The 117,174-nt window shown below is 44.3% G+C and overlaps 3 protein-coding genes across 4 annotated transcripts in view; 2 read left to right on the top strand and 1 right to left on the bottom strand.

Annotated features, from left to right (window-relative positions):
- Positions 1-29,386: 29,386 nt before the first annotated feature.
- Positions 29,387-85,419, bottom strand: Irak3 (interleukin 1 receptor associated kinase 3). Of its 2 annotated transcripts, none has more exons than XM_038314761.1 (12): positions 85,176-85,419; positions 69,960-70,142; positions 64,072-64,301; positions 63,550-63,604; positions 61,566-61,717; positions 57,506-57,570; positions 53,281-53,395; positions 52,276-52,394; positions 34,082-34,280; positions 33,328-33,390; positions 33,078-33,242; positions 29,387-31,275 (listed from the first exon to the last, which is right to left on the bottom strand). In XM_038314761.1, the coding sequence occupies exons 1-12, from the start codon at positions 85,306-85,308 to the stop codon at positions 30,799-30,801; spliced, it is 1,956 nt and encodes a 651-aa protein (XP_038170689.1). In that variant the 5' UTR covers positions 85,309-85,419; the 3' UTR covers positions 29,387-30,798. The 2 variants fall into 2 exon arrangements, with proteins under 2 accessions (XP_038170689.1, XP_038170690.1); XM_038314762.1 differs by having other exon boundaries at positions 64,183-64,301.
- A 6,778-nt stretch (positions 85,420-92,197) lies between these two features.
- On the top strand, positions 92,198-112,546 carry Tmbim4 (transmembrane BAX inhibitor motif containing 4). Its single transcript, XM_038315042.2, has 7 exons — positions 92,198-92,354; positions 98,778-98,886; positions 100,135-100,240; positions 107,292-107,325; positions 109,142-109,259; positions 111,250-111,295; positions 112,264-112,546. Exons 1-7 carry the CDS (start codon positions 92,258-92,260, stop codon positions 112,468-112,470), a joined length of 717 nt encoding a protein of 238 aa, XP_038170970.1. The 5' UTR covers positions 92,198-92,257; the 3' UTR covers positions 112,471-112,546.
- Positions 112,547-116,808: 4,262 nt separating this feature from the next.
- Llph (LLP homolog, long-term synaptic facilitation factor) overlaps positions 116,809-117,174 on the top strand; it is a 5,396-nt gene continuing 5,030 nt past the window's right edge. Inside the window, exon 1 of the mRNA XM_038314840.2 lies at positions 116,809-116,908. The gene's annotated coding sequence lies outside the window, so the exon portion shown is untranslated. The remainder of the gene's footprint in view (positions 116,909-117,174) is intronic.

Raw genomic sequence — 117,174 nt, 5'->3', positions numbered from 1 at the left:
CTTTCCCATAAAAGGGCTGCAGAGGAGTCGAATTTACATCACTTAGGGCATTTATCCAAGTAGGTATTTAGGTCCGGTTCCACAGCTTCTGCTTTGAGAGTTAAGGGGGGTGGGGTGAGACAGGTTCTTTTTTTTCCTTCCTCCTCCTCCTCCTCCTCCTCCTCCTCCTCCTCCTCCTCCTCCTCCTCCTCCTCCTCCTCCTCCTCCTCCTCCTCCTCCTCCTCCTCCTCCTCCTCCTCCTCCTCTTCCTCCTCCCTCTTCCTCTTTCTTGGTTTTCCAAAACAGAATTAGCTCTTGCAGACCAAGCTGGCCTTGAACTCACAGAAATCGACAGGTTCTTATTTTAATGCATGGTCTGGGCCGTCCATTTTTATGCTTTGCGGGATTTGGAAACCATTGGCTTTGATGGCTTTCGAAGCACTTCCAAGCTGTCCGGTATAAATGTTGCTTTCCCTGATGTTTTAAAGTTGAACTAGTTCCTGCTTTCTTTTTTTTTTTTTTTTTTTTCTTGGTTTTTGGAGACAGAGTTTCTCTGTAGCTTTAGAGCCTGTTCTGGAACTTGCTGTGTAAACCAGGCTGGCCTCGAACTCACAGAGATCTATCTGTCAGGGGTGGAACAAGGGTGATTTAAAATCATACACTGAAGTCATAGTTCTCCTACGATGCAGGAATAGTATTTAAAAGTCATGGTGCTCTTTAAGGAGTGCTATCAAATACTGTTTTATTGTAGGGGTATTGTTTGCTATGTAATAACCCTTTGTTAATCCTAAAACCTACAATATTTACTAAATCCAAGAACTGTTATGTTGGTTTCTAATAAAGATGTTTGTCATACTCAAACGCCACGTGCATAGGGTCAACCATATGCAGGTCAAACACGCTTTTAAATCGAAATTCTATTTATAATGAATGCATATGTACAGGCATCCTAATTTCTTTTAGATTTCATTTATTATTTTCTTTGAATGTGTGTGACCATTGTCTGTGCGCTATGTGCGTGCCCAATGCAGCAGTTTCTCGTAACTGGAGTTACAGACCATAGTTAGCTACCATGTGGGTACTCGGAATCGAACTGTGGGTACTGGATCTTCTGGGAGAGCATCCAATGTTCTTAAATGCTGAGCCATCTCTCCATCCTTCAGACATTTTCCTTGCCATTCTCTCAGCAATGCAGAAAACTATATAGCATTTACCTAGTATTAAGCATAATCATCTCGAGATATTTTAATTGAAGGATCGCAGTAAACTGTCAATGGAGAGTGCTGTTTTAGAGAGAGACAGTGCATGTCCTCGTATCTGAGGGGGTCAAACACTAATCCCCCATAAATGCAGAGCCACTCTGGTATAGGGAACCCAGAGTCATTGAAGAAAAACTAAATTTGATCTTCCTCTTGGGTAGAAATTGGTAAATGTTCCCAGAAGGGAAACTTCATTGCCAGGGACAGAAGCCCAGTGTTTCAAGGTTCTGCTACACACTTTGAATTCCTTCCTGTTAGGTCTCAAACCTGGTACAAATGGCTTAGGATCCCAGTTAGCATATCAAAGCGGACCTCACTGCCTGGTTCTCCCAGCATCCCTCAATCCCTACTTGTTAAAGGTATGGCTGGTATACCCTGCTCCCTACACTAAACTTCTCCAGCCCAGATGCTATGTTTCCCTTCCCTATATAATCCAGTCATTTTGGTTACCTGCTCTTTCCATTTACCCTTTACTCTCTTTGCCATTTGGCCTTATTTGGCAGCTCCTCTCTCGCTCACCCTTTCTCTCCTCTCATGTCTGGTTTAGTCGTCTGATATCCGTGGTCAGCCTGGGCTCTTCCCTTTGCCTGCTTTCACCTTACTATCTACAATAAATATCTTCTCCACACTTCAGGAGTACTCATATTCTCTTTTTACTTCATTTTTTTCCTCATTCATTTCCTTCACACGTGGTTACTGTTTCCACCCTTATGTAGACTCGGGCTTCCAAAGGATGCATTTTTGCCTGTGTTTTACCTGAACCCTCGGTAGTATTTGGCACTGGTAACTGCCCTATCTTGTATTACTTGGTTGTCTGAGTTCTGCCGCTTGTCTTCTCCAGTTTCCCTCCTGCCTGTCTGGCCATTTATGCTTTTCATCCGTCCTAGCCTTCTATGCCAGTCTCCTTCACTGATGTCCCCCCATATTTCATTCTGAGACTCACCCTCGGGTATCCATCTCCTCTGTGTAGGACTTCTAACCTGTTAGCACCTCAGCAAGAGATGGGGGCACCTCCCCATCTGTGCCTAGATTTGGCTGGATTCATCTGGTGTGGGTAAACACAGATGCCGTGAGTTCATGAGTCCCCTGACCTTGTCAATATTTGGCAGCAGTTTCCTCCAAGACTATAATATTTCACCTTGCAGGGAAGCCCCTTAAGACATAAGGTAGACAGTTCAAAATAGCTTCAGGAAGTTCCTGAAACTGAGCACATTCATTAGACCCTTTCTTCATAAGAGTAAATACTCCAGGTAGCCTAGAGTCACTCTCTGGCAAACCACACTGCAAAGACTCTGAGACCAGACCAGCTGCTGGGAAGAGCCAAGCTTCCCAGAAGAGCTTGAGATCAGCTGAGTGACTTGGAAGGGGCACTCTCCAATCTGTGGAGCTGCCTATGGGCTATGCAATGTGCTCCAGGTTCCCAGATTTTGTGAGCTGTCACCCATGTTGGGGATGCAGCTGGCTTTGAGTCATTTCTACCCCTGTAAGTAATCCCTCACTCATACTTCTGTAAATAACACCCCCCCAATCTCATTGGTTCACCAAGGTGTACTTGGGTGTATCTCTACTCTGGTCTGTCAAGGGCTCCCTGTCTGGAGTGAGGAGACTTGTGCATTGTGTCTCCCTGAGAAAGGTCTTGTCACACCGCGGTCAATCCCAGAAGTCAGCGCCTCACAGCACGCCTCTGGCCCTTACATTCTTCCCCTGCTCTTCAGACATGTTTCCCGAGGTAGGAGGAAATGCCCTAATGTAGGAAAAAAGCCTTGGCATACTGCCCTTCAAAGAAGAAGCATGCCATGCCATGCTCCGGAACGCAGAACACTGGATTCTGAAGTAGCCCGAGGAGCCAGTAGCTGGCCTGTGGATACATCGACACTCTGTCTCCTTTACTGCGCTCCTCCACATAGAGACAGTGGTGGTGTGAGTGCTCACTGTCCAATCCAAGGGAATGCGCTGGCCAATCACAGTTCATTGGCTTCCACTGTGTAAGTGGTGTTTATGAGCAATAAAGCTTAGCCATTCTCTTCCGAAAACATGGCAACTCATCTCCTATAAACCATTCCCTGATGGCATTGTCCCCTTAAAGACTACCCCGTAGAGGCAGGAGGATCTCTGTGAGTTGAAGGACAGCTTGGTCTACAGAGCTTATTCCAGGACAGTCAGGGCTGTTACGGAGAGAAACCCCGTCTCAACAAAACCAAACCCTCCCCCGCAACACACACCAAATATCTATAACAGGAAGTGCCCATTAAACAAACCGATTCTGAATCAGGAACCATAATCTCTAATTGTTTAATACACTCCAATTTTTATTTAGATTTTTGTGTTAGATAATGTCTTTTGTGGTGACGTTTTAAATATGCTTCCTGCAGTATATCGAAATGGCATAAACTTAGATAACACTGTCAAAGTATCATTAGTAAAACTTAAACATTTTATCGGTGCGTGGGGAGGGAATAAGTTTAGTGACCCCCATTTAATGAACGTGATACGGTAAGGGTGCAATTAAGATGAAGCGTGATAATGGCAGCTTCATGGCTGTCCTGAAAGCAATTCAAATTAATTTGTTTTGACAAATGTTTAAAATAGTGTTCTGTCTGTTCTGTTTGTGAAACTGGGGTCCAAAGGGGAACGATAGAGTTATGGCAGGAAATGAGTCAATAATAGCATTACCATACAGACTTGACAGTTATGCCCAGGGTAGAATCCAAAATAGAAACATGATAGATTTCAGCCAGTCAACAAATACATACTCATGTCTTGTAGCTTTACTGCCCACTGATAATTGGACTCCCCACTATTTCTAGGCACATGGGGGACCTGTACTTCATCTGCACCCTTATGTCCAGTGGACTTCCTTTGGCCAATGGAAGGAGTCCTTTCAGAATAGAAGCATCACTGCAGAAGCTCCACTCTCCACTCCTGCCTGTCTTCTGCCCGGTGATTTCAGCACTGTGAGGTGAGATACAGTGGCATGGTATAGTAGACAGTGCAAAAGTCACCGTGAAATATTAATCCACTCAGACAGCAGAGCTGTTCCTCGTTTCATCTGAACCTAGCCTGTCTTTCCTGGTACAATAGCGGATCTTATAGTAAAGATTTATTTTGGGGTAAATACAGCGAGAGATAAAAACAGAAAGGTGGGGGGAGCGCTTGCCAAAAATTTCCTGTAACTTAATTAAGATGTGCATACTGGCAGTTAATAGGACAAAGGTGTGGGAAATTGTGCCAGTGACCTAAGGAGCTGAGAGTGCCAGCCAGACTCCCGAGACATTACCAGAGGAACACAGGAGCTGCGCCCACCCCTCAAAGAGCTGATGACTATGGCACCAATTCACTCCTTAGGATCAAGACTTGCCTGTAACTAGAGATATACCAGAAAGCGAAAAAGACACAAAATAAAAGGCAACTAATTCACTGATACTAACGTTAAGCCTTTCCCCTAAACGTTACAACCACAGCAATGGCCTCGTTCCCCTCAGTCACAATCCCATTAGCTTACTTTAATTATATAAGTATTTCTTCGTGCTAAAGTATCTGACAGGCTTGGTCCATGTCGTTACATTCCTGTTTGTTTGTTGAAAGTTTCTAGGAAAGCCTGGTGACTGCAAACCACCTTCTCCTTGGACACCCCGTCTAGAATCTTCTTTATTACCAAATGTGCCTATTACTGAAATCACAGTAAAGCGTTGACCAGAAAGAGACGGTGGTGATGCGCATCAGTCTTTAGGCCATGCAGGATTTTGGAGGAGTCGGGTGAAAATGATTTCTCTCATCTTGCATAACTCATAAAAAAAAAAAAAAACAGCAGACTGGAAAGAATTAGCAAAGGTGAAGCCTATGGCCTCCACGTGAGCCCACGCTGACAAGTGCGATCCCGCTCAACCTGTGCCTGAGCGCGTCTGCATCTGCCACAGAGTCACTCCTCACAAGTCTCCGTCAGATTGCTGAGGAATCTGCTAACGAGTAAATAATGAGTGTAGAGTTGGGGCAGCAGGCCAGCAGTCAGACCCAGGAGGCTGGCTGTGAGCACCGGTGCTCTGCTCCGTGTTTACCTGCCGGTCCATGCCCCACAGGCACGCTAGGGGCTGCAAGGAGGCGCGAACTGCAGTACCATACAGGCACGCTAGGAGCAGCAAGGAGGCGCGGACTGCAGTACCATATAAATTATTCCTAAGACATCATTTCATTGTTGCTCACTTGAGATTTATCAAACCAATGCGTCTCTCTGGGACCTTCAGGTAGATTTAAATCAATTACGAAGACGCCACAATATCATGTTATCAATAAGTGATAACTCCCGTTGTGATGTGGGTACTTACTTTCTACAATTATTGGATCAAGTTGTAAGTAGTCTACGCTCGGGGTTTGTAGATCAATATCTGTAGAAGAAATGATTATTTTTCAACCCTTTTCCAGCCTGGCTGTGTTTTAGACAGATTATTGTTGACTAGCCCCTCTCCTGAAAACACCTGACCATGACTTCCTACTTCAGGCAGGACTAATTCTTTATGCTTCTCGGCTGCTCTTCAGAAACCTAGCCCCGCCATCTCTTCAGCAGGTGGCAGCCTTGTCAAGTGGGCTGCTGTACTAGGGATGCTTCTGTGGACAGGGACTTTGCCTAGGAAGATGATGTGCAGGGCTTAATGCATCTAACCAATCCTTACAGCTGCTCTGCTTCCACTGAAATGTCTCTGTCAGCTGACTTTCTCCTTGTTATCAGTCAGGGGTCTCTAGAGCAGTGGTTCTCAACTTGTGGGTCACGACCTCCCAACAAACTTCTATCTTCAAAAATATTTACATTATGATTCATCGCAATATCAAAATCACAGTTATGCAGTAGTAATGAAAATAATTTCATGGTTGGGTGGGTCACCACAACATGAGGAACTGCATTTAAGGATCGTAGGATTAGGAAATCTCTGTTCCTCTGCTCTGGAGGAACAGAAATGACGGAATAGATAATATGGAATTTATTGGAATGTTTGTTATACAGGCTGTGGTCCAGCTAGTCCAACAATGGCTTTCCATCCATGGAAAGTCTAGGAACCCAGTAGCTGTTCAGTCCACGAGGCTGGGTGTCTCCGCTGGTCTTCAGTACACACTGGAATCACAGAGAAGTAGACCCCAATGCCAGTGAAGGACTGGACTTGTCAGAGAGAGCGAGGGCAAGCTGGCAAAGAATAAAAGTCCTTTATATGGGCTGCCCCGGAAGGCGTGGCCCAGACTTAAGGTGGATCTCCCCACTTCAAATAATAATTAAGAAAAATCTCTCACAGGTGTGCCCTGTCACTTGGCTTTTAGTTCACTGAAGATGTTGTCAAGTTGACAACCAGGGACATGACAGTTATGATGTCACCCTCCTGGTCGTTCTCAGATGTGTGAGGCCCACATGTGTACCCAGTGATTATAGGACCTCTGTGTTTAACAATGTAAGCTTTCCAAGGCGATATGTTGAGTGCCACCCAGCACAACCCAACTCACATGACCGTACATTTAAAACATAATACATTTTCTAGTGGAAGGCGAGTTTGAAAGGTTCCTCCTCTCAGATCTGGAACCTGCCCAGAATAGGCGTGACTCACAGATCTTCTCCAAGCAGCTGGTCAACCCGGGCATGGAACAGTGGGTCAGAGAGCACACCAGAGGGTAGAGGCTGAGACCCACTCGAGTCCGTATTTGAGCCACCCCATCCAGGTGGCACTGCCAGTCTCAGATGGTCCCATATCTAGAGGGGGACTTGGGAGACTTGAGGAAAGCGCTTCAAAGAGTCATGTGATAAGAATTGGGCATACAGCTTCCTGGATTTCTCTGTGGGAAGAAGGGGTAAAGCTTCACAAAGACCGTCAAAGCGCTGGACGGGATACGGGATATGGGAGGGCAAATGGAAATACAGTAAGAAAGGTCCCAAAGCATGAACCTGAGAGAATGAAGAATTTGGGAAACATCTGCAGTATTCCCTGAAGGAGATTAGCAGCATCTGCGCAGAAACTGTAAACTGGAAGCACATGAACAGGGAGCCTGGGCATCAGCATGTGCGCTCTGCAGTAGGCATGGGGTTGTAAGCACACAAACAGAGACCCAAGACCCTGGGCATCAGCATGTGCACTCTGCGGTGGGCGTGGGGCTGCAAGCACATGAACACAGACCCTGGGCATCAGCATGTGCACTCTGCGGTGGGCGTGGGGCTGCAAGCACATGAACACAGACTCTGGGCATCAGCATATGCACTCTGCAGTGGCCATGGGGCTGCAAGCAAGGCCTGCTTGTTCCCATTCCACACTGCTTGTTGCTTTTTAAGTGTACTTACATGTCAAGCTTAAAAATCAGAAGACTGCACATTTAAAAAAGAGGCCTCTTTTACATACAGAACACCTGGCGATGTGGGGCTAATACTCCCTCATAGCAAGGGGTTGCTTGGTCTAAGTATTCTGTGCCTCCGCGAAATGAAGTCTCTGGCTCTAGTTGGCCACCACCTTACCATCTGCCCTCACTCCTTTGGCATTCAGATCTCAAAGTCCTAACCTTAACCAAGATAGAGTATGTAGAGAGGAGGTGATGGCTTCAGAAAAGGTTGGGGAGAAAGACTTGAGGAGGATCGTGGACCACCTAAATACAGAAGGAATACAACGTGTGGCATACAGGGACAGAAAAGAGATTGTGAGAAATACGCCAACTTAGTTTGCACAGCTGGGTGGGTCTATGGAGCATCCGGAAAGAGATACGTGAGTCACAGGTGAGTCGATGGATCCTACGGAAAGCAACTGAAGAATGAAAGACAGCGATTCTGAAGACAGGTGGCATTACGGTTGTAGGTGAGGCTGCAGAGGCTTTTCTCATTTTACTGACCAATCCCAGTTCCCACTCCTCCCTCCACCTTCCCCCCACCGCACACCCATCCACTCCCCAACACCCATCCACTCCCCAGAGAGGGTGAGGGGAGTCAACCAGTTCTAACACATTGCACGGTCCTTCCCACTACATCTACATTAAGCAAGGTATTCCTCCAAGGAGAATGGAGAACATCCCTTTTTAAGGACAGAGAAAGAAATGAGCAAGGTAACAGGGAAGGACAGGAGGAAGACAGCTCCGAGAGGAAACAGACATCAAGTCAATCAGCAAAAATGGTTCCACAGGAGAAAATGATGACTAGCAGGTCCAGGCTCATGTTCAGCCCGTCAGGAATTCATCTTAATCATGTGTAGCCAGCCCTGCGCTTACATCCCAGTCCAAGAACAGGCTCCTTGAGGAGCTTTGTGCTGTCCCAGTCTTCAGGTACCAAACTCACACCTGAAGATCACCAAACCCTGTGATATTATTTTTTGTCATTCCCTGCCTTATTACAGCTACACAAAGGTGTGTGTGTGTGTGTGTGCGCACGTGCACGCATGTGTGTGTGCATGTGAGTGTGTGTGTGTGCGTATGTGTGTGCATGTGAGTGTGTGTGTGCGTGTGTGTGTGCGCACGTGCACGCATGTGTGTGTGCATGTGAGTGTGTGTGTGTGCGTGTGTGTGCGTGTGTGCATGTGAGTGTGTGTGTGCGTGTGTGTGTGTGCGTGTGTGTGTGCATGTGAGTGTGTGTGTGTGCGTGTGTGTGTGTGCATGTGAGTGTGTGTGTGTGCGTGTGTGTGTGCGTGTGTGCATGTGAGTGTGTGTGTGCGTGTGTGTGTGCGTGTGTGTGTGCATGTGAGTGTGTGTGTGTGCGTGTGTGTGTGTGCATGTGAGTGTGTGTGTGTGTGTTGCCTCTGTAGCATCTTTTTACAGAATGGTGATAAAGCCAGGCATTGCCAAGTCTGTCTTCCTTTCCATAGGAATCACACAACTTCCTCTGAGGAAAAAAAAAAAAAGGTTTATCAAAAAGGTTCTGATAATGACCTAATGACCTTCCTTACTTCTGTTCTCTTTCTTCTCTTTGTCCAGATGGATCTTACTGTGTAGCCCTAGCTAGCCTGAAACTCCCCATGTAGGTCAGGCTATCCTCAAACTCACAGAGATCGACCTGTCTCTGCCTGTTGGGCACTAGAGTCGAAGGCAAACACCACTACCCCTGGCTAAATTTTCCTGTTTCAAAGACGAATGTTACACACTCGTAACATTGTACAATCTGAAGTGGCTTCCCCCAAGATGTCTTAGGAATAGGAGAACAATGATTCCTGGGAGGATGGTAACTTGGATTAATGTGTCTCTTAGACCTGCTCTGCTTCCGTTTTTCCTCTCTCTCTCTCTCTCTCTCTCTCTCTCTCTCTCTCTCTCTCTCTCTCTCTCACTCTCTCTCTCTCTCTCTCTCTCTAAGGCAGTATCTCATTATGCACCTTTGGCTGTCCTAGAACTCACTGTGCAGATCTGGCTGACCTCGAACTCACAGAGATCAACCGCATCTGCCTTCCAAGTGCTGGGATTAAAGGTGTGCGCCACTGCTCCCAGCCCTACCCAGCCCTTGATCTGGTTTCTAATGTCTCATTTTATTAACAACAGTATATGTTTCTCATGGTAAAGCCTTTTTTCTATACAATAACTACTCAGTGCACCTAAATGAATGTCTCAAGTCATTTCCTATTTGTGCTTATCAGCTGGAATAATAGTGAGCATGTCCACATAATGAGATGAAGGTGTATTGTAAAAAGCGGGATTGCGGGATGTCTCTGAGAAAGTGAGGGAAGCGGCACTAGTGTAGGAAGAAAATTATGTGGGAAAATGGGAAATTCTGGAATAAAGGAGATGAAATATTCTGTAGGACCCCAAGATCAAGGAAGAGGAGCCAGTACCGTTATGGCCTCCAGCGCATGGATGCACAATGTCCTGGTCACCATCACAAACATGTCTTCATCCTCAGGTTACTGTTCATTGTGTTACATGGATGGGGACTGTGCCTCATATAGGAGGTCACAAGGAAGATGTCACCCTGGTAACTCGGAGTTCAGAGTCGTCTTTCCTTGGAAGCATTCTTTGTAATCAGTTGACTTTGAGTTAGCCAGGCTAACTCAAAGTAGCTGTGCTTTTTGAAAGCTTATTTAAGAAGAAAAAAACCAGCTCACCCACTTCAAGGTCTTAGTGTATTCCTGACAAGTGCCCATGTCACTGCATGGTGTTTCCACACAGACATGAGTGTGAATTCAGGAAGGGGTGCTTTAAACTGAACACAACAATGTTTGTTTGTCTGTTTGTCTTCAGCAAGCTACGTCCTGGTTTCCCTGACTTTTTTTTTTTTTTTTTTTTTTTTTGGTTTTTCGAGACAGGGTTTCACTGTAGTTTTAGAGCCTGTCCTGGAACTAGCTCTTGTAGACCAGGCTGCTAGCTCTTGTAGACCAGGCTGTTTCCCTGACTTTTTATTCCATGGTGGTTTTGGTTTTGATTTGACCTATTTAAACTAGACCCAGTAAGGAGTACTTTTGGGCCTTTGCTGCCCTCTCCTGGTCATAGTTGGTCACTGGCGCTCCAGGGAAAAGGCCTTATTTCTTGTTCCTAAAATAATTCTGAAAGGTATGTGTGAAGAACGCACGTTCTGCAAACAACGGTGGGGCATCATCTTAACAGTGCCGAAGGCATGGACCTCAAGTATATTGGGCTGGACATCTCATGAGGGAATTGTTCTGTAATCTGTCACCAACAAGCGGTCCAACTTTGTGGTCCCTGCGCACAGAGGGCTTCGCGTTTTCTCATCAGACAAGAGCGTTGGTAGCAGGAAGAAAAATACTGTTTGAACTCTAAATGAGCCATCGCTGTGGGTAGCCCCCTTGACTGTGCAAAGGCCAGACCCAGAAAGTGAGAGACTTTAAAACTCACAGAACAGCCGGGCGGTGGTGGCGCACGCCTTTAATCCCAGCACTCGGGAGGCAGAGGCAGGCGGATCTCTGAGTTCGAGGCCAGCCTGGTCTACAAGAGCTAGCTCCAGGACAGGCTCTAGAAACTACAGGGAAACCCTGTCTCGAAAAACCAAAAAAAAAAAAAAAAAAAAAAACCTCACAGAACAAAGACAGAAGTAAACCTTGATAGGGCATGTGCACGCTCACACACACACACACACACACAGTAACAAAGGAAGAGAAAAATAGAACTTCATTCTCATTTAAGCATGAACGTCAATAGGTATCATCAAGAAAACAGAAAAAAAAAACAGGTGAGAAAACAACTTTCATAGTCATCAATAAGGAATTAGTATTCCAAATAATCTAAAGATTTTCATAACTCAAAAATAGAAAAATCATAACCTTATTGAGAACAGACAGATGACTCAAATAGGCTTTCTCTAGAGACGTGCAATTAGCCAGCAAGCACTTCAAATGTTCACATCATTGGCAGGAAAGTATCAATCAAAACTACAATTAAATGCCATTTCATACCTAATAAAATCTGAAGTTTGGAAAGACACAGCATAAGTACCCCCAAAATCTAGAGCCCTCATACACAGGTGGTTGGTTTGCAAATGATACAATCAGCAGATAAAACATCTTGACAGATCCTCAAAATGCTAAACACAGAGGTACAATAACTCAGCAACTGTTTCCATAAGTATATGCCTGAGAGAATGGAAAACATATCCTCATAAACACCTGTACATGGATTGTTCAACTCAACCTTGCCTATAATACTCAAAGGCTAAAGCAATGCAAGCGTCCACCAGCAGATGACTAGAGAGTGGTCCAGCTACGCGAGGAGAGACTACACGGCAATAAAAAGAAATAAAGTGCCCACTCATCCTACAATATAGACCAAGAACTATGCACAGTGGAAGAAGGCATCCTGGAAGACCATCCACTGCATGATTCCACCAAGTGAAAGACTCAGAATAAACAAACTTGCTAGGCATAGAGTAGGGAATTTGCTCCCCAGCCCTGCATGTGGTTTAGAGGCGATGGAGAGTGGTTGTTAGTATGTGCAGGGCTTCTTGTAGGAGCATGGTGGTTTGAATAAGAATGGCCCACGTAGGCTTACATTTTTGAACGCTTGGTCATTAGGGAGTGGCACTAATAGAAGGTGTGGCCTTGTTGCTGAAGTGTGTCAAATGCTCAAGCCAGGCCCAATGTCACTCTGCCTTCCCGCTGCCTGCCAGTCTGGATGTAGAACTCTCAGCTACCTTTCCAGCACCATGCCTGCCTGCGTGCCCTCATGTTTCCCAGCATGACAATAACAGACTAAGCCTCTGAACTGTAAACCACCCCCAATAAAATCTTTTTCTTTGTAAGAGTCGCCATGGTCACAGCAATAGGACACGGAATAAGAAAAGGGGTAAAGAAACATTCTACAGTGCCCCTGGTGATGGGTGCACAAATCTACACTAGAAACCCTCAACTATGAACTGTCAGTGGATGAATGGTCTGATGTCTGAACTGTATCTCAATAAAGCTGCTAAAATTAGCCATCAGTTACTACAGAGTAGTCCTTTCCTTTGGGGTCAGCATGGAAAGGGACACTCGGGGACTCTCGGGTTGATAACTGTATAGTATTTTTAGGTGTAATAGTTAGTTTTCTGGATGGCATTTTATTGCAGTGATTTATGGAGCTTTCTATACATTTTGTTTCACGACAAAGCACTTTTAAGGTGTCCTTGGGGCTGGGGAGCAGCTCAATGGGTAAAGCCTGTGTTGCATAAGAATGAGGACCTGAGTTTGGGTCCCCGGCACCTCTGTAAATGACAGACATGACAACTCAGTTCTGTAACCTCAGCGCTGGAGTGAAGGTAGGCTGACCCTGAAAGCTCACTGCTCAGTGGAAGTGGTGAGCCCCAGGCTCAATGAGTGACCCTACCTCAGGAAAGAAGAGGTCCCTGGGGGAGGGCATCCTGACCTCAATCATCAGGCTACACACACACACACACGCATCACACATCACACACACACTCACACATATACACACCACGTGCACGCACACACACAACACATACATGCATGCACACACATACACACATACACACATACCATACGCATGCATGCACACAACACATGCATGCACACGTGCGCGCGTGCACACACACACACACACACAAATATAAAGAACCTTGAACTCAGTCTGGGGCTAGGCTCAATTGATGGAGTCCCTACCTAGCATGCACACATCCTTGCTTTGATCCTGGTGTTGTGTACCTACAATTCTAGCACTTGGGAGGTCAAGAAAGGAAGATGAGAGGGTCACAATCAATTTCAGATCCATAGTAGCTTTGAACCAACCCAGCCTATGTGAGACCCTGTCTCAAAAAGAAATCTAGAAGAGAGAAGAGGACAAAAGAACAATTATTGTCTCGAGTAGGGAGCACTGTTCTGAAAGAATGGGCAGAAGTTTTGAGGAGTGAGTTTCTCTAAGCAGAGTCCACAGTCAGAGCCCTCAGCCCACACCCTTCACTGCTCCCTGCTGGGAAAAGCAAACATTTATTATCTCCTTCTGTACAACAGCTCATGACTGTTGAAACATAAACTATCTTCTTATCTTATTCTTTGGGACATTCATACATGCATTTATATTAATCAGCAATATTCATTAAATGCCTGCCTCATGCCAGATGCTCCACTGGGTGAGCAAAGATGCCCAGAGCTCTCTTGGAAATTACAGTTGAAATTCTCTGGGGGGTTTCACTTGGGTCTGAAGAACCATCATCAGCCCACGAGTTTCCAGGAAAGCTAACTAAGCAATGAATGATGAAGGTGTTCAGATCTGCCCCACGGAAGAGAAGGAGGAAGGACTGTAGGAGCCAGAGGGGTCTAGGACACCGCAAGAACACAACCCACAGAATCAACTAACCAGGGCTCTGTATGGGTCTGAGCTAGGTCCTCTGCATATACCTTATGATTGTGTAGCTTGGTGTTCTTGTGGGACTCCCAACCATGGGAGTGGGGGTGTCTCTGACTCTTGTGCCTGTTCTTGGGACCCTTTTCCTCCTACTAGGTTGTCATGTCCAGCCTTGATATGAGGGTTTGTACCCAACTTACTGCATTTGTGCCCAGTCTTACTATATCTTGTGAGGCCATGTTCAATGGATAGCCCTAGGACCTGCTTTTTTTTAAAACGTAAACAAAGAACGAGTGTGTTAATCTGAGGGAGAAAGGAGGTGGTGGAAGGGACTGGGAGGAGTGGAGTGAGGGGAAACTGTAATCAAGAGAAGAATAAAAGTTAAAAGGAAAAGTGTTCAGATCTGAAGGAGTTCTTGCCATAAATTCACCCTAATCCAAGAGGCACAGGAAGGCTCACCTCAAAAAAAGATGGAACCAAAACACACACTTCCCCTTATATTTATGTCTGAAGGAAGAGGAAGTTGGTCCTATCACGCACAGCTGGTCCAGGCACAGGACACACAAATGGTTTCCCTGTTATGGGAGAAAAATCCATGTCTTAGAAACTCACAGTGGTGTTCACGCTGTCCACAGTTACTCCAACAACTCACAGTGGAGTCACGCTGTCCACAGTGGCTCCAACAATTCACAGTGGCGTTCACCAGAATTGGTGACTCTGAGGCAGGCAGGAAAATCAAAGAGGCAGAGGTTTTCTGAAAGAACAAGAGCATCCCTACCACAAAAGTCTCTTCGCAAATAAGTCTCACACATAGACAACCTTTATCTAATGATATCATTTCCATGACATGCTCTGGAGAGTCAGATAGACATCAGGTTGTGAGGGAGGTCTCTGAGGAGGGCAAACAGCTGTCCTTAGTCCCCACGCCCTGGGAAACACTCTTCCTCAGTCATTCTGTTAAGTATCCCTTAAGTAGCTGCTCCTCTTGTTCTTATGTTATATTTAACCATGGGCTGGTGTTTCTGGTACTAAGAAGCTGGTCCTGAGAAGCTCAGTGTTCTGCCTTTCCAAGAATGATGTCAAAAAGAACCGCCGTTTCCCTTAAAAGCAGAATCTCAATGCCGTGGCTACTTTGGAAACCAGGCAAGAATCTTGCATATGCAGTGATAACTAAAATAGTTAAGGATTACGCCTCTGCTAAGTATATTTGTACTGTATTAAAATGGCTATTAATTGCTATTAAAATCAACTTCTAACTGTTCTGCTCCTCTTGTTACAATCTCTGTGGTATTAAACAGAGATTCATGAGTGGTTCCAATATATCATTTATTTTGCTGCTGGGCTTCAAAGAGAGGCAGTGCTAAAAATAAAGGTTTGAAATAACAGGTCTTTGAGATAAGTTACAAACATGTTTGTGATCATCTAATTTAATTAAATATCAACTTATCTAAAGGCAGCCACCTAAAAATAAGAAGAAATATTTCCAATATGGGCAGTGATCTGAATTCTTAGTGTTCAAAACTAAATGCCACATTCAATTTCATCTTGTCTTTTCCTCAAGCATTAGTATTGACATTATCCATAAAATCAGACAGCGCTGACAATCGCACAGCGCTTCCAGGCTTGTACGACATGGAAGAACTTCAGTTTCCATTAAATAAACAACAAATGACTTTAAAATTTAAACACGAGGCTGAATTTTTCATGCAGTTGATCCACCAAATGCCTGTGCCCAAGTGTCTTCTTAAACCGTAGACAAGGCGCCCCCTGGTGGAATTTTGGCGAAGCGTTTTTCCAGTGAACCTGTCAGCAGCACGCTAGGTGCTGCCGGGGCTCCTTTGCTAGGTGAGCATGGGTAGAAAGTCTCCTCGGAGATGCAGCAGAGACTGACTAAATGGAAGGAACTGATTTGACGATGGGCTAAGGAGGAGGGAGTGCCAGTGGCTGGAGAGAGGTGCAGAAAGCAGGTGATTTCCGGCGTTGCCAGCAATTTCATTCGACACGTAACGGTAGTGGAGAAGGCTCAAGAAATAGGCAAGAACGGGCTGGCACCCATCTGCGGGCCCTTCGATTTGGTTTAGCACGTCGAACAATGTCCTTCAAAATGTGACCTTTGGATATTTGTGAGTCTACAAGCACTGCACAGAATCCCATCCAGATTGCCCTTACATGACTCCTGCCATTCGGGGAACTTTCAAAGCCAACGGTTTGAACTCAGCAGATTGTAAGCATAAATTTATATACACATATGTGTAACAATAATAATTAAATAATAAGAGGCCATACATTTGAGAAGTGGGGTGGGGGCGCACAAGAGAAGTTGGAGGTAGGAGGGGTCAGGGAGAAACGATATACATACACTACTTAGATGACATTCTCAAAAAAACGAATAAAACGTGTTTTTGAAAAAATGGACTTTCTTTTAAAGCTATTTGGAAGGCTATGATGACAGAGAAGTTGTATAAACCAAAGCCAACCCTTATGTATCTTTAGTCTGAAGTGAAGGGACAGAGGTTAAATTTCCCAACTCCATCTAATGGGAGCTTTGTGAGTGGCTGAAGTCACATTGCTTCCTGACTCCATGGGCCAGATGCGCAACACTGCAGGAATCATCGGGGACAAAGGGTGGTTAGAATCACAAAACAGAATAAAATCATAAAAGAAAGACAAGGAGGAGAGCTTATGGAGAGGACAGAGCCCCACGTGACCACCTGGAGCGTGTGAACCTCTGCGCAACAACAGTAGAGGAAGAAGTAGGGAAGCAGAGGGAGACAGCCGCCGTGTCAGGAGGAGCTTTTTTTGCACGCATGAAGACCTAGTGGGTCCCCAGAATCCACTGAAGAGAAGGTTGCTGTTGGGGAGACGGCTCAATGGGAACAGGGTTTGTTTTGAATGCATGGGGACCCAAGTTCAGTTCTCCGGCACCCACGTAAGAGCTGGATGTGGTAATGTGGAGCTTCGCCCTAGCTCCTGGGTGGGAGATCAATGGTACAGGAGCAGAGGGGTTCGTAGGCTCTCCCCAGACCTCTAACGGTCAGTAGACAGAACAGTGCAACTTATTTAGCCTGGATGTACTTTGAAGAGTCTCTGTTCTAATCAATGCTGCGTATGTGGCTGGGGGACGGTGTGTGTGGCGGGTTGACTGCGCAAGGTGCATCCAGTAGCACAAGAGCACAGCCTACTCTTCCACACCGAACCAAGCGTAATGGTTATCCTGTCACAAAAAGTGCGGTGACAAATTAAGCCTAATTTCGCGAATACTTGCTTAGGGGTCATTATCTTCAATGTCTTATAATAATCTCTCCCAGAGAATAACAACAAAAAAGCTTGTCTGCAGTTCTATGGCTAGAGGTACCAGCAATTAATAAATGGAAGGAGTTACAGCCACGGACCATCACTATGGGAATTAATAATATGTTAAGTAGGGAGACCAAACCAGCTTTCTTACAAGGAAAGCTACAAAGTGAAAAATGCTTCATGCTTTTCAATATGGTTCTTATTGCCTCATCAAATACCTTCAAATAATATCACCAGAATTAATTTTATATTATTCTAATAATGGCAGTCATTTTAAGTAGAAGGGATGCATGTCAATCATATAGAATGTAGAAAGTGTAGATAAGCAAAAAAGAGAATATCACTAAACCCACTTTCTTGTATGTTTTTGGTTTGTTTTGTTTTTCAAAACAAGGGTTCTCTGTGCTGTCTTAGCTGTCCTGGAACTAACTCATGTAGACCAGGCTGGCTTCAAACTCACAGAGATCCTCCTGCATCTGCCTCCTGAGTGATGGGATTAAAAGCGTGTGCCACCACCGCCTGGCTTTCTTTTAGATACTTATATTTTCTTCTAGTCTTTTTTCTGCTGTTATGTATCCATATTTTTTTGCCAAAGTAGATGCTGAGTTTACACAAAGTAGTCACCCTTTTAATATTTAAGAATGATAGATCAGCAATCTTATATAGTATACTAATTCTAACATATTTATTAAATTTCTTATTGCTAAAATATAAGTTCTTTCTAACTATTTACTATCCTAAACAATGCAGCCGTGATTATCCTTCACACTGTTATTATACTCTCTTAATTATTTCCATGGAATCAATCCACAGAAATGTCAATAGCATGCATGCATGCTTTTAACCCTTTGGGGAAAACAGATAAGATTTAAAAACTAGTCCACTTGAAGAATTATTAGGTATTTCCAACATGAAAAACATAATGGAAGTAAGACCAAGTTAGGAAATGTTGACTGGGAAAATGGTTCGGGGGTAAGGTGCTTGTCATGGGCATGAGGACTTGAGTCTGATCTCTGCCACAACACAAAACCTGAGCACAACTGCACACATCTGTAGCTCTGGTGCTGGGGAGCAGAGACAGGTGGCTCTGGAGAACCCACTGCCCAACTAGCCTACCAAGATGGCAAACTCTGGGTTCATGGGAGACCCTATTTCAAAAGTGAGGAAGGCATCCTGGTGTCAATCTCTGGACTCTTACACACTTTGGCATGGGAAAGTGTACTTTGTGCACACACACATGCACATGCATACACACACACGTGCACACACACGTGCACATGCATACACACACACGTGCACACACACACGTGCACATGCATACACAAAAAGAAGAAGAGGAGGAGCAGGAGGAAGAGGTTGACTAGTTACTCAGCCCTTTTCAATCTGTTGTCTTTAAACAGGTTTGAGCAATAAAGTGGAAAAATACTAGACTTTGAAGTAGTTAAACCTATGTGTAATACTTGTGAACAAGAAATAACAACAGGACATCCATGAACACATAAAAGAGAGCAATAGGATTTAAGTATAAATATAATATAGTCACAAAGTTTTTAATGATGTGTCCTTGGATTGGTATGAGTAAGGGGACATTGGTTGACCACAAATATACAGCAACCAAACTGAAGGTGATCCTACATCCTCTCTGGGGAAAGGCAGTCTTGATTGGGCAACCTCAAACATCATCTTCTTTTTGGGCAAGTTATTTCTCCCATACACAAAAAAAATCTCAAGCACCCTTCATTGAGAAATACCAACTGTGGTGATATTTTGTGATCTAACAAATAAAGCTTGCTTGAAGATCTGAGCGTGTAGTTAGCCACTGGTTAGCCATAGCGGCCAGGCAGTGGTTGGTAGCTCATGCCTTTAATCCCAGCACGTGGGAAGCAGAGGCAGACTCTCTGAGTTCAAGGCCACTCTGGGCTACCCGAGACTGATCCAGTATAAAAGACAAACAGATACAGGAGGTGGTGGCTCACCTTTTAATCCCAGAATTTGGGATCCCACGCCTTTAATCCCACCACTAAGGAGATGGAGACAGGAAGGAATATGACTGGGTGGAGAGAGGCATATAAGGCGGGAGGAGACGGGAGATCAGGGCATTCAGTCTGAGGACTTGTAGAGACAGGTTTGCCTATTCAATCTGAGGATTCGGTAGAGGTTAGAACTAGTGGCTGGCTGCTCTGCTTATCTGATCTTTCAGCATTTACCCTGTATCCGACTCCAGGTTTTTATTACCAGGACCAATTATAATTTGTGCTACAACCAACTATCAACAAGCCAGACATCCTTGGCTTCTGCATTGTCCAACTCTGTGAAGCCCGCTAGGGACTGGCCCTGCCTTTCCTTAAACCTCTAGGTCAGCATGGAATGTTTAGTGAAGGCCCCATACAAGGCACCAGGGAATACAAAGGCATACAAAGCAATGCCTATTGAAACAATTCATGATCCAGTGCCAGGCTGAGCCATTCTGGCATCTGTGGTACATGGTAGTTATGGCAATAGGCTTGAAGGGATGTTTGGGCCTCTCCACATCGAAGCTGATGTGATTTCCCTATGGCTTAGTGGCTAATCTGCCCAGAGTACAAGTCAGTTCTGAGCTCATTACTTGGCACCATTGTAAGGAGAGCCCTCCAACTGGCTACTGGTGAAAGATCGATTGCTTTGGACCATCTGGGTTCACAGTAGGGCAGGGACAATGATTTGCCCTCACCAAAATCAATGTCCAAGACCCTGTATGGTGGGTTTATAGCATCTCAAAGAACAAAGATCTGACAGAGAACTCATTTTACCATAAGGCAAGTGAGGCGGCTGGGGGAATAATTACCCAGAGAATTCAGTACTCTTACTGATGCAGGTGTACCATTACCCCAATGGGCTGTCTCTGTGCATCTTTGAAATGTCCTGCAGAGAGTTCACTTATGCTATAGCTAAGAGTCAACACAGGTGTTAGAGGGAACAGGCTTTAAACCAAAGATCAGTTCACAAAGTTATTTCACGGTCAAAACACAGGTGTGACAGTCAAAGGGCCACTTGGGAATGGTGTCCCCTTACTCCTAAGTACACTTCCTTGATAGGATACTTTTTCTCATTTCTTTCTCAGCTCTTCAATTATGATGTCTGCTAATTTAAAGGTCCTGGGTCTCAAGTGAGAGGTGATCCATACATATATAAATAAATTCTGGGCTGGAGAGATGGCTCAGTGGTTAAGTGCACTGCCTGCTCTTCCAAAGGTCTTGAGTTTAATTCCCAGCAACCACATGGTGACTCACAACCATCTGTAATGCGATCTGGTGCCTTCTTCTGGCCTGCATACTTCTGTATACTTAATAAATAAATAAATCTTTAAAAAAATAAATGAATTCTTCCACGAACCTGGAGCTGAGAGACTGTCGTTGTGGGCTGAGTTGGAAAAAAAAAGTTACTATGTGGGTCTGTGTACTGAACCCAGTTACCAAGCAGATGACAGATTCATTAACACAGTGAAGCCAAGGATGCTGGAGTTTATAATCTATGAGGGATGTGGGTGCTTACGATAGCTCCATATACAGTCTTGCATATTGTGGGGGTGGTACATATAGTTAATTATAGCCTCATATATTTGGATACTTAGTCCCCAGTTGGTTGAAATTCTTTGGGAAGGGTTAGGAGCTGTGGCTTCTTGGAGAAAGTATGCCATGGGGTGGGGGTGGGGAGGCTTAGAGGTTTCAAAGACGTGAGCCATTTCCAGTATGCTCTCTGCCTCCTGGTAGCTGTTTGAGATGTGAGCTCTCAGCTGTTCCTGCTGTCAAGCCTTCACTCTACCATCATGGACTCTAATCCTCTGAAACTGTAAACCGAATCAAATTCTCATAAATTGCCTTGGTCATTTACATTTGATCTTCTGTGTTTGATTACTGCAATGGAACAGTAACTAGGACATAAGCTGTACTGGCTAGTTTTGTTTTGTTTTGTGTGTGCACGTGTGTCAACTTGACACAAGCTAGAGATATCAGAGGAAGGAGCCTTAGCGGAGGAAATGCCTCCCAGAGATTCAGCTGTAAGGCATTTTCTCAATTAGTGATCACGGGGTGGGGGTGGGTGCATCCCTGGGAGCCTGGCTCTGGGTTCTACAAAAAGTAGGCTGAGCAAGTCAAGGGAAGCCAGTAGGTGCCACCCCTTTATGGCCTCAGCATCAGTTCCCATCTCCAGGGCCCTGTCCTGTTTGAGTTCCTGTCCTGACTTCTTTCAGTGATGAACAGCAATGCTGAAGTGTAAGCCACATAAACCCTTTCCTCCCCAACTTGCTTTTTGGTCATGGTGTTTTGTCACGGCCATAGAAGCCCTGACTAATACAGAAATTAATTTAAAAAAAAACAAATTGTAGCACCCCACAAAGCACTCAGACCTCCCAGGAAGAAAAGTCGGTGCCCCTCAACAGGGAAAGAAGAGAAAACAACTGCGAAGGTTGATCTTATGTGGGCTGGGCCCCTGCAGGCTTGCAGGCTCCTCCAGCTGCGCCTGTGAGGGAATTTCCAGAAGGTCCTAGAACGGAATGAGGACATTGGGAAAACGAGATTTCCCTCACCAATCCAGATGACCATCAAGTTGAGCGCCGGATGGAACAGAAGGAAAGGAAGAGGAGGGGCAAGGTACTGTCTTGTCTCAGCGGGGCAGCCAGCAGCCGTCTCTCCTGCCTTCGGACTGGGCACTTATTTCTACCTGGTGCGCCTTCAGACTCAGCCAGCCGTCTCTCCTGCCTTCAGGTTGGGCATCTCTACCTGGTGTGCCTTCAGACTCAGCCAGCCATCTCTCCTGCCTTCAGGTTGGGCATCTCTACCTGGTGCGCCTTCAGACTTAGCCAGCCGTCTCTCCTGCCTTCGGACTGGGCACTTATTTCTACCTGGTGCGCCTTCAGACTTAGCCAGCCGTCTCTCCTGCCTTCGGGCTGGGCATTTCAACCTGGTGCGCCTTCAGACTCAGCCAGCCGTCTCTCCTGCCTTCAGGTTGGGCATCTCTACCTGGTGCGCCTTCAGACTCAGCCAGCCGTCCTTCCTGCCTTCGGGCTGGGCATTTCAACCTGGTGCGCCTTCAGACTCAGCCAGCCGTCTCTGCTGCCTTCAGGTTGGGCATTTCAACCTGGTGCGCCTTCAGACTCAGCCAGCCGTCTCTCCTGCCTTCAGGTTGGGCATCTCTACCTGGTGCGCCTTCAGACTCAGCCAGCCGTCTCTCCTGCCTTCAGGTTGGGCATCTCTACCTGGTGCGCCTTCAGACTCAGCCAGCCATCTCTCCTGCCTTCAGGTTGGGCATCTCTACCTGGTGCGCCTTCAGACTCAGCCAGCCGTCTCTCCTGCCTTCGGGCTGCACCTTCGGACTTCAGTGTCCCACCCCCCTCTCGGACCCCAGACTGAATCAACCCCCTGGCTTTCCTGCCAGTGGCAAACGATGGGGCTTCTTCGCTTTCCTAATCATGGAGGCCAATTCCTAAAAAGTCTCCTCTTATTTACATACCAGTATCCCATCGGTTCTGCTCCTCAGGAGAACGCCGGCTAACACAATATCGATTTGCCAGAAATGTAGCAGATGAGGATCTTTATTGTTAGGAAATTTAGGGAGGGTGTAACTAAAAATAAAAAAAAAAATTAATGCCATCTAGAGATGGAAATTATGACTGATGGGAATTTATGTCACTTCTTCTTTATTTTATTTGTTATGCGTTTCTGCGTGGTGTGTATGCATGTATGTGTGTTCCCATACATGGGTGTATGTACATGATTGCACATGCGTGCATACGGAGGTCATGTTGACATGGAATGTCTTCCTCGATGCTCTCCGATTTGTTTACTAAGGCAGTTCCCTTGCTGAGCCCAGATGTCTCCAATTTGATTTTCTAATATAGCTTGCCAGCTTGCCCAGGATTCTCTTGTCTTTGCCTCCCAGTAGGATTATAGGGAAGCCAGCATGCCAGCCTGGGTTTCAAGTATTTTTAAGGATTTTGGAATCAAGTCTTCAGGTTTGCAAAGTTTTTATCTACTGAGCATCTCTCCAACCCCTTATCACCGACTGTAAGATAACGGTAGCCTCTTCCTCATTCAAGGTACATTTGCTTCATGCTGTTACCATTCCCAGCAGTTTAGATAGATGGTGGACAGGCAAGAATGGACGCTGAGTAGTTAAAGAGTGGGATTGTCTGTTGGCCTGCGTGGCGGCTGTTCTTGGTTGTCAGCTTTGCTACATCTATGATTAACTAAAACCCAAGCTACTGGGTGTACCTGTGAGGGAGTTTCTTGACTGGTTCATTCCAGACAGGAAGACCCACTCTAAATGTGGAAAACTTGAGATGGGATGACCCCCCCCCCATATCTGGGCCCCACCTTCTGGTGGCAGATCATACAAAGGACAAGGAAGAATGAAGCACTTGTTCCTTACCCTTTCTCTCACGGTTCATTCCATCACTAGCAATAGAATCCACTTCTGGATCCCAGCCCGTGTGTGTGTGTGTGTGTGTGTGTGTGTGTGTGTGTATCAATGATTTGATTCATAGGCTCTAAAGCTGGTAGGAGAATGTGGTGGCTAAAGGAACTCCATTTTATGCTAGCCATCCGTCTTGGCACCCACTAGCCATCTGTCTCTGACTCCCGGCCTGGAAGATATGTTCCCAGTATCTTGACTCACTTACCCCCACTCAGCACTAAAAAGCTATGACCATCTACTTGTTACGATATGACAACTGCCTTTTTGGCTTCTGTAACTTGCTTATGCAGACACCTAAGCATTATCTTGGGTCACCTTGACCACATCACTTGACAAAACAGACCAGTTTTTGCTTCCTTGTTTAGACACTGAAGGTCTTTTTGTGGATTTGCCTTTTAAAAGCCCTTCCTCGTTTCCCTCCTTCACAACATGCTGAGATCTGGCTTCAAGGCTGTCATCCTGCTAGCAGCTAATCAATAAATCCTTTGATTATAATTGAATTAGTCTGTGATCTTTTCCCAGGGTCAAGACAGGACACCACAACTCCAGCCATTCCTGGTACTGTTTTCTTTTGTGGTTTAAGAAAGAATTCCATTTCCTCCATGAACCTGTCAGCCAATTTTACCAACACAGAGGGGAGGGAGATGCCTTCTCTTTCTCTGCTTTGAGATGAGCCCTCACAGTGACTGGAGCAACATAAAGAACAGCTCGAGCCTTGCTTCCTCCTCAGAAGAAATATCTAGAAGCATCAGCATCTATTCCCAGCAACAGAACAGTCCCCAGATCTTAGTTCTGCAATTTGACTTTCTTCCCTAAAGGTGAAAATAACTCCTGGGGTCACTCGTCCCCAGACAAGTTCATATTTCCTGTTGGAATTACCGCAAAGGCGTTCTATTTCCTTAAAAGGCCAACCACTAATGCAGACAAATGCAAACCTCAACTCAGGCAAAGGAAGATTTAGAATAGGAGGGAGAAGAAAGGCATCAGGGGTCCTCAGTGAAACAATGAATAGTGCCATTTAGTTCGTTCCAATGATTACAGACACGGGAATGGTAGTGCTAGGGTGTGAGGCGGGGAGAAAGACGGGGTAGTACCAGCAAGACCTTCTAAAAGGCAGTGCTTGCCTTTTATTAGGGAAATGCATTTTAATAGCCAATGTCGGCTATGAGTAAAGACAGAAATTATTTTCCTGCCTTCAAAGTGCGAGACAACCACATAATGAAAATGTCAGCGATTGCTCTGCCTCCTGTCTCAATCCGCAGCCTCAGCACCGCCAGCAGGGAATGATAGAAACAGGCACACTGGCTTCACACCCGTTCCCTGCTGCAATCTCACATCTTTTCTCTGAAGGGAATAGAAAATAGAAACCGTAAAAGGTCAGACAGAGATTAATATTTACTCTAGGCTGAAGTTAGTGCAGCCCTTTTAAAAAGTCTTAAGTCAAAATCATAAAAGAGAAATATGTGGCCAGACCTGGTGTCTGATAGCCTGGTATTCCCACTGTAATTAGCTGTGTCCACTCCCAGAATGGCATGAAATTGTCATGATGCCAGGATAATCAGAGACTGTTTGTTCATTCCCCGCTTCTACATGCTATTTGAAACTGGTTCCATTTGCATGGCAACCATGTGTCCTTTTTTTTTTAGGGGAATTGTGTTCCCCTAACTCCTCTTTTGAGGGCATCTTTAACTTGATGGTGCAGTAGGTGTCATCGATATAGTTCCCTTCCAAGTTATGCTGTTACAAAGTTACAGTATTCTAAAGTAGCGCTGGTACATTCATTTGCTACAGAAACAGCATAATTTTAAAATAAATGAAAAAACTTAAGAAAAAAAGTAAAAAGAAACAACATAATTTGCGGCTGTGTTATACTCTTTAAAACTAGAAGGCACTATTCTTTTAGCTAGGAAGTGTTCGGGTCACAGTCTCACACTGTGTAGCTTAGCCCACAAAATGGTCCCTCCAGACAGGACTCCTTAGAATTGGTTTTGTTTTTTTCCTCTGGAGTTTATCTCTCATTTCCCCGTATCGTTAATGTCCCACTGTGGCTCCATCAGTGCAGCACAGAAGGTACGAGCTCGCAGCTCTTCTGGACTGTTGTAGGCTTGATTCCGATTGGTAACTTCAGCCCAGAGTCTACTGAATCCAGCAAGCTAAACATTTTATGTCAACTGAGAAAGGATAGTGAGAACAAGTCTGAGGAATGGGTGCTCTATGCTGGAACATGTATCTCCCCAAAGCTCTTTTCACTTAGCCATGAGTAACCCTTTGGAGCGTGGACCTGCAAGCACAACTCTTGATGGCATCTACAAAATGCTCTGTCAGAATCAACTATCACTCAGTCACAAAAGCCTCAGCTGTGCTCTTGATGGCATCTACAAAAGGCTCTGTCAGAATTAACTATTACTCAGTCACAAAAGCTTCAGCCGTGTTGCTAGCTGATGCCCACTCTCTTATATTTCAAGTTGCTGGGTTTTGCTTCGTGAAAAACTTCGTGCGTCCGTTCTGAAGTTACTCAGGAGCTGGCTGATGAATCTCTTCAGGAGCTCCATCGCTAGGTGAGGAGTCAAACGCAGCTTAATGTAGTTAATTCTTTCTTAAATTAACATTTTATTCATTTTTGAAAATTTCAGACGATATATGAAATGTTTGTATTTTGACCATATTTACCCCTTCCCCCAACGCCTGGCAGATCCACCCTCATTTCCCTACCCACCTAATTTGTGCTGCCCAAATCCTCATAGGTGTGAGGATCGCCCTGGGGCTTGGCTGACCTGTTAGATCTGGGTCACATCCTTAAAGAAAACTGACCCTTCCTCTCCAGAAACCATCTATTACCAGTATTTCTTCATTTGGGGGTGGGATTATGTCTGGCTTAGACCTTTGCAGGTCTTGTGGATGCTGTCACATCTTCCGTGAGTTCATATGTGCGACTGCCCTGCCATGGGCAGGGAGCACTGTTTCCTTGTAGTTGGCCCTTTACTGCCTCTGGCAATCTCTCCAGCGCCTCTTCCACAATGATCCCCTCCCTTGGGAGGGAGGTTCTGATATGAATGTCCCATTGCTGAGCACTCTGCAACCTCCTGCTCTCTGCAGGTCGACCAGTTGTCAATCTCTATGTCACCTGCCACCTACTGCAAGATGAAGCTTTCCTGAGGAGAATTGAGAGAGCACTAATCTATGGGCATAGTAATACATCAGTCGGCATCATTTTTGTTGCCGAGTCGATTCTTAATGCTCTATTGTGAGATGTGTCGATTTCACACAATTGCAGGCTAATTGTTTCTGTTCAGCTTATCTGCCTTCACATACTTCTCTGAGGGAAGCTAAATCAGTCTCAAAATGGTTTGTAATATACAAGCCAAATGCTGAAGGCTTCTGATGCTTTTTGTAGGGAAGGGGGTAGTAATGGGGATTGAGCAGAGTCTTATACATGCTGGGCAAGTGATCTACCACTGAGCCATATCCCCAGCTACCCTTGAGCCGGGCAGTGGTGGCGCATGCCTTTATTAATCCCAGCACTTGGGAGGCAGAGGTGGGCGGATCTCTGTGAGTTCAAGGCCAGCCTGGTCTACAAGAGCTAGTTCCAGGACAGGCTCCAAAGCTGCAGAGAAACCCTGTCTCAAAAAACCAAAAAAAAAAAAAAAAAAAAAAATCCAAAAAACCCAGCTATCCTTGAGCTTTGTAGTCCTTTGGCCTCAGTCTCCTGGATGGCTCTGATTGCAGACTTGTGATACCAGGTTCAGTGGTGTGTGTGTGTGTGTGTGTGTGTGTGTGTGTGTGTGTGTGTGTAATAAAAGCTTACACTGAGGAAGTGCAAGACAGCTTGCCTAGCATGTGCAGGCTCAGGATTTCATTCTCAATACTTTGGGGTTGGAGTGCTAAACTAGCACAAGACACAAGGGTTAAAGTTCCTAGTATTAACACACACGCAGTTTAGAAGCCAGTGGGGAAGACAGCTCTGGGTACTCTGGGTAGCCAGGTCTGTTTGCACCAGTCTGTGAGCAAGGGCTCCTCCAGCTTCTTTCCTGATGTCTGGTTCAGGCTTGTCAATTAGACTGAAGTTTCTCGTGTGCTTTAACCACAACTCCTACCTTTTCAGAGAACGGTAGCTCCATGCTTTTTACCTTCTCTGTTTACCTGCCCTGTTTCTGATTTCTGATGACTTCTTTCTTCAAGGTTGCTCTTGAACCTTGACTCCAAATGACTCTGATAAACCCAACAGTACTGACTCTCACAAGATAGAAAAAAAAAAAAGCACCGCCCAATCCTCTGAAGGACTGATCCTGTAAATCTTCTGGAAATGGTTTCTTCTGTGTTTCTATTCATTGCCATAAAAATAGCCATTATACATACTTTGCTAACTTACTATGGTTGGATCTTTGATTATGTGGATCTGTAGATATAGCTTAATTAAACTTATAAGAAAACAGCAGCTGTGTGGAGGCCAGTGTGAGAAATCCTGAACAGAGAGAGAGCCCCTAACACTCAGGAAGTGTGCGGGAGAAAGAGATCCTGAGCAGAGCCCCTAACACTCAGGAAGTGTGCGGGAGAAAGAGATCCTGAACAGAGAGCCCTTAACACTCAGGAAGTGTGCGGGAGAAAGAGATCCTGAGCAGAGCCCCTAACACTCAGGAAGTGTGCGGGAGAAAGAGATCCTGAGCAGAGCTCCTAACACTCAGGAAGTGTGTGGGAGAATGGCCCCCAAAGAAGTCAGAAACCCAAAGGCCAGAAACCTGCAACTGTCTGGCATCCCATGAGAGCGAGTGGGGGCTGGAGGAGGTGATAATTTAAGAATCCTGAGAAGCCAGGCAGTGGTGGCGCACGCCTTTAATCCCAGCACTTAGGAGGCAGAGACAGGCAGATCTCTGTGAGTTCGAGGCCAGCCTGGTCTACAAGAGCTAGTTCCAGGACAGGCTCTAAAAAAGCTGCAGAGAAACCCTGTCTCGGAAAAAAAAAAAAAAGAATCTTGAGAATACGAAATTTTCATCAGCATTTCAATGGGCCCAGTGCAATCCCGGGCTCTTTATAAGAAAGAAGCAGAGAGTCCTGAGTAAGAGAAAGGTAAAGAGAAAGACGAGGTAGGGAGGTGACAGAGAGGGAAGCAGGGAGGAGTGGGGCAGGAGTGCAGGTGACTTCTGGAGTTAGAAGAGACAAGGCAAAGACAAGCCTTCTAACCCGGAAAGGCCGCGCGGAATGATGTCGCGCTAAACTAAGCCATCAGCTTTGGGCTCATTTGTAACAGCGACAACTGGGACTGTGGGGATCTCATAATCCAGAAAGACAGGGTGACTCAAGCCACTCAGAGTGAGGAGCCACTGCTGAGCAGCAGGTATTTAGGCAGTGAGTCCTTCCTGCTGGAGGGATTAGAGAGGCTGGGGAAAGGGGGCAGGAAGATGAGGGTGGGGGACACAGGGAGGGGGCAAGGGGAGGTGGATGGAAGGCTACTTTGTAGAGCCCACACTTGAGCCTGGTATTCCAAAGGGGCTCCTGGGAACAACAGGAAGAAAGGTTACCCTGGAAGGCACAGAGCAGGGCCAAAGGACAGGTGGTCCAGACCCTTGTTATCAGTTCTTTTCCCAGGACCCAAAATGATGGATTAAAATTTTCCACATCCTACTGAGGATGTAGTAGGATGTAGTAGTAGGTCTCGGAGTTAGTGAAACAACCACAAAATACTGTAATTTTTATGTTATTTTTTATAACAATTGGATTAACATGAGAAAGTCTTCTAAGAGGTTAAATACAGAGATGTAGACTTGACCAGAATTCGCTCTCTACACAGAACATGCCCCAGCAAGAATAAATGTGACTCCCTTCCAGACAGGCAGGTTAGCCAGTGAGGAACAAAAGAGCAGTAAGTGTCAATCACAGTGAAAAGACATCCATTAATATTTGCAAATTAGACATTGGAAACTGCAGTGTTTCCAGAATTTCCTATGACCAGGGGAAGCCGGTGGAATCCAATAGACTAACTCTAGTAGAAACAGCAGCACTATGTGTAAAGTTTATTTTGTGAGCTTTTTGCTTGTTTGGTTTTTGTTTTGTTTTGTTTTTGCAGTGATTGGAGGACCAAGGAATGCCACAAGGACACATCATGAGAGAGACCTCATGTAAGAGATTTATGGGGTCAGGGGAAGAAATATAAAAAGCTGCCTCCAAGTGAGGATGGAAGTAAAGGGGAGGCCACCAAGCCTAGTGCTTTATAAAGAGTATGGTGACTATGCATAAGGAGAACATGCGAGTCAAGGTGACAGAGGAAATGTGTCGAATTTGGGGCTGGCTATGACATGGCCACTGTCACTGAGTCACCGAAGGCAGGTTGCGGGGGGGGGGGCACACACCTGGAATGTGGGTGGTTCTCAATTTACCAATACCAAGGGCTCAATGGGATGATAGCAGAGAGACTTCAGGATTCTGCCACTCTTTGTTTGGATCTGATTGTCAGTACCCAGGATCTCGAATAACTCTGAATGGCTCTAATTTAGCTTGGGTTTGACTGAGAGGCAGTCACCCTGTTGTGGAATAATTATTTTGGACACTGTGAAGATGTGTCTTTGCCAAGGCGACTTCTGATTGGTTTAATGAAAGAGCTGACTGACTGGTAACTAGGTAGGTGGTATAGGTGGGACAGCCAGTCACAGAGGATGCTGGGAAGGAGAAAGGTGGAGTCTCCATAGTTCCAAACAGACAGAGAGAAGCAAGATGAACATGCCATGTTGAAAGAAGTCACCCCCAAGTGGCAGAGGGTAGATAAGAATTGTGAGTTAATTTAAAATGTGAGAGATAGCTAGTAATAAGCCCGAGCTATTGGCCAAGCATTTATAATTAATATTAAGTCTCTGTGTGGTTATTTAGGAATGACTGGTAGGATGGAAAAGTCGACCTATATCATCCTGATGACACATTTCTTTAAGTCTTCTGTTTGGGGAAATAGAAGGGAACAGAATGGCCTGGCTGCTTATTCTCACTACCCAAATTCACCGCCAGTAGTTCCCTGGGCCTCGCTCATAGAGTTCGAATCCTTTCATGGTGACATTCTTCATTCAGGTGCCTTCGATGACATTTGTTTTTCTTCTATCTTCCAGTGAATTCACTGCTTTTCGGACTGTTCATACTCACTGCAGAAGAGTCCAGAGGAGTACCTCTTCTCCATTGGCTTGCTCCCAAAAGAATGGTCTGGCACTTCCCAAGAGGAACTCAACGTGATCTCAGTAGGCCTTAAGTCCTGGGATGGAGCTGCGAGCTCTGGGGGCCAACATCCCTCACAAGAAGAGCTGGGACTATCGCAAGCCACTTCACTTCTCTTGCTCCTCGCGTTTCTGTCTAAGCCCAGAAAGGTCACCTCAGACTGGCTGCACTCAAAAGGGGTTTTCTGAGTCACCTTATCTGTCCCCAGAGTTCTCTCACGAGGCCCTGGGTGAATATTCTGGTTTTCATCATCTTCTACTGGAATACTTGGGACGTTGTCCAAGAAGAGGGGAGAAGGACAGCGGAAGGACTTCAGAGATGTGGGAGGGTCTTCCGCAAAATACAAGCTGGGCTCTGCGCTCTCCAGAGAGTTCAGGACCTGATTAGCAAAGAAGCAAACAGGGAGGGAAGCTTGAGCAACACTCCCTTTGACGTTTTCCTCTCTACCTAGTGAAGAGTATTCTCTCATTTTCATTTAGGAAACTAAATAAGTAAAATAAAAAATAAAGTAAGTGTAAACACAAAATTTTGAATTAGAAAGGATATTAGATATTGGAGAAGCCCCTTTATTTCAAGGGCCACATCAAGTGACTTGAGGGACAAAGAAACGATAGTCTATTAAGACAGCTGTCCCAGGCGTGAACTGGACACCCCCTCATTCTGTGCTGGCAGATGAGTCTTTGTGCATTTTCAGCAACAGAAAGTAGATGATTCTCATGGAGCACATCAAGTTCTCAAATGCCAGGACCAAAAAGGGGAGCTTTCTAAAACTACAGATCTCTTGTCCGTAACCAAGAGACAGTCATAAAAATAATAAAGTCATAAAAATAATAAAGTAGTGGGGACCCCGGGTATGTAAGCAGCTTCACACAGGATTGGGACATGCAGTCAGATTTGAACTGGTGACCTAATAACCTGAGCATTGGCGAAGTGGTTGGTTTATAGGTATTTTTATCTCCACAAACGGCATTCTTCTGATTTTATTGGTAAAGCTGAGCTGAGGATTAGGAGAAAATCCATACAACTATCTACAAAGGTGAAGTTTTGCTGCTGTACCCTCAACCTCCTGGATCTCAACTTGGCCCTACAACACCACTGATGGATCCTTGCTCGAACAGGATTCTATGCTGAGAGTCATGTCAGGCCTCGTCTATGTCTCCCTGAATCCCAGGCCAGTGGTCTTACACTGTGATTAGACCAACTCCTGTTGAGATCTCTCCCAGCTCTACAGTAGCCTAAACCCAACTCCCTCCATCTCCTGGAAGCGTCTGTAGTGTTAACCACACCAGCTCTCCTTTACCTCTGGTCACCCCATGATGCTGGACTGCCCGACGTCTTACGGCTAAGGATGATGACTGCCTCTTTCAAGGATGTCCTCCCAACCACACTGCTGCCTACACCTAATCTGCAGCTAAGCTGTCCCCTTCAACAAGGACCGCCCGGTTACTGCAGACTGGCGACCTCACTCTATTCTGACCCCACCCTTCCCAGTCATCCTCGGACTGTGACTGTCATCATGCCTGTCTATAGGGTCAAAGTACCATACCTATTGATCTGACTTCTTTGCTTGGCAAGTTTGGAACAGGAAGCATGTCTTGATCACTATGTATCCCCCAAATACACACCCCAAATGGGCACTGAATTAGTATTGACTTATAAATGAATGGATTACATCTATGACAAATGAATACATTTTTAAAACAATAAAAACAAATGTGTGCTTTCTAATGGATCAGATAGCTTAATAGGTGTTGAATAAAATATCCCCTTCAAACTACTTCCCATTAGATATATTTTTTTGATTTATTGTTAGGGACGGTGGTTGGAGGGTGCTGACCAGAGCATGTGAAAGTCAGGAGACAACGTTTTCTTTCCATGAGTTCCAGGAATCAAACTCAGGGCACCAGGTTTGCATGGCAAATGTGGTTTTGCCTACTAAGCTACTTTGCTGTCCCCATATTCAATATTTTTATAATAATCTGGATCTACCTAGCAATGACTTCTACAGGGGTAGCAATAGTGTGAGGTGTTCATTTTAAGCTAGAAAGTTTATCAATTAGGCTAGAATTCTCTGTGGTGGGGATGAATTTATCTCACTAATTAATAATTCACTTAGATGTACAATTTGCCTAACTTAGATCTTCTATAGCTCATTTTCGAACAAAACCTTGTATATCTTACCTCATCCATTGTAGGTCTTAACTTGGCCCGAGTTGCCGCACACTGGCCCGCCAGAGAGAAGAGCTTGGCCGAGAAGTTCCGAGGACAGGGCTGTATTTTCCTGTCCAAAAAGGAGAGGCACGAATCGAGGCCCCTCTTCTCCATCAGTTCCACAAGGAGATCCCGCTAGGAAGAGAAGATAAACTTACTTCTTGGAATACCATCAAGCAGCTCATTGGCAAGCGGGTGCTGGCGGGAGGGCGGTTCTTACCAGCTGGACATGTTTGGGGTCGTCCAGAACCACTTTACAGCCTGTCAAAACTTCCATGATCACCTTGGAGGAACACACACAAAGTCAGGCACAGAAGTGAGAACACATACAACATGAGTTTCTACTGTTTAACATGGCAATGGATTACATTTGACTTAATGCTCTTGTATCTTATTGCTTTATAGATTATGGAAAGTTAATGCATCTGTAATGAGTAACAGAAAACTCAATAGGTATAAAAGTTAAAACTCTTAAAATGTTTACTCTAAGCCAGAGGTTCTCAACCTTCCTAAGGTTGCGACCCTTTAATGCAGTTCCTCGTGTTGTGTTGACTTCCCCAACTATAAAATTATTTTGTTGCTACTTCACAACTGTAATTTTGCTACTGTTATGAATCATAATGTAAATATGTGATATGCAGGATGTCTGATATGAAATGCCTGTGAAAGGGTTGTTCGTCTCCAGGTTTACGGGGGAAAGATTTAGCCTGTCTGACCTGGCGTCTCCATGGCAGCTCTCTGACTTTGCTTTCTTCCTCCCAGAATTCAGTTCTGTCTTCTCCGCCTACCTAAGTTCTGCCCTATCAGGCCAAGCAGCTTTTTTTTATTGATTAACTAATGAAAGCAATACATAAACAGAAGGACCTCCTACACCAGGGGGGTTGCAACCCACAGGTTGAGAACCATTCGCTAGGGATTTAGTATGGCCTTGGCAGTGAATTCTTTTCCATAGTAAACCAGTAGGTGACACTCACAATTCCAAAGCTGTAGACGTCGGTTTTCACGGAAAGTCTTCCCTGCCTGATGTATTCTTCTGGCATATACCATAGATGTTTCCTGCCACTGCCGGTCGTATTTATGGTGGAACTGTGATGTTCAAGGTGGGGTCGGAAGTGCGCCATGGCAAAATCTGTTAGTCTGGGTTGGAACTGATCATCCAAAAGTATGTTTGTACTAAAAGTGTGATCAAAGACAAACAAGACAAGATTGTCACCGAGGCATTTAGTGAAATACAGTGTGGCTGATTAATTCAGAACACTGATAACATGAAGCCAAACATAAATGAATGAGTGGGCATTCTAAAGGATTTTTAAAGTGTAAACATGGGCTGGAGACATGGCTCAGCAGTCAGGAGCCCCGACTGCTCTTCCAGAAGACCTGGGTTCAATTTGCAGCATCCACATGGTGACTCACAACTGTCTACTGTCTATAATTCCAGTTCTGGGGGACCGAACACCCTCACACTGACATACATGCAGGCAAAACATCAATGCACATAAAATAAAATAAAAAGATAAAGTATAAACAAAAATTTATATGAAGCCTAAAATAAAAACCTGACCCATAAACAGTGGCTGTTTCGGATTTTGAAACATGCACGGATACTGTATCAACAGGACAAACCAACGTCAAGCACAGCAGCTCTCGTGCGCTCTTCTCCGTGAGACCATGAGTTTGGCTGTAAGTAGCTAGTAATGGAATTGTTATGTGCAGAGGGATGTGTTGCGGAGGGCTAGACTCACTAGAGACCCTACTCTACAATGTCTTGGGGCATCTTTAGCAGCCCCTACTTTAATGGTGGTCCCACCTCACAGTTCCATCTCTCCAGGTCTCCATCTGGTTTCGAGACACATTTGGGACGTGACCAATTGCACGAGCAAAGGCAATGTGCATAGAAGCAGTTCAAGGAGCTGTCACATTAAATAATTGCAGGAGCAAAGACAGCGTGCATAGAGTCAGCTCAGGGAGCCATCACATGGCAAACAATCATGTCACATCTTGCATGGAAGTAAATGTTAGTGTGTTTTATGCTTCAAAACCCTGCCATAGGAACAACAGGAAAAAGAGAAGCCAATGTGTATTTCATACAGCAAGGTCCCTTTTCCTTGTTCTGAGACCTTAAGTTCTCTGTTCTTGCATTTGAGGCAACTGCAACTCTGCTCCAGGAAGATGAACTCCATCGGCTGCCTGGCATGGCCAGATACAGGGTAGTAAGGATAGGGACTGAAGATGAACTCCATTGGTTCCCTGGAGTGGCTGAATACAGGGTAGCAAGGATGGGGACTGGTAGTTGGTCCTCAGAGAGTGAGACCATGAGCAAGTAACCTTTTGCTTCAGTTTTGCTTAGTCCTGAAGCTGCAACATTTTCTACTTAGAAAATTACATTTTCATCCAAATGTCAAGAGATAGAGATTGTGGTACTGTGCACTGTTATTAAATGTGGTAGCAGTCACTGGGTAAGAGGCTCTTAAGCCCGAACAAACACCGACTCTTACAAATGTCCCAAAGGTCTCTGCTATCCCAGAAGGAGTACACCAACAGATGGGGCTAGTTCTGAATTGAGAGCCTCTAGAGAAAGAGACAAGGCCATGTTGGGATTCATTCCTATGTCAAGTATTTGAGCACATTAGTTCCATGTCATAACTAAGGTCTGAATTCAGATAAAATAAAGGGCCATCCAAGGTTCCTTTAATCTAAACAGCACATAAGAACCCAGGTTCCTTTAAGGATAAAAACAGTTTTAAACTTTGACTTTTACCACCACAGAGTGGAAAACAAACTATAAAGTACAAAGAGCCAACCTTATGCTATGTCTGTTTGGTATGATCTTTTCATCTGTGGGGGAATAAGCCAAGGCCTGTGTCCCTAAGATCCCATTTGTCTTTTCTCAAATATCCAGTGGCTGCCGGAGCCAGCCTATGTGTCACATGACCCAACTCTGTGCCATTCCTTACCCATTCTTTCATTTTCTCACTCAGAGGACAGCGTTGAGCATCCTGCCATTTCTCTGAAACTGCATAGCAGTGAAGCATCAGGTCCTACCTTCTCTCCAGCACTAGGTATGAAAACACAATTAAATCCCCCTGTAGGTGCACACTTCACTTGCTCAAATCTGAGGCTCCTGAACCAGCCCTGATGCTTTGAGAATTTGGGGGACTATGAAAGCAGAAATTTCCCAGCTGTGCAGGAGATGAAGGGGGCAAAACCAGTCTCCATCTCTCACAGCAGGGCTCATGTGAGGCAGGGGAGGGCAGAGAGTGAAGTGTGGCACCCCTTGGGCAAAAGCTGCCAAATTTGAATATGATAGAAACCAACCAGGAAGAGGGAAAGGTAGAAATCCCCTTCCCTATGCCAAGTAAATCCCTGGGACAGGCTCATACACAGGGACCCTCCGGTGTGTCTGAAGGTGACCTGTGGCTCATTATAATACTAAAATGCACACTCCTAGATAGAGATTTAAGATGCTGAAGCAACATATGATGCATGAACCTATATTACATGTAGCATACCATGCCCAAGAAAAGCTCACTGTATGCAAATAAGCTAAACAGCCCATTCCACATGACATAAAAGCCCTACTCTGCATGACAGTCATTGGAGCTACTGACCTTTCCCCTGTCCCAGCCTGCTTCCTCTCTTGGAGATAGGTCCTTTTCTCATACATTGCCTTTACTGTTATCCACATGTCTCCGTCCGGTTCCTTGTTCCCAGACATAAGCCCTCCAGCAAAGCCCAGCAAACCCTAATATCCGCCGTCATCAAGAGTTACTGCCCTTCCGGTTTCGTCTACTCTGAGAGCCACTTCTACATGGCCTCTTTCAGAGGAAGTCTGAGCACCACATTTCAATGTCTTCCCCCATCCCAGTTCTCGAGAAGGCGTGACATTCTGATTAATATGTTAGGGCCTTGAGAATGCCAAAGCTGAAGCTGAATCTAAGCAGCACATAGGAACTCCTACGTAGAAACATGTGTGTGTGTATCTCTCTCTGTGTGTGTATCTGTGTGTGTGTGTGTGTGTGTGTGTGTGTGGTGGTAGGGGACGTGGGGGGGAGTACATCAAGAACAATAAACCCATAATCTAAGCCACTTACTTGCCCAACTGCAAAGCAAGTAGAAGCTGACAGCCACTGGTGAGTCACATGACCGCCAGAGGTAGGCAGAGATGAGCTGGGCCACCACAAACCCTGTTACCCAATAAAGCCCTTGAGGACAAGGGGTGAGCGGGAGGTCACCAGGCAGGCAGGATTATTGGAGGGCACTGCACTTACATATTGAATAATGACTTCTGGTGGAAAGGCACGTTCTTACCGGCAGACCTTAGCGTACTGCATAAATTTTGAACGGTGTGATTTATTTGGTTCTAAATAAAGGTTAACGGGAGCTAAGAGAGAGAAATGTTCGGTTTTAGCAAAGCAGGGATTGCAAAAAGCCCTTCGACAATCAATTTCTCCCCCCCCCCCCCTTCCTTCCCCTGCTTCAGCTTTAAATGGAAACTTCAAACATAAAGTGCCTTCAGCCACCACGCAGGTCAAGAGAGGAAGTTTATTTTGCAGGGTGAGAATGGACTGGCAAAACCAGACTCCATTGAGAGCTGAAACCGCAGCAGTGCAATGCGAAAGGGCAGCGTGCAGGTAATGGTGGCCACTAAAGAGGCAGACAGTGGAGCAGGTGTGGCCCACACACCCTGTCTCATGTCTATGCCACCTTTCCCTGCTCTTCACAGGTATTTGCAACGGCAGAGAGGCCACAGTGACTTCAGAGAATTCTAATAGAAGGATCCCTGACTGAGGACATGGGGCAATTCTTTACAGGTGGTGAATTTGTACCAGTTAGAGGTAATGACTTAATATCTGTACTAAGAAAAGTTTCCATCACGCTTTTTTTTTTTGAGGGACCGGCTCCCCCAAATAATACTACTTTAGAGCGAGAACCAGCTTTCTCGGTTCATCAGTAAGTATCCTCGTTTAGTTGAAACCGTTAGGCCTTAAAAACAAAGATGATATATAGATTAAAATGCAGCATTTGAATTTCCTTTAAAGACATTACACATATTTAAAGGGGTTTACTTTAGCCCCAGTCAAGTGCCTGGCCACCCTCAGGAAAGGCAGGGATTCTACCCATTTGGTCTCAGACATAAAGACCCAACGGCTTCTCAAAGATATCCTAAGATCAAAGCGTTAGTCAACCAAGAACTGCCCACATTCCGGAAACAGGCTCTCCCTCATCCGCATCCAATGACTCAGTGCCTACAGCCCCACAATGCCGCCACCATTTTCCTTATGTGCATGCTCCAAAGTCTTTACAAAGCTCTCCACCGTGGTCTAGTCTCTCTTCTTTCCATGCCCACTCAGAGGCAGCCATTTTGCGCCCCTCCCCATCTCCCCAATAAATCTCTTGTGTGAGGTCTGTGGTGTGATTTCTGGGGGATTCCTTGGCCCTGATTGCATAGAGACTCTTTCACCACAAAACCCTTCACAAAGGACACGTACTGTCCATGTCATGGCAGTTACAACCCCAAGATCCCTTCCTCAGATGTGGCTAAATCCAATTTTCCCAGACTCACTGTTTTCTGGGAGAGCTGTAGGCGCTCACAAGACTTTGCACACAAGAGCAAGTATGGCTTCCAACTTAAGAATGGTACAAGGCCCAACTGTGTTTCCCTGCCAGCGGCGCCCGTTGGTCAACACGTTTCAGAACAAAGTCAAGGAAAAGATAGGAGTGAGCCTGGCCATGGTGGTAGAGCTCAGTCTTGTAACCTGATTGCCTAGCAGCCGGAATGCTTCTTCATTTACACAGAACTCAGTAAGCATGTTGTTCCAAAATACAGATCACATCATCTTTGTTCCCGGACGTGTGTTTAACTTCTTCTCTTGCACATCTGGGGCCATAAGTGTAATCATCACTGCTAAACTGTGTTAAAGAGTTATCTTTTATAATCATTTTCCTTCAGGTTTAGTCTTCATTAATAAACGGTTATCTTTTATAGCCATTTTGACTCATCAACCCCATAACCCAATTTTTAAGATCCTAGAAGCACACGATAGCTGGGTCTCAGGCTGCCAGCTTCTGTGGCTTCCAGGACGCTAGACAGAAAGAAAATCTGTGAGCCAGCCTGGGCAGACTGCCATGTCCTGAGCAGTGTATTAGTAACTCTTAGAGCTCAGAGTGCCAGCTGCCAAAGAGGCCCAAGAAAATCTTTAGGCCAAAGCTGCCACAATTATCATTCCATTTCTGGCAATATTTGAATGTTTATATTTTATCTTTAGAGAATTTGTTTATATGTCTAATCCTGGCAATCTCTTGCTCCTTGGTTACAGGACTGCAGTGGCTCTTCATGAGCTAACTTTTCTAAGAGAGGGAGGTCCTGACACCTCATTTTTTAAATCGTCTTTCCACATCATTCTTTGCTCATCTGTAAAAGCCCCTGTGTAGGACAGAGGTGACCAGCTAACCTGTGTTGCTGTCCACGTCATTGCGTGAGTGCACAGCAGAGAGAAGCTGGTGAGTGCACAGCAGAGAGAAGCTGGTACTCTCATCTTCGGACAACTCGAGTCCACTGACTCGTGGTGACCTTTTGAAGTTTACTTTGTTTCGATTATCTTGCTCCTGAGGGGCAGATGTTTTAAGAATATCTCGGAGCCTCAGAAAGAGATCTCCCACTTCTTTGTGTGTGCCGCAACCTTGCAAGGCGTAAAAAAAAAAAACCTTCAGGCATGAGGCTATCTCCCTAAAAGTGGCAGGGGTAGGATGCTCAGGAATGTCCCGGGGAAGCTTCGAAGACATGCTCCTGAGAGGGGCATAAATGATCCATAAGAAATTTCCCATCAATCCAATATCCCCAAATTATGCAAATATTAAAAGTCCCCCAAGTTCCCCCAACTATATAACACTTGGAGATCAAAACCAAAAGTGGCCCGGCAGCCACCATGTGACTTAGCTTTGCTGGATCTCTGTCAAGCAGCTGTGCCGGCTTTATGATGCTTGCCGTTCCATCAGATATGACTGCTCTATTTCCCCAGGGCGTTGTGGAGTTCTCTGTGTCTGCACTGCATTTGTGCAGGTCTTAGAAAAAGAATGGAAGTTTGTGTGTGTGTGTGTGTGTGAGTCTTGGCATCCTGCACCAAGGCCCAGGGCTGGATCTCTAATTGTGCAACTTTAGGGCTTGAGCTGAACCATCCCGGGGCCTCAGTTTTTATCTAGGTAAAGAGATCTGATGATACTTCTGGGTAAGATAATGTCAGCTGACTTACAGATGAAGACCTCCAATGCACCGCGAATGATGTGGGCTGACCACTGTCCATTCCATTCGTCACCATTATCTCAACATCCCAACAAGTGCAGTTGAAATTCCAGATCGGGAAGAGGCTATCGTCAGAGAGAGGCTGGGCAGCAAGTAACAGGCATAGAGGCAGGAGCAGGAAGTTGAGAGATGGCATCGAGAGCAAACGGGAAGGAGCGTAAAGCGATACAGTCTCAAAACCCATCCCCCCGTGACACACTTCCTCCAGCAGAAATATCCACAAATAACATCACAAGCTGGGAACCTCAAAGTGCACAAGAGTGACACCAGAGACTATGGGGAGCACTGCGCATTCAAAGCACCATGGTTACCTAAATACAGTGTTGGCAACAAGAATTGTTAAATTTTGATTTTCGTAAAGTGAAGTCTTCTAACAGATGGGTGGAAATATCAAGGTTGTCACTTTCAGACACTTTTACAAGATCCTATAATTTAAAAACAGCCTCATTTTCCCAAGGAAAATGTGAGTCTTTTGCCAAGACTGCAGACCACACTCTGGATTTTATCTTTAGATCCTTTCTGTCTCAACTCCCACCATCTGGTAGTGAGTTTTGTTTTTATAACATTCTCTTAAAGAGTTCAAATTACTAAGATATTTTTGGGCTAAACGAACCACCAGACTTGCTGAAAATACTCTAGAAATGTGGGCTTTGCTTCCTCCTGTGGCTGTTCCTCAGCTGTACGCTAGACATTGTCCTTCTTAGAAAGACGCTGTCTCTGCCGACACAAGCCAGGTTGGCAGCGTAGATGTATGGACCTAATCTCTCTCCCAAACAGGCCACCTGCTGCTGTCCCTTCAAGAATCTAACATCAGCAATTCTCAATTCCTGTATCTGCTGATGACGCCAACTGGTCCCTGGCCATCCCAGGTCTTTAAATTCCCTAATAAGAGCATGGTTATTGGGAATACACAGACGTGGAGGCACACCTCCCCGTATCTGTACCATGTGACATCTGTAGCCATGTGACAGTCAAGTTACAGACCTTTCTTAGCCCCAACTTTTCTTTTGTTGGCCAGAGGTGACAATGATCACACCTACCCTTAGGTGTGTGGAGGACTAGCAAGTGTTTCCATGGGAGCTCATACGAGATCCAAAGTCCTTGACGTTGACTGAACGCCATAATCCTCCTGCAGCCTATCCACAGTCTTTCATGGATAACTAATTACCAATGCCATAGGACAAACTCATTGTGCAATATTAGTTAAAGGTGTGTTACATTCTTTTATGCTGTGGAATTTGTTGAATGATGCAAAGATGTGTTGCACTTTTTCATGTTGCATTTGTTTAACTCTGTGAAGCTGTGTTACTTTGCCTGCCTAAAACACCTGATTCGTCTAATAAAGAGCTGAATGGTCAATAGTTAACTAGGCAGGAGAGGGATAGGAGGGGCGGGCAGGCAGAGACAATAAATAGAAAAGAGAAGAACAAGAAGAGGTAGGAGTGCGAAAAGGAGGAGAGGAGGATGCCAGGGGCCAGCCACACAGTCAGCCATGGAGGAAGGAGGAAAGAAAGGTATATAGACAGAAAAAGATAAAAGCCCAGAGGCAAAAGGTAGATGGGATAATTTAAGTTAAGAAAAGCTGACTAGAAACAAGCCAAGCTAAGGCCAAGCATTCATAAGTAGGAATAAGTCTCTGTATATTTATTTGGGAGCTGGGTAGTGAGCCCCCAAAGAGAAAATAGCAAAGAATAAGAAACCAACTACACAAACTGTATGTAACTGTCTTGGGATGAACTTTGTGCTGTGCCCTCCGAAGGCTCCTCCTCTTATTTTTATCCAGATCCTCCATGCGCCACCAGAATCACTTCTGTTATGAAGCTTCCGCTGGGTCTCTCGGAAGCCCAATGCTTCTGAGTTCCTACTGGAGCCTACAATATATCATATGGTACTTAATGGAGTCTACCTTGTGCTGTTTACCTAATCGTAATGCTGAACCTATAGAAGACACCAAACATTTATTGATCTGATCATTTTCTGGAGAGGATTTTAAGTTCTCGAGTAGTTTTAGATTACCGAGCATGGGAATGACAAATATATGGCCCAAACGCTGTCCTTCATATTGCTGACAGACATCATTAATTGAGTTCTAAAAGCACTCAGCCACGATGCTTTTTCCACCCTGTACTTGGAAAGTCATTGCTAATCAATCAAAGATAAAACGTGAGATAAAACTGACTTGCCATGGTTGCTATAGCACACTGCTTCTTTGACTTATTATTTGAAAAAGAGCTAAGTAGTAAAGCCAGGACTAAAACTTAGCCCTCCCATTTCCCTGTTGGGTGCTGTTCTGGTTTACCACAATTAACTGGAAAAAAAAAAACCTTTTCATTCAAATATATGAACAGAAAATTAAAATCTGTTGATTACAAGGAGAAAAAAAGAACTGTTCCCTCTGTCTCTTTGTTTTCTTTCTTTTACTATGTGTGTGTGTGCGCGCGCGCGCGCGCGTGCTCTGTGTGTGTGTGTGTTATGTGTGTGAGAGTGTACATGCACACTCATATATGTGTGAGAACCTAAAGGCTCAGTCACAAGATTTTAAGTAAATGTACAAAAGTTTCTGATACTTGGAGGCCCTCTCAGGGAGTTCAGGGTCCTTCTGGAAAGCCAAAGTCCAAGGTGAGTCAGATGGAAGCACATAGTGCACTGAAGTCATGGGTCTCACATGTAGAGTATATGTTTTATATATATAGTGAGATATATGTACACACACACACACACACACACACACACACACACACACACACACGATAGCTTCTCTCAGGCTGTAGGCCCATCTCCGTTTAGTAACTCACTTTGTCCTTAGAACCCTCAGAGGCAGAGTACTGGTATCCTGGCCAGTTCCAGAGAGCAAGAAGACAAGGCATTAGGGAACTACGGAACTGTCCCAAAGTCACTATACTAGAAAGGGGTGGAAGAGGTACGTGACCTAAAAGGACACGCTCTTAACCAGGGACGAGAGGCAGAAGCAATGAGGTCATTAAGTGGCTGAAAAAGGAGGAAGAGCATGGGAAAGTACAGGGAGCTTGTAGAAACGGGCATTCAGAACTGTCCCTAAGGGTGGCTCTGTGGCGGGCAGCAGGACAGAGGTGCCACTCTCAATCCGTCTGAACTGCTCATACTGCAGAGCCAGAGGATTTCAAAGAATGTGGGATCATACCGTTCTCCTTTCACAATCTCTAGGTTTGTGGGCAGAGCACAGGGGAGGGGAGAGTAGATAGTTTAAGAAGGGGAAAGAAATAGAAAGCAAAAAGTCAACTTGGTCGGGGCTGGATGTGGAAGTGGGGGAAATGGTCAGATACTGTGAACACGGATGTCCCAGGTACTGCCTGCGCCGTCATCTTTGCTTTCTTCTGAAGGACGAGGTGGACACTGGTCCATTTCATTTAAACAACAGGAACTGGACACCAGCCTACTGAACAATGACTTCATGGTCTGCAATTTTGAGAGTTGCTGGGAGGCTTTATGAAAGTTCTGACTCTAGACCGTGACCACGGCCCTCCCAATCTTCATTCCCAAAAACATTTTAAAAAGCATAGCATGACGTCCCTTGCAGATGGTCTCCAGAGAGGAAGGGAGAGAAGAAATTTAACTACTATTTAAGTTTTAGGTTACAACAGTGGGTTTGTCTATCTGTCCTTCAGGTAGATGCTGAGTGCAGAGTTGAGCCATGGTTGTGATGTCTTAGATCTGGGCAGCATTTTTCTTATCTAGAAAGATACCATTAGTGAGGAATAACTGTCTAAGTCACATGCCCTACAGTCTTAAGCCTAATTCTGAGAGTTTGATTTCCTGGACAGTTACAGAAAAAAAAATCAATCATTTTATCTCTGATTATACTCTGCTAAGTGGGTGTTTTAGACCATTCAGGTGGCCAGAATTACCCTTTTTTCTGTCACGGTGAGTAAAGAACTGGTCCACAGGCGTCACTTAGGCTTGTGAACAACCTCTGGCTCTTCTAGCCATCTTTTTATTATTATTATTTTTATTTTTAAAATATTTATTTATTATGTATACAATATTCTGTCTGTGTGTATGCCTGCAGGCCAGAAGAGGGCACCAGACCCCATTACTGATGGTTGTGAGCCACCATGTGGTTGCTGGGAATTGAACTCAGGACCTTTGGAAGAGCAGGCAATGCTCTTAACCTCTGAGCCATCTCTCCAGCCCCTCTAGCGATCTTCTTACCATTTGTTGCATCTAGGTGGGAGCAAGTCAAAGGCTGTGCTTACAGTGGCTTGTTTGGAAGCATAAGGAAATTTTCTCTGTTGACCTCTCTCTCTCTCTCTCTCTCTCTCTCTCTCTCTCTCTCTCTCTCTCTCTCTCTTCTTTCAAGACAGGGTTTCTCTGTGTAACAGTCCTGGCTGTCCTCGCTTTGTAGACCAGGCTGGCCTCAAACTCACTGAGACCCACCTGCCTCTGCCTCTGCCTCCCAAGTGTTGGGAATTAAACGCATGTGCCACCACCAACCGGCATACCCTTTTAATCCCTCAATCTACACTATAGCCTTTCAATAATGGTTACTGAACACCCAGATGGTCAGTTATACCGGTTTGATGATTTTAATGACTGTGTGATATTCATATAAAGCTTGGACAAAAGCCAAATACTTTTAAATGAATCTTTTAAGCCAGTACTTTTAACTTTTACCAAGGACAGATAGTAATTTAAGAGAACTCTGTGCATGTAGAGGTTTGGTAGCACTGTATTGAACTTGGACTTTAGATATTTAAAATCAGAGGTATATAATCTTTAAATATATAATCAGATTGTGGTGGTTTGAAAGAAAGTGGCCCCCACAGGGAGTGGTACTATTAGGAGGTGTGGCTTTGTTGGAGGAAGTGTGTCACTGTGGCGGGCTTTGAGGTCTGGTGTGCTCCGGCTGCACCCAGAGTAGAAGACAGTTCACTTCTTGTTGCAGATCAGGGTGTAGAACTCTCAGCTCCTTCTCCATCACCATCGGCCTCATGCTGCCTTGTCCTGCCATGATGATGATGACGAACCTCTGAGACTGTGACCCGTCCCCAATTAAATGTTTTCCTTCAGAAGAGTTGCTGTGGTCATGGTGTCTCTTCGCAGCAACAGAAACCCTAACTAACACACGTATAATAAATAGTGTGATAAATGAGGTGGTATCTGATAATATAATACGTGTGAAGATCATCTTTTACACACCTGTGTAACTTACTCAGGCCTTACTGACTTGTTCCAGTTCTGCCTTTATCTTTAAACGTTCCAAAGGTGTAAGGTATGGATGCTTTTAATAGTAGAACTGATGCTCGGCCGTGTTAGTTGATTTGAGAGAGAAAGGCTGATGACAAATTGTCCTAATTTTTTGTTTGTTGTTTGTTTGTTTGTTTGTTTATGTTTGAGGCCAGGTCTCACTACGTAGCCCTGGTTGTCCTTGCATGAAGTAAGGCCTTGAACTCACAGAGATCTTCCTGCCTCTATTTCCTGGGATTAAAGGCATGTGCCATCATATCCAGTATGATTATCTTCACTTTTAGAGTGTAGCATAATTCTGAGACATTTTTAGTCGGGTTATTTGTTCTTATTAGAATGTATTAAGTGTACAAAAGATTGGGTTTATTACAAAATTTTCCTGTGTGCACATGATCTACTTCAGTCCCATACACCTCAGTTACTAGCCCTTCCTCCTCCTAAGTCTACTTTCTCTACCTAAGCAGTCTCGCTTGCATCTTCACGTCTTTTTTAAAATATAGATTTAACATATGAGAGAAAACACAGCATAGCTATCTTTCTCGTCTTAGATTAGATACGTTAGAGATAAAATAGAAGAAACCATAGCCATTACAAAAGTAAGCCATAGCGAGAAAGCCTTGTTGATAGTTTGGTGGGCTTCGCTTCTAATATTTTTTTAAAAAAAAAAAAATTTGCAGTTCTACAATGTTCCAATTATGCACTACATAATACTTAGACTTTGCTTTTTCTGACTAATCTCACTTTATATCCATCGTGCCAGGCTGCTTTGTGCTACTAATATTAATTAAGGCAGTGGTCTCTGTATAATAATTAATATTATGCTACTAATATTAATTAAGGCCAGTGGTCTCTGATAAAGTCTGTGGTCCATTAGTCTGAAGTTCAAAACAGAAGAGAAAATGAAAACTGTTCATTTTTCACTCCTCTGGCAAAAATGCAGCCTTGATTTCTTCATGGAAATAATACTGTCCAACACTGATCTTTGAGCCTGTTGTCAAGAACGCATACGGCTCCCCAGATAGATGCTGCCAGCATCAGAGAGGTCGACGTGAGTAAAGGGAATGGGGGACCCCTTCAGAGATGCAGGAGGTTGACCTAGGTCAACCAACTCACACTTGGCTGAGACTCCTGCAGACAGATGCTGTTACCATCAGACAGATGTTTGGTGGCCCAAATGAACGGAACTGGCCTCATTCCGATTCCTAGATCACACGTATTGCTAAGAAGAGGGAGATGCCTATGGCTGACATTGGCTCTATCTAATATCTTTGCTGACAGTTCAGCAGAAGGGTTATGAGTCAGAGGCTGTGGGAGGACTTAATTTGTGGTGGAACAGGCAAGGACAATGATAAAGCCATGTGATTCCCAAATACACATCCGCAGTCCCGGCATTTCATTCTTGGACACTGTGTGTGTGTGTGTGTGTGTGTGTATGTAGGCGGCATAGAGGTCCTTGTGCACACAGATGAGCACCAGGGGAACCTGGAATGTTAGACACGTGGTTGTTCCTTCAAAGGAAGGGATGCGTAGCCTGTTAACCTCCCAGAAGGCTGGGAACGGACGTGGTTAATAACCCGATGACCTTTGCACTCTCTGTGTGGCAGAAGACCATACCAGTTCCTCACCCAGACCTTTATCATAAGCTACTTTCTTAGTCGATCCCATTTTAACAGAACCCATCTTAACGGAAGATGTGACATGTACTTTATAAAGTGTTTCAATGTAGCCATGTCTGATCTTCATTTAGCTTACTTTGGTTCTTGTGGTCCTCAGGGAGACTTATGTGTGTTTTATGGTGCACCACAGATTAAATTAATTACCACCAGGAAAGCTTTTACCAAATTGTGCTGTGCTTAAATATGTCTAAAACAAACACTCCAGGTCAGACTCCTGAAGCTCCTTAGTCATGTCAAACTGAACTACCTCCCTTAAGTCATGGCCCTGGAGGTGACAGAGACCCCATTGCTCTGCTGACCCCAGAGGTGGGCAGAGACCCCTGCAGGTACAGTCTATGGATGGACTCCATTAGAATCCTCAGACTCCAGAAAACCGTCCCGGTGGCCAGTTTTCTCTCACTCGCAAAGTACCCGAGAGAAACAATTTGAAAGAACGAGAGATTTACTCTGCCTCAGGCCTTCAGTCCGTGGTTGGTTGGTCCCATCCCTCTGGGTCTGTGGCAGGAGAATACATCATTGCGAGAAAATGCCGCAGAAGATGTGTGTTCTCCCTGCATGGGGGCTGAGAAGCAAAGATCAGGAGAAAGGTCCTAATATCCCCTTCAAGGAGATGCTCTCAATGACCTCACTTCCTGTACCAGAGTCCACTTCCTAAATGTCCCAACACCTACTAATAGGACCACTGTTGGGATCTCACCTTCAATATAAGAGCCTTTGAGAGATATTTAATTTGAGGGAGGTGGTTTTGTTTGTTTGTGTTTGGTTTTTGAGACAGGGTTTCTCTGTGTAACCACCTTGGCTGTCCTTACTTTGTAGATGAGGCTGGCCTTGAATTACAGAGATCTGCCTGCCTGTTTTGCTGGGATCAGAGGCATACACCACCACTCCTGGCTGGGGGAGATGTTCAAGAGGATCTGCAACTCGTACTGGCCCCAAACCCATAGCCATCTTCCTGCCGCAGCCTCCCAAGTGCTCGGATGAGCCACCACCAAGCTAGGTTTATTCAGCTACACTTAAGATCCAAACCCTAACAGCCAGACAGGGAGCAGTCACCAGCTCCTCCCCCAACTAAAAAGTAAATATGTCATTAGCTGTATTTCTGGCTCAAGTGTCACCTCTTCTGCGACACTTTGCTCTAACCATCTCTTATCATGGTCTCTCTGTCTGTCTGTTACCTGCTGAGGAGTCTGTCCAGCTGGACTATTAGATGACTTTATAGTTCCGCATAGCTAGGCAAGTACCTGGGCTTCCTGTTACGTTCTGAGATTCCAGAATCTTCTACTTCCTCACGTCCTCAAGACAAGCCTCAGCCTCTCCATCGAGTTTACCTTATCAAACCCAGTTCTCTAATGTAGGTATCACTCCAGCCCTGTCAATCCCTCGGCCACCACATTCTCCTTTCTTGTAATCTCATTTTATTTTATCTTCAAACTTCATCTGTCCTTCTCCAGCCTGCCTGCCTTTCTTCCTTCTTCCCTTCTCTTCCCTATCCTTTCCTTCCCCTCCCTTCCTTTCCCTTGCTTTCCCTTCCCTTCCCTTCTCTTCCCTTCCCCTCCCTTCTCTTCCCCTTCCCTCCCTTCCCTTTTTCCTTTCCTTTCTTTTCCTTTTCCTTCCCTTCCCTTCCCTTCCCTTCCCCTCCCCTCCCTTCCCTTCCCTTCCCTTCCCTTCCCTTCTCTTCCCCTTCCCTCCCTTCCCTTTTTCCTTTCCTTTCTTTTCCTTCCCTTCCCTTCCCTTCCCTTCCCTTCCCTTCCCTTCCCTTCCCTTCCCTTCCCTTCCCCTTCCTTTCCCTTCCTTCTTTTGTTATACGTGTGGCAGTTCTTTGCTTTGACCCCTTGAGCAAATCTACTACCTCTACCAGGAATATTCTCACAGATACTTTCAATCAGTCTGTGTCAAAAACACACTTCCTCTAGGGCTTGGCTTGGCTTTCTCTAACTCAGCCAGCCACACACTGGGTATTAATATGACATACTTTTTTGTGTTTGAGCTATCTCTCTTATCAGCTGAACTTTATGGGAAAAGATGTCTCCCCGCTATGGAGAGACATCTTTTTTTTTTTTTTTTACACACAACAAACATGGAACAAAAAAAAGGATTGGACTCCCAAGGAGTTCAGTCAACATGTAGTAAGACAGCAGTTATTCTTTCCAAAGCGGAGCTTGTTTGCAGACAATGAACTGACAATGGGAGTACGTGGAAGAGGGATGAGCAAGAATTCTGACCATCCTTCAATCACTCAACTCTGCTGCCGCTACGCCCAGCACTTCTGGACCAAGCCCCCAGGGAGTCGGCATTGGATGAGTGTACGTTCTCCTCAGCACCAAGATACCTTGTGTCATTTAACCCTAAGAAACAAAGCTATTGCTCTATTATTATCCTTTTTCAGAGAGAAAAACTGGGGCTTGGAGAATTTATGCAGTCCCCTTGGGTCACAGTTTAAGAGGGAGTCCTGGTTCCTAAGGTCTTCTGATTTAAACACGGGAAGCTTGAGCTGGGAGGTGGCAGGACAGAGGAGGATGTGAAAAGCATTCCTGGCTCTCCCTTTTCAGAGCTCCCTCGGGCTGACATGGCCTCGGTAGCTGTGCCCTGTGTTCCCATCCCTGCCGCCCAGCTCTCAGACGTGCTCTTGTTCCCTAGCGTGGAGGGTTAGCTGATGCTGGCTCGCAGCAGCGCAACCGCATCCCCATCTGGAACTGTGCAGGGTGGAAGGGAGATGCTGCACTCAAGCTACAGCCCTGCTCCAGGACAGGACAGGCACAGTACGAGCGCCTGCGTGCCCTGCCTGATTTTCAGATGTCTTGAAAAGCCGTCACTGTGGGAGTCAGCCATTACAAGCTAAGCATGGGCAGGTCTCCCACAGGAAGTTCTTTACTTCCAACCATTACCACCTGCCAGAGTAGGACTCAGCCATCAATAAGTTTAAATGGAGGCCTGAGTCTCAGTAGTTTACCCTGTAGTAATATCTGGTTGCAGGAAGAACCACAAGCTGAGATTACCCAACCTCCACCCAAGAACAGACTATTCAGAGGAAATGCCTAACATTGCAACTGCTGTAGATAGGATCACCTGCCAGAACACACTCACCAGGACACCCCTAGACAAATGTCAGCCAATCAGGGATCCTAAAACCTCAGAAACCCCTCACCCCCATCTTTACTACTATAAAATTCTATTCTAATAAAGCTCGGAACTCTCCATTTATTCCAATACGTTGGACATGCGGAGAGACTGAGTTGGCATACTTGCTTAAAATAAAGGTTCTTTGCTTTTACATACGGGACTCGGTCTCCTTGTTGGTTTTGGGGGGACTTCGTGGATTTGGGCATAATAGTCACAGCTTCAGTGGTTTTTCCATGACATCAGAGCTGCACCAGCAACAGTAGACTGAGGACCTCTCCACCTGCTCACTTTGGCCTTCCTCCTTTTCTCTACCCACATACTTGATTCCTACTCTAATTTTTGGAGCCCTGGAGGTTGAGACCACAGTCCCACACATGCTGGGCAAGTACTCTATGCCTTAGCTCTATCTCTAGCCTTCTCTTTAGTTTATCCAGACACAGGGTCTCATTAAATTGCCCAGACTGTCCCACAGTGTGGGGGAGCAGCTGGAGAGGCACTTCCTAGCCACCTCAGGGTGGGCCTGCATCTGTTGCACTCCCCACCCTGACACACTACCTTTGCCCCAGTTAATGGCTGCCCTTGTTCCCCTCGCCTATCAAGAACTTCTTTTTATCTGTTCTTCAAACCTGCTTTCAGGAAAGGGACAGAGGAGCTGAACCACACACAGGGGACCATCTGTTAATGTTTTGCCATGTGAGGTTTTAAATAAGCTAGTGCTTACTTTAAACCAGATGAAGAAAGTATACAGCAAGAGTCTAAACACTGCTCTCGCTCAGTAAAAACACTATTTGAATATCACTGTATTCATTTGTGGTTATAATCTAGATAAAGAAGATGATTTCTCAGCCTTGTGGAATGCACCCTGCTGGTGATTCCGCTGACGCCTGCAGCCATCACTGCCCCTGTGCCTGGGTCCTATGAGGGGCTTTGATTTTGCTCAAGCTCTGAGAAGCTGCTGACCACTGAAGCAGTTCCACACTACGGCGGGAGCAGGCATCTCTTGGCCATTCTCCAGCTCCCCCAGGACTGAGGAGAAACTTTGAGTTGTTTCGTGTTCATTTCTCCAGAAAAGGAAGCTGTCCACTCCACTTCAGTTCGCGTTCACGTGAGTACACTAACACTCTTAAAGGCACCAAGATACCGGAAGAGGCAGCAGCCTTCAGACCCAGCTGACCCAGGGATTCAGCAAAAGTGTGGCCAGGGCTTTCAGGATGAGTTCAACATCGGGGCACGAGGAGAAAGACATCAAGGGGTTTTGCTGCAGATAAACCACTCTGAACGTTTGTGTGTGTGTGTGTGTGTGTGTGTGTGTGTGTGTGTGTGTGTGAACTAGAGATGGAAGACAGAACATAAATACTGCCTCTAATTTTCTCATGTCTCAAATGTAGCACTCTACGTTGGCTCATCCCTTGGCTCGTCACAGACTGACGGGGAGGCACGCCCGAGTAGGACACTAGTGACTTGAGGACCAAAAGCCTTGGTTTGCTCCACTACTGTTGTCTTCTTGGGATCCTGTATAAGTCGTGGATCCTTTTGCTAGACTTCAGTTTAAGGGGCAAGGGTAGGAAGGTTAAATATGCATTCAATTTCACATCTGGCTATTCAGTACAATCAATAAAATGCACAGTTATTCAACAGGAATTCTCAAGGGTAACGTAAAGTCTCCCCTTGGCGAACACATGTTCACGGAGAAAAACGTTAAGAATTTCAATACTTGGGTGAGACTTCTCATTATACTCACGTACATTCCAGGAAGAGTATGGACCGAAGAGGACAGGGATTTTTGAGTCACTCACCTGTGGCGCCGAAAGGGGCTTACGGGGAACCTAAGGACTCCCAGATCACTTACCTGGAGATATTGCCACAAATGACTGAGCACGGCTGAGTGTTGTGCAAGTATTGGATGGCTTTGGATGTTCCTATTAACACACTGATCCGAACGTGCCAGGAAAGTGGGGCCGTGTTATCCTAGAGAGAGGGGGGGGGAGGAGAGAGAGAGAGAGAGAGAGAGAGAGAGAGAGAGAGAGAGAGAGAGAAAGAGAGAGAGAGAGGAGAGAGAGAGAGAGAGAGAGAGAGAGAGAGAGAGAGAGGAGAGAGAGAGAGAGAGAAGTTGGTTTGGTTGTATATTCTTGGTGCAAATTACCTATATATCCACTATGTGGGTGCACGCTACATAGCGGGAGACAGCAAGGTGGAGTGGGAGGTGAATCATTATTTCAGTTTTGCTACAACCAAGTTTTAATCCCAAATGGTTTTCCTCTATGCTTCTAGAGCAGCGTCTCTCAACCTCTGGGTCGCGACCCCCACAGGGCTCACACATCAGATACCCCACATATCAGATAGCGACATGATTCATAACAGCGGTGAAGTTACAGTTGTACAGTAGCAATGAAATAATTTTATAGTTAGGGGGTCACCACAGCATGAGGAACACTATTAAAGGGTCACAGCATTAGGGAGTGTGTTTAGGAAAACACCTAACAATTTTTAACTTTAGTTTAGTTAAACTGTAGTCAGTGGGCTGAGAGTACAGCTCAGCGGTAGAATCCTTGCTTAGCATGCATAAGACCCTGGTTTTGGTTGGCCCAGCCCTGTGCCTACCTAAATACCACATGCTAAGAGAAGTTGAGACACATTATAAACTCGCTTGTTTATGTGACAATATTACAGAACCCAGTGACTCATGTGTTCAGGCAACCTTTGAGAGGGTCTCTGCTTCCCCCAGGAAGCATTCTTGAATATCCCCCATGTGTGTGCTCACCTCACCTCTCAGCTCCCTCCAGTGCCAACAGCCCCCCTTCACCCCAGGTTTTACCGGGCCAAGGAATCTGAGAGAATGGCAGCCCTGACTTACTGTACACTGTAGTCTGCTGAAAAGCGTCCCGTTGCTCATATATGGATGAACCAGGCAAAGCTTCTCCATCTCAGTGAAATACGCAGCCAGCTCTAGTATGTGAGGATGACGGAACCTTGAACCAGAAAATTTGAAACTGTCAAATCCATCACTCAAAGAGAAGGTGGAGGAGACTAATTAGGAATGATGGGAAACAGCTCTAAAGTGAGACTAAGTTAGGCCAAGAGACAAGAATTTCAACGGCAGTTCCAACAAGCGCTAGTTCTACCCCCTTTTGATTGACTGTCGGCATGTATTTAAGAGTAATATACTAAAACAGAAGTATTAAAATTTAAGGAAGCATTGATTTCTTCAGGTGTGAGACGTGGAGAACTTCATACAGAAAGGAAAACATGATTACACATTCACGTTGAAGAGGCCTAACTTAACATTCCTGCAGCCATGACAGGCAGCGGACCAGCAGTACAAGGACAAGGCCTCACCATTACAGTAACCAGGAAAATCCACAGACCGATCAGAACTGAGACAAACAAGTACCAGGTGTTTCAGAACTGTAAGAAGAGCTCACCTAACTTGTATATGGTTGCCAGTTTCTTTGCAGCAAGCCAGTGCCAATCCCTGTTTGACCAGACTCTGGCTGTTCCACTCCTGCCCAACAGGAGTTCAACCCCCTTTTGATTCTGGAATTCCCCCACCCACCCCCTTTCTTTAGTCCTTAAAACCCTGCCATAGCTGAGCTCAGTGTCCTCCCTAATCCAACCACTGTGTTGAAAGGACAGAGAGCTCAAACTTGAGCTTGCTATAAAGGCTTTTTGCTTTTGCATACAAATTTGGACTCTGGTGGTCACTGGGGGCATAACAACTTATTTATTTATTTATTTATTTATTGGTTTTTCGAGGCAGGGTTTCTCTGCAGCTTTTAGAGCCTGTCCTGGAACTAGCTCTTGTAGACCAGGCTGGTCTCGAACTCACAGAGATCCGCCTGCCTCTGCCTCCCGAGTGCTGGGATTAAAGGCGTGCGCCACCACCGCCCGGCTTAACAACTTATTTTAACTGATACAAAACAGTGTCTCCTCTTTATTTTGTTAAGTAGATAATTATGACACGATTGAGACCTATCAGTTTCAGTAATCACAAAACCACAGGATTAGCGAAGCTTGTCTTCATCCACCCACTAATGGAGCATTCCTACATCAGGTGCTCCGTTCAACCCTCGTTACAAGCAGGAAAAGGATAGTCTTGTCTTTCCAAAGCTTGTATTGTGATCTAAAATCCACACAATAGTAGCCTGAACTCTAAAATTACGACACTGACTTTAAATCACAGACGTCTACATTGGTATAATGTATATTTCTTAGCTCCTATCCTAATCAATTAACCAATTAACCAAAATGAGCTCTAATCCTTTGTCATCACTGGTTTATGAAGATCATAAATACACTCCAGGTATGATGGCTAATCCTCATTGTTGACTTGATTAATTAGAATCACATGGGAAAACACTGCATGTGGGCAGCACCATCTCATGGACAGGTCCAGAAACGAATAAAAAGAGCAAGGCAAGCCAACCACAGGAACCTCGTCTTCCTGCTTCCAGACTGTGGACTCAGTAAGGCCAGGTACCTCACAATCCCGCCACGTGACTTCCTGCCGTGATGGATTGTGCTCTCAAACCATGAGCAGAACAAACCTTGGCTTCCTTAAGTCTTTTGGTGAGGTGTCTTGTCATAGCAGCAACTAAAGTACTAACACACCAGATAACTGCGAAATACACAGACTGTGAGCTCATTTAATATGCTGAGAGCCTGCTATGTTTTGGACATGTTTGGGAACATTAAAATAAATGAAGCTGTAAAAAAATGCTCTACTTATAAAGATCTATAATTTGCTTCTTTTGTAGCAAATTTGCTACAAGCACAAATATACTCTCTTAAATACACATGCATAGATTTATATAGTAAATATATTTATCTGGTATATCTCTCCTGCCTCAAACACACCAGAATGTCTGTGTGTGTATAATCTGTGGTGTGGGAGGCCCTTCTGTCTCTGTGTTGTTTTCATTGGTTAATGAATAAAGAAACTGCCTTAGGCTGTTGACAGGGCACTGTTAGGTAGGTGGGGAAAACTAAATGGCATGCTGGGAGAAAGGAGGCAGAGTTGGAGGAGACACCACGGATCTGCCAGAGACAGATGCTGGGAATTTTACCCAGTAAGCCATTGCCATGTGGCAATACACAGATTAATAGAAATGGGTTGAATTAAGATGTAAGAGTTAGGGGCTGGGGAGACGGCTCAGTGGTTAAGAGCACTGGCTGCTCTTCCAGAGGTCCTGAGTTCAATTCCCAGCAACCACATGGGTGGCTCACAACCATCTGTAATGGCATCTGGTGCCCTCTTCTGGCATGCGGGCACACATGGAAGGAATGTTGTATATATAATAAATAAATAAAATCTTTTTTAAAAAGATGTAAGAGTTAGCCAATAAGAAGTTAAAGCTAATGGGCCAAGCAGTGATTTAATTAATACAATATCTGTGGTTATTTCAGGGCTAAGATAGCCGGACAGCCAAGATGAACAAGTGGCCCCTCCTTGCAACACATCTGTATCTATAAACATACACACAAATACATGGAAAGACTTTATTTTAAAACATGTCAAAACTTATTAAAACATTTAAAACTTATTATGACTCAGATTGCACAATGGAAAACAGTGGTATAGTAATAAATTGAGGAGGTATGCCGAGCTGCTTAAACAGATACTCTGTGTCACTGCCTGGCTGCTTCTCCTCCAACCTAAACTAAGACAGAGACAAACGTCGTTGGGAAAGCAGTGGATAGGAGACATCAGAGAGGCAAGGCATAAAGTATATTGGGGTAACACTAACCAAAGAAATGAAAGACCTATTTGACAAGAACTTAAGTCTTTCAAGAAAGAAACTGAAGAAGATATCAGAAAATGGAAAGACCTCCCATGTTCTTGGATAGGTAGAATCAACATAATGAAAATGGCAATCCTACCAAAAGCAATCTACAGATTCAATGCAATCCCCATCAAATTACTAACATAATTCTTCACAGACCTTGAAAGAACAATAATCAACTTCATATGGAAAAACAAAAAACTCAAGATAAACAAAACACTCCTGTACAATAAAGAAACTTCCGGAGGCATCACCATCCCTGACATCAAGTTCTATTACAGAGCTGCAGTAATAAAAACAGCTTGGTATTGGCATAAAAACAGAGAGGTTGACCAATGGAATCATATCGAAGACACAGATATTAATCCACACACCTATGAACACCTGATTTTGAAAAAGAAGATAAAATTATACAAAGAAAAAGTCTATTTCAACATCTGGATTTAATGATATTAGCTTCTGATTCTAGTCCCTGGCTCTGGCTCTAAAGGGACAGGATGCAGCATGACATTTCTCTCCCCACTTCCCACTCCACCCCGTCTCACATATCTGTTCCCAGAACTCCAGGGAAAAGCATCTTCTCTTTGAGACAGGTGATGAGTTTCCCAGTGTCAAGGGCTTCCAGTGAGCAAGGCTGTACGGCTGTACTTAATGAAGTCATATAAAAATGAAGCCATTTAGGTTTACCATACAGGGACCCCCAGATTCATGAATGAATTCCCTGGAAGATCATACAAATATCAAAAGCTCTTGATTTCACTGTCTAAAACTCTCTCTCTCTCTCTCTGAAGAGAGCCACCCTGATGAAAGAGTCTCTCAACTGAAACATTTCCAAAGGAAGGGGAGGGGACACGCATGCTATGCTTGAATGGCTGTTCGGCCGTGTTAGTCACACGCAATTTAAGCCACTTCCTTGCTACACTTTCCCGTTCCAAGATGTCCAGATGAAGCATGGGAGGGCTCTATTTTAAAATCTCTTTTAGGGAATACACCAAAGCAGACGACAAGAGTGTACGCAGCGTTCTAACATCCAGCCCGCACTAATTCAGCGCCAGCCATGCCAAACGCAGCTACAAGATCCGAGGTAAGGCCGGGCGGCGGTGGCGCACGCCTTTAATCCCAGCACTCGGGAGGCAGAGGCAGGCGGATCTCTGTGAGTTTGAGACCAGCCTGGTCTACAAGAGCTAGTTCCAGGACAGGCTCCAAAGCCACAGAGAAACCCTGTCTCGAAAAAAAAAAAAACAAAAAAAACAAAACAAAAAAAAAAAAAAAAGATCCGAAGTAAACAAATACACTCACAGGAGATAAACTTCCAGTTCTGACAGAAATCTCTTCCAGTGCTTCTTAAACTGCAGTTTTTTCTCCTGAATGTCATACAAGAAAGAAAAAGAAAAGGATTTAAGAGCTAGCTCTCTACTTCTGAGAATCTTTGTCCGGGGAGTTTGCTGTTTTTGATACAGACTGAGTCCCCCTCCCACCGCAAACCCCCAGGGGATAGAATCCTTAGCATTCATCCGATTTTCAAAAGCATTATAACTCCCAAGCAAGACTTACAAGACTCTTGAACTGAAAGATTTTCTGCAATCTGCCACGTTGCAAATCTCATATTCAGACTCACCGGTTTCAGACACATAAATTATAAAATATAACGTATTTTAAAATATAACGTATTATAAAATTCCACAATGACAGAAACGCTTCACTGATCTCACACACAAAAAATTATGTTACCTGTGTTCTTTGCGAACTTCTACCATTTATGAGTTGGCTCATTTGCATATGTCAACTCAGATTTATTTTCGCATTAATTTTGAGAAGATGTGCCTACTATCCAAAGGAAGTTGTGGCTTCTTACTGAAATGTCTCAGATCTAGAGAAGTGGTGCAGGGCTTTAATCTCAGGATCAATCAGGAGGCAGATAGATGCATCTCTGTGAGTGTGAGGTCACCCTGGGTCTGCACAGGAAGACTCTGCACAACCATCATCACCATCATCTAGCCAAGATCCAGGGATGCAGGTACTGAATAAATTAATAACTTCAATAACATTGTACTGAGCACTTGGATGTAGATGGCACATCCTTGCTGTCTTCAATTCTGTAACACCATACATCCCTGTATCTCAAGTTCCTTGCTTCTAACATTAAAAACCTACATTAAGCTGCTCCTAGGTCCTAGCTATAATATCCTCATTTGCAACTTGCTAGAAAACGAAGTGTTTAGAGTCCTATCATCATCGAAATCCAAGAGGAATTCTGGGTACCACTGTCCAAGTTGAATTAAAACCAATAAACCCGGTCCGCTAATCATTGGCAAGAACTACTTCATTACAACCTACATTTTGGAAGTCTATTCAGGGAGATGAGGTCTCTCCCTTGCGCTTGCTGTTTCTCAGTCAAGGGCTTTTTGTTTGTTTGTTGTTGCTTAATCTGGTAAACAAAGAGACTCATGGTTGTGTCTCTGTAAACCTGGGACTTGAATGTGATTTGTGAACAAAAGACTTCATGTAGCTGGGCACTGCGGAGGAACACTAGCCCTCCTGCGGAGCTGCTGCCCAGACCTGCCAAATCCAAATCAGCCATTGTAAGATGATATCCCGGTGACTGGAAGTACAGGGAGCTGAGAAGCACAGACCTGACCATTTGATAAAATTCTCCACTTCCGGGCCTTTGAGAAGTGTTATTAAAGGCATCACCCCAGTGTTTGAATGCATTCTTTTAGAAAAGTATGTAGTTAACTCATTAAGGGGTGTTGGCTTGGTTATGTCCTCCATTTGCTTGTGTGTGTTGTTGGGTAAAAAGGGGGTGGGGGAAAAGAGGTGGGGGGGGGTGACACAAAAGCCCTTCACTTCCACTTCCCGCCTTAAGAGGGAGCTATACTGTAGCGCCACCAGGTACAACAGGACTTTATACTGCTAACTTCTTGAAAATGACCTGCATGGCCTTCCTTTAAACTACTCAACAGACACCCGTTGAGCAAGTACGAAAGAGAGCCCTGTAACAGGCTCTGGGACGCACAAAGAAATGGAAGTTCTCGATCGGAAGTCTGTTACTCCTGTTGGAAATGCAGCTGAAGCCTTCACTACAAGGAAAAAATGCTATAGCCGAGTCAGGTCACGGAAGCCATGCTAGACCGTAGGATGCAATCAAGAAAAGAGGAAAAAGGGAACCCAGAGGCAAGAGCATGCCATCCTAAGGTCAATCTAGTAAAAAGTTTAAAAGGGCATGCACAGTTGGTAGCAACCGCAAGGAGAAGACGAGAGAGACCCTTCAGGGAGGCAGCCTTAGGGTTCATCCATGAGAGAGGATGCCAATGGGACCAGGGATTCGTTGGTAGTAAAAACAACAACAACAAAAAACCCAAAAACAACAAACAAACAAACAAAAACTGGCTTCAACTGGGTCCCAAGGGCCAATATTCTGACGTTGGAATGGTTTTACAATCCAGTTTTCTTTAGTAGATAGTTGATCTCAATGTGTCTGTGTAAGATTACTGATACAAAATGCAATTTAACGGCACTGAAGTTAATAATCACATAAAAGTGTCTGAAACAAGCCGTAAGCAGGAATTACTTCAGACTCCTTCCGTTCAGACTCCTTCCGTTCTGTACCTCCCAGTCCTCTCCACCAGTAACTGGATTGGATCCATTGCATTTGCTCCTTCTTACCATCCCCAGGGACTTTGTCTTAGCTTAAGTAACAGTTCTCAATGCCAGGTACATGTGGGAAACTTTTACAACAATGTTTGGTGTCTCAACAATGACCAGCATGACACAGTAGTGGCAGACATACCTAGGTGGTGACCAACCGCTCTCTAACTGGACTTAAGACCTTCCCAACAAGAAGAAACTCACGCTTGGCACTGGAAAGCTAGCCCAGGCCTAGTGCAGTCATGGATTTTAGAGGAGACCCTACAACCACCACTTTACCAAATCAGTACAATCTTTGGCTACATTCTAAATACATGTCCTTACAGACATAGTTAAGTATAGTTCTCACCCCTCGTCAAGGAAACTTCTCTTTCCAACAGATGGGGACCATTACAGAAAAACAGTCAGTCAAAATGCAAAGCCCAGTTCCAATGGATACATCGACAAAACAGTTGCTACACTCAAGACTCAGGAAGCACTTAGCAGTTAGGGGCACAAACAGCTTTTCAGAGGACTGGAATTCAGTTCCCCGTGTCCATATCCATTGGGCAGCTCACAGCTGCAGAAAGCTCTAGAGGAGGAGGATACAATGCCTCTGACCTCATCAGGCAGACACACACACTCTCTCTCTCTCTCTCTCTCTCTCTCTCTCTCTCTATATATATATATATATATGTATATATACGTATATATACATATAGTGAGAGAGAGTATGTGTATACATACACATAAATATATATATGGTGTGTACATTGTATATTGTGTCTATATATATTGTATATGTATATGTGTAATATGTGTGTGTATACACACACACACACATGCACACATGGCTGTGGGGCCTTGTTAAACCCCCGAGGCTGAGTTCTAGAAGACCATGCCCTGGCCCTGCTCTTCCCATGCCCCTTTCTTGGCCATCATGAGCTGACGAGCTGTATTTACCCAATTCTACTACAATGCTCTGTCCCACCGCAGGTCAGAGCACAATGGCGCCAATGGAACATGGACTAAAACCCCTCCAACTATAGCCAAAAAAGTCTTTCCTACTTCGAGTCAACTCTCGCAGGTCTCTGCCACGGTAATGGCAAACTGATGTAGTCCTGCCGGAGCCTGTTCTCAGGAGCCTGTTCTCCGGAGCCTGTTCTTCCTCCTCACCTCCTGAGCTCTGACAGAAGATCCTCTGTAACAGTCCTGAGCATAGCATCAGGGTTGTGAGGCGAAGACACAGCTGGAGCTAAGCAAGTGTGCACAATCTGATCCCCCCCCCCTTCTTTTGTTTTCTAGAAAAGGTCACACTGTGCAGCCTTAGCTGGCCTAGAAATTTCTTTGTAGACCAGGCTAGCTCTGAACTCACAGAGATCTGCCTGCCTCTACCTCCCTAGAGTGGAGATTAAGGTCATAATGCCCAGCCAATCTGATCTTCCTTCAAGTGCCTGGGGCCGTGAGTGACTTTTAGAGAAGCCTTTCTCAGGCAGTACATCCGGGGATGCGGGAGATTTTGCGTCCTCACCACATCCCTTAAAGACAGGCATTCACGTCTTAGTCATTTCTCAGCCCCACCCAGACCCTAAGCTCACATATCTCATTTCCATTTGTGAAATTTTATTTTTAAATATATGCCCTTTCAATATTAACGAAAAATGACACATTTTAATATGAAATAGGAGCAAATAAGTGGAACTGATGTCTGTGATAGGAATTCGTTCCTTACCTGTTTAAATAACTTAACAGCATATGTTTGGTTTTGAATCTCCACTTTGTATACTTCAAATATCTCCCCTTCTCCAATTAGGAAGTCTTTGTGGAAATGTTTGGTTCCTTCTATGATACTTTGGAAGCTGATAGAGGGTTTATGCAGTACTCCTAGGGAGGGAGAAAAAGCGGAGACAATGAGCCATCTCTTTGAAGAGTGAGCACCACTGTTACAAGCAGGGCATACATCACTAAAAGCACATCATCAGAGCAGAAGGCCTGAGAGAGAGCAAGTCCCAGGAGGCAACGGTAAAGCCCATGTGTTCTCTGGGCATTTGCTTGGGTCTGGCTCTCATCCCTCAATACAGTGTGGGGCTTTTCACATATCTAAAAGGCAGCGCCATGGCTGTCTTCACAGAGGTTAACCAAAGAGCTTAGCCTAGGCCATGACTCTAGAAATCTGTTTGTCCTCAGGTCGATACCTTGCTTTTGACCTTGTGGACTCTTGGGATGACTCAGCAGTGCCCCTCAAGCTTTGTTAATAGAGAAGCTTTTCTTTTTTTAAAATATTTATTTATTTTATTATGTATACAATATTCTGTCTGTGTGTATGTCTGCAGGCCAGAAAGGGCACCAGACCTCATTACAAATGGTTGTGAGCCACCATGTGGTTGCTGGGAATTGAACTCAGGACCTTTGGAAGAGCAGTCAGTTCTCTTAACCTGAGCGATCTCTCCAGCCCGAGAAGCTTTTCTTTAGCCACAGCCTCTAACCACCTAGCTGGTTTCCCCAGAGTAAATGAAGATACTTCACCCATTAAAAGATCAGCCGGAGTAGGTGCTAGGTAAAAGTATTTAAAGATAAGCAAATGCAGATTTGAAAAGACAGAGAACCTAGAGGTGTGGCTTACTCCGGAAGTCAATCCCCAGAACTACAAAGGAGAAAAACAAAAAATAAAAAGCAACAAACCCTATCAGCCTTAATAAATAAATGAATAGCATTGCTCAAATAGAGTTTAATTTGACTGTGTTTCTACAAACACTCTCTAAAGACATTTACAGTTTAATTTCGATAACAATGCTAAGGTCTCAAAACCTGGTTTGCCTTTCCCAACATAACCAGAGAATCTTCACACGTGATGGGGATGACCAGCCAACTGGCCTTCAGTAACTTTTCAATTTTACCGGAATTACTCTCAGGCGGAACTAAATCATTTTGTCTACAAATAAAGCACAGAAGCTAATGTGAGATACAAATGGATTTCCATAGAGACCTCAGCATTACCTAAAAACCATCCCAAAAGGTCTGGGCATCTATGAAAACTCCTCAAGCTGTGGAAAACTCAACACAAGTTTGTACATGTTTTCCTACGGTAAAACAGAAACAGCAAATTCTGCCAACCACGTCCCTCTATGGTCTTCCCTAGTCAGCGGGTGACAGCGATGATGATGGTGACGAAGATGATGGTTGTGGTAGTGATGGTGCTGGCCCCTCTTCTTTTTCTTCTGTTTCAGAGGATCCCTGTGGCAAACTCATTTCTTATTTTTTTTTTAATTGATACACTAGTGTTGTGTTTTATAAAGACAACTTCAGCCAATGGATCCTTATATAACAACAGGTCCTCTATGATGACTATCAGTGTCTATCAAACTTTAAAATGTCTAATACTTATGAAAATGTTATATTAAATTAGGATATAAACAGTGTGGTTATTTATTCTTTTTCCCACAAACTCACTCATATTAGAGCGTGATTTAATTAAATTATGGTGCAATTGTTTGTGTTTTCTTTTTTTAAGTTTTATTTATTTACTATGTATACAGCATTTTGCCTCCATGTATGCCCACAGGCCAGAAGAGGGAGCCAAAGATCTCCTTACAGATGGTTGTGAGCCACCATGTGGTTGCTGGGAATTGAACTCATGACCTTGGGAAGAACAGCCAGTGCTCTTGACCACTGAGCCATCTCTCCAGCCCTGTGTTTTCTTTTTTTTTTTTGGTTACCTTTTTCATTATGTTCAGGAGCAAGAACATTATCCTCTGTGGCTTTGGCTGCTTCCTGAAAGAAGAAATGTATATTAAGCAATTCTACTTTACAAACTTAGAAAAAAAAAACCGAGTGCTGACAGACACCGCTCGCTCCCCCTAAGGCTATACAATGCCACAGAGCAGCGTCTGATCTAGAAGAAAGCTAGAGTGGATCTAAGTCAGCTCACTCTACTCAATAGCATTCGTTGCCTTACAGACACAGCGTCCAGGTCCACTGGGGACAGCAACGAAATTTCAGTGCCACAGGCAGCTAGAGCCACTTTTAGATAGATTGTAATGCTTTAAAAAAAAAAAAGTCACTAATGATTTGTTGTGATATAAAAAACATAGCAACTCCATAAAAAACATCAACTAGAAAAAGGAAATTAAAAACTGAGTTAGGATGAGTGAGTTACTGCCCGCACCTTAGGGGTTCTCAGTCTCTGCTCGGGTAGATCCTAGGAGGAGACAGCGATTACTCCTCAACTATTTACAGACCTCAACTAAATACAGACAAAGGGAGAGGCAAAGCATCGCTAGTTTCAAACACTGCCTGTGCATCCAGCGTCTTTCCACCAGAGAATTCCAATCTCTAGAAAGTATTTGCACCAGAGGTCCAGGGTCGTTTCCTTTGCACACGTGCTGTGCGTTGTTGGGCAATGCGTTGGGCGATACGTTGGGGAATCGAAGCTCTTGATGACGAGGCACTGAAGGATGAGCACGCGCTCCTGGAAGAGAGGTAAGGGAGCAGGATGTAGAAATGTCTGTGTCTCGAGTGTTCATTTGCCCCAAGACCACTAGTGATGTTCGTTTCTAAAGTTTACCTTTGTTCAACTGGAATGGTTAGGATTCATGGCTGTGAAATGTCTTCTAAGGGGGAAGTATCTAAACTTACCTGTTCCCACTTAAAAGACAGCTAGCTAGCTACTTTCAGGTATTCTTTTTTTTTTTTTTTCTTTTTTTGGTTTTTCGAGACAGGGTTTCTCTGCAGCTTTTTTAGAGCCTGTCCTGGAACTAGCTGGCCTCGAACTCACAGAGATCCGCCTGCCTCTGCCTCCCGAGTGCTGGGATTAAAGGCGTGCGCCACCACCGCCCGGCTTACTTTCAGGTATTCTTAGTTGTCATTAAAAATAACATAGCATCAAACAGAAAGCTTAAAGGCAAATGTAATGCTATTACTAGGTTCTGCAGGTGCATGTAAAATGTTGAGGTTGTGAGGTTTTACTTCCTTGGGCTGGTTTATTATTTTCCCTCTTTCTTTTTTTAATATTTATTTATTTATTTATTTATTTATTTATTTATATGTATACAATATATTGTCTGTGTGTATGTCTGCAGGCCAGAAGAGGGCGCCAGACCTCATTACAGATGGTTGTGAGCCACCATGTGGTTGCTGGGGATTGAACTCAGGACCTTTGGAAGAGCAGGCAGTGATCTAATGCTCTTAACTGCTGAGCCATCTGTCCAGCCCCTATTTTCCCTCTTTCTATGGTAAAGTCTCAGATCATTGTGTGCGTGCACACACACATATACACATATCATCAATCACAAATACTCACACCTCTTCCCAAATATAAGCTGTGATTTTACCTTTTAGAATGCTGTCACAACTAAGTTCTTTGTAACTTCCCATAAAAGATGAAAACACTTTCATTTTTCTTGTCCTTTCTAACATTATGATTCAGCTTTTAGAAATTTTTTATTTTTGTAGTCTATTTACTCTTTTTTTCTAGTGTTTATCCAATTATTTGTTCACAAAACTAGCAACAAAACACCATCAATTAATTTTTCAGAACCCTTGTTGACCAATATTATTAACCGACTAAACCTACTCAATATCTATAGAACTTTTTTTCCAAACACAAACTCACACGTTCTCCTCCAGAAGACACCAGATATTTTCCAAAACAGACCATATATTGGGCAATAAAATGAGCCTCAATAGATTTAGAAGGTTTGAATCATAGAAAGTGTATTTTCTGACCTCTGGGAAATGAAAGTCGAAATCAACTATAAAGGGAAACTCAGAAAACTTACAGAAACAGGAATGTTAAAAATTATGACTAACGAGTCAAAGGCAATGGTAGAAAGCAAGTTAGAAAACGCTGTGAGTGCGCCTCCTTAGTGCAGTAGGCAGCGCGTCAGTCTCACAGAAAATACTTCGAGATGAATCAAAAATTTTAAAAATAACCAAACCTAAGGTAGGGGTTAGTGGAAAACCTGTAACTGTAAATTTCTACCTTAAGAAGGAAAAATACCTCAAACGAGTGGCAAAATTTCATTGTAAGTAACTATTTAAAAAAAATGGTAATGTAGACAAAAGCAAATGGAAATAAATCCAGGTCAGAGTGTAAGTAGGAGACTTTCCAAAAGAGAGATTCGTAGAAAGCAAGGACAGCTCTTTGAAAAGATCATCAAAACTGACAGTAGTTTAGAAAGAAATAAAAAGGAAGTGAAGGAGGGAGGGAGGAACAGAGAGAGGGAAGAGATAGGGAGAAGGGAGGGATGGAAAGAGGGACAGAGAGAAGGATAAAAGGAATGGGGAAAGGAAGAAGGGAAAGAGGGAGGGAGGGAGGAAAGAAAAGAAGGGGGAAGGGAGGAGGGAGGAGAAGGAAGAAAGGACGGAGGGAAGAGAGGAGAGAAACTCAAATTACTAAAATTAAGAACAAAAGAAGAGCAATCACTACTGATTGTATGTTTCAGCAAATCCTCACTGTTATAAGAGAATATTATGATATCAAGAAAATAGAATACACAAGAAATTAGATGGCATGAATAGATTTCTAGGATTCTATCTACTAAAATTAATTCAAAAGATAATCTAAGTGTACCTATAATAACTTAAAAAGTGATTGAGTTAGTGTTTTCTATTTCCAACAGAGAAAGGGTTGGGCATTGGTTAAGTCTTCCAGCCACACACGGTGTAACACAAACCCTGTACAGACTCCTCAGCTGCAGAAGACGACAGAAGAACCCCCAGGCCATTCACTGGGACCAACACTGGTGCCAATGCCAGGCAAACACAGGAAAGGGCAGACCACTAACTCTTACGAATACAGAAGCAAAACTCCTCAACAAGACACCAACAAACCCAGTCTACAAATATGCAATGTATCACATGTCACAACTGAGCTGGATTGACCCTAAAAATCCAAGATTTGCTTAAGATTGAAAATCAACTAATACAACACAACACAACAGAATCGTGGATGCAACAGTGTATGTTCACCCCAAGACTGTGAAAACTAAATCAACAAATTCCAATACCCTGTCATGATAATACAAATTAAAAAAAAAAAAAACCAGAAACAGAAGGTAACTTCCTCAATCTGATATAAGATATCTATGGGGAAAAACATAGTTAATGTCATAATTAATGGTAAAAAATGGGATGTTTTCCCCTTAAGGTCAAGAAGAGGGTTGGTGCTTGATCTGGCCACATCTGCTCATCACTACATCAAGAATTCTAGCCAGAGGAACCGGACAAGGTAAAGGGCTAGCTTACACCCTGAATCAGGTATTGCCACAGGCAACATTTCAAGTCTGGGAGCTATAAAATTGTTAAAATTTGTCATTCTTTTGTTATTAAAGAAAGCAAAGATAAGATTTCCTTGTCAGGAAATGACAGCTTTAAAATAGTTCCTCTAGAGCCGGGTGGTGGTGTCACACGCCTTTAATCTCAGCACTTGGGAGGCAGAGGCAGGCGGATCTCTGTAAGTTTATGGCCAGCCTGGTCTACAAGAGCTAGTTCCAGGACAGGCTCCAAAGCCACAGAGAAACCCTGTCTCAGAAAACCAATAAATAAATAAAATAGTTCCTCTAAGAAGCCAGTAGAAAGCTGTGTATTGTGTATCAAAGCCCCTTAAAAAGAAAAGAAAGCACTGATTTGGGGAGCTAGCTCAGCTGGAGAAGTGCTTTCTACACAAGTGTAAGGATCTGAGTTCAATCCCCAGAAGCCATACAAAGACCTCAACATAAAACCAACCACACTGAACCTCACAGAAGAGAAAGTGGGAAGTACACTTGAATGCACTGGCATAGGAGGCCACTTCTTAAATATAACCCCAGTAGCACAGACACTGAGAGATACAATAAATACACGGGACTTCCTGAAACTGAGAAGCTTCTGTAAAGCAAAAGACACGGTCAACAAGACACAAAGGGAGCCTACAGAAAAGATCTTCACCAACCCCACATCAGACAGAGGGCTGATTTCCAAAATATACACAGAATTCAAGAAGTTGGTCATCCAAAGAACAAATAATCCAATAAAAAAAATGGAGTACAGACCTAAACAGAGAACTCTCAACAGAGGAATATAAAATGGCTGAAAGACACATAAGGAAATGTTCAACATCATTAGTCATCAGAGAAATGCAAATCAAAACAACTCTGAGATTCCATCTTACACCTGTAAGAATGGCCAAGATCCAAAACACTGATAACAATTTATGCTGAAGAGATTGTGGGGAAAAGGGAACACGCCTGTATTGATGGTGGGAGTACAAACTGGTACAGCCCCTTTGGATGTCAGTGTGGCGATTTCTCAGAAAATTAGGAAACAACCTTCCTCAAGACCCAGTAATACCACTTTCAGGTATATATCCAAAGGATGTTCAACCATACCTCAAGGACATGTGCTCAGCTATGTTCATAGCAGCATTATTTGTAAGAGCCAGAATCTGGAAACAATCTAAATGGCCCTCAGCTGAAGAATGGATAAAGAAAATGTGGTACATTTACACAACGGAGTACTATACAGAGGAAAAAAATGACATCTTGAAATTTACCGGCAAATGGATGAATCTAGAAAACACCATATTAAGTGAGACAAATATAATATGTACTCACTCACAAGTGGCTTTTAGACATAAAGCAAAGAAAAGCCAGCCTACAGTTTATAACCCCAGAGAACCTAGACAATAATGAGGACCCTAAGAGAGATATACATAGATCTAATAATCTACATGGGAAGAAGAAAAAGACAAGATCTCCTGAGTAAATTGGGAGCCTGAGGATCATAGAAAGGGTAGAAAGGGAGGGAGAAGAAGGAAGGTGAGCAGAAAAATATATTTTTTTATATATTTTATATCTATATTTAAAAAAGGAAGAAAAGAAAACCCCAGACCAATGAGAGATCTTGTCTTGAAAAACAAAGTGAATGACTCCTGACAAAGGACACCCAAGGCTGCCCACTGATCTCCACACATACATGCACACAAAAAGCAAAACTAGAATAAAAAAACAGAACTTGTCCTTAAACTATAAATGCAAAATTCTGTATGTTCATATATGCATGCTGGAAATATGACAATAAACACTAGGTTCGTTGGACAGGTTGATTAGGTGGTAAGCTCTAACGAATTGTTTTATGGTGGTAATGTTGCCACCTAGTGACAGAATTCTGACTTGCAGAATAGTCCCTGGGAAGGAGTGCCAGGCCTTTCTCTCTGAGACTCCAAAGACAATTCAAATCTAAGTGGTGCCTGGAGGTCCAAAGAGGAAAGGTAGAACACACAGCTAAAAATAAAAGTATCCTGCCCAGAAGAGGAGAAGGGTTAAAGGTTAGCAAAACGCGATCATCCGTTTAGCTTCACAGCCTGGTCTTGACAGAGGCAGAGACTTCGGTAAGAACTCTGCCTCCTAAGTCAGAGAGCAGCTTGTCTAAAGCTTACATACTAGCTGGCCCGAAATACGCAGTACAGTAGAAACAACAGAACCAACTCCTAAAAGTCAGCTTCTCACCGCCACGCTGGTGCTGCCGTGTGCATGCAGCATGAACAGAAAGAAACAGACAGGACAAACTAGAGTGAATGACAGATAAGTACGGCATAATTAAAGCCCATGGACTGTAATAGAAAACCACAAAATTATTCTGGAGTCATCATTTACATTCAGAGAGGACTGAATTATATAACTCTCTATAACTGGGAAAGCCAATGTTGTTGCTAATTTTTAATAATATAAAGAAATAAAAAAATTACATTATATATTTTGATTTAAATATTTTGATTCTTCTTCTGAGCTATAGACAAGCAGCTAGTGCAATTAGTTGCTAAATGAAAAGATAAAATACTACAGTTGCTAGGAGAGCGGCTCAATCTTTAATGCCAGCCTTCAGGAGGGAGAAGCAGGCGGATCTCTGGGTTCAATGTCAGCCTGGTCTACCTACATATCAAGTTCCAGGTCAGTCAAGGCTATATAAGGAGTTCCTGTCTCAAAAAACAAGGCAAAAACTGTAGCAAGGAATGTTTTTGCATTGTTAAACAATGAGGAAACAAAGTGTCAAGTTCACAAGCAACAGCAAGACAGACCTCTGTCTGAGGAGTCAGAAATGACAAGTCTCAGAGGGCGACTAGAGAGCCACAGTCTGAGGACACACTCACCATAGTTCGTGATTAAATGGACAGCTCGCTGATGCCCCATCTCTTGGAGAATCTGTAAAAGGTCACCGATGGTCTTGTTCTTCTGTGCCCAGGACCACAGCAATTCTCTTGTTCCACTTTTACCTTGGTCTACGTATTTTTCAATGTGGCGAACATCCAGCCAGCTGTTTGAAAGTCGCTCCGCTATGGAAAATGCAAGAGGAAGACGAGAAGAACAGCTTGCCTTTATTCAGATACTTGGGACCGGTCTTGTTTACATCATTTGAACTGTAACCTCATTGTAAGCTCTTTCATTCTGAGCTAATTTCTTAGAAACCCTGCCCTTCCATCCACAGTCACATTTACTAGCCAGAACAAACGTGTCAGAATGAGATGCGATAGAACCTTAGCCTTCCTCGAGTTCCCTCAGCTGTCTCACTAACAGATTTGTCTTCTCTCTTACCCAAGGGTTTCTGCATTGCATTTGCTCGTCTCTGAGTCTGTGCTGCCCTTTGGCCCCTCATCTTTCCAGTCGGCGGACCACAGTGTGTCCTCGGTGTACAGTGTCCAACGATTTGGTGCAAATGTCAGGTGGCCATGTGTGCTTATCTGCAGTGCGAATGTCTCGTGGCCATGTGTGCTTATCTGCAGTGCAAATGTCTCGTGGCCATGTGTGCTTATCTGCAGTGCGAATGTCTGGTGACCATGTGTGCTTATCTGCAGTGCGAATGTCTCGTGGCCATGTGTGCTTATCTGCAGTGCAAATGTCTCATGACCATGTGTGCTCATCTGCAGTGCAAATGTCTGGTGGCCATTTATGCTTAGCTGCAGGGCTTTGCTGCAGTGCTGTCTGCAAGCTCTCTCTACTACAAGTTGTCCTTTTAACTACAACGGGGAAGACACTTGGAGATTCTGGAACCGTCCTGCTTCTGCTCGGATTTATTTTGCACCACTCAATGGATTTTGTTTATCACCATTACTACTATGATATGGTTGCTTAATAATGACTTTTTCCTTATGCATTTATCAACAGTATTTTTCTGTAGTGAAGAATATGCACTCTTATTTATTTATTCATTCAACTTTTAGAGTCTAGCATTATGGACTTAAGGTTATTTTATTCCAAAGGGTAAAATCTAATATTGTTATTTTGCTGCTAAAGTTATTTTGCTGCGTCTATCTAGGTGGGCGCTTATCTTCTTAAAAGATCTATATCTTTTTAGCACTTCTTAATTTCCTGGCTCTACACTGTGCTCCCAGTTCATTTGTATTTTTTTCCCTCTTCTACGAGGCTGCAATTAATCACTTGCTCGAAGAGCTGTAGTTTCGGTACCAGAAATGGTTTTCCAAAGTTAAGATCTAGTTGCTACATAGAATGCAGGTTTCGTCACTGACAGACTCCCAAAGCAACCACAGCTGGCAATGCCTTCATGTGCACTAATCCAGTGTCTGTATTTCTCAACCTGTATGGTGCACATCACAAACCAAGAGTCTATTCTAGTGGCCCTGGATTGAATTCAGCATTGCAGGTTGCATGTTGTTCCTCATTTGTAACTTTATTCTTCTTGAACAGTGAGAAACTTTGCTCTTGTCACTGACAATATTTCTATTTGCTTCGTCCTCTTGTAAGCATTAAGTACGTTCAGAATTGCTGAGCCACCCTTGTGAGAAACACATGAACTAAACTGAAGTACAATGGTTCTTGCTGCCCTGGGCCTAAGAGCCTCCAGTTAAGGCATTGTTTACCAACCACTTAGGTTAATTCTTTTCTTCCTCGCCTCTTTTTTGTGGCTATTAATCATTTGTAATACATTATACTTATTCTTATCCAATGGTTTTTTTTAAATATTTGTTCTGTAATGTCTTGGTGTTAAACATTTTTGAGTAACTAAAAGCTGATAGGTGGGTAGTGGTGTGGGAAGTCCTTCAGTCTATGTGTTGCTTTTATTGGTTAATGAATAAAGAAACTGCTTTGGACTTATAGCAGGGCAGAACAGAGCTAGGCAGGGAAAACTAAAGTGAATGCTGGGAGGAAGAAGGCAGAGTCAGGAGCTGCCGTGGAGCCTCCAGAGGAGAAAAACACAAGCCGCCAGTTGGAACCTTGCCAGTAGGCCACGAGCCTCATGATAAAATATAAAATAATAGAAATGGGTTAATTCGATATGTAAGAGCTTGCTGGAAATACGCTAGAGTCATTGGCCAAGCAGTGTTTTAAATAATATAGTTTCTGTGTTATTATTTCAGGAGTCTGGGCAGCCAGGAAATGCACAAGCAGCTTCCTACAACAGGGGAGGACCAAGGAATAGTGTCAGTGGGGTGCTAGGCTTTCCATTGCACTAAACAGGACAATGTTTAGGGTCCTGTATAATCCCCTAAAAGTGGTACCAATGTTATATAAGATTTTTATGGTGCCTGAGTTAACAGGATTTATCCAATGAAAATTTATATCGTCTCACTACACAATTCCAAAATGCTAACATGCACTGCAAAGCAAAGGAAAGAAAAGAGAAGGCAATGACGGAGTGAAAACATACTTGGTCCTGTGGTAACACCCCAGGTTAGCAGTCCTACTGAGCTCTAATGCAAGCAGTGTATTTGGGGGTCATGGATGGTCATGATACCATCCCACCATGCCTTTTCCTCCAAGAGAGACTGTAAACGGTAGGGTCCTGTATATAAGTCAATTAGCGCCCGAGAATACTAGTGGGAATCCTGATACACTCCCATGACTGGTTGTTAGAGCTCAGCACATTTTCCTTCTGCCACGCTCAAATAAATAAATGGAATAAACCCTCCAGCAGGAACCACGGTAATGCCACCGAAAGATTCTGCTGCCTGCTGATAATATTCTTTAAAAGGCTAACGGGCTCAGATTTGATAAGAACGGTAAACTGTATGAGTCTTTCTTCTGTTTAAAATTGGCTTCCGAATCTCAGGTCTGTTAAATTCTTAAGGGGTTGTTTTTTCATTTATAGTGTTTGAAATCATATTAAAAAGACAGGTGTTTCTACTTTAATATGGCATCCTCTGTCCCCACATTCCAGTTGTATAAGACTTGGTCAGAACATAAAATTGACTTTGGCTTTATAATCATGTTAATATTCTCAGTAAACTATAACGTTGAAAGAGATAACACAAAACCACATGCCTCCCTGTCCTTTGAGTCAAAATTGACTTCGCAGGTATCAACACTACTCAACCAACATTCCTAGTTCTCTACTCCATTGTTGAAGGGCAAATTTCACTGTCCTGGAGATCCAGATGTCAATTCTACCAAGATGCTGGAGACCCAGAGTACAAGTCACAAGGATTGTATCCCAGCGACGGTACGATACAAGCACATGTCAACATGGGGTGACTCAGAGTCAACACGGCTTGGCATGCTGGGTCACGCCATGGCCCCTCCGTGCTCTTTGCAGGAGGACAAAGCCACAGTTATGCTGCGTCAAGCCATTGAGGTTTCGGTAGCGCTTGCTACTGCAGAATAGCTTCATCTATCCTGACGAACGCACACAGAATTGCACCGGGAATTTTCTGTCGTTTAAGTGACATCTTGTTTCTAAATAGAGTGAAGTTGGTGGCAGCTTTGTCGTCGCATAGTAAGTGAGCAGGTGATGGAGACATTCAGTTTGGAGGCATATATAGTCTGCAAGGAGAAATCATACACAACCCCGTAGCTGACATCACTGAGCTGAAGTGTCTTCCCCTTTCCTCCCTCAGCTTTCACAGAAAATGTTTGTATTCCTCAAGTCTTTTAAGGGACAGTGTCTTACGAAAAGAATGGAGCTACACAGATACCAAATACGTGTTTCGGGTGTATGACCACTACAAAAAAAAAAAAAAAAAAAAAAAAAAAGGCCTTTAAGGCAAAACTCTTGGCAAGAGACTGCAATACTATTTTAATATGCAGTTGACTCTTCCTATCTGTAAGCCCCATCCCCAGGAATGCAACCAAGTAAACACAAAAATATTTTTAAAAAATTATGTCAATGACTTCATTGGCAAGACTCTGTTGCTGATATATTCCATACTTTAAATACATTTTTTAAAAAAAAAAAGACCTAAGCTGGTGCTTCTCTGGAAGCTTCATTCCTACAAGCTACTGTGAATTCCTACATTCACAGTGCTGGAAGGTACTAGGCACACTACCAGACTAGCAACCAGCAGTCTTACCCAGCTGGGAACTTTGTAACCTACAGTAGCAAATGTGACCAGACATGTCTACTGGATCAAAAGTGACAGGAATGGTAGGGGGGTAAATAATCAGTTTCTGATTGGATTTAACATTCACTCCACAAGACAGAACTCATGCCTTGTACCATTAACAGACCAAGAACCCCATGGCTGGGAAGGCCATAGACCACAGGGAAGAACCTAATGCTATTATTATTCTGTTAAATGAACATAATGATAAGTTCTTATCTATATAGTTCTTATCTTGCAAGTTCTTATCTAGATAGCCTTAGATTATTATGTCTCTCAGCCCCCAACAGAAAGGTTTCTTTGTGCACTAGATGCTGATTAACACAGAAACCACAACGGGTCAACATGCTGAGAATAAGAGACTATGAAATTGTTCAGCCCTAAGTGTCTATTAATGTCTATTAATATCATGTTAACCCCCTTCTCCCACGGCTTAGGGCTCTTCACAGAAGAGGGGGTGGGAAGATGGTAAGAACCACACTAGTGAATAACTATAGTGGAACAGTATTTTCCAGACACAGCGAGGCTGTTGAACTTAAGAATTCAGAGCAGCTGTGACCACATGCATAAGACCTGTATAAGATCAAGCCAGATAAAAATCCCAACATGGACAAGTGAGGAGCTCACATAGCTGAAGTCCCACACATAGCTGAAGAGTCATGGGAAACTGATGGCTCCTGGGAGGGATGAGGGCCCTAAGAAGCCACCAGTAGGTGGCTCTTCACCCACTTATACAATGGCAGCAGTAAGGGAACTCATTGGGTTTAAAAATAAGCCCACGCGAAGTTGGGAGGGAATTGGGGTAGAGGAATAGGGGTGAAATTAGAAAGGAGGAAATTAGGAGGGATTTAGTAAAAAAAAAGAAAACACATAATATGCATTATTAAATTCTCAAATAAAAGCCAGGCAGTGTTAGCACACGCCTTTAATAACAGCACTCAGGAGACAGAGGTAGGCAGATCTTTGTGAGTTAGATGCCCGGCTGGTCTACAGAGTGAGTTCCAGGACAGGCTCCAAAGCTACAGGGAAACCCTGTCTCGAAAAACCAAAAAAAAAAAAAAAAAAAAAAATTCCTTCATGTTTTTCATTGTGAAACTTTTTTTTTTTTTTTTTTTTTTTTTTTTTTGGTTTCCCTGTAGTTTCTAGAGCCTGTCCTGGAACTAGCTCTTGTAGACCAGGCTGGCCTCGAACTCAGAGATCCGCCTGCCTCTGCCTCCCGAGTGCTGGGATTAAAGGCATGCGCCACCACCGCCCAGCTCTTGTGAAACTTTTTATAGTGACTGCAGGCACCAAGGAGGAACAGGGCATGGAGACAGGCTCCTAAATAAAAATGGGGACACAAGAATGAATCTCTACACAGGGAGTTTCTGGACCCTTGATACAAGGCTAAAGCAGTTAGTATTTCTAAATGGTGACTAGGGTTTAAAAGGGTTTTCTGTCCTGGGAGGTTTCCATTTGAAAACACAACAAATCACTGTGGACTCTACAGACTGTCCTGCCTTGCAGGGAGAAAGGTCTACAATCAAAACAGAGCATGGCTGTGTGCACTTGCGTTCACACGGGACCAGGAGTGTTTAGTGGTGGCTGTGCCATTAGTCTCTGGGGGCAACTTCAAGTGAGTGGAAGACTGCGAATAATTTCCCTTTTCCCCAATGTTGTAAATTATTTAAAAAGTGGCACGCGAGAGAAAAAGACGCCTTGCGACAGTGCTCACGGGGAGGGGGTTTTTTCTCATGGGAAAGAGAATGGGAAAAGGGGGGAGGGGAGGAGGGAGACAGGCCTCTGGGGACAGGAATGGCAGAAGAGGTGAGGGAGAGAGAGAGAGAGAGGGAGAGAGAGCGAGAGAGAGAGAGACAGAGACAGAGACAGAGACAGAGAGACAGAGACAGAGCAAGACAGAGAGAGACAGAGACAGAGAGAGAGACAGAGAGAGAGACAGAGACGGGGAGAGAGAGAGAGAGGGAGGGAGGGAGGGAGGGAGGGAGGGAGGGAGGGAGGGAATGAGACCGGAGGTGAGCAAGAACCACCTTTTAAGAGAGAAGATAGCGATTGTGCACAGTGAGTGCCCTTAGTGGCTGTAGCTGAGGAAGCATCCTGTCAGGACCCAAGGGCAGGCCAAGGTAGATGCCTGAATATTAACAATAATGAACACTGACTCTCAAATCCCCCTAGTCTTTTGAAGTTGAAGCTGTAGGTCAGTGGTAGAGCATTTGTATGACATACCCAAGACCCTGGGATAAGTCCCTAGCACTAAAAAAGAAAAAAAAAAAAACCCAAAGCCCACAATTTCTAATCTTTAGGAAACTTTCTTCCCTCAAAAGTCACACTCCACAGAAAGAACACTCTCTGTCACAGGGCTTTGTCTCCAGTAAGGGAAGTTTAGCTTTCTTCTATTAGAAAGTACATTTTCTAATTATTACTATTTTCAGGGTATTGGGCATAATGCACCACACAAATTAATAATATTATCTCTATAACACACGACAGCTTTGGCATTTGTTAAATAAATAAGGCTGGTTCCTTTGAACTTCGGATCTTTGGGATAAGCCCTACACACATGATTTCCTGGGGGCTCAGAGGGAAGATGGGGAAGGTCAGACTTTAGCCTGCCTGAAGACAGGGCAGCTAGGGCAAGGTTTGCTGGGACTGACAGAGAAGGAAAGGTGTCTGGGATGGGATGGAAGCTCGTTTCACGAAGGAGGAGGGTATCATAGGGTAAAGAAAAGGCAACCCTTAAAGCGGAGGTTCCGCCTGGCAGTGGTGGCACACGCCTTTAATTCCAGCACTCAGAAGGCAGGCGGGTTTCCGTGGGTTCGAGGCCAGCCTGGTCTACAGAGAGAGTTCCAGGACAGCCAGGGCTACACAGAGAAACCCTGTCTCAGAAAACAAACACAAACAAATGTAGGTTCGTGTTCAAGAGAAGCCTCCCAGGAAAATCCCTCTTGTCTCTGTATGTCACACACCCAGCGCCGATGTTCGATTTACATTTGCCAAATGATACACAGAGACCCTGAGGACCAGCACAAGTTGTTACCATTCATGACACAGGCGACCCGAGGCTGGTCCCACAAAGGGGCGGCAGCGGGTGACCCTATTACAAGAACTTGAGAGTTCATCCCACCAGCTATGAGACGGACCTCACACTTCTAAAAGGAACACAAAGTTGGTAGCTTCAGCTTTACAGACGGTCTCTCTGGTGGCGATAGTTTACATACAGAGACTAAGCATTATTTTAATGCTGGCAGTTCTCACAGGTAGCAAAGGAACTACTGGCAATGATTAAGGGAATCAATTAACTTTCCAAAGCCCAGAGATGCCAGCTCATTCTCCTTCCTCTTTTCTTTTTTCTTTTTTCAACTGATGGATTTCCCTTTTGAAAGAGCAGCAGAACATTAACTGTGCTCTCCCCTCCTGCCATGTGCCCCAGAGACTACGCAACCGCATTAACCACACTTCTGAGATCCAGCTGTGGCGTGAGTGGACAGGCATCGAATGCGCTGGCTGCGTTAGCTACATAACACAGATCTGCACAAAAGAGTATAAGGAAAACTAGATTAGGTGAAGGTTTCTCTGCAGAACTTGAAAAGAGACTCTCCAATAGTCACTTAGAATTGGTACTGCCTGCGTGCGTGAGTGGCTTCCAGGACTAGAAATTGAATGCTTTCTCTTTCTCCTACTGGTGATTCATTGTACATCCTTAATGGCTTTTCCCTAAGGATAAGGCATTTGAATAGAAATACCACTAAAGAAAGACTAATTATCTGCAACCATAAAATGTATGATTCATTTAAATCAAATTCTATAAAACAATAACTTCAATTTGGTGTAACAAGAATGTAAATTCTTGGCAAGTTAGCTACAGTTCATATTCTTAGTTTCCACTAGTACTTTCCTTACTTTTCTCTCTTCCAGAACATAGGGCTTTATTTCTTCATAAATCAAAGAGCAAAGTTCCCAATAATTAACTGTATTGGTAAAGAGCATTTTAAAATAAAAAGATAAAGTAAGAAAAGTGGTCTGTAGTCGTAGAAAAACACTGTTTTGGAAGGCAAATCTTACTAAAGGATACCTCGTCACAATAGAGATCTAAAAATAAGGAGACCTGAGAAATTGAGAAATCTATTGACCTGAAGGTAACAATCAGACAATATCTCTTGATGCTCAGAAGTCTTTGCAGGCTGTTTTGAACAGGTCAAATGTCTAGATAGTGCTAACCACTGGGGAATTCAGTGACTGAAATCTTGTCTCCATATGCAAATATGTCTCTGGAGGGGGATTTTCAGAATAACGCAAGACTCCCCAGTTTGCAATCTCTGTATTTGCATGTGACCACATGCCAAAGCCCTAGGAAGTGAAGGCAGTGTTTGTGCTGTTTGTTTTTGGGTGACATAATGGGAAAGCTAAGCTGATTCCTTTCTGTTTTTCTACAAAACACACAAAGAAATAGGTTTGGTTTCAGCAAGCAAGAACAACAGCAAATCCTTTATGATGAAGGATAGTTTAAAATTCCCAAGCAATAAAACAAAATTAAAGTGTGTAAGTTGCCTGTGTATTCCTCATACCAGACAGCGGTAACACCATGAGTGAGTCAATTTTGCAAGAAATAATAATACTTTTCTAAATTTATGCACATGTGAGCTCTTTATTCCATACTTGAGGAGGATTTCTATTACATAACGAGAGCAAGGGTGGGGAAAACCTGTGACAGTCTCTCAAATGTCCGCCGATGTACATGTTTTTCCTACACACAGATAATGACTGGAAGTTAACAGCTCTTGGGCGTTGGCAGGAGAACAGGTTGTTCTCAACACCAGCACTTCAGCCCTAACCTTACAGGCCATGCAGCTTTCGGCCAGGCGAGGTGGTGCACTTGGAAGGCAGAAGAAGCAGAAGGATCCTTTTGAGTTTGAGGCTAGCCTGGTCTTTGTAGCAAGTTCCAGCGTAACTAGAACGACACAATGAGATCTTGTCTTAAAAACAAAATCTGTGTGATGTCATTCAGTGATAATGACCGATACTATTTCCCCACATCTCTCTCCCTACTGGAGTCTTCCTTGGGGCATTTATAAAAGTTCGCTCTTTATAAAATCAGAGAGTCTTTACAAGCATTAATATAACACTTTACTAGCATAGTCTTCATTAAACACTCTACCTAGTAAGATTTTGGATGGCTAAAAAAAGTCTCAGTTGACTACTCACTAACTGATTCACAGTGTAAACGGCGGCTCTGTTCCATCTCTAGTTCTAGATGCTAGGGGAGTCTGTGTGAAACAGATGGTTCAGAAACAAGAACAACAAACATAAAACCCGAATAGCTTCCTTCATGAGGTGCGTCCGTTAGACTTGGCAATGCTTCGACAAAGGGCTGCGTAAACCCGCCTAAGGAGTAAAAAACATTTTTGGCTCACAGGCTCAGAGGTTTCAGTCCACTATGGCAGGACACTGGTTCTCAACCTGTGGGTCATGATCCCTTTGGGTGCTAAGACCACTGGAAAACACAGATATTTACAGTACAACTCATAACTAGCAAAATCACAATCATGAAGTAGCAACAAAAACAGTCTTATGGTTGGGGTCAGCGCAACCTGAGGAACTGTATTAAAGGGCTGCAGCACTAGGAGGGCTGAGAAGCACTGTGGTAGACTATGGAAGAGCCTAGCAGCTCAGTTTAGGGGTGCCAAGAAGCAGAGCAAGTGGGGATATCTGCACTAGGGCCACCCCCACCTTTATCATTCCACCCAGGCCCAAGCTATGGGATGGTGCTGCCTACTCTCGGTGCAACCTCCCTCTCATGGTCAACACTCTCTAGAAACACTTCTCGGTGCTCCCAGAAGACACTCTACCAATCTCCTAAGCACCTTCCCAGTCAATCAAGTTGTCAGTCAAGAATAACCGTCAGTAGGAAGCGTATTTCTAGATGGACAATAAACAATATCAAATATGGAAGGTAAAAATGGGGAAGTGGTGGAGCTGAAAGTGAAGCACGAGAGATAAGGAGCATAAGGAGGGCACCAGTTTACAGGGCTTCTCAGTGTAGCTCTGGCTGTCCTGGAACGTGCTCTGTAGTCCAGGCTAGCCTCAGACTCAGAGATCTGTCCACCTCCGCCTCAGGGCCATGACTGCCCCGCGGGGTTGCCAGTTTCAAGGCATGCCGAAGCGTAGAGTAGGTGAAGAGAGAGGCCTCAAGATTGTCTGTCCTGTAAGCCCAAGAGACAGAAAGTCAACAGAGAGAGAGAGGAGGGAGAAAAGTTATGTGGGTGCCCCATGCCTACTAGAGGCGAGATGGGACGCTATCTCAGGGTTATGAAAGAAGCAGCGATATTTCGTGTGTAAGAGGCCCACTGACTGCTCTTTTTTTAAAGGCATTTTAAAAAGAAGGGTGAGAAAAATCTCACCTAGAAGACAGTTACATAATCCACATAAAACTCTCATGTTGGTTTGGTTGAAGATAGCTGTGGTCACCGTGGTGCGGGGTTATATTATTACATAGATCTATTACATAGATCTAAAAGGCAAAGTCCATAATAACAATTGCTTAGACAGGATGTGGTTTGTGGGGAGAAAAAGCTGAGAAGTCAGAAAATATTAATCTTTTGGCCTAAATAAATAAAAGATGAGATTGCTATTAATTAAAATGGGAAAACTTCGGAGAGTAGAGGAGAGACACTTGAGGAATGTGAATTTGAAGACATCGGTCAAGTAGGTAAACAGAAAGGTGATGCTCATGTTTAAGAGAGATCCAGGCTAGAAACTTGGCAAGTAGTGACATCTGAATAGAATTCCTAGGTAGTGGGTATGGGCCATGGGGTAAGTCCAGAGGCATCATAAGAGATAAAGAGCTATCTGCCACACAAGGAAGAAAGAAGACCCTAGGACAGTTCTATAAATACACAGTGCTTTGTGGAGAGAGGACAATCCAATGTGTCAAGTAAGATGAAGTCTTGGGAGCAACCAGTGCATTTTGCCATGCTGGGGAGGTTCAGCATCAGGACCGGTAAGGGATGAAAGCCTAAATGGAGAAGGTTCAAGAAAGGATAGAGCAATGGACTAATAGAATAAATAGCCCCTTTGAAGGAGAAGAGATAAATGGGCTGGTAGCTTAAAGTAGAGGTGAGATCTAATGGCAGCCTTGCATGATGGGAGGAAGGATGCAGTGGTCCATGTCAAGCCGCAGTCTGTCTTCAGGATGGGAAGCCCATTGACTGTTCCTGAAGTAAGGGAAGGACACAGTGCTTCCTTCTGACGAGGACAATGTGGAAAGAGGAGGACCAAGAGAAACGTTATCATGTGGATACCCAACAGATACGATCTTAGCCCATGGTAAATGGGACAGAGGTGATTTACATCAGAAGTATGGACCCCGGCTAAACCATGGTGAAAATGGCCCTTTGCCTCTGTGATCTCCCCCAGAATCAACCTCAGTCTAACAACGAGAAAGACCAATCCCAGTTGAGGAGCAGAAAAGCGCTCCTCAAAACTGACAAGGTCATCAAAACCAAGCCTGAGATGTCGCGTTTGGAGGAGACAGAGAGCACATGGAAGTAAACGCGACATGGTAGCTCAATGTGGGGACTCGGGTGGAATGCTGAAGAGAGAAGGGAGGCTTAGGTGAAAAGTGGAGGAAGCGTGAATAAAATACAAAACCTCAGGCCAGGAATCACGCGTCAGTCTGGTACCACGCTAGCGTGAAAGGGTTGACAGTAGAAGACACGGGGTCCAGACTTTACGAGTGAAACTTACATGCAGAGTATACCTGGGAACACTTAATCATCCTCTATGCTCTTGCTGCAAACGTAAAACTTTTTGAAAAGGTAAAACCATTCAATATTTTGAAAATAAAAGGAAAAAGATGCACTCCGGGATCTGATCATTTCATCAGAGTCTTAGTCTGTATTCATTAACTGAACTTGAGGCAAGTCACTTAAATTCTCTAGCAATCCATTTTCCTGTCAATAAAATGGGAATGGGGACAGGGTCTACATTTTTTTATAGCAGGTTCAGGTGACAGTCTATGTAAAGTACTTAACGCGGGGCCAGACACCAGAAGATACTCCAAAATGGTAGCTGTTAGTATCCCTGGTCTTACTGCATACATTAGATATTTAAGTGCATGATTAATGTGCTATCAGATTTATTTATTTTTAAAATGACTATTCACTTGCATAATTTATTTACTTTTAAGAGATTTGCTTTTGTGATGTTTTAATTATGTGTGCATTTTGAGGGGGGTATGTACTTGTGAATGTGGGTATTCGGTGAAAACAGAGACAGTGGGCTTTAGATCCTTACAAGTGGTTGTGAGCTCACGGACATGGGTGCTAGGAACAGAACCCAGGTCCTCTGGAAGGGCAGCACACACTCTCAACCACTGAGACGTCTCTCCAGTCCCTTATGAGAGAAAGAACACTGAATAGCATCTATCGCATAGAATCTATCAAGCAACAACATCAGTTTTCTCAGGACATCTTATAATGTTGAGAGGTTTGACGGTGTGAATTGCCCCAAACTATTTACTTTAAATAGTAATTTATGGTAATGGAATGAATGAATGCTCATCAGAGGTTCTGTATTCCATTATGCTGTCATTATGTCTATAAAGCAAGCAGTTACCACCAACAATCCGATATTACCTTGGAATTATACTAATTTTACTAACAATACTTAGCAAAAGTGGCTTGAGGAATTTGGTGTATGTGATTGCACTGGAAGCAGATGGTGCCTCCAGATGTGCCTTACGCTTTCCACCCACGCTTAATGCATCAGCTGCTCCAGGAGAGAGACCTAAGCATTTGTATGTTCAAAGTCTTGCACGGGCGATTCTTGCATGCGAGTAACCAGGCTCCTTGGTCCCCCACACATTTACCCAACACAGGGACGGCTATGTGATCTGCCTGCGTCTGAACTGTCTTTGGTAGCTGTGACCCGACAGGCACCATCACCGGAGATCATGATCAGCCTAGGACAGTTCCTCCTGTCACTGTTGTGACTCCTTTGCATCTGCAGTTGGGGTACTTCGTAGCTTCAAATTCTTGCTCGCTTTATGCACAGGTCAACTAAAGTCTCAACCAAATGTACCTAGCTTCAGAGTCCTCCTTCATCTGTCTAGATATCCCTGGTTTGTCCTTGCGTTGGCCATCTTTGTTAATTTCCACAAGGGTAAAACAGAGCCGTGTGTGTGAGCAGCACATTAAACTGTAACAGAGCCGTGTGTGTGAGTAGCACACTGAACTGTAACACAGAGCCGTGTGTGTAAGCAGCACACTGAACTGTAACACAGAGCCGTGTGTGTGAGCACCACACTGAACTGTAACACAGAGCCGTGTGTGTGAGCAGCACATTAAACTGTAACAGAGCCGTGTGTGTGAGCAGCACACTGAACTGTAACACAGAGCCGTGTGTGTAAGCAGCACACTGAACTGTAGCACAGAGCCGTGTGTGTGAGCATCACACTGAACTGTAACACAGAGCCGTGTGTGTGAGCAGCACACTGAACTGTAACACAGAGCCGTGTGTGTGAGCACCACACTGAACTGTAACACAGAGCCATGTGTGTGAGCAGCACATTGAAGGCTTTTTCTGAGTCAGAAATGCTCCCTTTTAGGGGTCTGCAAGATGCACAAAAGAAGGGTTTAACAGCAGGTGGAAGTGGGCAGTGTGGCTTGTGGTTAACAGCGTGAACCTGAACCTTGGATACAGACACCCCTCGCTTGAGTCCTGGCTCTGCTACTTCCGAACTCATGGACATGGGCAAGTGACCTCACAATTTGTAACCCAGTGCCCTTAAGTATAGAAATGCTTGCACTGACTACAGTACCTGAGCCACAGGTGGGTGGAGGGGGGTAGGAGGCTTGACTATTTGGAGTCTAATGTTATAGAGAAAGGTGGGGAGAAGGAGAGAGAAAAGTAGCCAGTTAATGGGGCTGGACTTCCTGGAAAGCAGCGGGAAGCAGGGCCTGAGTGCTGACTGTTCCCTTTAAATAGGACACACGTTCTTCCATCTTCATGGCCTCCATTGACTGCCTTCATCAGCCATGACATAATCTGGCCCCATGAGTATCTGCTCACTGGACCCAAAATATTGGTTTCAAAATGCAATAATTCTCGGAAATATATATAGCTACAAATACTGCCTATGCCATGATCTAGCTCAAATAGGGAAACAAAATGATAGGGGAGGGATCTTATCTCTCAATGGCAGGCTAGAGATTGCTCTGTTTTGCCAAAGTCCGAGTCAAGTATCCTCTTCTGAGATGTCTGCCGAAAAATCTTATTTTAAAATTCTAGTTTAGGTCTGGAGAGATGGGTCTCCAGTTAAGAGCACTGGCGGCTCTTCCAGAAGTCCTGAGTTCAATTCCCAGCACCCACATGATGGCTCACAACCATCTATAATGGGATCTGATGCTCAGTTCCAAGAGACCTGACACCCTCACCCAGACACACATGCAGGCAAAACACCAATGAACATAAAATGAAAATAAATTTTAAAAAAGAAAACACCAAAGAATAGATATCTTAAAGTTAAAAAAAAAAAGTAGAGTTTGCTTTTTGTTTTTGAGACAGGGTCTCACATTGTCCAAGCCAGTCAGGAACTCTCTACATAGGAGAGAATGGCCTTGAATATCTGACCCTCTACTTCACCTGTCCACGGGTGGCATCACCACAGTCTGTTTTAGTCCATGCCAGGGAATTGAACCTACAGCTTCATTCATGCGTAGATAATCACTCTAGCAATTGAGTTACATCTCTAATTCTCTAAAAAATGTTTGAATATTAAAAATAATTTGGGCCATTTTGTAGAGCCAGGTGACATCACTCACCTACGATAACATTTGCATATTTATGAGCACATTGCAAAGCGAGCGCAACAGGAATAACTTACAAGCACGAGACGCCTTCTCCACATCTGACCTTCGCAACTCCCCAACTTAATACAGCAGCGCCCAAAGTGTCAGAGAGGGAAAGGGAGAGAGGGGCAGGTCTCTGGGTTATCTGAGTCCCTTGCGGGGAGGACGGGCTGGTCTGGGTCGCACTCACCCAGGCCGCGCCAGCCCAGCGGACCGTCACAGCTGTCCAGGATCGCGCACAGCTCGCCCAGCAGCGCGGGCGGCAGGTCGAAGAGCAGCGTGTGCGCCGACAGCGCGCCACGGGTCCCGCACAGGCCGGCCATCGCCGAGCGCCGGACCCCACGCGGCGAAGCAGGGCTGTTGCCGCCGCTGCCACCTCCTTACACAACCGCGGAAATCCAGCTCCTCGACCGCTGCCCCGAGCTTGCAACATGCCTCGCCCCGGCCCTCGCAGGGCGGGTCCCACATGACGCGGGGAGCCGCTCCCCAGGGATGCCCCTGCAGGACCTGGGCCGTCCCTGCCCCCCCACCCCACCCCCGACCCTGCGCCCCGCCTCCTGTCCTCGTGTTTTGAATGATTCCAGCAGTCCCCGGCTTGGGATGTGACCCGACCGCTGAGACCAGCCAAGTGAAGGCGGGAGACAGCGGCGGGAATCCGGGAAAGCCACCACCCCCTGCTGCCCCGGGATGGGCGGCCTCCTGGCCAGGATGGACGCGGGGGGGAGGGGGGGGTCTTCGTTACTTCTTTTAAAGTTTCTCTTTGTCCCGTCCGGAAAGAAATACAGACTCACTGAGAAACTCGTATTCCTCTCCTGTTTTAACCAAATAAATTTAGACGGAAGAAAACGTGTACACGCTGTATGTGTGTGGGGGGTGGGGAGTTATGGATGTAGACGGTAACAACAAACAGGCCAAACCAGGGCAAAAACGGCGTATCCTTGCGGCAGAAGGCAGCCCTGCCACAGAGCCACTTTTTTTTTGTTTTGTTTTGTTTTGTTTTTATTACATTCTCCTTTTCCTTCCTCAAAGTGCTTCAACAAGCTTGCAACATGGAGTTTAAGTAACCATGGCTGCTATTTTGAAATATTTAACAGTTTATACTGTAATGGCCCACCGCAGGATGCTACTGACAAAAGAGATCTTCAAGGGGGAGACAGGACATCGACTGAAAAACAAGCTGTTGTTCCGAACGTCTCAGATTTTACTCTTTGGGAACAGCTCCCCCTGGAGTTCAGCAGTGGTGGTGCAGCTGCATGCGATACCCCTGCGTGAATTCCCAAAAATAGCAGTATTCTGTAAAAACACACATGAAAACTGGTAGCTAGAACGGTTGGAGAGAAATTTCTGAGGTCTCTTCTTTCTAATGACTACGGTTTTTATCAAACTACAAACTGAAAAGGGTCTCTATCTTGCTATGTTGAACAACAGAGGGAAGAGGGAGTTACTGTACTGGGCACCTTTTGGCTTCCTAGGGCAAGGCATGTGCCTGGACAGGAAATCACCATGTGGACTTGTGTTAGACTTCTGACAAAATGCCCAACAGAGCGACTCAAAAGGAAAGTAGGCTTGTTTGACTCAGAGTTTCAATCCACGGTTGCTTGACCTCAGTGTCTTTTGGGAGCCTGTGATAAGTCAAAGCATCATGGTGGGAGTATTGGTACAGAAGGATGCTTACTTCACAGCAGCTGGAAAGTAGGGAGGGAGAGGGAAGGGAGAGAGATAAAGAGAGGGCGTATGTGTAAGCACTAGAGGACCAAAATTCCCTTCAAGAGACCTGGTTTATTAAGCCAGCAACCAAGTTTTTAGTATATGAGCCATCAGAGGACATTTAAACTCTTCTCCATAACAATAATAGGAGCACTCAGAAATACCGGTATCATCAGAACTTCTAATTTACCACGAGGCAAGGAGACAGAGATTGGGGACAAGATATACCTTTATAAGTCACACCTCCAATGACGCAATCGATCCGTGTAGTCCCCTTATAAGCTAGTTTGCCTCTCAACACTGCCACCAGCTGGGAACCACGAGTTCAACACATGAACTTTTAGTGCTTCCTGTCCAAGACATAATAGACACTCTTCCATAGCTAGAGGGGAACCGTCTATACCCCTACCTAAATCTCATCTTTGATGGCCGCCATGAATACCATCCATGTTATGCCTTTCACTGTAACTGAAGGGAATGAGGGTGGCTGTTGTCACTTATCTTTGTGACTTTAACCGTTTGTCACTCTACTGGCTCCTCTCCATCAAGGGATAAACACAACACACGTTCCAAATCTTCCCATTCACTAGGATGATTCACAAGACTCAGGAGAGGTTCAGGTAGCCATTCCTCAATATTTTTTGCCAGGGATTAGTTCCAAGGTTCGGATATTGAGCATGAGACGGGACTAAAGAGCAGGAGGGTGCGGTTGGTGGTTCCAGTGTCTTAGTAAGGTTCTTAGTCATTCAGGTACGACTGTCGTGTTTTTCAAGCTGCCTACTACACTACAGACCACCTCTGGAGTTGGATTCAAATGTTATAGAAGAGCTCCTTATAAACAACAAAAAAATCCAATCATTCCAAAAATTCCAGGGATGGGGGGGGTGCAGTGTTTATTATACCATTCATTCAGAGCTGCAGGAAGACTCCAGGACTTAAGCATCAGTACTGACTTTTTTATAAACTGACCCACAAAACGATGGGGCTTTTCCTGCTCAGTTTTCTTCAAGTTCTTCTCTCCAGACATATTCATGTTAAAATCACTGGGAGCTCTCCATTACAGAATGGAGTCCGACCGGTCAAAGTTCTTAGGAGTCTGTTTTATGATGGTTATGTTCACTCCTTCCTCTGTTTCATGACTTACTTTCCCTCCCCCCTCTGACAATCTCCCCAGTTCCTCAAGAGCTACCAAATCCTACCTCTCCTGTGACATTCAGTGAAGAGGGACCTTTACTGAGCATATGTGAGCTTTATATGGTGTCACTATGACTTCCCTAGCAACTCCAGTGTGTGGGCATTCTAATGGTTAGTAAACACTGGAGAAAATTCATACCTAGAGAATTTACCTTGGACTAAAAGTTTGGGTGCTTTTACAGTAATCCATCAGTCTTACAAAGTTTCAATTGTACCCATTAAAGGCAAACTGCCAACAAAATTCCATAAGTTTAAAAAGAATATAAGCTGGGCATGATGACATATGCCTTTAAACCAGCACTTGGAAGACAGAGGCATGCAGGTATCTGTGAGTATGAAGTCAGCATGGTTTTAAATAGTGAGTTCTAGGCTAGACAGACACACAAACACAGTGAGAATCTTTGAAAGAAGAATAAGACTAGGGGGAAGGAAGAGAAAGAAAACAAAAAGTAAAAAACTAAAAAAAAATGCAAAAACGTTGCATCTTAAATCTTTACTGTTTTTAGTATTGAATGCAGACGTCAAAGTTACGTTTTCTAGTTGTGTTGTTCTGGAATTAATATGCCTTTCCAATGAGAAATTACCCTGTAAAATTAGAGATTAATAAAAGAAAAAGCTCTTTAATAGGGCATATGTCTAACTCTGGCTAATGCCCAAAGAGAAGCTAGCTTGAACAGAAAATCTTGCTAATTTATATATACCTTAGGCTTACGGGTTGCACATACACTGCCATCTAGAAACCTCTTCCAGGTCCTGGCCCTAGGTTATGCCTTGAATGATTTAAACAGAAACTAGAGACTGCAAGCCTGGCCACCAAGGAGATGCACACAGCAAAGATTCTGCATATTGTACAATTACTTTAAGTGCACCTGTGTTGTTCTTTCTCAAATACTGTTACCCAGAGTCATTGTTCTCACCTGGCAGAATTATGCTTTTCTCAAGAAGAGAACTTGGCTGGATGTGGTGGTACACACTTTTTTGTTTTTTGATTTTACAAGAAGACAGGGTTTCTCTGTAGCTTTGGGCCTGTCCTGGAACTAGCTTTTTACACACCTTTAATCCCAGAACGTACGAGGCAGTGGCAGGCAGATCTCAGTGAGTTCGAGGCCAGCCTGGTCTACAAAGCAAGTTCCAGGAGCTGCTACACAGAAAAACCCTGTCTTGTAAAACCAAAACCAAAACCAAACAAACAAAAACAAAACGAGAGAGAGAGAGAGAGAGAGAGAGAGAGAGAGAGAGACAGAGACAGAGACAGAGACAGACAGAGAGACAGAGAGAGACAGAGAGACAGAGAGACAGAGGGGGGGGGAACTTTGGCTGTGACCCTGTCCTGCCCCCTAGAGTTGCCTGTTAAAGACGTGCTCTTTGATATAGGGTTGTAAGCCAGGGTTATTGCCTAAGCGGATCTGTTAGTAAACACTCTCCACTCTGGCCTGGTTGAGTTGGTGGACCTTTAGGAAGAGGTGCCACAGTAAGACGTCTGTCTTCCCCTTTCCTTCCGTGTCTCCCTTCGATGTAAGTGCTTTCCTGTAACCAGAAAGGAACACCAGTGGAAAAGGGGTATGCTACAAGATTACTCACATTTTTTAGAACGATGTATCTCTCTCTTTTCAGAGTGAGGTCTGTCTAGCAAGAAGAACTTGGCTTCTAGGGCCTGCCACTGCCCTCCCTTCCTCTTGCACTCAGTAACAGATGTCGTTTGAGTCTAGCTTAACTCCCACATGTTATAAGCAGAAACGAATTCTCTGCTTGTTGGGCATCCTGAGGTGTAAGTCTTGACACGGCGGACGCCATTGCTGTGAGCACGCAAGCTTCTCATCCCCGGTGTCCTTTCAGGGTTCACTTTTAAACACAAGCTTGGGGCAACACGAGTAAGAATTCTAGAATGGCAACAACTGAGAGTTAAATGAAGTGCAGGGTCCTTCTGAACGCATGGTCTCTGCAGTATCCGAATCCGAAGCAGTGTCTTGAAGTATCCTAGGCAACACCTTGAAGCTCATGCTGGTTGCAGCTCGCATTACTCCTCAGTCTTGACACTGCCAGTCCCGTAGTTTTAACCACTTGGTAACTGTTTAGCGATATTTTCCTTTCGACATTTAGCTACACTTTTGCTGACCACTAGTGAGAGTAAGCATCTCCCATGTGTCTGCATCCTATTCAGCTCGGTTCTATGGGCATGTACTACCTAATCCAGTCTCTTGCCCATTTTCTGTTGGCTGCTTGCCGTAGAGGCTGAGTCTGGATTTCTGATCATTGTTATTGTGGTATGAAATGGGAGCTTTAGATAGATATGTATATTAAAATATTTCCTGGTCTGTTGTTTGGTCTTTACTCATTCATGATAAATTTTAATTACTAGGTATTCTCAATGTTTATATAGTTTGCCAGTCTTCTGAGATTAAATAATATTTTAACAGTTTTCAGACATCTTTGCTTTACTTCAAATTATAAAGAGATTATTTTACACGACTTTAAGTTTTATTGTTTTGTCTTTCACATTCAGGGGACAATCCATCCAGAATTAATTCTTTCTGAATGATAGGCTGGTGATGCTTTAGATGACACAAACACAGGTCCCCCGCTCCTCTCCAGTGTCCTCTGTGACAAATACCATGCTTACAGCGTTATCAAAGCGAATAACATGTTTCTAAAAGATAAGCATTTTTTATTCTTGCAACTATGGAATATTTTTGAGAACAGATTCCTGAAAACAATAAGTATTTTGTTTTAGAAGAGGCTATTCTTCAATTATTTATTTAAAGATTTGTTTATTTATTATGTATACAGCGTTCTGCATGTCTGTATGCCTGTATACCAGAAGAGGACACCAGATCTTATTATAGGTACCTTGGAGGCACCATGTGGTTGTTGGGAATTGAACTCATGACCTCTGGAAGAATAGCTAGTGCTCTTAACCTCTGAGCCATCTTTCCAGCCCCTACTCTTCAATTATTTTTAACCCTACTTGCCTACTCTTGGGGTGAGGGAGTTTATTAAAACAAAAAATTGGAGGATATGGATGAATCAAAGTAAATCCATTTTTAAAAATTACAAGTTGTCATGGTGCACGCCTTTAATCTCAGCACTCAGGAGGCAGAGGCAGGTAGAACTCTGTGAGTTCAGGACTTGCCTAGTCTACACAGCGAGTTTCAAGCCAGCTAACAACATATTGAGACTCTTTCTTTTAAAAAATAAAAATAAATAAAATTACAGGTGTCCTGGAATGTTTCCTTGGCAAGTGTACACCTCGGGTCTGTAGTGTAATGACGACAGTTTGTATCCCTGCGCTGTTGCCGCCTTCTTTGTCGGAGGTTAATTCATCATTCTTCCCCTGGCTTTTTCCTGAATTCTTCCTTTGGTCTAAGGTGGTCTGGCCTTTTTTTTTTATTTTATTTGTCCAGCCTCATTCTTTGGCACCAGTCCCTTTACAGTACCATGTGAACTTTGACCACTCTGCTCTTTGAGAACCTGCATCACATCCCGCTGGTGGGTTCCTGCTTGTCTTTCAAGATAAACATAATTCGCTCAAAAAGTCTATTTTATTCTTTATTTTTATTTAGTTAGTTATTTAGTTTTTTTTTTTTTTTTGATTTTTCGAGACAGGGTTTCTCTGTGGCTCTGGAGCCTGTCCTGGAACTAGCTCTTGTAGACCAGGTTGGCCTCAAACTCACAGAGATCCGCCTGCCTCTGCCTCCCGAGTGCTGTGATTAAAGGTATGTGCCACCACCGCCCGGCCTATTTTATTTTTTTAAAATAATTTATTTATTTTTTTTTTATGTGCATTGGTGTTTTACCTGCATGCATGTCTGTGTGAGGTGGTCAGATTCCCTGGAGCTGTAGTTACACACAGTTGTGAGCTGCCACATGGGTGCTGGGAATTGAACCCAGGTCCTCTGGAAGAGCAGCCAGGGCTCTTAACCACCGAGCCATCTCTCCCAGCCCCTCAAAAAGTCTATTTTTTTTTTTTAAAGAATGCTCAGTAAGTGTAAGTCTAATTATTGCTCTTAAAATGATTGCATCAAAATGGATACAATCCACTGAAGAAGTGGATAAACGAGAGACAGGCTGCTGAATTCTTACATGAATCCGTCAATCACGTTTTCCAATTGTTCTGGGAAAGGTCTAGAGAAACGTTTTGTGGAAAATCCTAGAAAAGTTTCCCTTCGGTTGTCGCGGGAGGGAGCAGCCCGAAGCAACCTGTTATCTTGTGGGGATTTTTCCGGGCGGGGTGGGGGGGTGGGCGGGGGGGGGAGGAGGGGAGATCGACTGCTTCGGCGCTCTCCCCGGCTAGGCAGTTCGGCTAGCTCTGTCTGGCGGTCATCCCGGAAGTGGGTGAAGGCGGTTGTGGTCAGTGCGGGCGCTGCTGGCGACATGGCCGACACGGACCCGCGCTATCCCTGCTCCTCCATCGAGGATGACTTCAACTACGGCAGCTGCGTGGCCTCGGCCAGCGTGCACATCCGCATGGGTACGAGGCGGGTGGCCAGGCGGACCTGGGTGGGAATGAGTTGGCCAAGGGACCGGAGCGCAGCGCAGTTCCCACAGGCCGGGTCGCCTGTGCCAGCGCTTGCTTCTCAACTTTCTCCCGTGGAAGGGTCAACGACGACGGGTCGAGACCCACAGGTTGAGAACAGCTCTGGCTGATAGCGACCGAGACTTTATCACCTCAGTCATTAATCTCCCTCCGTGGGGTCTAGAACCCAGAATCCCTTTGAATGATGGCTTAGAAGTTTCCCAGGTCAATGCATATGTCCTGGTAGCACAAAGTAGTTGTGCGCCTTCCTCTGCAAAGGTGTAATTTTTCATTTAAACTGTTGGGTATCATGAAAGGAAGCGGAATTCCTTGTCCACTACAGGTCAGCTGTTTGCAGAAGGTGTCCCGGATTTAACCTGCCTGGGCAGCTGAAACCGGTTCTGGAAAAAGAAAAAAAAAAAAAAAAAGAAAAAAAAAAAAAAAGGTGGTTCTGGCGCATCAAGAATCTTGGCACCTAGCACGATATTCCTAAAACGAATTTTGAAACTATTTTGACAAGTGAGCTCAGCTTTTAAAATGTGTTAATTATGACAAAGTGCTTGTGGGAGAAAATATGCCACCCTAGCCACTTTTGAGGTGCAGCGACGTAGTGTTGTGTGTTGTCTTAAGTGTTTCCTGCCCTGAACTTTTTTATCTTTCAAAGCAAAAGTGAAACTATCCATTCAATAACTGGGCATTGCTTACCTCCTCAGCCCTTGACAACCACCATTCTACTTCCAGTCTTTATGAAACTATTATGCATGCCTCAGGAAAAAGAAATCACACAGTTGAGGCTTCATAACTGGAATCTTTCTGTTAGAATAATGTCTTCCGGGCACATCCGTGTCATAGCGTGTGTCTGTCCGACTTTCATTCTTCCTTTCTCTTGTGCCTGCTCCAGAATGCCATGTAGTTGAGATCATAAGATACACTGGGTTTTTTTTTTCACCCTTCTGCTTGGCATTACCTGCTTGGTCCCACAGTGTGTATTTGATTCCCCACCCCCCTCTCTTCCATGGCCTGATAGCTCATTTGCTCTCGCTACTGCAGAATCTTCAACTTTCTGTCGTGCCAGTGTGCCTTCTTTATCAGCCGAAGGTCGTCCTCTTGGCTGCCTGTAAGTTTGGGCCGTTCCAGATAAAACTGTTTGGTCGACACCCATGTGCAGGTTTTTTTGTGTATACTTAGTTTCAACTCATTTGGATAAGTACCAAGGTGCTTGATAGTGGGGTCATACACAAGAATGTGTTTTGTACCGTAGGAACCCCCGAGACTGTGACCCTGCCTTGCTATCAGCAAACAACGAAAGTTCTTCCCGTTCCCTGCTAGAGTTTGGTTTTGTCAGTATTTTGGATTTGGGCCATTTTAATAGATTTTTAATAGATTTTTCATCACTTATTTTCCTGGTATATCTTTTGCAAGTGTTTTCTCCCAGTCTGTAGCTTGTTCTTTCATTCTCTTGATGGCACCCACTGGAAACATATTTTATGGTGTGTGCATTTCATTCCTGCATATAATGTGTTTTGATCAAATCTTCCCCAATTTCCAACCCCATTAGTTCCTCCTTAACCCTACACTGCTTTTACCTCTCAACTTCATATGTGCCTTTTTTAAAGAACCCACTGCATCCAGAAGTGCTGCCTGTATGTACGTGGAGTAGGGCCTGTACCGACGCATGGGTGGCCACATCCCTGAAGAAAACTGACTGTCACTCCCTGTCTTAGTCCGTGCTCTAGTGCTGCACAGAGACACCATGACTAAGGCAACTCATCACTACAAAAAGGCATTTGATTGGGGCTTGCTTACAGTTCCAGAGACTTGGCCCATTATCATCGCGGCTGGGGGCATGGCAGTACGCAGGCAGGAGCTGGAGCAGTAGTGATCCACAGGCAGAGAGACATTGGTCCCGGCGTGAACCTTTGAAACCTTAAAGTTCACCCCCCAGTGATACACTTCTTCCAGCAAGGGCACACCTCCTAATCCTCTGGTCCTTTCAAGTGGTACCATTCCCTGGTGACTAAGCATCAAATATATGAGCCTGTGGGCCACTCTTATTCACACCACCACACTCCCCTAATTGCCATCAAATGCCGGTAGCTTCTATGATACACCATTTGAATCATTGCTTTTCAATTGCAATATTTCATTTTTAGTCAATTTTTTAATTTACTCGTTGACAGTTTCATACATGTATATACTATATCTTATCCAATCCCACTACCCTCAGCACCCCTTTCTCATCATCTTGTCCTTTTGGTTTTTAATCTACTGAATCTAGTTAGTGCTGCACACATTTGCATGAGAATGGGGCCATTGACCAGAGCAGGGCAACTTACCAGCAGCCTCCAGGAAGAAAAAAGGACTCCAAACACTAACCCCAGCAGCCATCAGCTGCTTGACTACTTAACTAGGAGTGGGGCGTAATGAGCCCCTTGCTCCCACATTCCATTTTGCCTGGCTTGATCTTGTGCAAGTCTCACGCAAGGAGCCATTAACAATATGAGTTCCTGAGTACAGCAGCCGGGCTGTGATGTGGGATGTGCTCCTCTGTATGTGTTGCTTTCATTAGTTGATAAACAAAGCTGTTTCAGCCAATGGCTTAGCAGAGCAAAGACAGGCTGGAAATCTGAACAGAGATATATAGAGAGGGTAAGCGGAGTCAGAGAGATGCTGCCAAAGGAGAAAGACTCCGCCAGAATCTTACCACAGGTAGGCCACAGCCTTGTGATGATACAGAGATTAATAGAAATGGGTTAAGATTAAAGAGCTAATTAGAAATACTCCCGAGGCATTGGCCAAACAGTTTCTGTGTGATTATTCGGGCTAGGGCAGCAGGGAAACGAACAGGCAGCCTCCGTTTACAAGGCTGTGTCCTGGAGAACATGTTCCATAGCATTCATTCCTCCCATCTTGCTAGCTCTTACATTCTTTGCATCGCTCCTTTAATGTTCCTGAGCCTTGGCAGGCGTAGGAGAATTGAAATAGACAGGGATGGGGAGAGGGGGAGAGAAGGCTTGCACTTAACATTCACATGTTCTCAGTTCCTGAACTGTGACGTACGCTGTGGCCTTTACATATATGGCCTTTATCTCTTTGGGTTCCTAGTTAACTTTTAAAGTCACAAATCATTGTAGAATCTTGGCAAATGCATCTTCTGTATCCGTCGATAACAACTGCATTTCCTCCATGTCTATCATTCCATAAATGTGGTACATAAATTTGATTGATGTTCATGTATTGAACCATCCTGCCATTCCAGGAGTAAATCCCACGTAGTCATGTGGAGTGCATTCAGTATGCCACCGAATCTTCTTTGCTAGTTGTTGTTGTTGTTCAGGGATACTGTGTCTGTATTCCCCAGGCAGGCAGGTAGTGCTGTACTTTGTTGGCTCTTTATAACTTTGCTGTCAGGACAAAGCTGCCTTTTCAGAAGTGTTTGGAGTAAGAAGAGAGCCGGTCTGTGTAGCAGATACTGGCAGTGGATAGGACTGAAAGCTTCCTGCTGGTCCCAGAAATGACAAAATGAGACAATGGATCACTTCAGTGAAGGCAGGGACAGAAGGTGGCAGATATTGCAGGAAGCGAAGTTCCTGGAGAGATGGTACTGGGATGTCAGTGCAGCGTCTGTAGAGATGGTACTGGGATGTCAGTGTAGCATCTGCAGAGATGGTACTGGGATGTTAGTGCAGCATCTGTAGAGATGGTACTGGGATGTCAGTGCAGCATCTGTAGAGATGGTACTGGGATGTCAGTGCAGCGTCTGTAGAGATGGTTCTAGGATGTCAGTGCAGCATCTGTAGTGATGGTACTGGGATGTTAGTGCAGCATCTGTAGAGATGGTACTGGGATGTCAGTGCAGCATCTGTAGAGATGGTACTGGGATGTCAGTGCAGCGTCTGTAGAGATGGTTCTAGGACGTCAGTGCAGCGTCTGTAGAGATGGTACTGGGATGTCAGTGCAGCATCTGTAGAGATGGTACTGGGATGTCAGTGTAGCATCTGTAGAGATGGTACTGGGATGTCAGTGCAGCGTCTGTAGAGATGGTTCTAGGACGTCAGTGCAGTGTCTGTAGAGATGGTACTGGAATGTCAGTGCAGCGTATGTAGAGATGGTACTGGGATGTCAGTGCAGCGTATGTAGAGATGGTACTGGGATGTCAGTCAGCATCTGTAGAGATGGTACTGGGATGTCAGTGCAGCATCTGTAGAGATGGTACTGGGATGTCAGTACAGCGTCTGTAGAGATGGTACTAGGACGTCAGTGCAGCATCTGTAGAGAGGCCTTGATGAGGAAAGATTTAAAGCATGGAGGTATGTTTAATAAATGCACCTGATTTCTCTCCAGCAACTCTGCACTAGACACAAAGGTAGTTAAATAGAAGTCTTGCAGGCCACATTGCTGTCATAAAACACTGACTTGTCCAGGGCCCGAAAGAGCTTTTTTGTATCAGCATAACTTAATTCTAATGTACCAAATGCCAAACTTGGAGGGGCTTTTGAGAGGCCTCAACAGTCTGAAAATGGGAATAACCTGGGGAGGCTTCAAGAGGAAGTGGGAATCCCGTGGTGCCCACACTTCAGATGTGAGGTGAGCTCATGGGGAAAGAGGAGATTTTTGATGAGCTGTTTAGGAACACACACCAAATGTCACAGCGGGAAGTGTGCCCATTTAAAGCGGTGCTAGTAAATAGGGTAGTGTCGTGGGAAGAGCCTTGTCTGAAGGGTCTGAAAATTAAATACTGTCTGTTGGTAGTATGTAAAGTCGTGCATCTTGGCCACTGTGATCCCTTAATCTTTAAAGTAAGCATAATTGCTGCACTGTAACAGGATGCTTTAAGGGTCAGAGAGTTATTTTTTAATTATTTATTTATTTGTTTATTTATTTATTTATTATGTATACAATATTCTGTCTGTGTGTATGCCTGCAGGCCAGAAGAGGGCACCAGACCCCATTAGAGATGGTTGTGAGCCACCATGTGGTTGCTGGGAATCGAACTCAGGACCTTTGGAAGAGCAGGCAATGCTCTTAACCTCTGAGCCATCTCTCCAGCCCCTCAGAGAGTTATTTAAACATAAAACTTCTCTTACTTGGGCTAGAAACGCTAAGTCTGGATTTTGGATGGAACTGGAAACTAGGTTTCACAGTCCCTAGAAGAACCAGACCATCTCTGTTTAAGTTGACTGTTTTGTATTTTAGAATAGTTTTATATCTAATTTACTTCTGTGTGGCTCATGTGACTATAACAGCACTGAGTGTTTGTTTGACTAGCTGAGTGTGCAGGAACATCTTAGTTAGGAGCCCTGGAGACTGGGCCGATAACAGAAGCTGATTGCGTCTGTGTTTATTAGATTCTCAGCTGTTCCTTTCGTAATTAAAAGGCTAAACAAAATGCTTCCTTTAAGTGTAAGCAAAGTAGTTATTTATAATGTACACGTTTTCTGGAAGATACTTTTGGAATATTGTACTTCTAACCCAGGGTCCCTGGTGGAAAGCAATGGACCCTAAAGTTATAATGGAAAAATTATATGAGAATCAATTTTTGAATGTAGTATCCACCTTAAGTACGGAGTAGGTCCGTATAACTAGTCACTGTGGTGTGCACCCCCTATATATTAGTGTGTTATACTAGTCTGTCTTATCAGTATGCCATGTACAGCCAGGAAAAATTACGATACTACTATCCTGTACACTCATGAATACAACCTCATTATTCACAAGTCACATTGCAATTTTATATGCTCACTTACTGTATATTACATTTAAGAATAGCTGTTGTACAACCTGATTACAGTCTTGTAAAATGTGGTCGTCTTCAGTAGTGTATATTACCATAATTGATTTAGCCATCATCTCTTGAGAATTACCATCGTTTCTTCAAATAGAGATATAAGCTAAATGCATTTTCAGTTTGATTGGCGATGTCACCGTTGACTGCCCAGCAGGCAATCTAGGAGGCTTCCTTCTTTGCACCTCACAGATCCTTTCTTGAAGCCTTTTGAACTGTCAATCTGATAGATCAGGGAGTGGCCAAGTAATATTTCCAGCTTTATGAGGCATAAAGATTAAGATTAAAGAAAAATGCCTGTGAAAACCTAGTTTTCCACACAGTACGATAGCTCATTGGGTAAAAGGGCTTGCCACCGAGCCTGCCTATTTGAGTGAGGCAGGCCCTTGGACTGACATGGTGGAGGAGGGCTCTAACCCAGGCACCCAGGCACGGTCTCCTCTCCCCTGCATGTGAGCCATGGCACATGCCCCTCTCATCCACCAAACAAACAACTAAAGCAAAAAAAGAAACAAATTTCTCTAAGAAATTTGGTCCTGACGGGGACAGATATTTTGGAAAATCGCCACATGTCCTACTTCCCTGTCTTCCAGCCTTTCTCAGAAAAGTCTACAGCATCCTTTCTCTGCAAGTTCTCCTAACTACAGTGACCTCTGCCGTGTTCCTGTACTTCGAGGCTGTGCGGACATTTGTCCATGAAAGGTAGGAGAAGGCGACAGTTTGGAGCCATTTGCTGATGGTTCATCTGATGAGTGTATTGTTGTCTGTTAACTTTAAAAAAGGCCATCATCTAACTCCTAGGAGCCGGATTCATTTTTTTGACAAAGGAGAATATTTCACAATACACTTTTTAACCTCATTTTAGCTTATAGTTTTCTAGGGTCAAACCTTCATCTCCCGGGTTAGGAGTTTGTACTGTTGGCTGCTGGAACGGCTCAGCCCGGAAAAGCATGCCAGCCCTCATGGGACCCACAGGTAGAAAGAGAACACTGACTCCTGTAGGTTGTCCTCTGACCTCCACACATGTGCACGGGCACTCAGACACTCCTGCCCCTCCCCCACGACACACAAACACAATTTAAAAAAAGAGAAGGAAGAAAAGAACGTTTGCTGCATATATCATAATAATTTTGTTTTATTGTATTTAGTTCTACTCTCCATCTTGTTACTGTATTGTCCTTCAAGCCTAAGACTATCCCTGCAAAATAAAGTTATGTGAAGAATGTGTGGTTTTGTTAATCTTGTTTTATTGCTAGAATAATTTTACTGAGCGGTCTCTAGACTTAGCTACCTAGCTAGAGGACTTGTTAAAGATTTTCCTCTCGACATAAGTATTTAAGTGGCTAAAAATAATATGGTTGTTTTATTTGAAAGAAAAAAATTTAAGAAGTGACTGTTTTCTAAGAAGCAGATTGTCTCTCCTCTTCCTCCCAAAGGAGAGTCTTAAACTATTTATTGGCTACTCTGGGATGTAATTATTTAAATTTAGGGGATTTACCAAAGGGCTATAATATTTTTTGTTTATTGTATTTCAGTTAATAAAATACTGTGTTAATTGTAAACATTACTCCACTGTGAAGGACATTAGTAAAGGAAAGATGGATAGACAGGTCCCTCCTACTCTCTCTCAGCCCCTCCCACTCTCTCTCAGCCCCTCCTACTCTCTCACAGCCCCTCCCACTCTCTCACAGCCCCTCCTACTCTCTCACAGCCCCTCCCACTCTTACAGCCCCTCCCACTCTCTTACACTGCCTACTACTCTCTAAAGTCACTCCCCATCTCACACCCTTCAACTTTTCCAGATAGAAAGTAAGTTTATTTTATTTTGTATGGATCCAGACTTTATTCTTGTACTTTTATGAACATAGAAAATCATAGATTTTACTAAATTGTATACTATTATCCCTGTTATTTTTAAGCTTAAAATACTTTTAATGTTATGTCTTTCAGCCCCGCTTTAATTTTGGTGTTTGCCCTCGGCTCTTTGGGCTTGATTTTTGCGTTAACTTTGCACAGACACAAGCATCCTCTGAACCTCTACCTGCTTTTTGCATTTGTGAGTACTTTGATATTCTCTCTGCCATTAGCATTTAGCCTGAGCTTCCAAAATACTCGTTAAAATGTGTGTGTGCATGCTTGTGTGGGTGTGTGCGTGTACGCGCGCGCACGCGCGTGTGTGTGTGTGTGTGTGTGTGTGTGTGTGTGTGTGTGTGTAACAATGAGAGAATAAAATTGAGCTGTGTTCACAGGTGCTTGCCTATGCATGAGTATGTGGGGGTCAGAGCTTGGCACTGGGTGTCTTTTCCATTCCCACCTTAGGTATTTTTGTTGTTGTTTGTTTTTTGTTTTTTGAGACAGGGTTTCTCTGTACCGTTGGAGCCTGTCCTGGAACTAGCTCTTGTAGACCAGGCTGGCCTCAAACTCACAGAGATTCGCCTTCCTCTGCCTCCCAAGTGCTGGGATTAAAGGCGTGCACCACCACCACCTAGACCCATCATAGTATCTGAGACATGGTCTCTGAGAATTTGAATGTAAGTGGTAAGCTGTCTAAATCCACCAGTCTCTGCCGCCCGTCGAGCCCTCGGGTCACGAACATGTGCCACCACACTAGACATTGCATCTGGGTGCTGGGACCAAAACCCGGGTGGGTCCTCGTGATGGCACAGCAAGCACTTAACCCACTGAGCCATCTTCCCAGCCCTCAAGTTTTAATTAAAATATATTAGGAAATTACTTACAATATGCTCTTTTAGAACCTTTAATGATTGTCTGCTTTGGTGGTTCTTCTGTCTTTAGTATTTTAGGGGCAAATACTGAGGTCACATGATCTGGCTTCACAACCCTCTGCTTGTGTGGCATTTGGCAAAGCAGTTGGCTTCTTGTACCTGATCTTTTTCACAGATAAGGAAGGAAGTAGGACACTGGAAACAGTGTACAGTCAAGAAGAGCACAGTGTCACACACAGATAAGGAAGGAATAGGACACTGGAAACAGTGTACAGTCAAGAAGAGCACAGTGTCACACACAGATAAGGAAGGAATAGGACACTGGAAACAGTGTACAGTCAAGAAGAGCACAGTGTCACACACAGATAAGGAAGGAATAGGACACTGGAAACAGTGTACAGTCAAGAAGAGCACAGTGTCACACACAGATAAGGAAGGAAGAGGACACTGGAAACAGTGTACAGGCAAGAAGAGCACAGTGTCACACACAGATAAGGAAGGAAGTAGGACACTGGAAACAGTGTACAGTCAAGAAGAGCACAGTGTCACACACAGATAAGGAAGGAATAGGACACTGGAAACAGTGTACAGTCAAGAAGAGCACAGTGTCACACACAGATAAGGAAGGAATAGGACACTGGAAACAGTGTACAGTCAAGAAGAGCACAGTGTCACACACAGATAAGGAAGGAAGTAGGACACTGGAAACAGTGTACAGTCAAGAAGAGCACAGTGTCACACACAGATAAGGAAGGAATAGGACACTGGAAACAGTGTACAGTCAAGAAGAGCACAGTGTCACACACAGATAAGGAAGGAATAGGACACTGGAAACAGTGTACAGTCAAGAAGAGCACAGTGTCACACACAGATAAGGAAGGAATAGGACACTGGAAACAGTGTACAGTCAAGAAGAGCACAGTGTCACACACAGATAAGGAAGGAAGTAGGACACTGGAAACAGTGTACAGTCAAGAAGAGCACAGTGTCACACACAGATAAGGAAGGAATAGGACACTGGAAACAGTGTACAGTCAAGAAGAGCACAGTGTCACACACAGATAAGGAAGGAATAGGACACTGGAAACAGTGTACAGTCAAGAAGAGCACAGTGTCACACACAGATAAGGAAGGAAGTAGGACACTGGAAACAGTGTACAGTCAAGAAGAGCACAGTGTCACACACAGATAAGGAAGGAATAGGACACTGGAAACAGTGTACAGTCAAGAAGAGCACAGTGTCACACACAGATAAGGAAGGAAGTAGGACACTGGAAACAGTGTACAGTCAAGAAGAGCACAGTGTCACACACAGATAAGGAAGGAATAGGACACTGGAAACAGTGTACAGTCAAGAAGAGCACAGTGTCACACAAAGATAAGGAAGGAATAGGACACTGGAAACAGTGTACAGTCAAGAAGAGCACAGTGTCACACACAGATAAGGAAGGAATAGGACACTGGAAACAGTGTACAGTCAAGAAGAGCACAGTGTCACACACAGATAAGGAAGGAAGTAGGACACTGGAAACAGTGTACAGTCAAGAAGAGCACAGTGTCACACACAGATAAGGAAGGAAGTAGGACACTGGAAACAGTGTACAGTCAAGAAGAGCACAGTGTCACACACAGATAAGGAAGGAAGTAGGACACTGGAAACAGTGTACAGTCAAGAAGAGCACAGTGTCACACACAGATAAGGAAGGAATAGGACACTGGAAACAGTGTACAGTCAAGAAGAGCACAGTGTCACACACAGATAAGGAAGGAATAGGACACTGGAAACAGTGTACAGTCAAGAAGAGCACAGTGTCACACACAGATAAGGAAGGAATAGGACACTGGAAACAGTGTACAGTCAAGAAGAGCACAGTGTCACACACAGATAAGGAAGGAATAGGACACTGGAAACAGTGTACAGTCAAGAAGAGCACAGTGTCACACACAGATAAGGAAGGAATAGGACACTGGAAACAGTGTACAGTCAAGAAGAGCACAGTGTCACACACAGATAAGGAAGGAAGTAGGACACTGGAAACAGTGTACAGTCAAGAAGAGCACAGTGTCACACACAGATAAGGAAGGAATAGGACACTGGAAACAGTGTACAGTCAAGAAGAGCACAGTGTCACACACAGATAAGGAAGGAATAGGACACTGGAAACAGTGTACAGTCAAGAAGAGCACAGTGTCACACACAGATAAGGAAGGAATAGGACACTGGAAACAGTGTACAGTCAAGAAGAGCACAGTGTCACACACAGATAAGGAAGAAATAGGACACTGGAAACAGTGTACAGTCAAGAAGAGCACAGTGTCACACACAGATAAGGAAGGAATAGGACACTGGAAACAGTGTACAGTCAAGAAGAGCACAGTGTCACACACAGATAAGGAAGGAATAGGACACTGGAAACAGTGTACAGTCAAGAAGAGCACAGTGTCACACACAGATAAGGAAGGAATAGGACACTGGAAACAGTGTACAGTCAAGAAGAGCACAGTGTCACACACAGATAAGGAAGGAAGTAGGACACTGGAAACAGTGTACAGTCAAGAAGAGCACAGTGTCACACACAGATAAGGAAGGAATAGGACACTGGAAACAGTGTACAGTCAAGAAGAGCACAGTGTCACACACAGATAAGGAAGGAATAGGACACTGGAAACAGTGTACAGTCAAGAAGAGCACAGTGTCACACACAGATAAGGAAGGAATAGGACACTGGAAACAGTGTACAGTCAAGAAGAGCACAGTGTCACACACAGATAAGGAAGGAATAGGACACTGGAAACAGTGTACAGTCAAGAAGAGCACAGTGTCACACACAGATAAGGAAGGAATAGGACACTGGAAACAGTGTACAGTCAAGAAGAGCACAGTGTCACACACAGATAAGGAAGGAATAGGACACTGGAAACAGTGTACAGTCAAGAAGAGCACAGTGTCACACACAGATAAGGAAGGAATAGGACACTGGAAACAGTGTACAGTCAAGAAGAGCACAGTGTCACACACAGATAAGGAAGGAATAGGACACTGGAAACAGTGTACAGTCAAGAAGAGCACAGTGTCACACACAGATAAGGAAGGAATAGGACACTGGAAACAGTGTACAGTCAAGAAGAGCACAGTGTCACACACAGATAAGGAAGGAATAGGACACTGGAAACAGTGTACAGTCAAGAAGAGCACAGTGTCACACACAGATAAGGAAGGAAGTAGGACACTGGAAACAGTGTACAGTCAAGAAGAGCACAGTGTCACACACAGATAAGGAAGGAATAGGACACTGGAAACAGTGTACAGTCAAGAAGAGCACAGTGTCACACACAGATAAGGAAGGAATAGGACACTGGAAACAGTGTACAGTCAAGAAGAGCACAGTGTCACACACAGATAAGGAAGGAATAGGACACTGGAAACAGTGTACAGTCAAGAAGAGCACAGTGTCACACACAGATAAGGAAGGAAGTAGGACACTGGAAACAGTGTACAGTCAAGAAGAGCACAGTGTCACACACAGATAAGGAAGGAATAGGACACTGGAAACAGTGTACAGTCAAGAAGAGCACAGTGTCACACACAGATAAGGAAGGAATAGGACACTGGAAACAGTGTACAGTCAAGAAGAGCACAGTGTCACACACAGATAAGGAAGGAATAGGACACTGGAAACAGTGTACAGTCAAGAAGAGCACAGTGTCACACACAGATAAGGAAGGAAATAGGACACTGGAAACAGTGTACAGTCAAGAAGAGCACAGTGTCACACACAGATAAGGAAGGAATAGGACACTGGAAACAGTGTACAGTCAAGAAGAGCACAGTGTCACACACAGATAAGGAAGGAATAGGACACTGGAAACAGTGTACAGTCAAGAAGAGCACAGTGTCACACACAGATAAGGAAGGAAGTAGGACACTGGAAACAGTGTACAGTCAAGAAGAGCACAGTGTCACACACAGATAAGGAAGGAATAGGACACTGGAAACAGTGTACAGTCAAGAAGAGCACAGTGTCACACACAGATAAGGAAGGAATAGGACACTGGAAACAGTGTACAGTCAAGAAGAGCACAGTGTCACACACAGATAAGGAAGGAATAGGACACTGGAAACAGTGTACAGTCAAGAAGAGCACAGTGTCACACACAGATAAGGAAGGAAGTAGGACACTGGAAACAGTGTACAGTCAAGAAGAGCACAGTGTCACATTGAAGCCAGTGCACCACTCTGAAGTAGTGTTTTTCGAAAAAAATAAGTACATGCGTGTACACACACACACACACACCCTGACAGAGCAGGCAAAATTCCCTTCCTTTCGTACTTTGCTGTAGAAGGACAAAAGAAAAACCAAAATCCTCTACAACAATAAAACCAGTGTCAAAAGTGTGTTTTACGGACTTCCTTGTTTGTTAAACCATTTTACCTAAGCATCTGATGAACAGGTTCCTTGACAACAGTGACGTCATGAACCCTTCCTAGTGAGAGCTCTCACTGCTGAGCAGAAGTGGGGGGGGCTATCCTTTTCTACAGAGACACCGTCTTTATGAAAGGGGTTGCAACAGATTTGAAGATTGACATGATTTTCTTTCAAGATTTAATTTTAATCTTGCTGTGTAACTGTTTTCCTATATGTATTTATGTTTGTATGTGCACCTGTGCATGTGGAGACCAGAAGAGGAGGTTGGGCGCCCTAGAAATGAACTAGAGTTTAAACAGCTGTGAGCTACCCTGTGGGTGCTGGGAGCTGATCCTGACCCTCTACAGGAGTAGCCAGTGCTCTCAACCACGGAGCCATCGCCCCAGAGCTGTTGTTTGTACAAATTATTATGTGTGTACCTGCTATGTGTATGTGGAGGTGTTCATGGCACAGGATACCAGTGGAGGCCAGAGGTTGGCTGTGCGGTTGGGTCACTCCTACTTTACAGGGGTTGTCGGACTTGTGCAGTGAACATCTTTAGGGAATGAGTCATCTTGCTAGCTTTGTTCTATTTGTTCGTGTTTGCCTCCTCCCTGTCTCCTGCTGCAGATGAGGCGGAAATTGGAATCCGACCTAAGGGCTGGACGCTGCACACGAGTGTGTCAGCATCTACACTGTGATATGAGGACTGCACACTGCACACGAGTGTGTCAGCATCTACACTGTGACATGAGGACTGCACACTGCACACGAGTGTGTCAGCATCTACACTGTGTTATGAGGACTGCACACGAGTGTGTCAGCATCTACACTGTGATATGAGGACTGCACACTGCACACGAGTGTGTCAGCATCTACACTGTGACATGAGGACTGCACACTGCACTCTAACCCTAAACCCAACCCCAACCCTAACTCTAGCCCCACAGCCCCCAGCCCCTAACGGAACCACACACATCAACAGTGTAGTCCATTTTAGTGATCCATTATTGAGTTCCTGGAATTACCAACCACTGAGGCAGGGTGCTAGTTTCATTGCCTCCGCATCTTTGTATGAGCCCAGTACCGTTCTTCCTCTGGCTCGAGGTAGGCTGGAGTACAATGACTGCTTCCTCACCATTATAATTACACAGCCATTGCTGTCTCTTCTGGCTTTGCCTTTGTGGTACAGTGTATCAGACAGTTGATCAAATCTAACTCGAGATGATATAATCAAGGAGAAAGAGAGCCTAGAATATAAGGCTTAATATCTCCAAATCTTAGTTATCCTGAGCTCAGCCAGCTGTGTAGTTCAGGCACTCCTAAAGTATTGTATAGTATAAGATAGCATGTTGCCCTATCCGAATAGCATTCAGTTTAAATTAAGTGAATAAAGCGGGGGGAGGAGGTAGCCATGTATTCTTAGAGCACAGCCTAGTTTGGCTTAGAATAGAGTCACATGGTGAGACCTAGCTGCAAGGGAGGCTACAAATGCTCTGTTTCATCTGAATAGCCAGGTGTCCGGGTACAAAATCTGTTACTGGAGAAGAAAGACATTTTTATTGCAAGACTGTTTTAAGGTACTTCATCAAAGTACATAACAAAATATTTTATGTTTCTTAGGTTTATTTGTGTGAGGTGTTGAGGGTTTGCAGTATCATTTTCTTGATTTTTATCTAGCTTGAAAAAAATGTAATTTTCGGTTAGTTCTACTTTATAACTTTCCTATTATAGATGAAAAATCTGGTTAAAGCTTAAAGAGCCACGATGAGAATGTAAATCTTCACAATGCATTGAGGCACCATTTTTGTTACAGTAGGATTGTATTGTCCTGCCCTATGTATGTCACAAGGCTTCTCTGAAGCCAGCATGAACCCATTTTCATGGGACCGTACTGGACTGCTACAAGTGAGCATGTGTGTGTGAGATAGTGTCCATTTCTCACGCATTCACTGACTACAGTTTCTTCTCTTAGACACTGTTGGAAGCTCTGACTGTGGCAACTGTTGGTAAGTCGTTCATGTATTACCATTTTACTGTCTATAAAATATTTGGGGTTAAAGTTTAACATCATAGGATGTTATATTAAAAACATGGCTCAGAGTGAAGATTGCTAATAAGCAAAAGTCAGATATTTATACTTTACATAGTTCAGCTGAGCCGAGAGGACATGGAAAAGTTGAAGGGAAACAGAAGGAATTGAGAATAGCTTTTCATTTATGATTTCCTGGTGACTGAGACGAGATGCTGGAATTTATCCCACTCCCAAGGGCTCTTCTGTCACACTCCCTAAACTGCCCACTGAACTGTGACGGCCTCACCCCCATGTTCCCCCAAATGCACCCCACAATACGCAGTCTTTTCCATTTCTGATGCCGTGTGTGTGTTTCCTGGCCAAGAGCTGCTGTAATCACCTGATGTACCCTAATAATGTCTCAAATTAAAAGCTAAGCAAATCACAATAAAACTCCTGAGTGGTTTACTGTGTGTGTCGCAAAGGTCAGCATTAACTGACGGCCAGCAAGTCCTTCATCCCTATGGGAAGTACATTTATCCCTATCCATTCGGTTCCAGTTTCATTGAATCTGCATCTTTGGTAATCTACCACTCTTTTTAGAAGAATCAGAATACAGATAAGTACTAAGAAATAGCAAACTAAGTGGACTGGAAGCTTTTCGGCATAGAAAGGAAGTGCCACTGGCTTCCTGTGGCTTCAGCCACTAACATTCCTCATTGTTGTCATGACTGTGCTGCTGTCCGCCCCTCCCCAGTGCCGCCATTGCTGTCAGGAGTGTGAGAATAAACATGGTTTCTAGACTGGAGTTAAATACACAGACGAAGTTATCTGAGACGATTATTTTTCTTATGGATTGCAGTATTCTGTTATGTGATCAGAATGGCAAATGATTGACAAGAAATAATATGACTATATATTTTTCTATGTTCACCTTCCAAATTCTGTAATGCCATAAGCAAATATTTTAATGATTTATTAATAGAAATAACAAGTACAATTCGTCTTGGAAAACACTTTGAATTACTTAAGTGGTTGGGGTTCAAAACACTTAATCCCCTTAAAAGAAGCTGAATTGAACTTTCTGTTAAAAGAGTAGCAGATATTGATTACAGTGGCCCTCACTGCTCGGGATCGTGACTCTGTTGCAGAAGAGAGTTTGGTGGCCCCACAGCAGTGTGCTCTAAGGTAGTGCAGGTGCAGCTGTGAAGCAGGCAGTGACTGGTTCCTGTACCCTGTGGAGTAGGGAAATGACAGCCTTAGTGCCCTTGCTTGCTCATCTGCCTTGGTGTGGGCTGCTCAGCTGATTGCTAGCGTTGCTACTACTAGCTCAGGACCCAGGCCACTGTCATTCATAACCAAGGGACTGCTACAGAGATCCTGATACAGTGCAAATGGAGCCACTCCTGTTTCTCTATAGAACATCTTTATAGCGTGCTTAACTGTAAGATAATGTGGCCTACTTTATTTGTACGAGTAACTATTTTGGAGCTTTTAATTTTGTTATCAGTACGGTTTCAGTGAATCAATATATTTAAGACTGAGTGAAGAAGTTTAATTGTTTTTATTGGTGACTGGAATGGAAGAACGTGAGAGTGGGTGGGGACAGGAGAGCAGTGGAGCGGACGTGATTAAATCCATGTGAACATGTATGAAGATGATACATGAAGCCCATTACTATGTATATATAATCAGTAAATGCAACGAAAACATTTTTAAAAGCTACAGTATAAGCAAACTTTTTGTTACTATAGGCAAGACTGTTTGGTATTGGCTGTCTGTGTGGATTTTAATCAACTTTACTTTTACAGTTACTTTCTATGATGTCTACCTGGTTCTGCAAGCTTTTATACTGACTACTGCGGTCTTTCTTGGCTTGACTGCCTATACTCTACAGTCAAAGAGAGATTTCAGCAAATTTGGAGCAGGGTAAGTAGTAAGTCTTGTATTATATGCTTCCTTTAAGTTAGATTTTATCAACTTTCTGATACACCATACCACAAAGTCTGTCACCGTCTCAACAATGTTTAAAAGTCCAAAGCTCAAAGTCTCTTCTGGGATCCATACAATCTCTTAACCACAATACCCTCTAAAATCAAAATAAAAAAATAGATCACATACTTCCAACATGTAATAGCACAGGATATGCATTACCATTCCAAAATGAAGGGAAGGGAGCATGGTGAGGAAATCCTGGACCAAAGCAAGGCTGAAAACCAGCTGGGCAAACTCCAGACTCAACATCTCCATGTCTGATGTCAAAACACTCTTCATATCTTCAACTCCATTCAGCTTTGTTGACTGCAACATACTTTTTTCTCTTGGGCTGGTTCCACTCCCTGTTGGCAGCTCTCCTCAGTAGTTACCCCACAACTCTGGCATCTCTAACATTTTGGGGGTCTCCAAGGCAGTCCAGGTTTCAACTTCACAGCTTCATACACCGGCCTCTCAAGGCCTCCATTCACACATGCCTGGCCTCAGTGACTTTCTTAGATGTGGACACAAATTCCATAACCCCTTTCATCCATCCTTAACTCTAAAGCCAGAACCACGAACTGCCAAGCTCTGCTGCTTGCTGGGACTGGAGCGTAGCTTCCTCATTCAGTTACCTCTTCAACAGCTTTCTGTTCTTGGTTGTTAACTTTTACTCCCAAAGCTTGGCTGTCCTTGAACTTGCTCTGTAGACCAGGCTGCCCTCAAACTCAGAGATCCACCAGCCTCTGCTGGAATTACAGGTGTGTACCACCACACTGGCTCTAAACTTTTCTTTAGTTCTTTTCAAAAGTTGGAAACTTAGGTTGGTGAGATCTTGCCCTGCAGTCACCGCTCCCTTTATTTTAATTCTTAATCCTTAATCTCCTTGAAGGCAGGATTTAGCTCTGTTCCACTTCCTGGTGCTTCTTCTCACAATCTATACATTTTGTAATTTTATTTGCTCAGCTTGCTCCTTTTCATTATAAATCTTCATGAGAGTTAACACCAGTAACAACACAACAGAGTCTATACTGGGCTAATTTGAGTTTCCCCTGCCAGCAGAATTAATCCAAAACTCTTCATTTTAGCCACAAGCAGACTCTTCAGACAAGGTCAAAAAGCAGCCACATTCTTCACCAAAATATCACAAGAATGATCTCTAGGCTACATATTTTCTTCTCTACTGTAACGTCTTGAGCAAGTCGTGCCCCCACCCCCTTCGTCAATCCACTCTCAACTGCTGTTTTCCGTGCTCCTACTAGTACGGCCCATTAGGCAGCAATTAAAGCCTTCAACAGCTTTTATAATCCCTAGTCCCAACCAAAGTCCAGATTCCTTCAAACAAAAACAAGGTCAGACCTGTCACAGTCCCTGGTACCAACTTCTGTTTTAATTAGGGTGTCTATTGCTGTGAAGAGACACCATGACCATGTAACTATTAAAAAGGAAAACATTTAATTAGGGTGGCCCATTTACAGTCCATTATAATCATGGTGGGACATGGCCGCATGCAGGCAGATGTGGTGCTGGAGAAGTATTGAGAATCATACATCTTGTAGGCAGCAGGAAGTGGTCTGATACCCTAGGTGTGGCTTGGGCATATCTGAGACCTCAAAGTCTGCCCATATAATGACATACTTCCTCCAACAAGGTCATACCTACTCTAACAATGCCACACCTTTTAGGGTCCCCTGTGAGCTTCTGGGGACCAATTACATTCAGACTACCACAGTTCCTACTTCCAGTTCCAGAGGACACGATGCCCTCTTCCGACATCTTCAAGTGTCAGGCAGTTGCATGGTACACATACATACCTACATACATGCATACATACATACATACAGGCAGAACACTCATACACATAAAATAAAAAAATAAACTTTACAAAAAAAAGTGTTTTCATAATGAACAGGATTGTGAAGTGTTTACATTTTGTTTTTTCCAGGCTGTTTGCTGTTTTGTGGATTTTGTGCTTGGCAGGATTCTTGAAGGTAAGTGTTTTAGGACAGTTAACTCAAATGCAGTTCTGCCTATGTCAACATAAGCCAACTGAACTTCCTGCAGAGTTGAATATATAGGACAGTTAGAATTAGCTAAAGGATTTATTTATATGATTTTTAGGATAGTTTCAGTAAAAATCATGGTCTTATAGTCATCATTATTGCTGATTGAGAAAAGGATGGTTGTACAAATAAATGAAGTTACATAAAAAGGCTCCTCCTTGTAGCTGCCAACCTCCAAGTGGCACATTTAATTCTGAAAAGTGGGGGCTGGGGAGGGCTGATGAGAATAAAGCCTATACGCCTGATGGCCTGAATTCTGTCCCTGAAACCCACAGAGTGGAAGGTGGGGACCAACTCTGGAAGGTTGTCTTCTGACCTTCACATTCTTGCTTGCTTGCTGTGTTATGCAGTCTCCGATAAATAAGTAAATGTCATAAAAATTCATTCTTACAAAGTAATATTTTATCAGGGCATGGTGGTGCACGCCTTTAATCCCAGCACTCAGGAGGCAGAGGCAGGTGGATCTCTGTGAGTTCGAGACCAGGCTGGGCTACAGAGCAAGTTCCAGGACAGCCAGGACTACATAGAGAAGCCCTGTCTCAAAAAACAAACAACAACAACAAAAGTAACATTTTAAAACAGTTCACGTTTAGAATGCTACTGTTCATAGTCAAGTAGTTAACTTAATTGAAAGCTATCTTTCCATACATACTTCCGCCAAGCAAACGCAACTTTAGATCTCTGCCTGCCTTTTTTCTGCCTGTAACATTCATACATTAGTGCTGTATGCCATGGTTACATATGCAACTAGCCATAGATTCATACGTCAGTGTTCTGCATCGGTATTGTATGCCATTGTTCACATACAGCTAGCCATAAATGGGTATGAAAAGTAATTGAAGTAGATCTAACATGACCCCAAGTGTGAACATATTTCTTTCATCCCTTGCTTGTAGGTTTTTTTCCATAGTGAAACAGTGGAATTGGTCTTGGCGTCTCTAAGCGCCCTTCTTTTCTGTGGATTTATCATCTACGATACACACTCGCTGATGTACAAGCTGTCTCCCGAAGAGTATGTGTTAGCTGCCATCAGTCTCTACTTGGACGTTATCAATCTGTTCCTGCACCTGTTGCGGTTTCTGGAAGCAGTTAATAAAAAGTAATTGAACAGTATACAAAGACTGTTTTATGATGTAAAAAGTTTGAATTACACTTAAATATTAAAATCATTTAATCTTTCTTGGCATTCTGTATTCTTCTCCTCTTTAGAATCTTACTATTCTCTGTGTTATTTCCAGATTCTTGACAAGATATTAAAATTGCTTTATACTTTTTTTTTTTTTTTTTTGTAAATTGAGGCAGGGTCCCGCTGTGTAGTCCAATGTGGCCTCTAACTCATGATCTTGCTATGTCAGCTTCCTACATTCTGGGAATACAGGCATATATCACCATGCCTGGCTTCTTTATTAAATTTTTAGACCTAAATTAGCCATAACTAGCTGTACATCTATAATTCAAAATAATATAATGAATAGATTTAGCTTTTAATAAGTGTTTTGCATGCATGTATGTATGTGCACTTTGTGCAGATCTGGTGTTAGCAGAGGCCAGCAGGAGGTGCTGTGTCACCCAAAGCTGGAGTTACAGGGGGTTGTGATGTGAAAACTGCCCCGCTGTTCATGTCCTAAAAATGCCTCATTTAGGGCGGGAGAGGTGGCTCAGTGGTTAGGAGGCACTGGCTGCTCTTCCGGAGGACCCACGTTCAATTCCCAGCACCCACATGGCAGCTCACAACTGTCTGAAAATGCAGTCCCATGAGATCTGACACCTTCACACCAATGCACATAATCATTAAAAAATGCCTCGTTTATAAATGGAAAATCACTGGTGGAAAATCTACTTGAGAAGTGAATGGTGTTTGTCTTAATGGCAGCACATTTTGTCTGGTGAGGCCTTTTTATTTTTATTTTTTACTGTTGCAGTGGTGTTCGCTTCACTGTATGTGACCTTCTGTGCCAAGCAATGAGCGCTTCCAGACGAAATACACCCACAAAGAATAGAACGTGTCCAACTTAATTGTTTTTTATATCACATACAGGTAAGCCTGTGTGCACAAGGACTAAGAACGTAGAACTAGTAGGTGTAGAGACACCGGCAACTCATGGGACAGAGCAGGGAATCGGGGAAGACAGAGGGACCAGAGCACGTTTGAAGGCTGCAATCTTATGGACAAAGAGGTGCAATGGGGCCGGGCGGTGCGCGGCTTTAATCCCAGTACTGGGGGTGGGGCAGAGGGAAGTAGATCTCCGAGTTTGGGGCTAACTTGGTCTACAAAGTGGGTTCCAGGACAGCCAGAACTGTTACACAAAGAAACCCCATCTCAGAAAAACAAGCAAACAAAAGAGGTGCAGTGGGCCATGTATTTCCCTCCGTTTTCCGCAGAACTGAGGCCTGGTTTCAGTCCATTTGATGTAGTTTCTGTGGGTTGGTGTCAGCAGGAAGCTTCACTCAGGCCTTAGCTTTCATCTCTGTAGTGCCCATTCCTGATAGCTCAGCCATCCTGGGAACTGGAAGTCACCGTCTGAATTGCAGAACTCTTCCTGTTCTTGGGGACTCAGGAACCCATGGAAAGTCCTGGCTGTTGGAGCCACGCTTTCTGCTAAGTTCAGATGACAAACCAGTTGTTTTCCTGTCAAGTACTCAGCATTACTGACTGTGCATGTAGTTCCAAAAGCTTGTTCAGCTCTTTTGATTTTCTGTGTGTGTCTGCATGTCTGTATACAGGCGAATGTGTATGTAGGTGCCGTTCCATGTCATTCCTCAGGTGCCACCCACCTTTTTTTCTTTCTAGACAGCATCTTTTGCTGGCTGGAATTTGTCTAATAGGCTGGCTGTGAGGTCCAAGGAGTCCCAGTGTTTGTCTGCCTAGTGCTGGACATTTCTTTAATGTGGGTTCTAAGGATTAAGATCAGATCCTCTTGGGTCTGACCTCTCTTGAGCCCCACTCTTCCACCTTTCTGGAAGTACCCATTCTAGAGTTGATGCATGCATGCTGGAATCAAGGAAGGAATTAGTGATACTAAAACAGAACAAAAGTCAACAACAAAAACTCTGTGCCATTTCCCTTCTAGAACTCTCAATTAGTTAGTTCCCAACTCAGTTTTTAAAGGGACGTTGTAATACTGAACTGTGGAATGTATTTTAACACCATTATAGGTTGTTTTTAAAAAATACTTATTTTATTATGTATACAATATTCTGTCTGTGTGTGTGCCTGCAGGCCAGAAGAGGGCACCAGACCCCTTTACAGATGGTTGTGAGCCACCATGTGGTTGCTGGGAATTGAACTCAGGACCTTTGGAAGAGCAGGCAATGCTCTTAACCTCTGAGCCATCTCTCCAGCCCCTATAGGTTGTTTTTGAGAGTTCTAAACTTCTTCCATTTTACAAGCTGGGTCATAGTTTCAGTGTCTTAAACAACGGGCTATTAATCAATAACACTCCTGATAACAAGGACTAGGGAGGGAGCACTATAAGGCCTGAGTCAGCTCCACAACATATCCAAGCAATGACCAAAATAGTTCCTGTAACCCCTCCCCAAACAGGCCCAGATTTACCCAAGTATGCCCAAATATGGAAAAACAAAAATTAGAAATGTATTGATGTAACTGCTGCTTGTTTGAACAATCATGTTAGAAATGACATAGTTGTTCCAGGAAATTACCGAACTGTGCTGAAAAGGACCTGCAGGCCTTTGTCGTGGGTCACCATTTTGTACAGATGGTAGACCCCACATGCTGGTAAATACTCTTTGCTTTTATATCCATTGAGTCTGGGTCTTCTTCAGCATCTTCTCAGACCCCTACATTTTCTTTTGCCAAGTTTCTGTTCAAAAGTCACAGCCTTTTGGTAGATGAAACAAGAAGCTGTCAACTTAGGCCATCTTTAAGGGGGCCTTTAAAGTCCAGTGTGCACTTGCTTCCTTTGCTTTTTTTTTTTTTTTTGGTTTTTCGAGACAGGGTTTCTCTGTGGCTTTGGAGCCTGTCCTGGAACTAGCTCTTGTAGACCAGGCTGGTCTCGAACTCACAGAGATCCGCCTGCCTCTGCCTCCCGAGTGCTGGGATTAAAGGTGTGCGCCACCACCGCCCGGCCTTCCTTTGCTTTTTAAGGTCACGTGTGTTTTGCCTGTGGTAAAAAAATTTCAAAAATTGCTGTACTATGCATGGTTTCTACAAGAAGACACAATTCTACTAGCAACCAAACAGGAATTTCATGGGCCATCATTAAATAAAACTTTTGGGGCTGGAGACATGGTTCTATGGGTAAGAGCACCTGCTGCTCTTGCAGAAGACCTGGGTTCGGTTCCCAGCACCCCACGTGGTGACTCACATGGTAACTGCAGTTCTAGGGGATGAGATACCCTCTTCTGGTCTCGCCTGACACCAGACACACGTGGTGCACACACACATTGTGGAGGTTTGAAAGAAAATGGCCCTCAAAAGAAGTGGCACTATTAGGAGGTGTGGTCTTGTTGGCGGAAGTGTGTCACTGTGGGGGCGGGCTTTGAGGTCTCTTTTTCTCTAGCTTCAGTCAGTTTATCTTCCTATTGCCTGCAAGATGTAGGACTCTCAGCTCCAGCACCACATCTGCCTGCACACCACCATGTTCCCGGTCATGGTAATAATGGACTGAACTTCTGAAACTGTAAGCAAGCCACCCCAATTACATGTTTTCTTTGTGAGAGTTGCCTTGGTCACGGTGTTTCTTGACAGCAATAGTTAATCCTAAAACACATTTCTGTCAGACAAAACGCTCATACACCATCAAAATAAATCCTGAAAGATATATGCTGTAATCTGTATAAAAGCCTGCTTACAGATAGTAATGAGTAGTTAACGTGTGTTGCCTAATCACCTACTGAAGATCAACGAATGAAGTCCTACCTAGGCCACTTCTCACTCGTATCTGTCACAAATGGTAAGAGACCTGTGTATCCCCAATAGCCTGGGCAAAACTATCCTACCCTCAGCTTTGTCTCGGGTATGGACCTGTTCGGACAAATCAGCATTGGTTGAAACAGATCATGTTATGTTCTTCGGGATAGGGAAGGATTATTTTCTGCTTTGGGTGACAGCTTTGAAGTATAATTGGCATGCAGCAAACTTGATATTTAAATCGTGCACTTTAATATATTCCCACATACGCGTACATACTGGGATCCTCAACGGAATGAGATATTTTCTAGGCTGCAAATAAAAACCTCACTAAGGGTTCTAGGATGGTAAGCGCTGAGCAATCCCGCCGGGTATCCTGTATCCGCGAGGTTGTCACAGGCAGGGTCCCCGGGCGGGCTTGGCCTATCCCAGGCTTTGAGAATGGCTTGATTTATAATTTGTCTCTTCCGACAGGAAATTCCTCCTGCTTTCTCCAAACACAACGTCTTCGGCTGGACACCCACAAACCCTCAAGGTCCACGCCGGGCTTCCAAACGCCACGCCCCCTCAGGATTCCCAGCACGCCGCGCGCCGGCCATGACCGGAAGGCGGAAGTACGGGGACTTCCGGCTGGCGTCCCACGCGTGCAGTGCGGTCGTGTTTCTCAGGTGAGTCGCGTGGGCCCCGGGCTTAGTTCTGCGACGTGGAGAGCAGGCCTCAGATCGTCCCTCCGCCGCGGCCCTGGCGTCGGCCTGGCGGTGCGGGGCTCGGGAGGGCGAAGCCCGGGGTCGTGATGGCAGCGCCGCTCTCCCCCGGGCTGTGACTAGCGGGGCCCCAGGCGGAGCGCGGCCGGCTGCGTGGGTCACCGCGATCCTCCACGCGGAGTGTGGGTCCTTAGACGACTGGCGGGCGATTGCTGGCGTCCAGAGGATGC

Source organism: Arvicola amphibius, chromosome 17 (genome assembly GCF_903992535.2).
Source record: "Arvicola amphibius chromosome 17, mArvAmp1.2, whole genome shotgun sequence".
NCBI classification, from domain to species: domain Eukaryota; kingdom Metazoa; phylum Chordata; class Mammalia; order Rodentia; family Cricetidae; genus Arvicola; species Arvicola amphibius.
The sequence above is the reverse complement of the archived record's forward strand: the minus strand, read 5'-3'. Positions and strand labels throughout refer to the sequence as shown.

What these genes read in the sequence shown, in the direction of transcription:
- Irak3 (XM_038314761.1), bottom strand. Translation starts at nt 85,308, where the DNA reads ATGGCCGGCCTGTGCGGGACCCGTGGCGCGCTGTCGGCGCACACGCTG. An exon ending in ATTTGTGGCAATATCTCCAG is followed by an intron (nt 34,281 to 52,275) that starts GTAAGTGATCTG and finishes TCACACTTTTAG; the next exon opens with TACAAACATACTTTTGGATG. An exon ending in TAAGACCTACAATGGATGAG is followed by an intron (nt 31,276 to 33,077) that starts GTAAGATATACA and finishes TTTGCTAATCAG; the next exon opens with GTCCTGAACTCTCTGGAGAG.
- Tmbim4 (XM_038315042.2), top strand. Translation starts at nt 92,258, where the DNA reads ATGGCCGACACGGACCCGCGCTATCCCTGCTCCTCCATCGAGGATGAC. An exon ending in TCTGACTGTGGCAACTGTTG is followed by an intron (nt 107,326 to 109,141) that starts GTAAGTCGTTCA and finishes TTACTTTTACAG; the next exon opens with TTACTTTCTATGATGTCTAC. An exon ending in GCTTGGCAGGATTCTTGAAG is followed by an intron (nt 111,296 to 112,263) that starts GTAAGTGTTTTA and finishes CCTTGCTTGTAG; the next exon opens with GTTTTTTTCCATAGTGAAAC.